General features: G+C 38.8%; 1 long non-coding RNA gene and 1 other non-coding gene across 4 annotated transcripts; one reads left to right on the forward strand and one right to left on the reverse strand.

Moving 5' to 3' along the window:
* Positions 1-19042: 19042 nt before the first annotated feature.
* On the forward strand, positions 19043-82070 carry LOC143269707 (uncharacterized). 3 transcript variants are annotated; one of them, XR_013046301.1, is made up of 8 exons: positions 19043-24456; positions 27826-27885; positions 30468-30752; positions 31734-33320; positions 34166-34321; positions 53914-53999; positions 62338-62475; positions 78280-82070. It is a non-coding gene; the product is annotated as an uncharacterized LOC143269707 (long non-coding RNA). The 3 variants fall into 3 exon arrangements; XR_013046300.1 differs by having other exon boundaries at positions 19044-27885; XR_013046302.1 differs by lacking the exons at positions 34166-34321; positions 53914-53999; positions 62338-62475; positions 78280-82070 and having other exon boundaries at positions 20071-27885; positions 31734-33390.
* A 6268-nt stretch (positions 82071-88338) lies between these two features.
* LOC121824576 (U6 spliceosomal RNA) lies at positions 88339-88445 on the reverse strand. Its single transcript, XR_006066506.1, has one exon. It is a non-coding gene; the product is annotated as a U6 spliceosomal RNA (small nuclear RNA).
* Between the last annotated feature and the right edge of the window lie 55734 nt (positions 88446-144179).

Below are 144179 nucleotides of genomic sequence, written 5' to 3' on the forward strand. Positions count from 1 at the left end.
CCAAAGCACCAGAGTTATATTGAATGGAAAATGTTTTTAACTTTTAATTAAAATTAAATTAGAAATATAGTTTTTTGTTACAAAACAGACATTTCAAGAGCTTAATAACCTGGGATAGCTTTTAGCCATTGCTCTAGACAGTATGTTTTTACAAGTCAGAATATGGATTTTATAACTAAATTTTATTTTCTATTTACAGTTTCATATATGTGATTCTTGCTTACTGTCCACTCTCACTTCCTACCTCCCTATCATGCAGATCTACCCTCCATCCTCCTCAAAAGTCTCTCTCCTATAATTAGTATGTTTGATTTACTTTGTATCTCACCAAGATTAAACAGGGCTAGAGCTATCTGTTGGAGCCTGGAAGGCTCAGCAGAAGGTACTAGACTAAAGGCAGTGATCCCCTCTCCCAGTAGCTGATAGTTTAGTGGTAGGGGCCCATCAGCCACTTCTGCTTCCTTGGCTGCTGATAGGATGCAGGTAACTACATTTCATGTGAGTTAATGATTATAGTAGTTGTACTGAGTCTAAGAAGTGGCTTTTCATAGGCCTTCACTCCATCTCCTGGCTCTTACAAACTTCCTACCTCCTCTTTCTCAATGGTACCTGAGCCCTAGATGGGGTGGTCCAAGTGATTTCTTTAGAGTTGGGCCCACATCTGTCATTTATTTTCTGAATTTGGGGAGCCAGGCATCTGTCTTCACCACTATTCATTGTGATGAGAGGCCTCTCTGATTAAAGCTGCAAGTGGCTGTCTCTGAGTATAGGTATTGAGAAGGCAGTTTACCACATCTTCATTATTATTAATTCTCCAGTGGTTGGATATCTAGGCTGCCTCTGTTTCCTAGAGATTATGAATAAACAGCAACGAACATGGATGTACAGGTACTTCTGTTGGAGGATATAGAGTCCTTAGTGTGTATATCCAGGGATGAAATGACTAGTGCCGGTGCCAGTGGCAGTTTTAGCTTTTGGAGAAACCTTCAGGCTGTTTTCTAGGCTTGACTGGTTCACACTCCCATGTAGTGGGTAGCTGTTCCAGCTTTGACCTGGAAGTATTCCCCCTAGTGAGGCTTCCAGTAGTTGCCATGCCTACCTATGACCTGCCCCTGGGGCGGGGCTGAGACAGGAACCCTTAGGACCTGAGATCTGGATGTGCCAGTCTCTTGGTTCCTCGTGATCCTGGATGCTAGATGGTAGACCAAGTCAGAGTTCTCCAGAGAATCCTGCTAGACTGCACCTCACCTCTCCTCGATCCTGTAACCAATCCCTTTACTGGCTGTAAGTTACTCCAAAATAAACCTTTTAACTGTGTGGAGTTGCCTTGTTAAATCCCCACATTACTCCCACCTGCAGTGAATATGTATTCTACGTTCCCTGCATTCACAACAGAATTGTGGTTCTTGATTTATGATATTATAGCCATTATGACTAGAATGAGGTGGAATCTTAAAATGCTTTTAACTGTATTTCTCTAATAGCAAAGGATGGTGAATACTTTTTACAGTACTTTCTAGCCACCTATATTTCTTTCCTTTTTTTTGAGAACTATATGTATAATTCTGTAGCCCATTTTTAATGGTTTATTAGTTTTCTTGGTGTTTAGTTTTTTTTTTAGTTATTTGTATATTCTAGAAACTAATCCTCTACCAGATATATAAATGGCAAAGATATTTTCCCAATTTGGTGGACTGCCTCTTTGCTTGATTGACAGTTTCCTTTGGTGTACAGTATTTTTTACATTAGGGGGTGCCATCACTAATTGTTGGCCTTATTTCCTGTGTTACTGGAATCTTATTCAGAAAATTGTTGACTGTCCTTATATTGAAGCATATTTCGTACTTTATCCTCTCATCATTTTGGATAATCAAGTCTTCTTTTTCCAAACATAATACTTTTGTTGATTATTTGGGAGTTTTACATATTGCACCCCAATCACATTCACTGCCCAGTCTCCCCAGGTCCACCACCTTATATCCCTGTGACCTCTCCCAAAGAAAATAAGAAAGGAAATTTGTGTTGTCCATACATTCACTGGAGCATAGTCAAACTCCCAGTGGACAGCCCCATAGCAAGCTCTCTTGTTGGACTATTTTTGGACCACCAGCTCGCAAATAATGACCCAGAGAATTATTATTAATTATGAAAGCTTGGCCTTAGCTTAGGCATTTCCCCAACTAGCTCTTATAACTTAATCAATCCATATATTTTTAAATCTACGTTCTGCAACATAGTTTGGTTATCTCTATCTTAGTATGGTACATCTGACTTGCTCTAAGTCTGCTTGAGAAAACCCATGCTTAGATTCCTCCTCCCAGTCTCTCTCCCTGCCTGGATGTCCTGCCTATTGTCTCTTACCTAGCCATTTAGCTCTTTATCAAACCAATCAGAAGGCAGCTTAGGCAGAGACACATCTTTACAGTGTAAACAAATACAGTGCATCACAGGCCCTTAAAGAAAATTGATTTCTACCCCACCCCCACACCTTCCAGAAGCTATCAACTGTGAAGAACTACACTTCAGGATTCCTATCACAATTTTTAAGAGTTCTCCTTAATGTCTTTCTGTCTAGACGGTTTTTTTTTTTATTTCTTGGAGCAGAGGGGTGGGAGGAGGTTGCCACAGAAGCCTTCTATGTCTCTCATTCCCAACTATGAGTCTGCAGCCTTCAATACCACTGCAAAGTACACTTCCTTGCCCTTTACAGTAGTAGCAGCACAGATCATGGACTTCTACTTAGTTTCTGGCAATAGCACATACCACAACATCCACATGACATCTGGCATCAGCAAGGACCATGAACCTCAGCAGGGTCTCCAGAGATCATCAAGTCTTATGTTGAGATTTTTTTTTTTTATCTATCTGGACTTGAGTTTTGTCTTTTTCTACATGTTATTATCCAAGTTTCATAGTACTATTTGTTGAAAATGCTGTCTTTTTTTCAATGTATGTTTTTGGTATCTTTGTTAAAAATCAGGTAGGTGTAGTTGTGTGGACTTATATCTAGATCTTCTATTCTATTAATTTTGGGAGAATTTGGTTGAATTTTAAGTGCCTGTTAGGTATAGAATCATATTATCTGCAACAGTGATATTTTGACTTCTTTTCCCATTTGTATCCTTTCCTTTTCCCCCATTCTCTTTTCTTCCTTCTCTAGGTTAGTAGAAATGCTTAAAATTTTCTTCATTTAGCATCACGTTGGCTATAGGTTTGCTGTATATGGCCATTAATATGTTGACATATGCTCCCTCCATACCTAGCCTCTCCAACATTTCACCACTAAAGGATTTTTTTTGTCAAAGGCCTTTTCTCTAACTAATAAGAAGACCATTCTATTTCTGTCTCTGAATCCGTATATGTACTAAACAACATTTGTTAATATACATATGTTTGTACCATACATGCATCTCTGAAATGAAACCAACTGACCATGATGAATGATCTTTTAAATATCATCTTGGATTACATTTGACAGTATTTTATTGAGAAATTTTACATTTATGTTCACCATAAAGTTGGCTTATATTTTTCTTATTGTGTCATTTTCTGACTTTGGCACCAAGGTAATAATGGATTTATAAAGGGAGTTTGGAAGCCTTCCTTTCTTCTCCATCTTATAGAATAGTTTGAGTAATGTTGATGCTAATACTTATTTGAATGGTAGAGTTCTGCAGTGAATCGATTTGTACCAAGACATTTTTTGTTATGAGAAATTTTATTACTGCCTCTACATCATCATTAGTTATATATCTCTATAAATTATTTATTTCATCCTGTTTTAATTTTCATAGGTCATATGAATTAAAGAATTTATACATTTCTTTTAGCTATTTCCAATTTATTGGAATAGAGGTTTTTAAAGCATATCTTTATGATTTCTGAATTCCGTTAGTATCTGTTGCAATGTCTCCCTTTTTATCTATAATTCTATTAATTTTGGGCTGTCTTTCTCACTCCTTTTTTGTTAATTTGGCTACAAATTTGTCAATATTATTTATCTTTTCAAAGAACCAACTCTTCATTTTATTGATTCTTTGCATCTTTTTTTGCATTTGTATTTTTGCTTTGATTTTAATTATTTCTCCCCATTTACTGTTTTGAGATCTGGCTTCTTCTTATTTGTCTAAATTTTAGAGAAATTCTAAAACCTTAAGGTATATCATTAATCTTTTCATTCGAGAAGTCTCAGACCTTTTCAATGTGTGCTTTTGAGACTATCACTCTTAAAACTGTCTCCCCTTGTGTACCATAGATTTTAGTAAGTTGTGTGTTCATGTTCACAATGTTCTGTGATTTTTCAAATTTATTTCTTGACTTCTTCATTGTCCCATTTATCATCCAGTAATATGTCCTTGCAGCTTCTCTTCTCTCATTCTCTTCCTCTCTCCCTCCTCCCTTCCCTCCATCTCTTTCCCTCCATCTATCTCTCTCTCTCTCTTTTAAACAGTCAAATAAGCAAGCTGTGATAGAGGCCTTGCTTGCAAAGTTTCAAATGAAATCAAAGACTCTATCAGAACCATTTGTGTAATATTTTGGATTAATGAATCTGTGGAAGTAAAAACAATTGCTTTGCTTAAACAGTGGATACTGGGTAGTTGGGACTGAAGAATAATATGTGATTAATAAGAGATTTCCATCGTTATGGCAAAATCTTCTGGGAAGCATTTCTTTATGGTCAGCACACAGAAGCTGAGGTCTGTGTGGAATCATGGCTACAACTCAAACTGGACACAAGAGTCTTGCGTAGAGCACTGTTTTTGAAGGCATAAAGGATTAAAAGGGGCCATGGAGAGTGGCTGAGGCCTAGCAAACTTGGTAGTAGTATCAGAGTCCTTAAGGAGAGGCAAGGAGACCACTGGTAAAGATTCAATCTGAGTTTTAATGAAACCCAAGTATATTGGAGATGCCAAAGCTATAGGATGTCCACCATGATGCTGGAGGGTGTGTAGTGGAACTGGCCTAACCTTATAAGACAAGCTGTGTTTGCTACAGGTGGAAAATCCAGAGAGGTCAGACTGACCTTTGGAGTCCAGAACATCATGAGTGAGTCCCAGATGTCAGACATTGTGCTATGTTGCTAGACTTTGGTTTTGTTTAAAAGTTACTGTAATAAGAAAGCATACAAGTTGATTTTGATTTCACATTTAAAAGACTTTGAATTATTAAAGATAATTTGGCATTCTAAATAATTGAAATGTAGAAAGAAGGAGTATTTTAAAGGACTGTATTTTTTATATTATGATATTAAAGTGAAATTTGGGGCACAAACAAGAAAAGTAAGGTTATGGTTTAACAACGATGTGTTTGTCAATTAAAAAGAGGTAGACTTATAATGGGAAGAAGGAATCTCAGTTGAAAATTTTCCTCTATCACATTGGCCTGTACACATGTCTGAGGAAGACTATCTTGATTGATGACTGATGTAAAAGGGCCAAGCCCAACGTGGACCACACCATTCCTAGGCAGGTGGATAGACATGAGCTATATAAGGCAGCAAGCTGAGCAAGCTAGAGGAAGCAAGCCAGTATAAAGTGTTCCACTGTGGTTTCTACTTCAATAACCTGCCTTAAGTTTCTGTCTTGGCTTCCTTCAATGGTAGACTGCAACCTGTAAGATCACATAAGCCCTTTCCTTCATATGTTGCTTTTGACAATGATGTGTATCACAGCATCAGAAAACATATTAGGACCACAGGTATGACCTTACCATCCAAATATAGGGAACTTTTATATTAACTTACACCCTTTGCCTAAGATAATCATCTCAAAGTCTATGCTCATTATTCTTTTGCATTCTTTCATCTAATAGATTCTTTCTATTGCTAGAAGACGGTGTGTAATTTGTCACACATGCATACAATCACAGTATAGTGACTTACCACACTGTATGTAATTTTGACATTGCTTGCTATTGTGATTCAATAATCTATAAAATTTATCTTCAATCTTTGTTCATTCCTCTGTCATCTCTAAACAGACTATTTGATCATTATTCCAATTATGTTGCCTAACTTTAATGTTTGCTCTTTTTGATTCATCTTCCATAGAGACTCCAGAGGCATCTTCTGTGGATATAAATAATATAGTTTCCATATATTATATTATGGAAATTGTAACTATTTTATAATTATATATTACATATATAATTATAATTCATGGATAATGTAATTTCCATTCCCATTATCTTTTAGGGATTCCCTGAGAACTGAAGGATAATGTCCAAGATCTTTATGTAGACTTTTAATTTGTGGCATTGTCCTATCACTGTAAAACACCAGTGAACATGTGACTTTGACATTTCTTCCATCTAGTTGTGGAGTCTCTTTCAGGCATTCTAGAGACTTCACTGGCCTTATAACTTGCCTTATCAATAGGTGAAACAACAGAAACACAATTTCTGAAAATGGGTTTAAGAGACCAGGTATTTTCTGATTTATTTCTTGCAAGTTGGTTAGCCATGCAGGGCCCTAATTCAACTCCTGGAATATGGGAAGCTTTGTGGGGAAAAGACAAGGTATCAGAGCCAAAATTCAACACCAAAGGCAAGACAGCTGAGAGAGGTCATTTTCTCTCTTGAAAGCTAGTCAAGTCTCACCTGAAATAAACCACAGGAGTTACCCAGACAATATCAGCAAAAGAGTCTCTCAAGTAATCACCAAAAACAATATGAAATTTAGAAAATTAAGTCCTGAAAATGAAATTTCAAAATGAGTCTCCAGTCAATGTGAGAGTGCTAGCTAAATATTTGCAATGTAGAACTTTATTTCTTTTTTTTTTCTTTTAACAGTTTCCTTTTAAGATACAACTCACATATCAAAACAATCACTCATTTGAAGTAAATACTGGAGTTTTGTATATTCAAATATATTTAAACTGTCATTTCTGAAAATTATTTCAAAAATAATTTTTCTTTATCTAGCATACTATACACTCTTTATGTTTCTCATCTGTAAGCAACCTTTAGCCTACTTTCATATGTCTATACTGGCATTTTCTGAACATTACAAGTAATACATCATGCAACTCATGGCATTTTGTGATTATCATCTTCCATATATATTGTGTTCAATATTCATCCATGTTGTAGCATGTAAAGATGTTTTGTTCTGTTTATGGCCAAACTACCTTTTATTATACAGGCATCCCATGTTTTATTTACTCATCAGTTCTTAGACATTTGAGTCGGTTCCGCCATTTGCTGTTATGAATCGCATTCATGTAACCTGTAAACACTTGTATGCAAGTTGTTGTGCTGATAGATATTTTCATTTCTCTTCACTGTATATCTATGGTCAGAATTTCTGAGCCAGATGATCAATATACATTCAATCATGAAAATTGTTTATAAAGTTTCTACACAACTTTACATTGCCATTAAAAGTCTATGAGGTTTCCAGTCTTTCCATCTCCCTGCCAACATCTTCTATAACCTTCTACTTTCATTCTACCTGTTGTCATGATCTGAGGCACTGTACAAAGTCTAGTTTTGATTTACATTAACTTCATGATTATGGTATGAAGTTACATAATATATTTATGTACTTATTAGAGAAATGTCTATCCCTAAGACTTGCCATTTTATTAGATTGTTTATTATCTTTATGATTAACTTATAGTCCTCCCAAATAATGAGATACAAACTCTTTATGAGAAATATAATTTGTAAAAGTCTCTACAGTTTGCTGGTTGCTTTTTCATTTTTTTACTTCCCTTTTCTGCTGTTGCTATTTGAACCCAGGACTTTAAACATACTAGGCAAGATTTCTGTTACTAGAGTACTATTGAAGTCCTTTCTTTATGCTGTCAGGGGAAAAAATAATCATCAGTGTGACCTAACTGTAAACCCTGAGAGCTACAAGAATGATTAGATTGGCAAGACATGTCTACTGGTTCACTAATGACATGAGCATCATAGGAGTAACCAAGCATTTTATGACTAAATTTAAGTGTCACTCCGCAACATGAAACTTATACTATTATTGGGTCAAGAGCCTGTGGCTAGACAGGTTATTGGCCCTAGGGAAGAACTCACTACTATTTTTCTGCTAAACAAACATAGTATTAAAATTTGAATGACTTATTGTTATATCAATAAATTAAGGCATCTCTCAACATTCATCAGTGTAGGGAGCCGCTATTCACAACTCCATATTTGGCTATGATGCACGAGTATGGTAATTGGCCTTATGTCCTCAGCCTATCCCGTGGCTCCCTGTGCTTGCATTCTGGTGGGATCCAATCACAGTACGGCACATTTGCCTGATTCCCTATATAAGCAGCTGCAGTTTAGTCCTCGGGCCGCCCCTCACCTCCTGCTCTCCCTTAACCAAGAGGCGCTCCAATAAAGTGTGATCTGAGAAGAATCCTCGCGTGGTGGTCATTCTTCCTCACTGGCCGAGGAGCGTACCGCAACTGGTGCCGAAACCCGGGAAAGGTAACTTCGGACAGCAACTGGTGCTGAAACCTGAAAGGAAACTTCGGACACCAGGTGAGGGGTCGAAGAGGATTCAGAACTCAACACACGGAGCGGTGACGTCGGTAACGGTGACGTCGGTAAGTTCTTCGGGAACAGTGACATCGGTAGTAAGTTCGCCAGGTATGCTGATTACTGGGATTAATCCGTAGCCCTTCGCTCAGACATGGTAAACGGGTATCGGTAATGCGGGCGTTACCGCGACACATCAGAGAAATTTATATTTGTGGTAGATACTAATTAACACAGGGACCAACAACTGGTCAAGGTGCAGAGAATAAAGGACTATGGAGTGGTCAGTCTTAAAGGGGACATCTCTATCATACCTCTCCGTCAAAGGCTCGGGGACCATTGTCAATCACTTTCTGATTGTGTTTGAGGGCCACCCCACAAGAAGGAACTTATTGTTGGTTCTGTAAATCTGAGAAAGAACCTGTCACTTTTGTCATAGGCTCTAGAGGAGAACCTACTATGATTGTTTTGCTAAATGGTCAAGTTATGAGACTACCTTCTAAATGCTCATGTTTGTTAATATTCTAACTTTCTTGAGTAAGCCTTGAAGCACATTTTTTAACTTTTTGTTAAAACTCATTTTAGGCATTTATTTTGTCTTTTGTTACTTGGTCTTTTAGCATCAAGAATTTTTGCATGTTTTCTTCTGTCTGTGCTCATATTTGATTCATTTTGTGTTAACTTTTATGTATTGTGAATAAGAATTCAACTTTAATTTTTGCAAGCATCTATACATTTGCCCTAGAATTGTTTCTATTAAAAATTATTGTTTCCCATTTATTAATCATGACATCCTTGTCAAAAATTAGTTGATTGTTGTCCAATGTGTATTTTAGATATCTTTGTCAAAATGAGGCTGTTGTAATTGCCTGGGTTTATATCTATGGCTTCTATTCCATCTATTCCATTGATCTATGTGTCTGGTTCTGTGTTAGTATCACGTTGTATTCATCATCATGGCTCTTTCTTATAACTTGATATTGGGTATAATACTATAGACAACATTATTATTATTTCTATTTTTACTCAGGATTACTTTACCTATTGGGATAATTGGTGCTTCCATATTAATTTTAAGATTGGTTTCTTTTCTGTTATGAATATCATGGGCATTTTTATTGGGTTTGCATTGAATCTGTAAATTGATTTTGAAAGAGTGGCCATTTTCACAAAAATGATTTTTCCAATCTAGGACCTTCAGAGATCTTTCTATTTTCTAGTGTCTTCCTTGATTTAGTTCTCAGAATCTTAGTTTGCATCATCTCCTTAGTTGGATTACTCCAAGTCTTTCATTTAATTTTGAGGTTTTTGTAAATAGGATTGTTCCCCTGATTTCTCTCAATGTGTTGTTAGTGGTATATAGAAAAGCTGACTGCTTTTTGTATGTTAGTTTGTTATCTTAGCACTTTGCTGAAAGTATTTGTCAGTTCTAGGGGTTTATAGTAGAGTTTAAGATCTCTTGTGTATAGAATCATGTTATCTCTAAACAGGTATATTTTAATTTATTTTCTTAGGTATATTCCATATTATTTATTTCACTGTTTTTTTTTCTTGCTAAGACTATGGGCAGCATATTGAGTAGTTATGAAAAGAATGGACAGCCCCGTCTCATTCCTGATTATAAATTATTTCAAATTATTCTATATTTAGTATGATATTGGCTCTGAATTTGCCATTTATATAGTCTTTATTATGTTCAGGTGTGTCAACTCCAGCCCTGTTCTTCTCAAGGCTTTTATCATAAATGGGTATTGGCTTTTCTCAAAAACCCTTTTGGCATCTTATAAGATGGTAATGTTGTTTCTTTCTTTAAGTCCACTTATATGATTTATTATATTTATTGATTTGCATACATTGAGCCATCCCTGAATCTCTAGAATAAAACCAACTTGATTATGCTGAACAATCTTTTTGGTATATCACTGTACTTGGTTTGGGAATATTTTGATAAGAACTTTTACAACTATGTTCAACAAGGATATTAGTCTATAGTTTTCTTTTTTGTTGTTGCATTTTTGTCTACTTCTGGTAATAGGGTAATACTGCCTTTGTAAAGGGAGATTGGAAAGGCGCCCTTCTATTTTAAGTTAATTGCATAATTTGAGAAGCATTGGTTCTAGTAACATGCTTAAAACTCTGATAGAACTCTGCTATAAATCCATCTGGATATGAGCTATAATTTTTAGTTTGGAGATAGGTTTATGTTATTATTGCTTCAGATTTTTTTACTAGTTATATTTATGTTCAAATTATTATCTCAGTTTAACTTGGGTGTGTCAGATGCATCTAGAAATTCATTTATATCTTTTAAGCTTTCCAACTGAGTGAGATACAGGTTTCCAAAGTGTGTCCTTATAGCTTTCTTAATTTATTTTATAATCTTTGCAATAGCTCCATTTCATGTATAATTTTATTGACTTGGATCTTCTCTCTTTTGGTTAATTTGGCTAAGAGTTCACCAAGATGCTGATCTTTTCAAGTAATCTACTCTTTGTTTCATTGATTCTTTGTGGTTTTGTTTATTTCCATTTCATAATTTATACCTTCTTTTAGTCCAGTGCTTTGGGGTTTATTTTTTTCTTTCTTTTTTTTAAATTTTGTTTTGTTTTTTAAACAAGTTGAGGGAGCTCAGCAAGGAATTTCTGCGTACCTGGCAAGCAGAGTTCAATTCCTGATAGTCACATGTGGAAGGAGAGAACTGGTTCTTGCAAGTTGTCCTCTGACCTCCAGAGAGAGAGAGAGAGAGAGAGAGAGAGAGAGAGAGAGAGAGAGAGAGAGAGAGAGAGAGAGAGAGAGACTAAATAGTAAAACAGTTAAACTAAAAAATTTATTGATCAGGGTCATTTATACACATATGTCATTAAAGCCATATAGAAACAGTGGATGTGAAGTCTGATATAAATTTTATGGCATGGGTTAAATTGAAGTCTTTTCTTAAAATGAAATGGTGAGTGTATTTCTTAATTATCACTCTTTTCCTTGAACACAGAGCTCAGGAAAAGTTCAACACCATTAGTACATCTTCTGTTCAAGATGGATGGATTTAGTTGTTCCTAAACAACTGTAAGGCAATCATAAATCTCCTTCATGGTATGAAAATGATTCTGAAAAACAGTCGCTTAAGTGACAGCTGCCCCTACAAAATGAATTGAATCATCTGATGAGCAGTGACAGCAAAGGTCTTTGATTTATTTATTTTTTAGAATTCTGGATAGGTATAGATGTCTTCAAAAGAAAGATGAAGTGAAAAATAAATAGTAAAGTGAAAAAAATAATTGAAACAAATAGCCAGAAGTTTTACCCTAGTAACCACAAGCCTAGGGAATTCCAAGAGGTTGGTGGATGAAACCCACAAACATTAAGAAGGATTGCTGTAGAATTACATTTCCTAGCTAGATAACGTATTTGTATCTCTATTAATCTCTTCCAGATGGGAAATATATGGTCCATTGCTCTAAATGATACTAAATTCAAATTTTAAATTGCATAGTCCCTGGTCAACATATTAGAATAATTAATTCTTCCAGGAAAAATTGACAACTACTTAAGTCATAGGGTGATTTGCTGAAGGTTACTTTACATTCAGGTTCCAGTAGAAATACCATCCACTCTAATTCCTATGGTCTTATTTGATGAGACTGGAACTGACTAGAAGCCTATAGAAAATTAAAAGAATGATTATTAGTAAGTAAATTTTTAAAAAAGAAAATTAAACATAGGAATCTTAATAGAACATCTTTGGTGAAAGCTGCTCACATTCCCAAATTATGAGTTACTAGAAAAGTCTTGGGTCAGTATTTACATTCAAAATTAGCTCTATTTACTGGCTGGACAGTCCTCTATTAGAAGGTCCTGATTACAATACCCTTCTAATTGGATAGAATTCTGAATTGCCTCAAGCATTTATTCACTGGAATTTTACTACTGGATTTATTGCTAACAGTGTCTAGTAAGGTCTTTCCCAATGAAATTAAGAACAATTGTTCTCAAGTCTCTTCCAATAGGTGAAATAATCTTGTTGAAGATCATGAAAAGACAATTTAGAGAAACAATATAAAAAGACTTAACTCGCAATGCTATGAATAGATGCAGTGCATAAACATTTTTCAATGTTTGTCATATCACTATGCGATAAGACAGGGTAGTGGAAGAGGTAAAGGCCAGGCCTGATAGGCTATCCATGTTCCAATGGATGGCGCCACAACCATGCACATATTGGAAGCACTAACTGGACTTAGTAGGTTTTTTAAAAAGTGTATTAGGTTAGTATTGAATAACCAATTGGTGTGCTGTTTTCCAGGGAAGATTAATTTTTCCCACTCTCAGAATTCCTTAGTGCCTCTAGTTCTTTGTGCAGAGTTGAGGCCTTTTGGCTTTCCCCTGTCCACTTAAGAATGTCTATTAGTGTCATCCTTGTTCAGTTCATGTTTAGGCAGTCATGTTGATAGTAGTCTATAGGTAATAATCTATGGCTTCTGACATTACTAGAAGTCACAATCTCACAGCAAACTCCCTGGTCCTCACCTATATACCATCCCCTCTTCTTCAATATTTCCTGACTTTGGGTACAAAAAATATTTTTTATCCATTATTACTTGATAGATGTATCTATTAGGACTTGACTCCACCATTCTGCATTTTTGAATGGTTGGTTTTTCTATACTGGTTTCCATCCGTGGCAAATGGAAGGAAAAGTGGTAGAGGTATGAGAGCAGTTGGATGGGAAGTAGTGGGGTAGATTTGATCAAGACACATTACATACATGTATAAAATCCTCAAATAATGGTTTTTTAAAAAGTAGGCTTCCAGTATTTTCTTCACAGTGCATACCAATGTATCCTTGAGTAAGTAGATAGAAAAGGAATAGAGATGCTCAGAGTACTTTTGACATATTGAATCCAATGGTTTTGGAAATTTTGCTAATTTATTGTAAGAATGTCATTGGTCTATCTGGAATAATGTGGGTGATAAATATAATATTGTTTTCTGCCTAAGGAGTAATATTTTACAGAAGTCTTTCATAAGTGTTTCTATTAAGTGAGTTCCCATTACTTGTTACAAAATATAAAATGTCCAAATTTAGAAATGAAATCAAGCATCTAATTTCAGTAACTCCAATAAGCTGTAGTTTCTCAAAAAGAAAATAATGTATCAGGTCCTGAGAATGTATATCCAATAATACCTTTTCAATTCCTATGGATGTTGGAATCTAGATAAAATCCATCTGATGGCCTTCAAAGTGCCATTGAGAATTTGGGTCTCAGGCATGTCCTGTTTTTATAGTTCTTACAGAATTACATTGTTGGCAGGTGACACATGCCCTGAAAAATTACCAGTTATCTTGCAATTGCTCCATTGGTGGCAATTCACTCCATGGGTACCTTTAGAGACAAACTTTATTAATATTCATTTGAAATGATTTAGAATCACAAAAAGTTATCTTGAGAGGACCATAGATAATGTCAGTAAAACATAACAAGAGGGTTCTTCTTCCTGTTCAGAGTCTCACCAGGATTTACCTTTTGAGATATAAGGTTGTATCATGGCCTTTGCTACAGCAGCTTGTTTGGCTTAATGTCCTGCTCCAGCTTTATGGTTAGCATATCTCCCTGACTGTAGGAGAGTCTCAACCTTTATAACAGCCATCCTTCAAGGAAACAGTAATGCATCTAAAGCTTCTCAAGTTATCACCTCTGCTTTTTAGTAAGGTGAGAAATCCTCTCATCATAGAAGCACATGAAGGTCGTAAGCTACTCCAAAACTATATCTGTTCTTAATATATACATATTCTCCAGTATTTGACTAGTCGACAAACCTCTAAGTGCAGTAATTCTGCCATCTGGATAAGTTTTATTTCAAGTTAAAAATCATGGTCTACAGACCTGTTCTAAATGATAGATAACAGATCCTGCTTCATAACCTCCAGTGTCAGATTTGAAATCAGATTCATCAACACAATGTTAGGTCATGTTTCTCAATGAGGTTTCTGGTACACGTGAGTGAGGCACATAAAGTTTCTAACTGAAGCAAGACAGTCACACTAGTTCTGGTACTTTTGGGATAGCACAGGATTCAGTGGATAGTGGAGTAAACAGGGTTGTGACAGGAGAGTATGCTGAGGTTAATGGATTGGATGAAAATTATATATGCACTCAGCCAGTTAGTGTCTGATGAGGAACCAGAAGACCAGGCAGGGATCATAAAACTTGTTCCATGGAAGTATCAAGGTCTGAAACTTCACTTATTTTTCTGTGTCTAGGAGAATGATGCTTTAAAATCTGGTCAAGAGCAGACAAAAGAGTCAGAGACAACCCCACTCCCATGGTTAGGAGTCCCACAAGAACACCCAGCTACACAACCATAATATATATGCAGAGGACCTAGCTCAGAACCATACATGGTCCACAATTGCGGCTTCAGTCTCTGTGAGCCCTGTTACCCTTCCTTAGTTGATTATTCCCTGGGCTGTGTTCTCATGGCATCCTCCACCCCTCTGACACCTGAGATACTTCCCTGCCCTCTTCTGCAGGGTTCCCCTGACCTCAGGAGGTAGAGAGTGGCCAAATAAGGGAATAAATCATGATAGCAAGCTTTAGGAATGTAATCTAATTGTTTATAACAAGGCAGAGAGAATTGGGGAAGGGCAAGGCCTGCCAGAGCCATGTTTACCATGCTTAGGCCTGCTAGCAAGCATCCTTCATTCAGTGTGTGTACACATTACTTCTGCACAAACTAATGAAACGGCTTTTGATAACTAAGGATTCCTAAATGTGAAGCACACTGAGAAGCCTTCTTCAAAATAGGGAAGGCCTGTTGAGTCTGTACCTTCAGAATCAGAGTCTTACTTGATCAATCTAAGAAAGATGTTAATATTACAGAAAAGTTGGCATTCTTTGCCAATAGTACCCAGATATCCCTTGTGATCATTTTGAGCCTAGGATAAGTCTTATAGACTTTGAACCATCATGGAATATGGAAGATGAACAGTACAAACCAAATCTTGGTGGAATCTCCAAGAAAACTTCAAATAAACAAACATCACTAAACCATGAACAAATGCTATTTACACAGTGATTGCTAAACAAAAGATTTACCCAGCATATATTGCATAAGTTTGTCGGAGACTACAATATAGAAAGTATTGTGAGAGCTCTGTAGCAGAAAGAAGGCTTTCACATATACCTAAACTAAGACTGTTAGTGGGGGAAAGTTAGAGGCAAATCAAGCAGAAGCAGTTAACCTATAGTCATCTGAAAGAAAGGCTAGATTGAGAAACTTTCTAGCTCAGATTGGTGTGTGAGAATGTAGTATTCAGGAGATTGTGTTGATTATTCATTGATGCAGAAAGTCACAGTCAGTTGGATGATGGTCCTGGATGTAGAAGAAAGTCAGCCAGCAATAAGCAAGAGAACAAGCCAGAAAGCAGTATTCCTCTATGGCTTTTGCCTTTGAGTTCTAGCCCCAACTTCTCTGGATAATAGACTTGAAAGTGTAAGTCAAATAAATTCTTTCTCTGGGTCAGAGTATTAATCACAGCAACAGAAAGAAACCAGAACATAAGCACTGAACATAGTTAAATAGGAATGCAATTTTTGGCCATAAATTAGAAGTGTGGCAAAAAGAAATGTGGAGTCTTGCAATAATCAACTACATTCTGATGGATTTGGAAGCCAACATGAGAAGGATATAGATGTGCCATTAAATTAGTGATTACAAGAGTTTGTTTAGACTTATAAATGGACTGTCCATTTTTTGTCTATTAGTCCATTTTCTGATACTGTAACAAAATATATGATGCTTATTGGTATAGAAAATACAAAGCTTATACTTTTGGAAGTCAAAGAGCATGGACCTGTCATTTGCTTGACTTTTGTGATGGTCTTCTGGCTATATCATAAATTATGGACAGCATCATAGTGGGATTATGTGCCACAGAGAAAAGGAGAGCATATAGTGAGACAGGATACAAGGCAAAAAGGAAATGCAACAAAATTGACTTAATAACAATCATGTCAAGAGCTACTGTACCCATCAAGAGTTGTCTTAATCCCTTGCAAAGGTGGTACCCAAGACCTATGCTCTTTCCACTAGAGCATACATCTTTATGGTTCTACCACCTCACCCTACCACATGGGAGGCTAGTCATCAGCATGTGAAACCTTGCTGCATCAACTCAAAACATACCCAGACCATAATACCTTCCATATCTTATCTAATCACACTGAATCTAATCTAAGCACTGAAGCTGCTGTGAAAATTATGTTGGTTATTGAGCCCACTGTGCTGGTAAGGAATGTATGATCTAAAAAATTCACTAGACTTTCTTAGTGGTCTCAACATCAGTCTATCCAGGTTTAGAGCAGTCAAAGAGTAATCCAATGAGATGACCCAACCTTCGAGGATTTCAAAAGTTCTCAGCTTTGAGTATACAGTGATACACCAAACCCCTGGGGAAAAGACTAGCCAGCAGGCAACTTAGAGTTGCAGTAAGGGTCTAGAAAGTCAACATTTAGTTCTTAGAAAATTAACAAGAGAACAAAAATGAAACCTTAGTTTATCGGTCCCTACTCTGTAGCTAAATATATAAGGAAACTAGGAAAATGGATAATCTAGTAATACACAACAACCTATGAAAAAATTAAAGATGGGGATATCTAGTGCAATTTAGACTTTGTTTACTAAAGTGAAGGAGGTTTGCATATCCAACAGTCACATGCAGTTTTAAAAAGGTACAAAGTAGCTCTCACACAATTGCATAGGAATAAAATCTGATAACCAAAAAGACTAGGCCACAGTCTGCTGAAACACAGTATGCCTTCATAAACTCTCTCATTTCTTGATCAAAGAAAACCTCAAGAAAGATTATTCTTGATCACTTCATCAGAAATCCAGCTGACTTCATTAGGTTTTTCTGTCTATTCACATGTGTAGCAGGTGGATCTTCTTACATTTCTCTGCTGAAAGACACCACAGAGAATCTCAAACTGCCACAGTGTCGAGAATGTGTATCCCAGAATATATGTCATAATCCTTCTCTGCCAGGCTGGCCACCATTTCCTCCTTATTGGAGATGAAGCTCTCTGCCCTAAAGCTCATCGAATGGTGTAATGGAGCAACAGAGTAAAACAAACAAACCCCCAAAAATGTATCTGTCCAACGAGCTGAAACTATTAGTCTTATATTGACATTTTTCAGAAATAGGTGACCTGAACAATATTTAATATAGCTGGTAGGCACATTTGTTGGTTCTAATGCCTTACAAAATGAAATCCATCTCCCCCAAAAAGCTTTATGCAAGATATCACAATGCTTAAACCCATTATTTAAAAATATAAACACAATGTTTAAAGAATATTTCCAAAGGAGGGTGGATTTTGTATCTAACTTATGAAAATAAAACCTTCTTAGACATTACTTGTCATATATACACAGAATGTCACTAAAGTTTCCAGCCAAATGTGACAAGATGCCTAGGGGTAAATAGATTGCATATATCAGAAGTCGATTCTAAGCATCAATGTATTATCAAGACTTCAATGATTAGTGAGATGAATCCTGAAGACAGGGCAACCAGCTTAAGATGTACAAGCTTCACGTTAAAGAAATAACCTTACAACCATGTTAATGTTCGAAACATAACTAAAATATGGTGTAACACTACACTGTTGTCTTACATTAGAAAGAGCTGCAGTGAGACTCTGATACATAAAGGTCTATCGTGGGCAGTAGAAACATTCACCATCATCTTCATCCTTCCCATGCAGAATACAATTTTTAAAACGTTCTTATACCTAACATTTACTGATACAAAAATTTGTGTTTGACAGTATTTTCCATATGTCTCATTTGTAGTGCTTCAAATACCCAGCACCATTTCTAAGCCTTCTTCCAGTGAAGGCAGGGAGAGTCATGATTTTTAAGGGGGGTCTTTTGGAGATGTCACTAGTTTTAGGGGCTAATGAAGCTAATCAAATGATGTATTTGATACAAACATTGACTGGTTTGCTAAGGGTCACTAGACACCCACCCATTGTGCCTCACTACTTTTCCCATGCTTTTAGTTGTTTGCTCCACCAAACTGAAGCTGCTTCCTGTGTGTGCACAACCACAAACCAACATTTCCTGCATTGACGTTCCTGTTATCATCGACTTTGATGGTGCTTGCTAGGCTTCGAGAACATTCATTTCCCCCTTTCACTTCCCCCACTTCTTTCCATAACCAACAGTCTGAATATAAAACTTTGCTCACCCATCCTTTCCACAAGACATTTGTGATTTAAGCTTCAAGAGTCTTCGTGGGAGAACTCTCCCCTCTTCTTATTGCAATAGCCTTCTTAATATGTTTCCAAGTTCATGTCCAGTTTGGATGCTTTCCTACAGCAGTAACAATGTCATAACTTGAACAGAATTCACCCCTCAATTGTTGTTTTTCTACAACATGCCAAGACTTGGACAGAATGCTGATTTCCGTCCTGCTCTCCTCACCCAAGTGATAATACCATCTTATTGAACTCCACAACGGTGAGTCTCTACCCTCCTAATTCCAATATCTCAATGTTCTAGACTTTTTTTTCCCCTTCGGAAATCCACTTTAATTTTCCCTCAACTTTGTCTTTTTCTACTCTTTCTCTAAATCCTTCAACACTTTTACAAATATGGCTAAACTTCATGAATCCTGCCTAGGAAACTATACCTCAGTTTCAGGTTCAAGGCCCCTAGCACTGGCAGGAGTTCTTTTCATTGTCAGGGTAAAGAGTGAATTATCTCTTACCCCTTACATCCAGACTATGAGGTACATGCTCTTGAGAAAACTTGGAATCTTCCCAAACTGTCTTATTCTGTGAAGGGCTGTTTGTTTCCATACCCCTGAGATCTCACCCAAGTACATAGCTTTTCCCCACCCACCACTTATTTGGTATAGATGGAGACAATACCATTCCTTCGAAAAGCTTTTTAGAGACATTGCTTCCCCCAAAGGCCACCTTTCTTCCCTGGGGTCTTTTATCATAAGACATTCCCATTGCTTACTCCAACATTTCTACCTCTTTACTTACCTGACTTGAGTCCTTGAATTTTCTCAACTTCAAAACCTCTACTCACTCTACTTCTTTACCCACCTCTGCCAGTCCTCACTTTGTACTCTAACTTCTTATGATTTCGTGTGCTGTAAGTCCCTGTGCCCTTTTTGGTGGCTCTGTGGGAGCTTAGGGACACCAATGGCAGCACTCTGAGGCTGAAACATCTAAGAAAGGACAAACTAAAGGTTTATCCACAAACAGGCTTGAGTAACACCAGGCGACGGCCACTGTCTCTCCTCTCTCCCCCGCCTTGCTTTAGTCCACAATCTTCACAGAATTAAACATCAGGACAAAGGATAGCATAAAGATGCACTACACCAATAATGGTGAAAAAAGCGTCTGCCCTTACATCGAGCTGGTTGCCTCCATTTGTCCTTCTGCCAAACTACTATCTTTATAAAAATGAAAAAGGCAGGAGATGAGACTCCATTCTTTTCTATAAACCAATGAGCTTTATATTTCTGTGATAATGCTTCAACCATGGCTAACATTTAAAATTGGAATCTGTTATTTATGCCTCTGTCTGTATATTACATATGCATGCATACATGCATGTGTATGCTTATACAAACTGTGTTTGTGCAATATTTTCTTACATCCAGATGGTATTACCACATTCAATTATAAAATTTCTTAAAAGAGCTCATTTTGGATTGGCTTAGAGCTAAATAAAAGCTATAAAAATTAAGAAATTCAAGTTTCCATATGACCAATGTAAAAGTGTTATTATAAAGTCTTTAACAGAATATCTTAAAAACTCAAGTTCACATACTTTAGGTGAATCTTTAGCTAATGAGAGTAGTTTGATATGATAACTTAAGTTAACAATAAAGTCTATTTCTGAATTGTCAGCAAGGCAAGCATAAATTTATTTCATTTGGATGTTCCTTGCTTATGTATACACACTATATTTGCTTGATATACATATTCTTGGTTTATTCTATGTGCTTGATATTCATGACATATGATGGCTCATGACTATTACATCTGAAAATTTTCTCTCAAAATTATGCTTATCTATTTCATAAATTAGATGCCATATGCACTCTTCTTTGAAAGTAGAATTAATCTTTCCATGTATGTATATTTAGCTTAAAACTTTTGAATTGACTTTAAGGGTCAGATAATCAAAATACCCTGGCAATTGCATTATTTTGTAGTTAACTTTCATTGGGTCTCTTAACTTTCAAATCTTTAAAATAATGCCAATCACAGCCATTTTAACTCTGTCTTCTCTAGCTGATTGTGATATACTCTGATACTTTACACCCATTGCTAGCACATTAGCTACAGGGAAGAGGGTTTTATCAGCAACAAAAGAGAACTATCTCGGATACCCACACAAAAGGACCATGCCAGGAAATTGGAAACACAGGCAATTTAACCAAGGTTTATCCTGGAAGGCCATATTTGAGAATGACTCTCATTTCATCAGACTTGACAATACACCTTTAAGGACTACGGCTAGCTATTTGGGGGAATCTCTCCTGGTTCCTGGCTTTCAGGGTCTCGAGCAGTATAGGTGAGGAAGGAAATGGCTTCCCATCAGGCTCAGGAGTCAGAGGTTCTTTGGAGTCCTAAGGGAAATAGAATCCCTGCCATATCAACAGGCTCTGCCAGCCATGTGGGTGATGAGCCCTTAGCTCGGCTTCTCACCCACAGAGGCTTTGAGAAGTGCAGTTTGAGATTCTCGGTGTTGTCTTCCAGCAGAGCAAATGTAAGAAAATCCATCTGCAAATTGCCATTCTTGCTACACCTGTGTGAATAGCGAGGACAAATCCAACAAGGTCAACCAGATCTCTGACTGAGTAGTCAAGAAAACTCAAAAAGTGGGAGAGACTTTAGGAAGATATGCATGTTTCAGAGGCACAGTGATGCAGTCTTCTGGGATTCTAGTCCCATGTACTTGTGCTCAAGCTACTTTGTATCCTTTTTAAAATGCACATGACTGATACACAAACTATGTTTGGCAGAGATTTAATTGGTTTTTTCTTCCACTGCAGACATAATTTGGATGTCAACTTTCAAAATATACTTGGTTCTTATACCTTGTGCAAATTGTCAGCCTTCACCAAATTTTCTGTATCTTGCACAAATTACCAACCTTCAACCAAGTTTTCTGACCTTCCAGTTTCTCTCAATATCTGACTATCTCTCTACATATCTCCATATTTCTAAATTAACTTTCTATTTTGTCTGCTTCCTGTGAGACTCAAACCTCTTTGTACAGATATTTTCTGTAGTCCTGGTTTTTCTGCTTGTTTCTGGCAGATAAATCTCAGTGTTTGTTATGCATGTATAAAAAAAAATCATCACTGTGCGGGCTATGCCTGGGCACTATTTTCTTCTGGACATCCAACTGTCCTTACCACTAAACCTATCATTGAAATGCTAAGTCATTTTATAGAGAAAGTCTGCCCAGGTACTGTAGAATATTACCTAGAGCATCAGAAAACTCAAGGAACCGAGCTAGTGCCCCTCCATCAGAATAGTCCATCTACCAACCCTATACACCCCTGAAATGGACATCCTCGGTTTCAGCTTCTGCTTCTTTAGTTAATATACCACTTTTCCCATAATAGTTCCTTTTATCTTTGTATGCATTTAGTCAGCATGCCAAATAGTCCTTCTAGGGTAAAAACTCTGACCCTGGAGATGGTTCCATTCTATCATAATCTAATTGAAATTCTCATCACTGTTCCATAAAAGTACACAGCAACTTTCATTACTGTACCTCCCTCACTCTCCTAGTCACCTACCACAGGACCTGTGCTTATAAAAGCTTCTTTTAAATTCTTCTTACCAAAAATCTCTGAATTAAACTTTGTTGCTTTCTTATTACAATAGTCTGCTTTAAAAGTATTTGCCTTACTCAACTTCAGATGTTAAGATCTCATTTAGGATTTGGTTTTCAGAATGTAAAATACATAAAGTTATCAGATAATCAGAACACAATTGAATAGGACAGTGTAGTGCCCAGAAACAAAACTTGATTTCCCATTTAACCAAAATGGCATTTAAAGAATTTTAGCGGTTAAGGATTAATTCAAGAGCACTATTTGCATACCATATGCAGACCTGACTTTAATCCCCAAATAAAGACAGAGGATGCTTAAAGACTATATGGCTGATAAGTCACTTGTAGAACTCTCCAGATCTTTTAAGTGAAGATTGTGTTTCCTTATTAATCAAGGACATGGTAAAAAAATAAATCAGCTTAGAACACAGAAAATTATGCTGTTAAGAATCCGAATGTTTATCTTCAAGAGATTGCTCATAAGGCAAAGAAAAGTCTTTTATAATATCTTATTAAGAGAAGATCACTAAGCAAAGAAACTGTTGCCATTTCAATAGAGAGAATCAAATAGTAGTATTGTGTCAACATAGTATTTGGTACTAAAGTCTAATATAAAATCTTGTATACAAGTTTATTAACACTGAACCAGATTTGAGCCGGGTGGGGGTGATGCACACCTTTAATTCCAGCACTCGGGAGGCAGAGGCAGGCGGATCCTTGTGAATTTGAGGCCAGCCTGGTCTACAGAGTGAGATCCAGGAAAAGGCACAAAGCTACACAGAGAAACCCTGTCTTGAAAAAACAAACAAACAAACAAAAAACACTCAACCAGATTTGACGATAATAAAGAAGTTGACCTTTCTGTGAAACTTAGACAACTTTCTCTGTCCAGGCAGGTCTTCCCCCTACACGTTCTCTTTTCATTTTATTTAAGTAAAAAAAAAATCTTTTTTTCCTTAACAAATAAACAAAAAATCCAAAATAAATTACTTATATTGTGTAGAAAACCTCTTGTGACAGAATAAAGAAAAATTACAACTGGGATACTTGGTAACTATCGAGGCAGGTTTTAATGGGGCTACTGAAGTAGAGGAAAGAGAATAGAGGGTAAACCAAAACCAACTTCCAATACAAAATACACAGCTTGGGATTCATACCAAATGACCAGAGTGAAGCATCCGTAGACAGAAAGATGCTGAGAGTAGTTTGATTTATATTGAGTGGATGAATTCTTCTTAACTTGTCTTTAAAAGTTCTTTGCTAAAAGAAAGCTGAAAACCTAAATATCAGGGTGAGGATTGAGAAGAACAATAAAAGCATCAAATCTCAAGAATGGTCGTTTATCATGATGAGAGATTGTTAGTGACTGTTCCACCGGGATTCGTTGCTAACACTGACGGGGTATTACTAAGTCTAAACCCAGTATGAAGAATGCTCTAAAGAAGCTGGCTGAAGTTTGAAATTTGGTCAAGATGAGATCCTTGTTGTTTGTTTGTTTGTTTGTTTGTTTTTAGGAAAAGATTATTAAATTAGTTCTTAGATGACCAGAGAGAGAGATATCCTCCCCATCAGTTACTTTGCAAGATTCATGACATTTTGTTTGTTGTAGCATCCCTTTGGTTTAATTAGAGTAATCTGTGTGATCATTGAATTGAGACTGTCCACTGGAATCTTGTGGAGTCACCAGTGGGTACAAACTGAAAGGAATGATTCCCTCTTGCCCTGAATCAAGCCATAGGAAGTAATCCGGTGGTAAGGGGTGGGACCTCCTGAGTTCTCTCCTCCACTTTGTCTAGCTGTGGAAAGGCTCTTTCCCATGCAGACCAAGCATAGTCATTCATATTTGTTGAGAGTTCCTGATTGAAATGGCTGTATACTGTCCACAAAATTTCATTTTATAGCCCTTCTCCCTACCTTCTGGTTCTTATAGTCTTTCTCCCTATGACACAGTGTCCCCTAAGCCTTGGAGGAGATGGCATAAGCCATTTGGTTATGGCTGAGCATTCAACTGCCACATTCTGGGAACCTTCTGCAACCATAAGACTTTGCCTTCATCAGTATTCACTGGAAATGGAAGTTTCTCTCTCTGAGGCTGTGAGTGGTAATTGTCTTGTTCTGTTGTCTAGACCAACATCAAACTCCTAATTCCTGTGCCTCAGCCTCCTCAGTACTGGAACCATAGGCATGCAATACCATGCCTAGTTAGGGAGTAGATAATTATCACCTGTCTTCTATATATTACTACTTTGTGAAAGAATAGCAGAGTTTATGAATATGTATCTCATTTATAGTCATCAATATGATTTATGGGAGAGATTTCCATTATGGCAAAAACAAATATGTTCATGAATGTACCCAAGTATATAGCTCTTAGATATCAGATGGAAATAAAAGGCATTGGTATATAAATAGAAACTTATGTTTAGCAAGTAATGCTTTGTTGTTTCATATACTCTAAATATGAACTACAGATCTAGTGAATATCAATTAATTTAATTGAGCAACATAGTAAGGTCTTAAAGTTATCAAACATCTGGGAAACAGCCTCCTATCTAACACACTATTAAAGATAGAACCAAACATGACTGGGAAAATATTCAATGAAATGATTACTACTGATATTCTGCTATACTCATAGATAGAGGCCTAGCCCACTTGTCATCAGAGGGCCTCATGCAGCAACTGATGGGAGCAGATGCAGAGACCCATAGCCAAACACTAGGTGGAGCCAGGGGAAAGCCCCCCTCAGCAGAAAAGGTTCGGGGAGTGGGGAGAATTATAGAAGCCAGAGGTTTGAGAACACAGAGCCCACAGAAACAACTAAGCAGGGCTCATAAGGGCTCAGAGACTGAAGTGACAATCACGGACCGTGTTTCATTCTGGGCTGGGTCTTCTCCATGCATGTTATGGTTACATAGCTGGGTGTTCTCCTGGAACTCCTAACAGTGGTAGTGGGGGTGTCTGATTCTTTTGCCTGCTCTTGCGATTCTTCTCCTGGTCGCGTCGTCAAGCCTTGATATGAAGATTTGTGGCTAGTCTTATTGTCACTTGTTATGCCAAGCTCGGTTGATATCCCTGGGAGGCCTGCACTGTTTTTGTTGGGAAACAGAGGAGAAGTGATCTGGGGGAGAAGAGAAGTGGGAGGTGCATCTGGGAAGAGTAGAGTGAGGGGAAAACTACAGTTGGAATGTAATGTATGAGAGATGAATAAAAGCAAATATAAAATAAAGACAGGATTGTTTTCATATTGTTCATGATTGTCTTCAAAATAATGATTCAATTTGAATAAATATAAATTTATATTTTTGTGACCAGAGAAATATCTAGTAACTGAAATGATAACTTATTAAGACAACGTGTATAAATTGAGTAAGAAAATCCCTAAATACATAAAAACTACATGATTTTTTAATACTCAATACTGATAACTTAGGACACATATCTGTTTACATTAAATCACCAATATTAAATTAGCGTCATTTGACAAAATTTACCTATTGCACAAACTTGAATTCTTAAAACATTTGATGTTGTACTTGCAGGGAAACATTTTAGCACATGGAAATTAGAAGTTTAATTCTTTCATTTCTATGATTTTTGGAATATTTCTTTTATATAAGAACTATTGAAATCAATGAGATGGTTTGGCATATAAAGGCACTGGCTACCAAGCATAATGACTGGAATTTGATCACATAAGGAAAGAACTGACTTCAAGTTTTCCTTTTGTTACGCTTGCTGAGGGTTGGGGTTGTTTTCGTGATTTCTTACTAACTGAAAATAAAGACTCACACAGCTTTGCAAATGAAACAATGTAAGTTTATTCCAATTGGAAGCAATGCTACAGACTCAAAAGAGAAATACTGTTAAGATTGACAGTGGGCCCAATAAAGTAAGCATAGTCAAGGAGTCTAAAGAGAAGCAGTTTGGGTAGTTCTGTATTTTGACTGATAGAGTAGGTCATACGTTTATTTTTCCTAATGCACGTGTCTCTTCCCATAATGCATCTGATCATAATCATATGTAAGTCCAATTATAAAAAAGGCAGAGGCTGTAAATATGGTATTCTTCCTAAAATTTCACTTGAAGGACACAGTTTGCCTTACTGTGCAGGCATCCGAAACTAGTTTGGTCCTGCTTTGCCTTTCTATTCTTCACACCAGATACATTAGGAATACACTTTAATAGAAACTGTGTTGTAGAGTATTAATTTAAAATGTGTTACATTTGTTTATGCTGTGGAACATTTGCTTTAATGATGCAAGGATGTGTTGCATTTTTTTATGTTGCATTTGTATACTCTGTGAAGCTGTGATTTTTTTGCCTATCTAAAATGCCTGATGGTCTAATAATGAGCTGAATGGCCAATAAGAAAGCAGGAAAAGGATGGGCAGGGCTGGCAGGCAAAGAGAATAAGTAGAAGGAGAAATCTAGGAGGAAAGATCAAGAACCAAGAGAAGGAGAGGAGGATGTTAGGGGCCAGCCACCCAGCCACCCAGCCAGACATGGAGTAAGAGTGAAAGCAAGATTTACAGAAGAGAATGGTAAAAGCCCAGAGGCTAAAGGTAGATGGGCTAATTTAAGTTAAGAAAAGCTGGCTAGACACAAGCCAAGCTAAAGCTGGGCATTTATAATAAGTCTCCATGTGTGATTTATTTGGGAGCTGGGTGGTGGCCCATCCAAAATAGCAAAAACAACCAGCAACATTTTGGCATTGTAATGTGGGGCTAGAGTAAAAGAAAAACGAACAACAAACTGTCTAAATTTAATTGTTGTTGTAAGTGAAGAAACCCATACTCTTGTTCAGAGAGCCTAATGTAGATTGGGTACTAACAGGGTCTGGGATTACTTTATGCATTGTTTGGAAAGAAAGACGTATAGGTCATGCAGGTGAGGAGCTAGGCTACCAAGTATAAAAGATGGGTGTGTATAATCCAAAACCAAATAGGGTCCCAGGCCACTATCTTATTCCCTGTGCTTGCCTGCCTGACCTTCCCTCTGAGAGACTTTCACCCTAATTCATCAGGGAAGCTGAAGGCAGACGGTCAGTCTTCTTGTAACTGCTTCATGCTGACAAGGGGTGTAGAGCTGAGTAGGGCAGAATAGTCTCTCCTATTCTATCCCTAATGCTGTTATATCTCCTGAGGCCCCATTGGAAAGCATACACAAAATTTCTCAACCTGGTAGTCCAAGGTCTACCTGATATAGCCTTTGGCCATGGTTTAACCAAGTTTCCCTCTTTGTTCCTGGTGGAAGCTGTTGCTGAAGGACCTTCTGTCTGTAATTGGTCTGTTGGACTGTAGAAGACATGTATGGAGGCCCCAAAATAAACAAGAGAAACTCTCCCTAGGCAATGCCAGCAGTATTTACTTTACCAACTCAGAGATGAAAGACTGATATGTAGGCTCTCAGTTGTATACACTACCCTGAGGATAGTTTTGATATTTTGTTGTATTTTTCCAGGTTTATTAATAAAAGAAGCATCCATCCTAACGTTATTAGCAAGCTACCTTTTGTCCTGTCGTAAGTAAAGAGCTCTTATTTTTGAGGACCGCCCTCAAAAGGGTTTTATTTGGGCTTGAATTTGATCCTATGCAGTATCTTTCATGGTTATGGTTGTTTCTTTTGACAATTGCTTAAGTTGAGTCCAATATGGTATCCAGTACATTGGCCAAGGTTCATGCCTCCAGATGGGGCTCTATAAGGCCACCCATTGTGCTGCCACATCTGTAACAATTGGATGGAAGATTCCAAGTTTTTTGGGCTGGGTTTGATTGTCTGACCTTTGATAATCCAGAATATCTTTTTAGGATCCCATAATAGCTAAAGTAACTTTGTGATTATATTTGGTGAGGTGAAAACAATTTTAGTAGGTTTTTATATGAAGAGACTTAAATTGATCCAGAGGTGGGTCTCCTGTAGCAGACATCTGAGCAGACATGGCTAGGCAAGTGAAGAGGAACAGCAGGAACATAGACCAAAGAAAGGAGAAAGTTTATGGTAAAGCATAGTTGAAGGTCTTTAAGTGTCATTCCTGCTTAAATTATTGACTTCCTACAAGAATCTGTTAGACCCACTTCCCACCCAGGTACCTGTGCCACTTATATTGTGTAGGCAAAGGGGGAGTTTTAATAATTGGATTCGAGGTTAAATGTACTCATCGGGGCATGGAGGGAAAGAAGATGTTACTTTGGGGGTTGATTCAGGAATGGACCCTTATCTTAAGTATGTTTATTGTTCTTCCCCTTGGGCTGATTGCCAGGAGCTAGTTGGGTTCTAAAACAAATAAGTTTCTGGTAAGGCCCAGTCCTATGCTGATGCTAGCTGCTCATAACCCCTTTTCAGAACAAGAAGACATAAGCAATGGTATTTGGTGAAACTTAAATGGGATGAAATGCAATATTAAGCAAACTGCAAGTGCCAGGTTTCCTAGACAGCTGTAGTTCAGTTGAAACAATAGAAAACGAAGCTTAGAGAAACTATGAAGATGGCGGTCAGGTTGAAACCACCATCACCGACCGGGTCATTTTACTTAACTTTAGATTGTTTTCTAAAGAAAGGCCATAGATATTAACTTGGCTTGGGTGAGTAATTCATTATCACTATTGGTTCTAGATAAGGCTTCCTGTGATTCTTCTGTGGTGATGATGATGGTCTCCTGCAGAGGCAAGGAAAATTTTTCTGGGCTGCCCTAGTCAGCTTTCTTTTCCATAGCTAGTAGAGACTTAGATGTCCCTTGCCTTTTTCTATGCCAAGGAGATGGCTCCTTTGAAGACACAAAAGGGGCTGGGTAGAGATCTGTTGATGCCTTTTTGCAGTGTTCAGGCTTTGTCTGAATTTTGGAGGTTCCATCAAATGCAACCCCAATTATGACTGTCATCATTTTGGCTTATGTTTCCTCTCTTAACTCATTTTTTTCTCTTTAGAGAACATTTGGGTCCTGATAGACAGTGAATATCATGCCCACTAGCTAATTCAGTGGATTTGGGCTTCCATATGTAATTTTTGTAGTTTCCTTCTTGTATCAGAGGCATATTGGATGATGAAATATTGCCCCATTAAGGCTATTCCCTCTAGAGTTATAGAGTCAATATTAATGTATTTGTAGAATGCTTCTTTGAGTCTGGATGTTATGAGTAAGTAAATTCATCTTCTTTAGATATAAACTACATTAATGGATGAATTATCCTATGAGGCCACAGTTGTGACTAGAATGAAAGATCAAAACAGAAGTGATAAGCTCTCTAAACCAATGGTTCCCAACCTGTGGGTCATGACACCTTTGGGAAGTTGAATCATCCTTTCACAGTGGTCACATATTGGATATCCCACATATCAGATAATTACATTATGATTCATACAGTATCAAAATTACAGTTACGAAGTAGCAAAAACATATGGTTTTCTAGTAAGAAAACAGATTTCCAACTTCCCTTTTGTGTGTTTCTGATTTTATCATAACCAAGTGGCTTAGTTTTGTCCTTTTACATTCACCCAGTAAGAATCTCCAGGAATTTTGCTCCCATCCTACATCTCTTCCTCAGTATTACAATCTGTATCAGATGGGGCAGTAGTTATTGTATTCCTAGCAAACATCCCTACCTCTTTACCAGCTGTTGACAGGATTCATTTCATCTCTATGGCAGTGTGGAAAGCAGGAAGAACAAATATTCCTCTCCCAAGACAGATCACCTGACGTGGTCAGAGTCTGGACACACTAACAAATTTATCTGGATCTTCAGCATAAACATTCAATTTCTCCTTCATTTCTAGCTATCTGCCACTGGAAGAGGCACCTGCACTGTTCAGTTACCTCCTTTACAGAAAAGACTGCTTCTGCACTAGATAGATATTCCCCTGCAAGTGTTAAAGACCAGTTGTGGTTCCTGGACCTTAAGGAGAGCATCAGGAAGTGCAGGGGGAGACTGAGGTGGTGTTTTGTTTGTTTGTTTGTTTGTTTTTTCCTTGTGGCATGAGAGTGGCACTAGGAATTACTGCAAAGAGAATGGAATGCTGATCACCCCTAAGAGATAAGAGTACCTTAGAGTCAAGGGTCTTACACTGCATCTATATTTTCTTCATTTATGTTCCCATTTCCTTTGCAGGAGTGGTTGCGGTATAGAACCATAAAAGCCTGAACATGAAACATCTCAGACCATTTCCCCTGTCTTCTACAGTGATGATCTAACTGGCATGGGATGAAGGATGATTGATGGGGCATGTCTTTTTGTATGCTGCAAATATGTGTTGCTCTAATTGGTTGATAAATAAAATTTTGGCCTATGGCAAGGCAGCTTAAAGGCAGGCTGGAAATTCAAAGAGAGACACAGGAAGAAGGCTGGGAGAGATACCAGGGAGCCACCCAAGGAGCAACATGTAATGGGACACAGGTAAAGCCATGGAACATGTGGTGATATATAGATAAATAGTTATGGGCTAATTAAAGATATAAGAGCTAGCTAGAAAAGGCTTTAGCCATGGCCATGCAGTTATAACTAATATATGCCTCTGTGTGTTTACTTGGGGGGCGTGAATGGGAGAGATTTGTCCTGACTGCTGGCAGGCTGGGACACAGGAAATCTTCAGACTATAAATGGCTCCATAATGTAGGGCAGGAGTTTCCACCTAAAACCTGAGAAAGCTTTAAAAAAAAATCTAAAACAGAGCTAAAAAAACAGATTCTTAGTTGTCTCTCTCAGGCCAGCCACAGCCTGCCGGCTTGAGCTACTCTATGACAGGTTCGTGGCATGCAGGCTTGACCTGGAGCATGGCGGGAATGAGGCTTCTCCAAGCTGCATATTACGCTGCATGGTGGATTTAGCCTTTGCTAGTACAGACAAAACAAACAAAAAGAGGTTTCTGAGCTACACGCTGCTTTGATAGAAGCATATACCCACTGCCTCCCAGAGTCAGTGGACAGCATGGCTCCCAGAGCTGGCAGTGAATTATCTCTACCATGTTGAAAAGCTGAGATGAGCCGAGTCAGCAGCCAAGGCTGATGCTTCAGTACTGACCACTGCAGTTAAAAGCAGTAGATTCTCAATAAGGCAGATTCAGGTGGAATAAGACTTTAAATGTTTTACAATGTGTGTAAAAATGTATGTAGGCTTGAAAGGGAGAAAAAAATAAATACAGACAGTTATATAGAGAAATAGTTTTAAAAACAAAGTCTTTAAAGACACAGTAAAGGTAATATAAAAAAAATAAGCCACAGAAAGATGGATATTACACAGAGAGTCTGGATTATATTGTCTTTGGGATTTTTAACTGCAGAAAGACATTTGATTGTAAAAGCTGCTGAGTTATATACATTTAAGATATCTTGATTTCAAAATCTATGTCTAAGGATGGTTCTGCTTTTGTTTCCACAGAAGGTGAGAACCTGTGGATTGCTTCCAGGCTAATATGGTTTGACCAGCCAAGATCACCTGAAAGGTCTCCAATGATACCATGGCCCAGATGATCCAACATCCAGAATCGTTTCAAGGCAACTGGCTCAGAAAATGCAGCCTCATAGATTATTTCAGTCAGGACTTGACCATAATTCTTAATTTTCTCAGGATCCCCATAAGAATACAGTGCCCTTTATCAACAAGAAGTAACCTAGAACACTATACCCACATTCCAAAAAAGAATGGATTATGGATGTTCGTCTTTGTTTAGGTGGTTGGTTACAAATTGTTATTGGTCATAATCAATATCTTTCTAAAAGAAGAAAGGGGGATATGATATGGAAATAGAGGATATAGATATGATAGGATAAAAGGATGGATTGTTGAACCTACTTTTAAAAAGCAACTTGTTTAAAATGTTTTATATTGGTATAGATTTTAGTTTATTGATACAAATTTAAAGTTAATTTTATTATACTATATATTTCTACTCTCATTTAAGGTATTATGTTTATGTAACTCATTTAAATTGTAATGGATAATTAAGAAATACAGATTAATAATTAGTGTTCTTTGAGAGTCAAACTTATAGTCATGTTGAGTTTTCTAAATATACATAGATATAATTCAATTAGGTATACATAGATATAATCCAATTAGGTAGTTAATCCTCAAACACTTCAAAGACCTACAGAATATGGCATTTAAAATGTTTTAAAAACTTAGACTTTCTGGAAGATACATCTGCTCCTGGCAGCACCGATTTACTTCAGAGAAAAAGATGGGCATCAAAGACACTCCATATGGAGTATATCTTCTTCTTGGTAAAAATAGCCATTTGGACAAGAAACTGTTCTTGCCTGGACTGCTTGACAAAATGTTGTATTGACTGGACATGCAAGACTCATAGGAAGGTGACCACTGAACTTTGCAAAGCAAGGCAAGAGACTGTCAAACATTCTACAGGACACAGAAAAAAAGTGACTGAGAGACAGGCTCATGGCCTAAAAATGGATGCCCCAACATTGCAGAAGGACTTTGGGTGACTATCCAGGCAGTCAGTTGTCTCTGTCATTCTAGACTTTTGGAAGTTGCTTACAATGCTCTTCCTGTTTGGTTAGGTAATACTATATTCTTCTGAGGTCTTTGACGTAGTTGAAGACTAGATAGTTATAATTTTCCTTGGTTATGATAAAAGATAAATTAGATATGAAACCTTAGACTCATAAATATAGGATAGATAGAAATTTTTTTCCTTTAATTTTATAAAATACAAATAGATTAGATATTGTAACTGTAATTCTTGTTTGATAAACTGTTCTGTTATATGTAATTTTAATAGGTTAAAGTTAAAACCTTCCTTCTGTTTAGACAGAAAAGGGGAAATGATGGAGGAATGTCTTTCTGTATGCTGCAAATATGTGTTGTTCTGATTGGTTGATAAATAAAGTTTTGGCCTATGGCAAGGCAGCTTAAAGGCAGGCTGGAAATCCAAAGAGAGACACAGGAAGAAGGCTGGGAGAGATACCAGTGAGCCACCAAGGAGCAACATGTAAAGGGACACAGGTAAAGCCACGGAACATGTGCTGATATATAGATTAATAGTTATGGGCTAATTAAAGATATAAGAGCTACATTGCATGAGTTGGCTGTTTGAAACCTGGAGCTTATGCAGGGATGCTTGGCTCAGTCTGGGAGGAGGGGACTGGACCTGCCTGAACTGAGTCTACCAGGTTGATCGTAGTCCTCGGGGAGGCTTTGCCCTGGAGGAGGTGGGAATGGGGGGTGGGCTGGGAGTAAGGGGAGGGGGTGGGAGGGGGGAGAACAGGGGAACCTGTGGCTGATATATAAAACTGAATGGCATTGTAAAATAAAATAAAAGGGAAAAAAGAAAAAAAAGATATATGAGCTAGCTAGCAAAAGGCTTAAGCCATGGAGCCATGGCCATGCAGTTATAACTAATATAAGCCTCTGTGTGTTTACTTGGGGGGTATGAATGGGAGAGATTTGTACCAACTGCTGGCAGACTGGGACACAGGAAATCTTCCAACTACAGATGAAGCTACAGTTAGAGATGACATTTGAGGGCCACATTTTTCTATATCCCAGATAATATTGTAACCTAGGTGTTGTCATCTAGGTCAAACTTCTGCCAGTGTGTAAGGATATACCCTAGGGGCAGAATAGTGCAACAACAAGGGAGTTTCCCATAAGAACGTGCAATGGAGGGTAGAGGCAGAAAAAATGGAGAACTGCTAGCCTATTCCCATGAAAAAGGAATCCACTAGAGAGGGAAGAATGGGATGAGTATGTAAGTTCCCAGGGTACTCCCTGTGGAACCTGGACATTCTCAGTGCCTTAGTTTTGATGAATATTGACGCCTCTTTTGCATCCTTCGCCTTTTTTGATAGAGTTTTAGCTGTGGCACCCCTGGATGAGAGCATAGACTTCTAGCCACCCTCCAGTATTTGTACCTGGTCTCTTGCCACTGAGTCTCTTGAGAAAGGCGTTGGATCATGTGTCGAGTTACTGCCTGAGTGAGGGTTGGAGGAGAAGTTCTATCTATGGTAAGGAATGGTGATTGATTAGTACTATAATAATTACAATTGGATCCTGACAGGCCATATACTAGGTTAAATAAGTCAATAAAGGGCCATGATATCAAAACGTCTTCTCTCAAAAGATGTTGGGAAATTTGAGAGGGACATAACATAAGGTGTTTCATAAGTTTGGTCCAAGTAAAGAGTGATTCTTCCCTAAGTACAGAGGGAGGATTACTCCAGTTTACTTCACAGAAAGGACACGGTCCCTGAATCCTTGAATCCAGAGACTCTATTATTTGAGGACTGTGAGGCCCCCAGAGTTTAATAATGACCTGTTTGAAGAAGTCACATGACGTTAAGTCACAGGAAAAAGGGCTAAAATCAGACATATTGATGTTAGTAGACAATAGATGCTTGGAAAGCCAGGAGAAGCAGTCCAGCAAGGTTAGCAGAAGGAGGCGACCCTGTTCTAGAAAAGAGCAAATTTCCCCCAATGAATTAGAGGTTGGCGTTTTGTGTTTCTTTCCCTTTCAACCATTTACTTGCCTGTGCAGGCAAACCCATGGATTACTCAAGCAGCCCTGCAAAGAACGTTCCTAGTGTTTGAATTTCAAGAATAGTAAAACTTGTAAAACCACTTCAGCTTTGTATAAAGATCAAAAGGGAAAGCAGAAGAAAATGAAATGGAAAGGGAAGAAAGAGTTTGGTTTTGCTCCAGACAGCAGAAATAATATTTTTATGAGGAGGGGGAGTTTACCATGCAGTTGGCTGGAGAAAGGCACCAGTTGCTTTTTCCCCCTGCCCCTCTGTCGTCGTTTCTGTCTCTGGCAAAGGAGATGGTAGGTAAAGTGAAGTCCAGCCACGGCCACCTATATTTATAGTGCAAGGAGAACACAGTCTGATGATTCTTTTCAACCAAACTAATTAGTCCAACTTGCCATTACGGTCATAGATGTGCAAATGAAAAGGAGAACCATAAGGGAATGATGGAAGTGTTTAGCAGTAATATAATAGAGTTTATTTTCTTACCTCCTGCCTGGCTCAGCAAATTATTTTACCACTGGTCAGGGTCAGAGGTGGGTTCAGAGTTGCCAAGCATTCCCAGATTCCTGGCCTCCTATCCAAATAATGGAAAATCAGAGCTCACAGAGATTTGTAAATGAAGCAATATAAATTTATTCATAGTGAAGCAATGCTACAAATGTTATGGGGATACACTGTTAAGATTGGCAGTGGGTCCAAGAAAAACAGTAATCAAAGGCCCCAGGTTACAGCCTGGGATCTCTATTAATGGAGTCTAAAGGAAAGTGTGGCTGCTTACTAAGTAGCATATTTTGGATGATTCTCTATTTTGATTATAGATTAGGTCATATATCCATTTTTCTTATTGCACATATCCCTTCCCATAATGCCCCTGATTTTAATCATATATAAGCGAAATTATGCAAAGGTAAAGACGGTCAGTATGGTTTTCCTCTTAAAAGTTCACTTGAAGGACACAGCTTACCTTAGTGTACATGTATCCAAAACCAGTTCAGGCTGAATTGGCCTTTCTATTCTTTATATCAGATACATTGTGAATATAACTTGAATAGAAACTGTCTAAATTTGATTGTTGTCAAGATCGAAGAAGGCTATGGCTATAGTATTGTTCAGAGAGAGATTTATCTGTAGCCTAATACAGGTGAGGGATTAAAGGGTTTTGGGGGTTTCTTCAGGCACTGTTTGGAGAAGGATATGTATACATAGTACATGTGGCTAAGTGAGCTAGGCTATCAAGGAGTATACATAACCTAATAAGGTCCCAAGCTGCTAAATTACTCCCTATACTTTCTTTCCTCTCTCTGACCTCCACACTCATGCTGTGTCATGAGCAGTACAGGTACAAATGAATGAAGGAAGAAAGAAGGAAAGAGGAAGGAAGGGAGGGAGGGAGGGAGGGAGGGAGGGAGGGAGGGAGGGAGGAAGGAAGGAAGGAAGGAAGGAAAGAAAGAAAGAAAGAAAGAAAGAAAGAAAGAAAGAAAGAAAGAAAGAAAGAAAGAAAGAAAGAAAGAAAGAAAGAAAAAACTTATTTAGCTGTAAGTCAATCAGAACAGAGCTTCTAAAATACAATCTACTTTAACAATACTGTGTGATAGTAGGGAAATACATACTTACAAATACATAAATATATGTGCATACAATTTAACCATAAATCAAGCCTGAACACAGAAACATTATATGCACTTATTGGTATGCACAAGACTCTCATTTTTTCCTAGTAGCTACAAATTCTTCAAGTTAGACTTAGAGAAAATTAGAGAAATAGAAAGGCGTCATTAATTCAATTCTCTGTCATTTTTCATGTAAGGGAGACAAAATATTTATAAACCATTAATTCATTTACAAAAATTAGTAAATGACCATTAAATAACAAAATCCATCACTGAAACTCAACCAAAAATGCAAAAAAGTACCAGTCAAATCCTTACCGTCTGCCAACAGAATAGAGCCTGGAACACAGGATCAAGACCTCGACTCACCTGTTTGTGCCAATGATTTTGTGTAAAAACAGAGCTTCCAAGCCGTGGGCAGCCTTATTACCTGATGGAAGACATGAGGATCTTAGGGCAAGGTCCATATCCTGAGTTACAGCACCACCCGTCCTAACCAAACCAGATATACAGAGAACCGTTACTCACGTTACCGTAATAGGGAAACCACCTCTGGGCTGGAGCTCACTAACTGATGGACTGCCAAGGTCTGCAGGAGCTTATATAGATACGTAGTTGATTGATCACAGGATGTATACTCTGTAGTTGTTAACCACAAGCATGTAAATTTTTTTCAGTTAGTGAATAACAGGAAATGTTTTTACAAAAATACGGCTAGTTGTACCAAGATGTTGATGAGGCAGGAGGATGTGGTGACACATTTTCTCACCCACATTTTCTCACCTCCCACTCCCATCTGACACGTAACCTCGTACTTGCTGTGTAAGCCAGGCCGACTTCAAATTTGTGGCAACACTCCTGCCTCTGCCTCGCAGGACTGTGATTACAGGTTTGCGCAACCATGTGCATTTTTCCACATCTCTTTATTTGCACTTATCAAGGCCCAATTTGCATATGACCTTTGCCCTACAGAACCACTCTTTTCTTATTTATGGCTTTTCTTCCTTCCTTCCTTCCTTCCTTCCTTCCTTCCTTCCTTCCTTCCTTCCTTCCTTCCTTCCTTCCTTCCTTCCTTTCTTCAGAAACACCAGAAGGAGCTAAAGGAAAAATATGATTATATTTTATTACCAGTCTCTTAGAAATACTTTGGGCCTCAACATCTCTCACTCATACAATCCCTCCTCTCTCTCGCTGATTGGACTCCCGGAGCTCCACCTGGGGCCTGGCCATGGATCTCTGCATCTGCTTCCATCAGTCATTGGATGAGAGTTCTATCATGATAGTTAGGGTGTTCAGCCATTCGATCACTGGAGGTGGTCAGTTCAGGCTTTCTCTCGACCATTGCCAGTAGTCTATTGTAGAGTTATCTTTGTGTACACTTTGCTCAGCCTGGGTGAAGGGAGGAGGGGACTGGACCTTCCTCGACTGAATCTACCAGGCTGAGCTGAATCCCCAGGGGAGTCCTTGCCCTGGAGAAGGTGGGAATGGGGGATGAATTGGGGGAAGGGTGGGAGGAGGGAGGACAGGGGAATCCATGGCTGATATGTAAAATTAAATTAATTATAAAATTAAAAACATTACTATATCAAAAAAAAATAAATACTTGGGGCCAGTGACATGGACCCATCAGTAAAATGACCTGCAACCAAGCCTGACTGGAATGTGATCCCCAGAACCTACAAGTGAAGGAGAAAGCCTACTATTGCAAGTTGTCCTCTTCCTACACACACACACACACACACACACACACACACACACACAGGTACACACACACAGGTACACGCACATAAGTAAAAAAATGCAATAATTTTTAAATGTTTGTATTGCTCCTTACTGCCTTCCAAAGAGTCTGTACTGTAGAGCATGACAATGTGACCCTTTATATCTGACTCACCTCTCTACGTTAGCCAGTATCCACGTCCCAGCTCTGTTGACAACCAATAGTTTTCTCATTCCATGTTCATTTGCACATCCAGCCATGACATATGCTTCTCCTTCTGCTTCAATGGCCCTCCTTCTATCTTGCTAAGTCCTAATGTCTGAATACTGGAGTTTCAAGAATTTTACTGCCTTAGAACAGCTCCCACTGACAGTAACATAATACCAGAGACTGGACAACGTTATATGGAATATAGGACTATTTGGGGCTCATGGACCTGAAATCCAAGGTCAGGAATCCACAGCTGATGGTGGTCTTCTTTCTGGTAGAATCGAGGCAATACCAAGTATGATGGTTAACCTGGGTTGCCAAACTTGATTGAGTGGAGAAATGCCTACAGAATTGCTAAATCACATGGCAAGGTATGTCTGTGAAGGTATTTCCATATTATAAAAGGGAGAAGAATGTGGGCAGCTCTACCCCATTGTGTTGGGTGCCTGGTGGAAAAAAGGAGGTAAAAGGAAAGAATTGCTAGCTCGGGGGTTCTACTCTGTATTTTCTGCCACCCATGGAGCGTGTACTCTGCTACCTCCTCTCCACCATGGTGGTTTGAAACTATATTTTTCCTGTTCCCATCCCATTGCCACCCGACAAGGCCAGGGTTACTTGAATTCCTCTAGTCTTCACCTTATTCTTATACGGCATGTACCACACCAATCGGCATGTTTCTGTATTTTTTGCCTTAATCACTAGACCAGAAACTTTTACTAGAACCAGGTGCCCTGTGTTTCTTTTGCTTGGCACGAGGTAACCAATGGTTTTAGTAGTGGATGGGCATCTATCTGTTCCTACCGGCAGTATCTGGTACACTATGAACATTCATTAAACTCGTTAAAAAAAATTGTTGAATTTGTGAAATTAATAAGAGGGTGAGCTTCTCTAATGTTTAAAACTGAACAACATGAAGAGTTGGCTAAACACATCTCACAGTCCTGATGTAGAAACAAGGCAAGCTTACATGAAGAATTAGAAAGAACTAACAATGTGTGGGAGAAAGAATGAAATAGTGATTGGTTTTTCGCCAAATTGGTTTCACCTCATACAGTCTAGTGAATATGAGCATCTGCTTGGCTGCCACTCTGAGGGTCCATATATGCTTGTATTTCCAAGATCAGATCACCTTTCTTTTCTCAAAACCAAAAGGGAGTTCCTCCGCAGAGCCCAGTCCTGAGATAGCATCAGAGCAAGCCACATACTGAAATCAGCTTACTACTTTCTAGATAACCAATTGGAATGCTATCCAGTTTCCAGGACCACGAGACAAGTTCCGCAGAGTCATATCCAGACACACAAGCAGCGTGGCTCCTGCAAAATAATTCATTGTACATAAATAGGACAGGAAACTGTGGACAAGTGTTGCTAAGTACCTGTTCTTTGTATAGTCCAGTTCTAAGTGGCAAGAGATATTGTTAGAACACAGATTTGATCATATTTCAGTTAAATCTAAGAATTGTCTATACTATGTTCCCTCAGCTGATAGACGAATAGAAAACATGAATCTACTTAACTTTGTTGCTTAGTTGTGAAAACTGTTGTCTAATAACTGGGTTTCTAAACTCTCTTCTGGGATTTCCACCCACTGCTTTTCTAACTATATCCGATAACTTACCTCCAAGCATATTCAGCGTGTTTGTTTTCTGCTTTAAACTTTCTTCCAATCCTGTATAATTTCTTATAAGCCAAACAGGATCCTCAACAACTATGAACTTAGGAAGTGTACCTACAAAACAGGAATGGAGGGTGGGAATCAAGAGGTGAGAGGACAAGCCACCGAGAATATGTTTCAAAAAGCCCCAAACTGCCACCTGGGCACAAATTGCTTCCTGAATGGGGTCCTATCTTAACATGGAGAAGCTGGACTATTGTGCTCCATGGTCTATCAGACCTTAGAAAGAGTATTTCGGAGGGGGACAAGGAAAGTCTAGTCTATAGATCACAATGTCTCCTATATTCAGGTGGTCACAGTTCAGGACAGGAGACTTAAGGGTCAGTGCAGTTAGTTAATCCCTTCTCGGACATTCTTTAGATTCTCCCCTGGGCTTTGACTGATGTTTCTGCCAGTGTCGGATGCTGCTCAAACCATCCTGCTTGAGAAATCTGGGTCCCTAGCAGCCAGGTTCTCGTGGTTAATAGACCACGAGAAGTCTGAGAGTGGCACCTGTGGGTTACTTAAGGGCAGAACCTATTCCTGCCTGGCCCCACTGTGGTGTAGCAACCCTTGTGCATCCCTTAGTGACTCTTTCACACTTAATATTGGGTTGTACTTCCACTGAGTTTCGAACAAGATCTCACCGCCTCTATGAAGCATCCCCCAATCCTTGTAGACTTTTGAACTCTTTTCTTCCTGTAACTCAAAGTACTTGCTTTTAATGGCTTTTTTTCTGGCTGAGTTGAATTTTGATTCTTCATTTGGGGATATTTTTTTTCCATTGGCATTGGACAAAATTATTTAGTCAGCTGTAAGTCATTTGGTCAGCTATAAGTCTTACCTTTCCAATGGGAACTAAACAGATTCTGTCTCACCTCACTGAATTCTCTCCAGTGCCTACCCAGACTGCTATATACCCCAGGCTTTGTGACCCCACATGGAATCAGTGACTTGAAGAGCATTAGCTGCACTTCTTGCCTCGATTGTGATTTTCTGACCTTAAATCCGTCTTCTCAGAATTCTCCATTTTATTTGCTTTTCAATGACATTCATTATCATTCAGACCACAGTTCTCTTTTGTTTAAAAAAATAGCTTTGAGAGATTTAACCACTTCACATTTTAAAGACCAGCTGAAAGTCTTAAAAGCATATATTTTTGGAGAATTCATTACAAATTTCTTGCAAATGAAGGCCGTAACTTTTTCCTACCCAGAGAGATCATGTTCTTTTTCTAGCATTACTCAAACCTTGATAGTGACCCCTCTTCCCTGCCTATGGAAACCAGCTGGGTGTGGGGAAGGCAGAGACAACAATTCTGCTCCTCACATAAAAAGGCAATTCAACTTACACTGGACACTGTTCTGATGCCAGAAATGACCCTGGCTTCTAAATACAGACTGCATTGTCTGGAGAATGTCATTTTCTTTGTCTCTGAAGCTCTCAGGCTGAAGTGCCTCAAAATGCTAGAGCCTCTTGTGTGTGTGAGCTTAGGGAGACAGGAAGAAACTCAAGCCTCTTCGTTTATAATTAATTACTTCTTTAGGGAAGACATTGCCTTGTAATTACAGTATTTATCTCTATGTATCTATTATTTCTGATTGTTTCTGTCTTATATGCTCTAGTTAGAAGCAAAAATTAGATGCAAAATATAGAATTGATCTCAATTATGTGACCCTTAGTATGCAATCTAGACTCCATAAGCAATACAGAGATGAGATAGAATATTTATATCGCCATTAATACAGGTTAAGATCTGTTGAATGCATGCTGTGAGCCAGGCACCCTGCACAGCTCTTTACGTGCATGGACTCATTTAATACTGTAGCAATTTTCCTAGACAGGTAATACCATTATCTCTGTTTAACAAATACGGAGAAGCTGAGTCAATTCTCAAAGATCAGAAAGCCAGCACATAGAGAAGCTGCAATGTGATTTTTAAAGAACCCCAGTTCTCTCCTTAGAATCAGCAGTTGTCTTCTCAGCCCTGGTCTTGCTGCCCAGGAGATCAAAAGTAAACCATAAACTTCCTAGGTTTCAGTTTTCAGTATGAGCTAGCCATGTTACTTCTTCATATCATTTAAGCATTTGCTTATTGGTTCATTTTAGAGCAGGTAACATTTTGCTGTTTTGTATTTGCTTGTAAGAACCACTGGTAACTCTGAAAGAGAAGAAGTGTAGCACACCACTTAGACCCCAGTTTCTAAGTCACTGCATTACATGCTCTAAATGCACTAACTCATTGAATCTGTGGCAGACTGTGGAGCCGATTCTCTTCCTCCTGTACTTACTTCATAGCCAAGGAGGTGGTTTGATCCCAAGCAATTATATTTGACCATGTCAGGTAGATTAGAATCTCAGTAGTCTGGCTCTGGGGTGTATGCTTTTAATTACTATGTCATACAAGATGGTAATTTAATTTTCTTCTTAAATGCAGGTATTTCAGAATGGGCTTTTGCATAGATTCTTGTCTTCTTTACTGCTTTACCTTGTAGTTCTTGTCTTTCTTAAATTTAAAAAATTTTAAGGTCACAGATCTCTATTTTTTAATTTTTAAAAAAATTGTATAAGCTTTATTATAAATATTTGCAAATAAATAAACACAGCAAGCTATTTTTGTACAACTAATGATGTGATTTTTATTAAATACTCCTTTTAAAGACCTAGATATTAAATCAAATATGATTTTCCCCTCCTTTAAGCAATGCTAAAAGCTAAGTTCTTCCTCTCATTTTTCAACTTGTATTACTTTCAATGTGAAGGGTAGCAAAATATGCTATTCCCAAACATGCCAGTTTGGTATAATGATTATTCTAACAAGGACTTAGTGAAGGTCTATGAAAAAAAATCCAAAAAACAAACAAACAAAAAAACTTGTCTGTTTTCTGTCTTGCCAAAAAGTAGGAAATAAATTTATGAAGGTGCCTATCCTTCCTCCTTTACCAAGTTCCTCATCAAAGATAACTTCAGACCCTTGCCAGCGTAAACCAGAAACAGGAAGCAGCCTGCATCTCAGGCTTCACTAGTCAGGATCATCTTCCATCAGGGTACCAAGCATTTGTCTTCCCCAGGTCCCTACATCTTTTTCCATTGTCTTACATTTCTCCAAAAATGTAGTCTCCTTTGGCTAAAACACTGTGGAATTCCCAGTTCAATCCAAAGTTTTTGACTCGTTCATCTCTGAGTCTCCTTGTATGTAAGGCACATACATGCTCAAAAACTCCAACTTACTTTTCTTCTGTTAATCTGCTTTTGCCACAAAGTCCAGGTAAAATCCTACAAAGGAAGAAGAAAAACATTTTTCTTTTTCTTCCTCTGCAAATGCTAGAATATAATTCTACATGGGCCCAAGAAGAGAGTTAGTAATATCAATATTAAAGATAGTATGTTTTAAGGACACATTCTGTGCTAAGAATTAGAGCAGTGACAGATTTGAGGAAATCAACACAAATATGGAAAAATCAGAGTAATTATAATGAGCAGTCGGTCCCAGATTGGCTAATTTTGTTTTGTATATATCATAAAAAACAGTTAAGTCACAGGGGCTGAAAAAGACTGATAAGTAAGTCAGTCCCTCATCTTCAAAAAAAATGGAATAAATAATTCAAGAACAAATCTCAATGGAATGTAATTTTTAAAATAAGATGCTGTATTATTTTTAAAGGAAGTACTAACATGATTTTAAAAAAAAAAAAGCCAGACAGTAGGAATTTCACTGCAAAATCATTGAGGTATAAACTAGCACATATCTAAAAGAATTTCTAACAATCAACACATTACCCCAAAGATTTACACCAAAAAACAAAGAAGAGACCTAAAAAGCAAACAGATTCACTTTTAGTGTGACATCTACTATTTACTTAAAAATATGGAGAAGGAGACCATTCAGCATTCAGAGCCAAGCTAAGCTTTGCCAAGTTCCATGCACAGTGCAGTGGATTGCTGGAGATAGAGACAATCACCCTTCCTAGCAAGCCTACTCTCCACTAGTGTAAAGAGTTATTGTGACCACAGTTAAACAAATTAATAGGAGAAAACCTAAGAGAACAGCATATTAGTATAAGATTTGAAATCAGGGAAGTAATGTTATGCAAGATGAAGATAAATGATGGTGTCCTAGAAAGGGACATAGATTATAAAGATTTACAGATCATAGATGATTATGAAGACAGATAGACATATATGTGTATTCATACATAGATGACAGACAGAATACATGATATATAGATATGGAGATGTGGAGAAAGATTTCAATAAGTATTACTTAATGAATATTTATACAATATTCTTTAAAAATATTAGGATACTCTATGACTGTTCAGACCAAAACATATCCATGAATCTTAGTCTTTGATTTAAGAGTTTAGTCCCAAAATATAGGTAAGTCTACAGTAACCTTCATGGCAGAAAAAATTTATATATTGATTATAATAAGTAAAATATTTATGGTTTATATATTTTTACAATTTTTATACTAATTCATTGCTGTATTTTATAAAAGAAAAGTCTCTGATGGAGTAGACCTTTTATTTCCACTTATTGTTTGAGATAGAAACAATAAAGTTACATTTAGTCTTAGGGATACTATAAATTCTTTGCCTCTGTGGTTTTCTAAAACTACATGTTTAATTAGACTATCATTTATCATTCTAAGGAGTTATTGTTAACAGTCACTTTAAGAGAGAATAAAGGCAAGTAGGAAAGCTGATGGGGATTAAACCTCCCTCCTACTTATTATTAGTAAGATAGAGCTATAAAATTCTGCACTCATGGGTAGCCAGTAGATTGCCCATTTGCACTAAGAGCTTCAATCAAGATCATGTTCCTCATATCTGTACACTGTTCCTCAGTCTATTCCTATGGGCTGTGTCTAGTCATTCACAGATTGCAGGGCACCCTCTCCCTTAGCCTCTAGGCTAAAGCTGCCGCTGAGGTGACAAAGCAGGGGGCACTTGGGGTCCCCTCTCAGGCTTTAGGGAATTAGGTGGAATCTGTCAAGTGGCCCAGCCTCATCTTGCTTCGGTGGCATCTTTTTCCTACAGCGGTGCAGGGCAAAGCTAGCTTCCAGTGGGATTTGTTTTTGCAGAAGCTACAAAGGTATAAAGGGCTAAAAACATTTCTGTGAAGAAGGAAAACAAGCTGAAAGCTGCAAACACCCCTCCCATGTTTACAGCTTATCTCCAAACCACAAAAAGTACATTCTCAGGGCTGTACATTTCACACCCTCTGAGGAGAGGCAACGCTTCTCAACTCAATGCACTTATTTGGTCTAGCCTTCAGTTTTCTTCAGAAAATTGGCTGGCATTAGAAACCATATGCCTTGGCCCCCACACAATGCCCCTGTTTCCACCATCTCTTGAGCACCCTCTCAGATCTGTAGCAACTCTAACCCAAAAATCCCAGATGCCAGAGCCGCCTCGATTTTCTACTCGCTTGATAGTAGTAAACAAAGTTGTTTCCCTGCCCCTCATCTTTGTATCTTTTAAAGACAGTTTCTGTTTTTATCAGAACAGTGTTCAGTAGACTCCCGAGTAGTTGCTGCAGATTGCACTGTGTAGGAGAGGCTCCTGGAATAGAAGTGAGTTTGATAATGCGTCCTTCATCCTCGGGATGCTGAATAGAACATCTGGAAGACAGTTAGCATTGTCCCTACATGACTTTTCCACTGATCTGTAGCCCATCTGGCCATTCTACCAGGAAGCACGTAAGAATGCTTGTACTTGTAGGCTGACCTACTAAAATAAGCACCTGCTAGCATGAGCTGAGGCCAGGACGCTGCCTAGATCCCTGTTGCTCACAATAGAAATAGTTTGATGGTTAAAATAAAAACAATAAAAAATAGAAAGAGTTCTAGAAAACTATCACTATTTTAAAACATAAGAAAAATGAGATGAGCTGTAGTTATATTTTCAAGTGCATTTAAAAGGGAAGGAAGGAGTTTAAAAGTACTCATTGCACACACACACACACACACACACACACACACACACACACACACCAAATACATGAAGAGGAATAAGTACAGTAAATGTATAGAATTAAGAGACAGTGTAAAATAATGTCCATTTATTGTCACATTTATTGTGAACATTTTGTGGCTTCTTAATGGAAGGATTTATTAATCCTTAATAGAGGACTAATAAAGGATCCTTAATAGAGATACTTTTTAATAAAAGGATCCCTTCTAAATTTCAAAATAAAATGTAGTAAAGTGTACCCTAAAAAGGTCTAAAGATATGCTTTATGTAACAAAATGAAATGTCCTTAAAGTACAGTATAGTAATATTGAATGGGTAATTAACCAACAAGAAGTATAAATTCCCACCATCACTATGACTAAGGGAACACCATTACAATATTCCTACCTCCACCTAAAACATGTAACAAATTAGAAAAACTTCAAAGACATAAAAGGAGGGAAAATGTTGACACAAGACAATGGGCATCTAGGCTGCTTCTATTTCCTGACTACCATGAATAGAGGAGAAATGAACAATGATAGTTAAGTATCCTGTTAATAGGTAGAGAGCCCTTTGAGTACATGCTCAGGGATGGAATAGCTGGATCATATGGTAGCTTTATTTTTATTTATTTTTTGTTTATTCATTCATTCATTCTTCATTCATTCATTCATTTATTTTTAGGAATCTCCAGTCTTGTTTCTGAAGTGGGTGCAATAGTTTACACTCTCAATTATAGTATAATCCACTACCCCATTTGTTGTTATTTGTAATTTGTAATGTCATTCCTAATAATAGCCATTCTGACTGGTGTGAGATGGTGAGATGAAACCTTTGTTTTCCCCTTTGAGAAATGGTCTTACTTTGTAACCCTGTCTGGCCTGGAACTCACTATGTAGACCAAGTTGCCCTTAAACACACAAAGATCTACCTGCATCTGCCACTGAAATACTGGAATTAAAAGCATGTGTGGCCATGCCCAGCTGAGATAGAATCTTAAAATTATTTTATTCTGCATTTCCCAGATGGCCAAGGGAATACCATTTTTAGTGTATCAGAGGTCTGTTGAGGTTGTTCATCCACTTGGAGTTTTGTGTGCAAAGCAAGAAATAAATATCTAGCTTCATTCCTCCACACTGACTTTCAGGTTTCCCAGCACCATTTGTTGAAGATGTTGTCCTTTACAATATAAAAAAAAAAGATGTACATTTTTTAGCATCTTTGTCAAAAATCTGATTGTTGTAGTTGAGTACACTTATATTAAGGTCCTATATTCTATCCAATTGATTTATGCCTGGCACTGTAAGGCTGGCTAACAACATGGGTCTTGGTAAGTTGTAGGATTAAATAAGGAGTTTATTGCTGTTGTTTAACAAATTGACAGAGCAGAAAACTGCCACCAACTATCTGTACTTACACCTATGGACAAAGGCTAGGCTGCTCCCAGATATAATCAGAAAAACTGCTCCTTTAAAAGAACAGTAGTGAATGCAGAGATTCATAGCTGAGTAGGATGTAGGAGCTAAGCCCTAAATAATATATTTATACCACTCCCTTTTATACTGGGGGACATTGTGTAAGATGTGTAGGATATTCCTTTATACTGTGTAAATATATGCCACTGTGATTGGGTTAATAAAAAGCTGATTGGCCTATGGCTAGGCAGGATTTTCAAGGCAGAAAGAATGCTGGGGAGAAGAAGGGCCTAGTCAGAGGAGATACCATGAGATTCAGAGTGAGAAGGATGGGAAGTACATACATGAGTTAAATGAGCCTTGGGGCAACACATAGATTAATATAAATGGGTTAATTTAAGTTATAAGAGCTAGCTAAAAGCACGCCTAAGCTACTGGCCAAGCATTTATAATTAATATTAGATCTCTGTGTGGTTATTTGGGGAGCAGCTGACAGGACAGAAAAATCTGCCTAAGAAGATGAAGTAGGAAGTATGTAAAAGACTCCTGAGCCCCACCCCATGCTGGAATTCTGACTGGCTTGTTCATATGTAGGTGAACCCTACTGCTGTGAGGTGACAGGTACGATGGCCATAGCATGTCCAGAAGACACTGTGTCATGGCAGTTCTCCCCAAACTCTAACAATCTTTCCACACTCCCTTCTGTAATGCAGCTGAGGCTTGAGGTAGGGACTCTGATATGCACATCCCATTTAAGGCTGGGCACGCTGCCATCATTTTTTGACTAATTGTGAATCTTCATATTAACAGCCATTTATTGTAAAAAAAAAAAACTCTCTGATGTGGGCTAAGAGCTAAACAAATCTACAAATATAAAGATAAGTATTTAGAAGGCAGTTTGATAATATGTGAATTTAGTGAAGTAATAGTAGATTTTCCCTTAGGGTTTATGGTTATTTTTATTTCTTCCTTTGAGAGCTGTTTAATAGTTCAGTTCAATAGCTCATTTATTGATGGATGATTTTTAGTGTTTAATTACTACAGTTCGTTGTAGGTCCTAGCCAGATATAAATCTCCTGTCAATAGTTAGCAAAGACTTTCCCCATTTTTCTGTCTCTTCACTCTGGTGATTTTTGTTTGGTTCCCCCCCGCCCCACCGCCGCCCCGGGAGTGGGGGGGTAGTTGTTGTTTTTGTTGTTGTTATTTTCCCAGGAAAAGGAATTTTAACTTCACATTTGTCCATTTTCAGGGTTATTTCTTATGGCATTGGGGTCCTTTCTCAGAAAGTCCTTCATGCCATCTACATCTGGAAGCATTCTATCTATATTTTACTAGAGTTGTTTCGTCGGGGTTTACATTGTCTTTGATAAATTTTGAATTGATTTTGTGCAGAGTGAGAGAAGTGGACCTGTTTTCCTTCTTCTAGGAGGATATCTGGTTTTCTCCTCACTGTTTCTTGAAGAGGTTTTCTTCTTTCAGTGGATGTTTTTGACACCTTTGTGAATAACTAGCTTGTTGCAGCTATGTGGGTTTAATTCTGGGCCCTCTCTCCTGTTCCATTGGCCTACATGTCTACTTTTGAACCAGGACCATGCATTGTCATGCCCCAGCATTGGTTTCTATGCTAAGGATGACTGCGGTTACTTGGGGTGTATGTGTTTCCATTTGAGAGGCAGGGTATGTTTGCCTAGTGCTGTGAAGAATGTCACTGGAATTTTAACGGAGATTGATTTTAATCTGCAGATTTGATCAGTGGTATAAACGCTTTTAGAATATTAATTCTGACAAGCTGTAAGAATGGGATGGCATGGCATCTTCTAGTATTTCTGTAATTTCTTTCTTCTATGCATTAAATTTTCCACTGTAAACATTGCTGATCTCCTTGAGGCTTTTTGTCCCTAGATATTTTTTTTGCTTTGTTTTGTTTTACTTTTTGTTTTTGCTTTTGTTGTTTTGTTTTTGTTGTTGTTTTAATTTTTGCTTAAAGCTACGGCAAATAGGATTGTTTCCTGATTTCTTTCTCAGGAAGTTTATTGTTGGCATATCAGAAGGCTACTGGTTTTTATGTATTTTGTTTTTGTATACTGCTATTTTGTTGGAAGTGGTTATATTATCCAAGAATTTTTCTGGTCATTTTTATGATCCTTCAAGCATAGGACAACATTGTTTGCAAATAGGGATATTTTGATCTCTTCCTTTCTGTTTACATCCTTTTATCAGTTTACAGCATCTCACTGGCCTTAGAATTTGAGGAGAACATTGAATAAGAACAGAGAGAGTTGGAACCCTTATCTTGTTCCTGATTTTAGTGGAAATGTTTTCAGTCATTCCCTACTTAGTGAAGTAACATCTATACATTTGTTATATATAGTCTTTCTTATGTCAAAGTATGTTCCTTCTGTTCCTGTGTTCTTTGGCACTTTTATCTTTAAAGGAAAGTTGAGATTTGTCAAATGTCTTGTGACTACTTAGATTATCACATGTTTCTTGTCTCATAATCGATTTGTGTGCCCTATTATGTTCAAGGTTTGCCTATGTTGAGCCAGGCTGACATTTTGAAGAAGAGGAACACACTTTTTCTTGGGGATTTTTGTCATTCTAGAAGTAGCAGCTAGAAGATGACTAATTTCAAAAGTTAGAGGTGCTAGTGCCTGATGAAAAGTCTGAAGACAGCAAGGAGCCCAGCTGTCCAGAGAAACACTTTCATTTTCAAGGGCTGCACATTTCTAAATGTAACGTTGTCCCCTCTATTCTTCAGAGAATGTGTTCCAAGAAGTTCCTTGAATGCTAACATCAGTTTTGTGTGTAATTGTTTTAGATACCTTATATAAGTTAAATTAATGTATATTTGTCCTTTTTATGGACTTAACTTCATTTAGGAACATGTCTAATTTCATCCATATATTCAGATTTACTGCATATATCCATTTTCTTTTTCTCAGATTGCCTGTTAGTGGCCTCTACTGCATACCCCACCCATTTCCCATCCCTGAATTTTTCTAGTTGTATTTATTTTCATGAAGATTCCCCAGACTTTTTTTCTAGATTTTTCCTATAGTCCTGATTCCTTGATTAGAGATTACTGCCACTTACTGCAGTGAAGTATCTTATAGGGTTTGCTCGTAGTACAATTTAACAGTCTGTGTTTCTGCTTAATGTTTCCAATTAGGCTAAATATGTGTCTCTCACCACATTTATATTCCTCATGGTATTTAATACAATGTCTTAGATGTAATAAGTGTGCAGTAAATATTGTTTAATTGGTTGAGTACTCATAAACTTCTTGGAGGAACATTTCATTTGGCTTACTATCCCCCAAGGCTTAGGAAGTACCTGATGCATAGCAAATGCTTAATTGTATTGTTTATTGGATGAACAGGAGAGATTAGGGTAGGGGAGCTGAGACCACACTGTTGAATACAAAGGTCAGTTTCAGCTCTTGTCCTACCTGGCCTCTCAGCAGTACTTGGTCCACCTTTGAACACTTCCCTAGAGGTCCCAGAGTCACTCAGTTTCCCCCTTCCATCCTTCATTGTTACTTCTTGTCTACCTGTTGTCCTTTCTCTACCTCCAACCTTGGATTATTGAAGAATGGTCTTCTGCTACATTCTCTCATTAAGAAGACACTGGTTCTCTTCTCTTTAAGGACACTGGCTTGCCTATATGATATCATTCATTTCATGGATTAAAAAAAACCCATGTGCTGCTGCTGACTCTCTTGTTCAAATCTTCAATCCTTACACATTCAGTAACTCCAATACTATATTGTCCTATAATCCACCTGGTATTTCCACTGGAATTCCACATCCAATATCAGATACATCCAATATATTTCAAGCTTTCTCCTTAAACTGGTGCCTCCCATTGTGTTCTTTGCCTCTTCTCATGAGGTTTTCCCTTCTTCATTTGTCTCACACTCATTCGCTAAATATTTATTATAGTCATCTATCACTCCATACCTATTAAATCTCTTAAAAATAAAAATTCAGGGTTTTGTTTAAGTGTTTCTGCATGTTAACTGACTTCTAGGGGGATGTTTGCTTCTTTAATGTGTGGTACCTGAGATCTAATCACAGGGACACTCCTAGGTAAACAAACACTGTATCTCAACCTCAACCCCAGTTTCTCCAGTCACTCGAGGTTCTTGTGTGATTACAGCCCAGTGACAGTTGAGTCTGCAGCTGTCTGAAGACTACTTAGGTTTTATATCTAAGGTGGCTCACTCCTCCATTGCACAATTTATTCTGGAAACTTGAATGGAGCTGTGAACCAAAGCTCACTGGTAGCTTCTCCACTTGTCTTAATATTCTCAGAGCAGAGTGATAATGAAATCCCTTATTCTGAGAGTCAGTATTCCAAGAGAAATGTTACAGAGGACAGGAGATAGAAGTTACCAGATCAACTTAGGGGTACACCTAGAAATGACTGCCACAGCCTTTACTTATGCCTCATTATATTGGCTAAAGCAACCCTAAGGCCTTGAAAGATGTGAATGCATAGAGAAATAAATTCCAGTAACTCATGAAGTTGTAGCAAGATAACATACCAAAGGACCAGATTCAATGGCAGGAAAGGAGGATCTATCATTTTACTTTTAAAGATATCAGTATACATGCCTCCGTGCCTTACACTGGCTTTTTCCTCTTCCTGTTTCTGGGATCTTGTTCCGCAGAAACCACCACGTTTTGCTTCTTGCAACTTTTGAGTCTTAGCTCTCTCACTTTTCTCACTCTACTGTCAAGCTAGCCGCTATTGTGCTCTTCACTGAACACCTTATTTGATAATACATGAAAGCATGCCCCCTTGTGACCATGTATGACTCCTTGCCTGTGACATACCCACTGAATTCTTGCTTGACCAAACTTTAGTCAGACCCTTCAAATTTGGCTTCCCTTAACTTTTAACACAGACTAAATCACTAAGGTCTGAGTCACCTTCCCTGAATAGCTTATTCCAAGAGCAAACCAGCCTGCAAAGGGAAAAAAAATCGAAGCAACCTGACGTTGCCACCTGCTCTTCCTGCTTGCACACCTTCCTGTCTAAAAAACTTCTAGTTAAATTCACCTCCCCCCGCCCATGCATGAAGACACTTGCTCTGCTTGATTTTGAGGTGGTTAGAATTTTTAAGATCAGAACTTCCTCCCACCTGCAATAGCCTTAAAGTTCTCGTCTCAATCTGTTTATTTTGATTTGTCATCAGGAACTCTTAATTCATTTTAACTCACATCATTTATCATGTTACTTATGACTTTCTACGAGTCTATATAGCACACCTATTTAAGTTCATGTATTTGTTACGTTTTCCTCTTTCCCTTATTAGAATCTAAAACACAGGGCAAAGCACACTTTCCTGTTTCGTCTGCTCATCTCCAATCACCTATTTCATACATGGTAGGTTCTAGAGAACATGTAAATTTAATGGGTAAACCTACTCTTATCTGCAGTGTGAGCAAAGCTGAACACACCTAGGACATCAAAATATAGAATTAAGAGATATTTGGTACTGCTTCAGCCAGGATCTCATTCTCTACCCCATAGTTAACATAGTCTAATTCAAAAGGTAGCACTCTGTTTATTTATTTTAGTCCTTTCTAAGTCTTTTTTCCTCTCTTTGAGCCTTTGTTCAGAGACAAAAGCCAAGTTATTGCCAAACTGTTCTCCATGATGTTATTAACCGAATGAATTTTCAGTTGCCTCTTGGTGCATCCCTGTTGGTTTGTGTTAAACTCAGATTGCACTGAATAAAAGCCACTTCTCTAGCCCTTCCTTGTAGCCTGACCCCTTATCCTCAACTACAATGTTCTATCTGCTAATGTAACTCTTCCCCCCTACCCACTGATCTGGGTCTGTCCACCCATGTTTTCCATACTTTCACGGGGTGTACCATCGCTGTCTCTCTCGCATGCAGTCTTCCACATGCTATTTTACTAAAATAAGTTTTTATACCCACATCGAGAGACAGAGCAAAAACGAATTTTCTGAATTTATCTTTTCTTTGCAATCATTGATTGAATATTTATAGTTTGAATTTTTGTCAAAAAGATCCAAGGAAACAGACTTTATATCCCAGCATTTTTCCATTCCTCACACATAAAGAGAAGAAGAAAGAGCAAACGTCAGTGTTTTACAACCACCGTGGTCTCCAAATCATAAGCACATTATTTACCTTATCACACCTTGCTGATCACTTTAGCAAACTGTAAGAACCCGTTAAAATGAATGAGATGCCAGTGCCTCTGACTCTGGCTCAAACATCACAAACCATGAGATCACTCAAATATATTCAAAGTACACATTTTGTGGACTCACAAAATCAAGCTGGGAACCACTTGAAAAAAATTTATAGGATTTCTGGGCCAGGAGATAAAGCAAGAAAGTTAAAACTGAAAACTGTAGAGAACAAGAAATCTTCTCTTACATTTGAAAAAAAAAACACGCATTGTAAATGTAGCCATAGCCTATCACCGTATTTTATATCTTCTTATCTTGTTTTCCAAATTTTAGGCCTTGGAACAAGACAGATAGTGAAAGAAAGAGCCTCAAATCCAGGTCAACATGATCAGTCAGCATCTGAGTCTCATGTGGCACATGTAAGTCATTTCTGTGTCTAACTCATAGAGTAATGATGTGGACTACACAAGAACAACAACAAACTTCCCAGTAAACTTATAACCAATTGCAGAGCGAGATGTTAATTTCCAATGAGCACACTGCTATACAAACAATTGACACTTTAAAATTCTGCTCTCCTAAGTTTCTATGTAAATTATATAGATTTTCTAAAGACTATGAACCACAGATAGAGTCGTGTATTAATGAGAATAACATAAACACTTTGGGGAGAAAGGAGATTTTCCTAGCTGATACAGAAAATTCAATACAAGGCTGAAACAATGGTGATTTTTGTATGCCGAGGGATATTTGATAACAACGCTAGAAAGGGTTTTGTTTTTGTTTTTACCATAACTGAGTTGAGGGTTAAGGTTGATACTACTGGTCTCTAGTTGGTAGCAGTCAGGGAGAGTGCTAACTATCCTACACAGTGAGGGACAAACCTCACAATAGAGAATTTCCTAGCCCAATATGCTAATACTACCAATATTTAGAAATTTTCAGTAAAGAGTATAAAAATTGTGCTATAGATATGGAACTAACAGAGAAATTGTGTAACGCACTGGAAATTCTTAGTATAGACTCTGGCATATGTAAAACATGTCATAAGATAAAAATGCCTAGTTGCGTGTGTTTATATATAAATATGAATACATGGGCATCTATACAAAACAATAATAACTTGAAAAAGAGGAGGATGTGGATTTAAGAGAGAGCTATGAGGGAAACATGGGAGGGTGGAAATGTTGGAGATGCAGTGTACTTGTGTGTAAAAATGCCCTCCAGTTATATAGATTGTTTAATAAAGACTAGCTCAATTAACTAATACATTGAGAGAAGAAGAGTTACATATTTTACATAAAAATAGATTCAATTTTTTAATAAAATAAACCAAAAACTGTAAGGTGAAACTGCTTAGCCTTGGATGGAGAAGCTTCTAGGAGAGATGCTGATGCCATGCACATGTTTAAGATCCGTTTCTACTCCCAGTTACTGAGGTTCAGTCAGTGGGAAGAGGACTGAGAGCAACACTCTTGTTCCCCAGTGGAAAGCAAGTGTCAATCCTTGGGAGGCTGGCTTGTTCCTGTAGAAAATAAAAGACAACATTAAAGAGATTCTGTAATAAATAAATAGATAAATAAATAAGAATAAAATTTTAAGAAATCAGTGCTTGCCGGGCGGTGGTGGCGCACGCCTTTAATCCCAGCACTAGGGAGGCAGAGCCAGGCGGATCTCTGTGAGTTCGAGGCCAGCCTGGTCTACCAAGTGAGTTCCAGGAAAGGCGCAAAGCTACACAGAGAAACCCTGTCTCGAAAAACCAAAAAAAAAAAAAAAAAAAAAAAAAAAAGAAATCAGTGCTTATTTCAATAGTTAGTTTGTGTTTTCCAAATAAGGACAGGTGTCTGGCCCAGGCTTGCATTTCTTTCTCAACTTGAGACTAGGGAACTAACTACATTTTGGAATTTGTGCCTACTTATATTCTCTCCTGAAGACAAAAATAAATTCAACCATCCCAGTTATTTTCTAAGGCAACAATTTCCTTTAATAAAACTGCTAAGTCCCTCCATTTGTTTGATAGGTCTCTGGAAGCATGTCTTGGCAAAGGGGTCCTCATATCTGTCTTCAAACAATGAAATGGAGAATTGTCTTGGAGGATACTTAATTCCAAGGAGCTGTGTATAATCAACTAGGTCATGAGTGTATTTATCAAAGCTCTTCCTAATCTACAGCATTTCATTCATTTATGATCTTGGCATAGAAGTCCATGTGGACTTAGAGCTTTTTTAGTTTCTTGAGTATGAGCCCATCCAGTTCCTGGATGCTCAGGGACCATGGACAGCCTTGTACATAACGAAGCAATAGTTAAAACGAGAATGGGAACTCCAAACTGATGATGTTGTCCACTGAGAAAAAGAGGAACAGCAGCAGCAGCTTATGCACCAAACAGAAAAGAGACAGGATGTCACACCAGACAACACCCTATTGTTTTTCAAAGAACCCTAAAAAACACCACCATGTCACACAAATATCAAATTTTAGACTATTAACAGACCAATGTTACATAATCTTTCTATGAAAAGATCTCCCAGCCAACTCCATCCCCAGTTTCATCTTTGAATATTCACATTATCTTCCAATAAATTTTTTTCACAAAATTTCTCCTTTCTTGATGTCATTTAATTATGCCTGGAATTCTTAACCATTCTTTGGTTGTTTATTTTATATCCTACAGAATATGAAGCAGGACTTTTTTCCCAAAAGCCCTGCCACGTGTGATTTTTAAATTATAATTAACTGATAAATCTATGTAAGTCAACACAAGTTGAAATAGTTCACAATTCACTGCTCCTCTTCTTTACTTGAAATATGTAAAAGAATCAATCAGTTAAAAAATAATAATAACGAAAGCTATCAAACACCCAAAGCAAACACTAAGAACTCAAATGCCTATAAATAACTAACCAAAAAAAACAAAAACAAAAAACAAACAAAAAAAAACAACAACTATTACTTCTGAGAATTACCTTAACACTAAAAGTGGCATAAAAACATCTGACCTAGTAAAACAGATTTTTTTTATTCATATAGAATAAAAATCTGAATGTTTGGGTAACAAAGAGAGCTTCCAATAATTTTGGGGTATGCTCAAGAGAAAGGGAAAAATCTGCAAGGCCAGCACTTGCGTGGATGTGTACAACAGGCTATAGGAACAAGGATGGCTTAAACAAACACTGTGGGTAAAGACCCCGCCCTGCTTGGCATGCTCTTGGGAAGCACGAGTTTAGATATTATCTCAAAGCACAGACACAAAGTAGTAACAGACTTAGCCTGCATCTGGGCACAGACAAGTCCAAAACAAAAAAAATATTCAAACAGGCATATCAAATCTGATGCTTACTCACATGAACATCAGGTCAGACAGCTGACCTGGATTACACTCAGCGCCTTACCAGGTGACATTCCACTGTGAGAGTCTGGAAGGTAGGGGTAGCATCCAGTGATGTATCATTTGTACATTAGTGTAGAAATCTGTCCTTCTAGCTGGACAGCCATTGCCATCATGAAGTCAAAGCAGCTGTGATTAGCCTATGATACCTCATAGGACTGAGCCTAGTAAGATTCCCTTTTAGAGGTGGGGGAGTTAGTACAGCATAAGATGGTTGCATGTGTCCCATCCCCACCCCATGGTATAAAAGAGGTTAACAGTTGCTGTGGTGGGTCCAAATCTTCTATGATCTGCCCCTATGTTGCCCACATTTCTGTAGGTTACTTTTGACCATGCCACTTCAAGCAACTCCAATTATACTCACTGATTTGGCAAGCTAGACATTAGAGAAACCACTTTTTTGATCTGTCTTTATTTCCTTGTCTAGATGAATAGGCATTGTCCATGTCTCCCAGGCAAAGACCCACAACAGGTGAGATAATAACATTTTACTTAAGTCAACCAATTAGAAAAGCACTCATATAGTTGCTAGGAGGTTAAACTTGCCATTCCACTCTGGCTCTTTGCATCACCTTTAAACATCCTCATGTAAAAAGACTTGTTGAGGTCTTGTTAGAAAGCTTTTCCATAGTAATCACAGATGTAATCTCATTGCTCCATGATCGGAGCTTATAAATGGGGAAATGGCTTAATATGTTCCCTTCCAAGTTCATAAACATGAAGAAATTATGATTAAATAGGAAAAGTTAAAAGCAAACACAGCTCTGATAAAATAAACTAAATGCATTTTGTTAGACAAAAAAAAAAAAAGGTTCATTTTAAACCCAACTTCCAAACCCACTTTCTTATTCTATTGATGTTCAAGACCACACTCCATCTCTCTACAAAGATGGACAAGTATAATGCTCGGGGGAAATAAATGAAGGTTTGGAAGTGAATGGGAGCAGGGTATTTAATAATTAGAGAACCATATTTCCTAACTCCCTGCCCTTGGAAACTGTCACATGCAAGTGAAACCCAAGGAGGGAACCACAGTCTACTGTGTTCATATTTGTAGATTGGAGGTGGGGGCTGCTAATGCACTTCATGGAGTTTGCAGGGCAGAGGACCAACGGGAATCACACAATTCATACAGAAATCCTTGGGATGTATGAGGGAACTTCCTGTGAATTCTTGACCCAGAGCCAGGTGCACACATGGTGAACACATCCCTTCTGTAGCCCTCAGGGTTCCTTGACACTCACTGACTGTACTTAGTGAACATGAGGGAAACACAGTTATGTAATTTATACAGGTATATATATAATTTTTATATATATATATATATATATATATATATATACCTGTATAAATTATATATACCTGTATAAATGATTAAATAGATATATACCTGTATAAATGTTTAAATTAGCAAAAAATATTTCTAAAAAATACTTGGATAAAAGAAAAAAATCACAGGAACCCTTAAAATATTTCAAGTAATCATAATGGAAGCACAACATTTCAAAGTTTTGCAGGCACAGCGAAGCCAGCAACAGAGGATCACTTTTTACCTCTAAATACTTAGACAAAAATGAAATTGCTTACACCTTTATATACTTCTTTTTAAATAGTTAGAGAAAGATGCACATAATAAACTCAAGGTAAATAGAAGGAAGGACATGATATATATAAAGATGAGAACTAGCAAAGTCATATGTAAACATAACAGCAGAGTTTTTTAGAAAAGATTACCAAACATTCTCAGACAACATCTGACATGGCACATGCTGTGCTTTATGCTACATGTTAACTACATAGGTGTTCCTTTCCCCATAGTCAATATATCTAAGACTTCAGATATGGATGTCTCAAAATAAACCTACCATAAAACACCTGAAAGTTCAACTGTCCAGAAGTGCCTGAAATAGTCTAAGAACTCAATATGTGTGGCAAGTGAATGAATAAACTCTAAAAATTTTAACTAGCTTTATTTTTAATTAACTTTATGATTTAAAAAACCATCATAAATAAAAACAAATTTTAATTAGCCTTATTTTTTAATGTTTTCATTGTTTGAAAATTTTATACATGCGTATAATGCATTTTGATCAAATCCAATCTCCATTCCCTCCTCTTATTCATCCCCTATTCCTCCACTACTTTTCATTCTGTGTGCTCTTTTTTCAAAACCCACTGAGCCTCCACAATACTGCCTAAATGTCCATGGGTATAAGGCCATCTACTAGACTATGAATAGCCTCTTGGGGCCCATTTCCCCAAAGAAAGCTGACTGTCCTTCTCCCAACAGCCACCAACTGCCAATAACCTCTCAGATAGAAATGAGATTTCATGAGCTCCTCTCTCATCCATGCTGTAGTCTTGGCTGTATCAATCTCATGCAGGTGTACATGAAATCATATCCACTGTGAGCTCACGTGTGCAACAGCCTTGTCATGTCCAACACATACTTTTTTGCAGTAGACAACCACTACTTCTGGTTTACAATTCTACCACCTCTCTTCTATGACATTCCTCAGGCGTGGGGTGATGGGTATGGTATAGATGTCACATTTAGAGCTGAGTGCTCCCTAGTCTCTTATTCTGTGTGCACTGACCAGTTGTGGGTGTCTGCATTAATTGTGACCTACTGTAAAAAGAAGCTTCTCTGACGAGGACTGAGAGATGCACCAATCTATGAGTATAAACATAAACACTTAAGTGGAAGCTTAATACTGTATCTGTCCCTTTAGTAGAATAAGAGTATTAGGTTCTACCCTGATGCTTACAACATAGCCAACTGAGGATGTTGGGCCCAGCTAACAGTAGCAGGCATGAATTTCAGTTTGTGGAAGAGGCTTTGAATCCAATCTGAAAGTTGTTGGTTACTCACTTAATATTCCTGCGACTATTGAGTAAGCATACCTTGCCAGCATTACTGTACCTCACAGAGTTCACACTTGAGTTAGACTAGTCATTACTTCTTTCCTTCAGTAGTATGTACAGAGCCTTCTAGCACTATGGAAGATAGCCACTAGGGAAAGAAGCTTCCAGATGAGTACTAGCTTGATTTATCCACAAAGTTGCATAACTTGAGAATGTGGTACCTTTAGCAATAGGATCTTACCACCGAGTTCTGGAGGACAGCCAAGACCAATGACGATGGTCTGTAATTTTGAGAGGATTTTTAGTGCCTCACTGAACAACAACTTAAAAAGAGGTGCCAGGTACTGAGGCCCATTTAAACCTTTACATTTGTATACACAGGTATCTTGGGAAGCGTCTACAGTACTAGTTTCCCATATGGCATTTTCAAAAGTCTTTAATGTTAGTAGCTCTTTTGTTAGAATCCCCTGGAATCCCATCTTGGAGAGTCATTTCATTGGCATTCCTGTTTGTGTAATGTCAGTTTTTAGGTCAAAGAGTTCATGAGGAAATGAAAAAGGGAAGGATCATTTGGTTCAAAAACTTGTACGTACCAGAACTGCAGTCACATCTAGCGTAGACGAGTCAAGTCTTTCTCCTACCAACAAAAGTCACATCTCTCAACTCTCTCACCTCCCAGAACTGTTTCTCTTGATTGAATCGGTACTTTTTCTTGGAACAGAGATGAAGCATGATTTTGAGGTGATAGGACTATTTCTCGCCAGTTCAGAACTGGGAGTTTGCATTGGGAACCATGGAGATAAAAAATAAAATAAGGAAATCACAGGTCAAGTAAGAACAAGGGTAAACATGTTTAGCTCTGAAGGAAGACAAAAGTCACAGTTATCAAAAAATAAATAAAACGAAATAACAGGAGAAGTGAATCACTCAGGAAGTGATTTCAGGTGTTGGCACTTGAAAATGCACAGCAAGTTCTAGACCCTAAATAAGTTTATTTTTAAAAAAAATAAATAAAACTATTGGAAATATTTATGAAGAATGACCAATATGTCAGAAACTGTTGTAAATCCTTTGTTTTACTTATACATAATATCTGTTCATGTATATTCCCTAGTAGGTTAGCAAAATCACACCATAACTTTCTGTCCTCTTTAAAGATGGTAAAATCCCAGTTAGAGACATGTTAAGAAACTCACTAAATTACCAGAGTTAATTTGCATTGGAATTGGGCTTTAGATTAGACAATATGCTTTTAAATCCATTGCTTTTACTACTGCCCAACCCATCACCAATATCATAGGCATGTTTACTGTGGACTTGAGCTCCTTATTAGATAGGCAGGCTGAACTTCAAAAGCTCTTTAAGGAGTCAGAAACCTGAAAAGCAGTGTGCATCCTGAAGCTCCAGCCTTGCAGACAAATTAAGACTGTAAGAGCCCATGATATCATTCTTCACTTTCTCTGTCCTGAAGTGTGTGGGTCTGAACTGAGTTAATTCCCTGAAAGGGAGTCACACCAACATTGATTTAATAGCTGCCTTAGACTAGCCTCACACAGTGGAGATTGGGCTTCAGAGAGGATAAGGTGAAGCCTCCCAGTATGTGTCTGTGATGGGATACCATGGAAGGTCTTGTCACAGTCTTCATGGAATTTAGTGGTTAAAGAGAAAGACAAATATCATTCAACCCAATGGTGAGTGTGTAGCTGCGTGGTGATTGAGGATCACGGGTCTGTGTGGGTGATACACAGAGGATCAGCTGGCCCTAGGGTGGCAGCAGTGTCCGTCTTGAGAAAGAAATGCATGGCTGGGAGATAAAAGATGAAAAAGATTTAGATAGGTGACACAGGAGAGATGAGAGGAGAGTTCTGAGCAGAATCAACAACCCTTGTTAAGGCAAGGGAGCAAGTACTGAAGTCTCCCACTGTGGCCAGCCCCAGGGCTGGGGGCATGGTGTGCAGTGAGTCAGCAGAAGAAAAGGTGGGCCAGGCAGCCTTTGATAGGGCCACAGACTCTGTACAAAGATGACTGGGGAAGCCATGAAAGGAAATATGCAAGCTAGTGGCCTAGGCAACGGATAGCCAATGCTCCCGGGGAATGACTAAATATTGTTGACTTTTGGATCTTTCTTCCCTCTTCCAACCTCACTGCATTTTCAGCAGAGGTCTACCTGCAGAGGCCCTCACCAAGCACCTGAGGCCTGGGAGAACTTGGACATCACACATGAACAACCTATTCCAGCACAACCTTCTCTTGCCACGTGTTGATCCCAATGTGTTCCCAGCCTGTAGGAAATAATCATCTTAAACTTGCTAGCAAATTAAACTTACCTCATGAGCCTCTCTTCCTTCAAATGCCCAAAAAAGGGATGGTGGTGCTAATTTATGATTAAGATAACATGTGTAAAGTGCCCAGCACTATATCTAGTTCCTGCTAAATAAATAGTAAGTAACACTTTAATTTGTATTCATTATCATCCAGTTTGAACTGTTTTTCTTCAAATTCAGCCGTGTACATTCTAAGAGCTTACTCTGTGAAAACAGACAGCTCATCATCACATCAGCCCAGCAGTCCACTAACACATCATGCATGTGAGAGCAGCCTGTTGACAAGCAGACAATTTGAGGACCACGAGCTTTCCCAAGGTATATAAAGAATGAGCTGAAGGGAAGAAAAGGTGACTTCTTTCCCCCATAATTTTACTGTTTTGTTGCTTAAATAACAGCATAATTCTATTGGGCTCAAAATTTCAATAGCCTCCTGCCAAAAGACAATGAATTGTAAATATTTCATATGGAAATAGATATTTGATAAAATTATTTCTATACGTACGTACGTACATATGTACATTTTATATTTATTCAATTTACAATTGCAGGATCATTCCATAGCATGTATTCTGTATAATGTATACTCTATAAAAGTAAATGAAAAAAATGTAGTGTTTCCTTTCAAGGACATCATAGTCTACAAAAAAGAAAAAAGAAATTTAAGTGAAGAATTGAAACCGAAGTGCTGACTAGGGATGTGAATTGGATTTGAAGTCTGTGCTTTGACCCCCCAACTAAGAGGGAAGAGTACTGATAACAGCAGAATTGCCTACTTGAAAAACTGAAAACCCGCTCTGTAGACCAGGCTGGCCTCAAACTCACAGAGATCTGCCTGGCCTCAAACTCACAGAGATCTGCCTGGCTCTACCTCCCGAGATTAAAGGTATGCGCCACCACGGCCCGGCGAAGGAGACCATGGTAAATGAAGACCACATGAGAAAAGGAAGAAACAAAGTGCTAAAGAGGCCCACAGAAATCCACAAAGATACCCCCACAAAAGACTCCTGGCAATGGTCGAGAGACAGCCGGGACTGACCTACTCTGGTGATGGGATGGCCAAACACCCTAATAGTTGTGCCAGAAACCCCACCCAAGGACTGAGGAATCTGGATGCAGACATCCACGGCTAGGCCCCGGGTGGAGCGCCGGGAGTCTAATTAGCGAGAAAGAGGAGGATTTATATGAGCGAGAATTGTTGAAACCAAGGTTGGATAAAGCACAGGGACAAATAGCCAAACGAATAGAAACACATGAACTATGAACCAAAGGCTGAGGGGCCCCCAAACTGGATCAGGCCCTCTGAATAGGTGAGACAGTTGATTGTCTTGATCTGTTTGGGAGGCATCTAGGCAGTGGTACCAGGTCCTGGGCTCATTGCATGAGTTAGCTGTTTGAAACCTGGGACTTATACAGGGGCGCTTGGCTCAGTCTGGGAGGAGGGGACTGGACCTGCCTGGACTGAGTCTACCAGGTCGATCTCAGTCCTTGGGGGAGGCTTTGCCCTCGAGGAGGTGGGAATGGGGGTGGGCTGGGAGGAATGGGAGGGGGCAGGAAGGGGGAGAACAAGGGAATCTGTGGCTGTTATATAGAACTGAATGGTATTGTAAAAGAAAAGAAAAGAAAAACTGAAAACCCAAGAAGTGGGTTTCCCCACCTATATACTGAGGAAAGCCCTTTTAAACCTCTGAGTAAATACATTAGACTTAGGAATGGCCAAACATTTTCATCTGCAAGGAAAAGCTCCAAATGACTAGCATTAGCCACATTAAGACCATCATGGCATCTTGACTTTAAAACTTATATGTGAAAGATGTAAGTCATAGGAGGAAGTTGTTATGTGTGCAACATGCTTGTGATCTCACAAACTGTACTTGATATTTAGTTACATAGTGAGATTCCTGAGTACTCTGGGGCTAAGAAAAATTGCCTAAGTTATTCTAATATGCAACAGAAAGAAAGAAATAGGCTTTTAGACGTGCTATAGCAAATAGTTGCCTTTCATCTGGACTGAATTTGAGCATAGGGAACAGGACAAAGTAGGGCAGTGAAAGGTGCCAAACATGAGAAGGGGTGTGGACACAACTGGTAGAGTCACTTAAGAAGGTACCTCACCTTCATTTCATAATACATTCAACAGCTGTGAGCTTGCCTCTTCCTGGAAGTAAAGGCTAATCCTGCCTCTTTCTGAGCGCAACATGTCTGCACAGCCTTCCAGATCAGGAGCACTTCCATGTCACTCTCTTTTTTAAGCATGTAAATTTTCTGACGATTATGATCTACTCCTAACCCCCATTCTCACTTCATTTTGCTGATGAAAGACCAGTTCAGTTCACTAGCTAGCAAGAAGCTAAGTGGTACGATTATTCTTACAAACCAGCATCCATCCTAACTCTGTTCTTATTTGAATCTGAAGAGCACAGCTAGGGAGAATTGCTTATGCCTAAGAGAGGCATACAGACATGGACAAGCCCAGGCTGGGGAAAAAAAATTAAGTAAAAGGAGATGGTTCAACTGAGGTTCTGCTTTTCCCCAGCTGACAATCAGGTAAGGGTAGCCGTGTTGTTGATAGACTGCTATTCAAGTTGCTATGACTCCATGAGCTCATGTAGCCCAGAGCTGGCATCCTAGAAGTGTACAAGCAGATAATGACACCCAGTAATGCTGCATACAAGATGTGTGATATCTTCACGCTGGTACTAGTAATCTCTTGCTTTTCTTACAGTTTCTCTATTGTACTTTTCTTTCGGAACACACTACTCAAATTTGGGGTAGTAGAATAGGCTACTGTTTTTGAAATAATTTCCTGGTTTTAGATTCTAAGTATTCACATCTGCAAACACTCTTAACAATGCTGGAGTCAATAACCTGTGTGCTCTGCTTGACTCTTAATCCTTCATGAATACATAGCTCTGCAATCGATACTTGTGGAAGTAAAATGAAATTGTTGAGTGATATTCAAATGTTATATTTTCAGTTTCATTGTGTGGTGTTGGTTATAAGCAATAAAGTTGGGCTCATAGAAACTGCTTGAGAGAGGGGAGAGAGAGAGAGAGAGAGAGAGAGAGAGAGAGAGAGAGAGAGAGAGAGAGAGAGAGAGAGAGAGAGAGAGAGAGAGAAGAGAACTCTTCCATCTTCTCAGTTTTGGCAAGCTGTTGAGAATCAAACAATTCAGCAAGCCATTAGGTGACTTCATTTTCTATCCAAGCAGGCAAACGCAGAGTCCTAGAAAATATGCATTAGCTTTGATGGCTTAAAATGGACCCCACAGAGCCAGGTGTGGTGGTACATGCCTTTAATCCCAGCACTTGGGAGGCAGAGGCAGGCAGAGCTCTATGAGTTCCAGAACAGGCTCCAAAGCTACACAGAGAAATCTTGTCTTGGAAAAAAAAAGGAGGGGGGCTACAATTGGCATGTTAGTTGGGAATGTTAATTAAATCAGAAATTCTGTTTTTCCAGTAGTAAAATTCAGACAAAAATACTAGTCGCTGCAGGGGGGAAATCCTGATGCAGATTAAGAGGTCACATTTCTTTCACCATCACAGTAGAGAGCTCAGCTCAGATGCCTTCCTAAACTTAGAAACATGTGTCATCTTGCAGTTAAGTACTTCCCCAATAATCACCCTCTGTGGCTGACTTGCCAAATACTCCATCCTGTCTTGGGGACATTCCACAGGGGTTCAAGGTGTGGCTTGCTTTGTTCAATAAAGAACAGCTTAGCTGAACCATTCCAGCACCATAAATGCCAGCTGGATCAACTTCAGTTTGTCGAAGCCTCTTTTCACTGGGGGACAGGAGCTTTTCCAGAGAAACCACCCACCCCACTGTAAACTTTCTACAAGATAATCTCCAATTCCAGGTCTCTTCCCTAGCAGTGTGGTAGCTGTTATATTGGATATTTCTTCAGAGATCAAAGTGTCACCCAGATAACTGGACATGGTAGCGTTAGAATTCGAGTAAGCTTCCTGTGGTTTCAAGTCTAGCCCTTCCTCTTCCCTCTTTGCCTATATCACCCTGTCTCTGCACATGAAATTGAATGAAGTTATACCACAATAAAACTTGGCATTTTATGATTATTAATATCAATGTTTTTCTGTCCTTAATGGTAATGAATGTCAAAAGTTGAATATTCCATCAGAATCAACATAATTCAGTGTGATTTTTCTATGAGAACGATGCTTAGGACTCAACCATATATGCTTAGCTTTATGAAACCTTAAAATTCAATATTTTATTTACTACTTACTGAACTGATAGTGCATACAAGTCTGAGCAATAAGAACTTTGGGAAACGATCATTCATACAAGCAAAGTTCCTGTCATTTAGTGATTCAATCCTTCTGTTCTTGTCCACCCAACCAAATGGCATGCATCATATGCTTTCCATGCACTTAAAGTGCTAAGAACTTCTGATATAGTCTCCATTTTAATCTTCATATCAACAACATGTAGCCTGAAAAGCAATAAAGTTTGTATAAGATGACCCAGATAGGACAGGCAGAGTGAGAACTACAATCTAAGTGTCCCACAAACCTCATGCTTTTAGTGCATGTCGTATCACATTGCCCTCCCTACCCCTGGAACACAGATAAAATCAAAGTAAGACTGAGAGAAGCTGTAGAATTTAATATCAAATTCCAAGAGACCACACGTATTTAAATACATAAATACTTTTTGCAACAGGTACAAGTTGGCATTCAGGTGAGAAGACTCACTTCTGAATAGAAAGCACAGAAATGTTGTTGAAGAGACAGAGTGGAAAGGGGCCAGACTTGAATCTGGCAGATTTGAGTCTGAGTCTTTTCTTCCCTTATTAATAACTGCATGGCCCTAGACATCTTATTTAACCTCCCAGTACCTTCATTTTGTTATTTATGAAAGGCCTCACTGACTTGTTGTAGATTAAAGAAAGCATGAAATACTTTAAGGTCAATAGCTGACAGTGTAGCAGACGCATAACATATGATGTGTGATTCAAGCTAATTCAACTGTTTAGATTAGAGTAAGAAAATTGAGAAAAGTTAATCAGCTCTCTGTCTTCAAGAGAGCTAAGCCCAGGCTGGGGAGATGGATCAGTGGGTAATAGGCTTTCTGTGCAAACATGAGGACCTAATTTGGGTTGCAAGTACCCACATAAAAGCCAAGTGGGGTGATGCCCCAGAATTTCAAATGGAACAGAGACAGGTAGATCCCAGGAGCTTAATGGTCAATAAGTGTAATGTGTTCCAGGTTCAGTGAGAGACCCTGTCTTAAAAAATGTAGAGCACCAAAAAGCCAGCTCATACACAAGGGATGGAACTTGATCCTACTGCCAGGGGACCCCTTAAGCAGATCAAGCTACACAACTGTCCCTCACATGTAGAGGGCCTAGTCTAGTTCTGTGGAGGCTCTAGGGTGTTTTTGGAGCCCACTATCTATGGTGGGACACCTCCCACAGCCTTGAGGCAGGGGGAGGGGCTTGGACCTGCCTGCACTGGATGTACCAGGCTCTGCTGACCTCCCATGGGAGGTCTTACCTTCTTGTAGGAGGGAATGGGGGTTAGGTGGGTTGGAAAAGGCTGAAGGGTGGGAGGAGGGAAGAGGGGGTGTCTGTGATTGGTATGTAAAATGAATAAAAATTTCTTTATTAAAAAAAATACATGAACACCCATGGGGGGCAAAATGGAGAGCAACAGAAGGCACCAAACACTGACCTCTGAAATTACACCTCCCCTCTCTCTCTCTCTCTCTGACACACACACACACACACACACACACACACACACATTCATACTTGGGTATGCCACATTCACGCAGAGAGGGATGGCGGATCACTAAGCCAAGCCAAATGTGGTCTTGGCTCTTGTCTTCCTGCTTTGTTTGTGCACTGGCCATGAAAACTACAAGTTTCCATGTGTACCCTGTAGGCAAACATGAAAATACACACAAAGAGTCATGAGCCACAGTCCACAGTTCTCAGAGTGCTTGGGGATAATAACAAACTTTCACATAAAGTACAGCAGTACTGTTCTTAATTAAAATTTCTAAAGAACTCTAGTTGTTGACAGTCTCACCACGCTTAGTCATATTTACCTTTTTAATTATTCAAGTTGCAGTAAATTAAAAAAATGCCCAGACTTCCAAAACATTCCAAAAATTAAACTAAGGTAATGAACAATAAATGTCACTTGAACTGGTACTGATCCTAGGTAATTGCAAGACAACGCTAAGATAATAAGTACAAAGTGCTTTGACAATGCCTAGTTAGTAACTCTATGGACATTTTTAGGGGAGAAATAGCAATTACATGATGAAAATATTTAGAAGTCATCATCAAAGGCCCTTTACTGATATAAGCTAATTAATCTTCCCTAAAACACCCTGGCAGGAGGCAGCAACTAGTTCCCATTTGAGAGAGAGTTTAAGAGAGACCAAATTATGCAATGGAAAATGTATTTCTGTTTAGCATCACCAACAATTTGGCACTCTGCTTCAAAGCATCCAGGAGGATCCCCAGACCAATGGAGACAGACTGTATTCTTAATGAGTAACTTGCCCCATGATGTATGTAGTTAGTCAGTACAGCAAATTTTTGGCTCCTCCTAACCTCCAACCTTGCCTCACATCAACTTATCTGTCCCAGAGAACTCCTCACATTGAGTACCACCCCAGGCATTCACACATTCTTGTTCTTATATACAGTGAGGATATTTTGACTTCAAACATATAAAATTAAAAGAAAGCCAGAGGAAGCTATGCCTCCTTCTTTAAAACCAAGCTTATTTTGTTAAAACATGCTCCGTAACCCTCAGCTTTAGTCTAACTATAAAATCAAGAATTACTTCAGTAGTGTGATTAATTTTTTTACTTAAGTAAAAATGTAAAAGAAAAGTGAATTACATCTTATATAACCCAATTTAATCCACATTAAAGTCTAAGAGAAAATCTCATTTACATATAATATATTCTTTAACCAAAAGAAGGTCCAGAATTTGTACAAATTCTAGACCCAAGACCAGCTAGACCTGCCTATCTTTTCAGGTGAATCTGTGATGCTGGGTTAGAGGATATGGAACTTCTGGGAGTCTGATACCCTACTGAGATAGGCTCAGCTTCATCAGTTACAGGAGGCCTGCACTGTTTTTCCTCATCCCAACTCTACTTATTCTATAAAAGCCCTATTTAGGTACTTCCTAAATAATGAAGAAATGAAGAACAAAGGCAGTAGGGGGTGAAATGGAACAGAAGGAAGATGAAAAGAAGGGAGAATAAAATGACCAGGAATGGGAAGAAGAAGACACAATGGCTTGTGTCAGTCAAAAAGTTAAGGCTTTATGTGTGTCACATTCACTCATTTTTATATAACATTATTAAGGTAGGATAATTACCATCCAATTTTATAAATGCAACAGTAGGCCGGGCGGTGGTGGCGCACGCCTTTAATCCCAGCACTCGGGAGGCAGAGCCAGGCGGATCGCTGTGAGTTCGAGGCCAGCCTGGGCTACCAAGTGAGCTCCAGGAAAGGCGCAAAGCTACACAGAGAAACCCTGTCTCGAAAAACCAAAAATAAATAAATAAATAAATAAATAAATGCAACAGTAGAAGAATGGGCATTGGAAATACAAATGACCTTTCCAAGTTCCCATAGTAAGCTGTATGATAAGCCAAGACATCACCTCATCTCTACTCAAACATGATATTACAGTTTTTCCCATCCCACTACCTAAAGGTGAATTTTTTTTTACTACCTAAGAGTGAATTTTTTTATCATTTTTAATCTGCCCTTTAAGCCCTTAGGCAACCTACAGCCAATGGATAAGCATAAAGGACATTTCACTGTATTACTAAGCTAACACAGTGTTTTGTGACAAAACAATTCCAATTCCAAGTCAAATCCAAATACAGTTTCGACAGGGAGGATGGACACTAAGCTTAAGGATCTGATGACATAGTTTCAAAGGTTCTCTGTCCCATTCCTCATCAGTGAAACATGCACAATAATACTACTAATTCTGTGAGGCTGAGACAAGGATTAAAGAAGGGAGGGTTTAGTGTCTGTCACAAAAAAAAGCATTTAGGAAATCTCAGCTATTTTTAAAACTTATTCAACTCCATTAATTATTGCTAATGATCATCTTTCCTTCAAAGAATGCTGAATTAACTAACTTTGGTGGCCTTGGAGTCACACAACCTAAACTTTAACCCTGTGTCATCAGCCTAGTGTGATGGAACACACCTATCATTCCAGTATAGAGGCAGAAAGATAGATTTTGAGATCAGCCTAGACTATGCAGAGAGTCGCAGTCTTAGCTACATAATGAGATTCTGTCTCAAAGAAGCAAACAAACATATAAATAAATCCCACATTATCTACTTTCTGTGTTAAACTAGGAGGGCATTACTTAGCTTCTGTGTGCCTCCATTTCCACAAAAATGAGAATGCTGACGAGGTGCTGTTTGATCATAAAGGTTAAATGAGTTTTGTAGGGAAGGAATTTAGCCTGCTTCTGGGTTAATTACAAGAATTTGATAAATTTAACTATGTATAGATTCTAGGTAGGCAAACCTTATACAATTAAAGGACTCAATCCACTTTTGAGACACACAACTAACAAAACTTGGAACTCACTCAACAAACATTCATTGTGTGCCTACTCTGTGGAAAGCAATATTGTATGTAAATAAATGTAAAGCCCTCAGATGAGATGACAGTATATTCTAGCTTTGACAATGCACCCAAGAATTGTGAATGAAGTCTTATAGAGACATACAAAGTATCAAGAAAATATACTTTAATTCCTAAGCAGTACAGCTTATTTGTACCAAACTCTTCAATAATGTACATATTGTTACTTTGTCTCATTAACTGACAGCCATTCTCAAATGCATCTGCAGACAAGAGGTTTCCTTAAGCTGCTTTTGCTCCTGCTCAGTAGCTCTGAAGTCCTTCTTCCTGTCACTTATTCTGAAGCAAGCATCTAGATGGTAGAAGGGGCAACTAGGGTTGAGACCTGGTACTTAGCACTTGGTACTCTACGTGTCTTTATATGTAAAGATGTGCGCGTGCATGTGCGTGTGTGCGTGCTTTTGTGTGTGTGTGTGTGTGTGTGTGTGTGTGTGTGTGTGTGTGTGTGTGTGTGTGTGTGTGCAGGTGTACCTGTATGTGCACATTAAGAACAGAGGTCAACTTCAGCTGTCATTTCTCAGATGTTGTCCACCTTGCTCTTGAGACAGAGTCTGTCACTTGGCCTGGAACTCTGAGTAAGAAGAAAATGAGCCTCAGGAATCTCTCAGCCTCTCTAGTGCTGAGGTTATAGTCACATACCCCATAACCAGATCTTTTCAACTGATACTGAGGCTTGAACTCTGGTCTTCACCCTTGTGCTACAAGTACTTTCTGACTAAGCCATTTCTTCCACTCCCTACTAGATCCATCTTAATCTCTGCATCTCCTTTGGTCCCCTGGTTCTGCCCACACTTGTGAATTCTAGCCAACTCTGCCAGAACCTTCTACTTAGTCCTCACAAAGGGCCCAGCTCCTGCTCAGTTCTCAGCCTCTAGACAAGAGAACTGCTATCAGTCTGTCCCTTGAGCTTCCAAAGATTTCATAGCTAAGAAAGTGACTGAGCCACTGTAACTCTTGAAAGCCTGTTATCAAAGGGCCAAGGACCTGTCTAGGTCACCAGTCCTCTTCCAAGGAAGAATTACTAATTTCATCTCCAAACTCCCAGGACTTAGAACACCACAGTGATGGAGTTGGCCCAGAAACCAATGAATGACTCTGCTTAGTGACTTTTCCATTCTCCTCAGAGAAAAAAGGTAGAATGCATGCCCTCCATCTTACCCCCAAATCCTGAGCTAGAACTCTACATGTCTATTTCACCTTATTTTACTGCATCCTCTATCACCACACCCCAAACCAGGGCCACATTATGCTGGGTCTCATCTCAAGCACTGGCAAAAGTCACTTTTTCATTTTTGCTCTACCCAGCATCCTCTGTACCAAAGACCTGATCAAATTCTATTTCCTATGAAATTTTCACTTCCTCTAGGTAAGATGACTCAGCCCCATTTTCATCTTTAGACTCAGAATACTTTGGGTCCTCTCCGAAATTATTCAAAAACTTTTTATAAGCTCCTGTTTGCTAAGGGAACAGCATGTAATCATCCCCCAAATCATATGAGGCAAGTATAATCATTTAAGATATTCTTTTTTAAAACAAGAAAGCAGATTAGCATCTAGCATCCTTCCAAAATATGGAATGTGGATGATGGAATCTTTTCTGTCTGTCTCCAGTTTCTGCTCTGTCACCCACTGGTTCTGCTTCACACTGAAGACCCCTGCAGTACTGGAAGGTTCAAAAGAGAAGCCTGCTAAGGACAAGTTTCTCAAAAGCAAGCCCTCTGCCTGGAAAAGGACACAGTGCAACCTAGAAGGTATTAGTGGACAAAGGCCAGGAGTTGAGTTGTGGACAAAGGCCAGAGGGTTGTGGCCACTGAACAGAATTTTCTAGTGGCAAATGTGTGAGCTATCTGGAGTGTAGAGAGTTATAGAGAACTCTCGTGAGTAAGTAACTGAGAAGGTAAGAGAGATACACCAAGGTACTGAGATGAGACAGGCATGCCCTTCCCATGAACAGCTTTATAAATAAGAAAGAGAAGGCTTCCAAGGTAGTATCCATCCTGCTAGAGGATCTTCAGATTCTGCTCTAAAGAGTTAGGGAGTCCTTAAAGGAGCAACAAGTGGGGTGGTTCCAAGCATTTTCTAGAAGGGCATAGGTTATTGTGTCCTCTATCCATGCTCCATTCAGCCAATTTATGTCCTGTGCTGTGGTGTAAGTGTGAGTGCACACTGGGAAGTCCTGGAGCTCCTCTCTGCTCCTGCCCTTATCTGAACAAAGTCCTCCACTTTAATTGTATACTAAGGGACTAATATCTAGCTCTGTTGATGCTACTTGGGTTACGAAAAAATTAAACAATTCTTTACATAGTAACCACGGCTTTACTCAATAAGGGTTCATAAGTCCTTTAAATGCAATGTAAAAAGTCTCAGAAGTGATGCATGCCCATATTGAGAACAGCAGAAAGGCCACATCTCGGTCACCAACTCTGGCTCATTAGTAGTGTCTAACTGGAAGGACATGAAAGGGATTATGAAGTTGAATACAGGACAATGCAAGAAAATGTGCCATTGTTGATTGTTAGTGTCTACCAGAAGGGAAAGGGAGAGACATGTGTTTCAGCAGCACTATGGGCAGAAGAGTAACAAGGAGTTAGGGATGGCTTCCTTTGCAGGGGAAACACTCAGGGAAGCAAGAAGCAGGCAGGCAGGTAGCAATGACAGTGGAAAATGGAAACACCTCGGTCCTAGACATAACTATCGTGGATGCTTAAAAACATCACGAGGAAAACTGTATTCAGAAAACCCCCAATATCGGAGCATGATTCAGATGTAAACAATAAGGGGTCAAGGTCAAAATGAGGTTGAGAGGTAGATTGGAGACAAGGTGAATGGGACCTTTCTTCCTCTGTGGACACAGTTGATTGGACAATACCAACATAAAAATTAAAACATATGTTCATGGAATAAGATTAGTTGAAAATTTTGCTCAAGCACATGGATCACATATGCAGGGGAACTTTTCTACATCATTCAGCCAATTGACTTGTCTGAGTGAGTCAAGTTCAATGACGTGGAACAACATGATAAAAAAAAAAGTCTCAGAGACATCAAAATATCAAATCTAGAGTAAATTATTTTTGAGACGGGTATCAAGAATGGCTAATAACCCCAGGAAAGTTCATCTGAGGGAACTTATTGCCCAGTTCAGAAATCTGTACTTCACATTCCTGATGTGGTCTTCCTGAACAACTCTGAAAATAGGGAGTTTGTGAAGCAGCAGCTTCTGGTCCTCAGCCATCTTAATGGTCTTCCACACCAAGGTGAGTTGACTGTCCTGTTCTGTTAATCTCAGCCTTGGTCTGCTGTTGTCATTGGCAAAACAGAGCTGATGTAACTCCACTTTCTTGGATAGATATCTGCTTGTTTGAGAGCTTGCTCGTGTTCCCATTTGTATTTATAAGTCTTTGTTCCTTAAGCTTTCATGTCAAACTTTAAAGTTCCTCTTTTGCTCTCTAAAATTACATGCCAGTTCTTCTCCAGATAAATGTCTTCTGCTGGGGGCATCTGAAGGTGTTAATGTTCCTTCCTCTGCGGCTCTAGTGTGCAAATCTGAACGATCCTGACAGTACTATGCCTCTGGAGAAAGATATTTCCTTAGTCCCAAGTTAGGATTCTCTACATCAGAGTCCTCCATGTATCAGAAACACCATGGGTCAAGTGGGAAGGCAGGAGCCTTGAAACACCTTCTTGTGCTTGGCACCCTGCACAGGGCTCATATTTTGATTCTTTACCCACATTCTCTTAAGAACCAACTCTCCAAGTCAACCTGAAGGTTAATTCTTAAAACAGGCTCATCATTAACTATCCCATTCCCTAGTCCCCATCCATATGGCATTTAGCTTCATACTCTATTAGGTGACAGAATGGAGCCATCTGAAGATAAGACTTGTCTGGCTTCCTTGATATACAGTTGGATTAATTTCTGGTCCCCTAATTAAACATCTCTGTGACAGAAACTGATGACAAGCAGATCTGCCCATAGAATTAAATGTTTATTAGTTTTCTCTTCAAGACAAAAGGCATCCACAGTGTTTTAGATTAGCATTTTGATGGAAGTGGAGGCCTGTGGTTTTAAAAAGCAAACATACATAAATCCAGAAGTAGAAAAGAGCTTGGGCTGCATGGAGAGGGTTTCTTGGAGATGCATGGACATAAATGACCATCCCATCACTCCCCAAGAAAGAGAATGCTCAGGAGAAATGCAGCTACATCCTGGAAAAAATAGCTTCACTTCTGAAATCAAATGAATCATTCTTCCCTGAGTCTAATATGAAACTTGAAAGAATACAGTGAACATTGACCATGGAATCCATAACCAGGGTATCAGGACTCAAATGTTTCTTGTTTACAAACTGTTACAGTTTTCTAAATAGCAGGTAATGAGAGTGCTTGCTAAACAGCCTGAAAGCTTACTGGGTAAGGGAGATGTTTTGTGTTACTGTGAGAGGTTATTACAAAGTAAACTGTGAGTAATACCACACCCCACTCATATGATAATTAGTTGTCCATGTCACACAGTAGACTCCAAATGCTAGCCCATAGAAATTTCTAGTGTCTCTTCCTCCTTGGTCCCTACTGTAGAACTTGTCATGTATTATAGGAGCTTGATAAATGTTTGCTGAATTGACTTCCTCTGAATTGAATAATTAACTTGCAAGGTCTTAGGGAGCAACTGTAGAATCTCATTTTACACTAGCACCATTGCCTTGCTCACAGCTGACATGAGAAAGTATGTGGTAAATGGCAAGCGAATGAATGAATAAGTTGAGAACTGAAGAGATGTTTCTTAACCCTGAAGACACTGTAGAATCACCTAGAGTACTTTTAAAAAATTAATCTCTGGGACAGTGCCCCGGAGAGTCATTGAAAAGTTCCCCCAGAATATTCTAATCCACACTCAACGTTGAGAACCAGTGACTTTGAATAATGGGAAACTCTCTTCACCTCCACCTGCCCCTTTTGTTTCCTTTAACCAACTGGGCTTTATCTTCTTGTGTAGAACAAAGCATTCTGAAAAGCCTGACACTCTCAAAAGGTAGAGTAGCATTGCTAGTTAAAAAGTGGTGTTGTTGGCTGATAGACCGCTCAGCAGTCATCACCCCGGCAGACACTTGACCCTGTTTTCTCCTAACTAAGCACCTTAGGCAAGATCAACCACCATGTGGGTACTCGGGCTGCCACCTTGTGGCCACTCTGCAGTGACAGATACAGCAGCTTCCTTAAAACAGGCTTTTATCTCTCTCAGAATAGATGCAATGCCCAAGCACATAGTCTCTGATAGGTAAGAAAAACAAATGTTTCTGTAAGGAAGAGCATGTTCTGAGTGCTTCATGGTGAAGAGGATGCTGCAGGCATGAACACAAGGCTAATGATTGATCTGTCCCTGAAGGAGAACAAGTGGCAAAGCATTAAAAAAAAAGACAATGTATCATTGTATCAAGGACAAACCATAGATTCTGACAAATCCATTCATAAATCTTCAATTCCTTGAGGGAACTGTGATAAGATCCATCACACCATCCTCAGTATAATTGCCAGATGGGAAGACTGAGGTCCCAGGAGTTCGTTGCCTTCGTCCAAGTAGCATGACACCACCCAGGAAACTGAGGCAGGAGAATTTCTGTGAGTTCAAGTCTAGCCTGGGTCACATAATGACTTCAAAGCCAATCTGGGCTACATAATAAAACATTGTCTCAAAGAAGAAGGAGGAAGAGAAGGGAGGAGAGAGGAGAGCAGACAGGGAAGAGGAAGAAATTGCATGGCAAGCAAGATATAGTAGGTGTGCACCTAAAACCCTGGCATTCAGGAGACTAAGGTAGGAGAATTGTGTGTTCAAGGCCAGGATCAGCTCTGTAAAATGACTATCAAATAAACCAATAAATAACTGGTAAATAGGTTCAAAGTTTGACTTTTTAGGTGGATATCTTCAGAAAAAAAATGAGGTGTCTTTCCATCCTAAGAGGAAAAATTCAAGAACAAAGGTCATATTTCAAGACAGGATTTACATGTGTGCAGACAGGAAACAAAAACATACACGGACACGAATATGCACCATTTCGACACCCTTCACAATAAAACATAATTGGATAATAGAAATCTTTTTACCTCATGAAGAAAATAGACTGTGGTACTACTAATGTTTTCCTTGGAGACGGGAACTAATATCTTCATTTTCAAGTCTTGGCTGGTCTGCTGTGATGAATACTTAAGACTCCTTGGTAAAGGAATCTGGATGCTAAATATGAAGTGTGGGTCGCACACTTCACACTAGCCTGCTTTTTCGGGGTTTTAAATGTGGGGAAAGTGGTGAGAGCTGCAACTGTGGCCAGACAGACCCTGACTGGTGTGTTAACTCCACTGCCATGAGCTGTGAAATCTTATGGAATCCTCTCCAACTCCCAAAGCCTCTGCTTCCTCGTTTCCAAGTAAGGATGATCATCTCACCTCCTGAGGATTTTATTCTATGAATGGAGGGAATTGATTCAGACAAAGGCTCTAAAACAGATAACTCTAGAATATTAACTGGGTAAATGGACTTTCCCTTATCCACATTTCAATATTCACAAAATCATAGCTTGTCAACATGTGAACAAAATTGGTAGAGCAAAATTGCTTTGATTCTACACCACTTTGAATGTCATGGGTATTAAGAGCGTGCTAGAAACAAATTATTCACAACATCAGAAAAATATGCGAAGGACTCAAAGGGGAGTTGGAGAAATGAGAAAGCTTGTTGAAGGGCCAGTTTAATCTTCACAATGGATTAAACCTACATTATGACACCGGTTTAGAAAGTAAACTATTTAACCAGCAGTAGTTTTTAATTATTTTTATATTTTTAATTAAAATTTCATAATTTCCCCCTTCCATATTCTCCTTCCAATTCCTCCAATGCACTCACCCTTACTCCCTCTCAAAATCAGGGCCTCTTCTTTAATTGCTGTTGTTATACACACACATACACACACACACACACACACACACCTAAATATATAAATACAAACTGCTCATTCTATTTAATGTTACTTATATGTATGTGATTTGGGGGTTGACCACTTGGATAACCAATTGGGGGTGTTATCCCTGGAGCAGATCTGTATTCAGCTATAAAGGACATACAAAAAGAAAGAGTAAATAAATAAAAATAACCTCTGCCTTCCAACTCCCACCTGGCTCCCACCTCCCTCCCAACTGGCTGCTGTCTAGAAAGTCAAATCATAAGCATCAATGGGCATCAGTGACTGTGGTACAGGAGCAGTCCTCTCAGCCATCACTGGTGGGTGACATGACTTCAGGAACCAAGATTTCAAAACTTCCCAAAGAAAAGTCCCCCAGCCAGACTCTAGACCACAAGATGAAAGTTCTCTAGAAAATATAAAAACTTCTGGGGGATTTCTTTAAGCTATTTGTCTTCTTCTGCCTTTGTGTGCTAATCTTTATTTCATTTTCTCTTCTTCCAGCACAAGCTGATGGAAGGTGGGGAGATTTGTGTGATGAATTAATTAAAGATTTAAAAGAATGTTGGCACATGTGAACTCACAGAGCTGTAGCTATCTGCACAAGACCAAGCCAGCCAAAATTCCAGCAAGGATGAGGAGGAGCTCATGAGGGTCCATCTCTAACTGAGAAGCCATTGGCAGTTGATATCTGCTGGGGATATGGGAGGAGGAATTCTTCTCTGGAAGTGTGGCCATTGGTATGTTGCCCATGCTCCAGTAGACAGACCACTCCTGCACACATCTAACAGCACTAATTGAACTTGGTAAGATATTTTTTTAAAAAAAAGAAAAAGAGGACATGATCTGGGAAAGGGATACGTTACCAGGGATACTGGGAAAATTGGAGGGGGCAGGGGTTGTGGGGAAGACAGAATCATATTTCAGTGTATTTGTGTGTAAAATTCTTGATGACTATTTCTTTAATTTTTCAAAACAATATTCAAAAAAACTGCTATGGCTGAGATCCATGTTGACAGGGCAGCATGGAGACAGGGAGACTAGAAGCAGATGAGCAAAGTCTGAAAAAAGAAATCATGGGGCCTGTTTTAAGAGTCAAGCCTAACCTGAAAGCTCTGAAAGACATTGGCACTAAAATCTGTAAGAAGAAGCACAAGAGAGCAGACATCATTGCAGCTTATCAAGAGACATCAGCGTCAGCAGCACAGGTGATGCTCAGCCAAGACTGCTCAAGCTGCCTAAGGGAAACTTAGGTGTGCTTTGAGAGGCACAGGATGACCAAGACTTCCTTAACCCAAAGGATTTTCCCTGCCACAACTCTAAAATTCCAGTATGTTTACCTAATTTAAGACTGTCTCCAAAAGGATTGCATTAAAAAGCATGTGGCTATATTTCCTTTGAAAAGTAATAGTGAGTATACTATTTGGCTGGATTACTTTATCATGTGGGGGCAGGGGGAGCATGAAGTAGGGTTGAGATTGTAGAAAGGAAAAAGAAAAGAGCACAGATAAAAGAAGCAGCCTTCTTTCTATCCACCTAGACTGTCAACTTGTTCCATGCAGTAGACAGCCTCTATGCACATGTGGATAGCTCCCCTTTCAGATTAGCCAGATTTCAGATGTCCCACGGGCAAATGAACCTTCATGTCATCATATTGGTCAATATCAGTCAATACGCCTTTTCTGTTACACTTGTATTGGAGAGCCCTACCAAGTGAGTAATTCTAAAAGAAGTAATCTGTCTTATGCTTCGGAAGCGATGGATTTCCAAAGGAACTGAGCACATTGTATTGTACTAGGGAGGATGGGGGAGAGGGAGGAAGGAAGAGGGAGAAAAAAGAGAAAGAAAGGAACTCTGATATTTTACAGTCTTTTCTAAAGAACCAAGTAGTCATGTTTTTGTTTGTTTGCTTGCTTATGACTAACCCACATGGGAAAAGAGAAACACATTAAAAAATATTTAAACAAGGCAAGCTTCTTCCTTAGCAACTCCAAATGTAAACGCTCGACATAAATTAATGATAAATTGACCTTTTATTCTGAATTACCCACTGATAACAGACATTGTACATACTGAAGTTCTCATGGCAAAGTCTATCAGCTGCTCACACACTTTCTGTTATCTTTATTGGCTCCTTGATGGGAATTCCATAATAAATAATTCTACTATGATCCTCTCTGTGTCTGTCTGTCTTTCTCTGTCTCTCTGTCTCTAACTCTGTCTCTCTCTCTCTCTCTCTCTCTCTCTCTCTCTCTCTCTCTCTCTCTCTCTCTCTCTCTCATCTTCAGGCTCACTTTCTTCTATTTGATGGAATCTATAAACTTTCCAAGGGTTTTTTTTAACCCTTTGTTAGTTTTATATTTTCTAGGTTCTGAACTTCTCCGTTACAGGTAGATACCCACTATCTGACCATAAAGATTGTGAGATAGCCAAGATTATAGAAGAATGGGGACATTTCAACATAAGCAGTCCACTTCTGTATAAAGGCCTATATGACACACCAGGCTAGATTCTTGCAATATACTCTTTTGACCCTGTAACGAATAAAAATATTGTTAAAAGGCTGTTTTTACCATATGCAGCCTGAGAAAAGTTCCCATGACAAGGACTCTTGTTACATTGGCAGTGTTTGAGGAACATGACCTGATCATAGGATGATTATAATTTTTCTGAATCTCACTACCTGTTTCTAGGAGGTGAAGAGTTTGGGTCAAAGTATCTCAGGCTCCTTCAGCCCTATATATTGGTTTTCATAGCCTGGGAACCCAGTACGAAGCCTAAGTGAGAAGTGCCTTGTTACCTAGTAAAAAATGGTTTCTCTGGCATATTGTTTTAAGAGTCAAGCCCAGCCTTTCAGGTTAGGCTTGACTCTTAAAACAGGCCCCATGATTTCCCTGCTAAGGGAAGGCCATCGGAGCACATTAGAGAGCTCCAGAGTTGATGATGACTAATTCATTCACTTGCCAAATTTTCCAGGGCACTGGACTCTAACAGAATTTTTCTTTTATTAAAAAGAAATTACTTTTTAGAGGAACTACTGTCAAGTCTTTTGTCAGATACATCACTGAATGGATCCGGCACGGTGAGGACTTCTTTCTGTGCGCATGCGCTGCTTCTGCTCCTCCTTTCCCTCCACACTAACACTTCGTTTGAAGCTGCTTTGTAAATCTCAAGAATACACTGGAAGATAATTAAAAATCCCTGCCAAAAACTATAACCGTCACTGATCTTGGTCATAAACTTTAATTGGAAAACTGATATTAAGAATGTATCTTTATTACATTTTGAAAGCATGAATAATATATGTTATGTAATCATCCAAAGGCTGAGCTGTGCACGTGGCTTTATTATTCAGACATAAACAAAAGTGCAGTGTACTGTGTTATCAATTAGTGTCCAGCTTCTTTGGAAGAGTGAGAGGGGGGGAAACAGTTGGACCTCAGCTGGCAATTTACCTTCTCAAACATCTTTATTCACAAGCTGTAAAAGCAGGCTGGTAACAGTCGCCAAAGTGGTTGCCAAGACAACTTATCTCTGGATTTAGTATCGCTGCTTCAGGAGGGAGGCTTATGAGGAATTTAATTAGCTAACGCCTTGTCCTCCTTAGCCAAAAAAGGATGGATTTTCTTTCAAGTTAAAGTTTCTATGGAATCAGACTCAGTGGAATCAGGGTAAACACACACTGAGATGGACTCATATGCACCCTCAACGCTTGGTGATTACAGCATCAGGTGTGGCTTACATTATCTCTGCCTCAGTAATTCATGAGTGAGAACAAAGATGGAGCCAGGATGCAGCATATAAATATCATATGAATAAATAAGTAAATGTGTTGACACGTGTGCATCCAGTCGGGTAGTGTATGAATGCTGCTATTTTCCTTGTTTTCTCTTCTCAAAAGTAAATAGGCAGTTTACCAGAAAGTTAATTGAAAAAAAAAATACAACAAAGAGCATCGAAGGAAAGATAAATTGGATGTAAAACTGAGAGAGATTTTAGAGTTGTTAGGACTATGCTTCACCATTGGTTCTGAGCCTCCAGGTAACCATGGCGATATTGGAAATGATACAAATTGCATAGCTTAAATTGTTCCTAACAGAAGGAAATACTTTTTCTCTTCTATATTGTAAAGGAAAGCATTGTTGTAAATAGTGTTGGATTTTGTTTAGGGAAGGCCTGAAACCCATGTATAGTTTCTACTACCATTATAAAATTCTTGATATGTGTCATACTTCAAACTTCATAGTCTTTGCATACTTTTATTTTTTTTCTCCCAATCACCTACAAAGACAAAAGGAATTACAGTGCAAATCTTGGTTAAGAATATTAATCATGCCGGGCAGTGGTTGAGCATACCTTTAATCCCAGCACGCAGGAGGCAGAGGCAGGTGGATCTCTGGGAGTTCGAGGCCATCCTGGGCTACAGAGTGAGTTCCAGGAAAGGCACCAAAGCTACACAGAGAAACCCTGTCTCGAATATATATATATATATGTGCTTGGCAGACAAACCTGCCATCTGAATTCAACCTCTGGACCCAAATAAATTTGGAAGGAGAGGAGTAATTCCGCAAAGGTTTTCTCTGACCTCCACATGCACACTACAGTACACACGTACACACACTGACAATAATCAACTAACTAAAAAACAAAATAAAAGAGTATTAACTACTAGTTAATTTGATTATGACTCTGTCTTCTGTACAGGTTGCTCTCCTATATTAATAGTCCACCCCAAACTCAGTCTTGCAAGGTTCCACCCTATAATTCAGCTTCCTTAGGCACACTTTTTTCTTGAGAATTGGTAACATTTCAGTAATTTTTCCATTTCTGAAGAGTTTGTAATATACACTATGATATATTTTATCCATGTGAAATATATATATGTATATAGAAAGATGAGATAGATAGATAGATAGATAATATAATGTGTCTATTTCCCTGCTAACAATTTTAGAATTGGATAGCCTTTGCCCTTATACAGCATACTTATATACATTAATCCATACAATGAATAAAGATAAGACGGTAAACACTACTTATCTATCTGTAAGCATTAAGAAATTGGGGTTCTCGGGCTGAGAAGATGTGAAAGCATTTCTTGTACAAGCATGGGAGCTTGAGTACGAATCTCCAGCATGCATGTAAAACATCAGTCATGGCTGCATGTGCCTATGAGCTCAGCACTGAGGAGTGGACACAGGTGCCCTGGGAACTTGCTAGTTCTAATCATAAGAGCAAATAATCCTGTCTCTGTACTTAGACATAATTTTTTCATAGATATCTTATATCACATTGAGAGTTCCCCCTTTTTTTCTAGTTTTCTCTCTCTGTGTGTGTGTGTGTGTGTGTGTGTGTGTTTTCATCAGAAGCTACATTTTCCCCACCTCCATGCATTTTTCTCGCATGTGTACACTGAGTAAAACTTTGCCCAGAACCAGAGATGGGATCCGCTGCGGTTCTGAGGGTTCTTTCAGGGTACTGCTCTCTCTAGTCCAGTACTTACTCCTATAAATACCCGGTGCTTTGACTTCCTTGGATTCTCAAGGCCGTTTCCCTGATGTAAGGAGAACACCAAGCTCAATATAGCAGTGGAAACCAATAACACAGTCTGCACACTATGCTGGTTCAGTTCTGGGATTCTTCCCTTGCTTCTTGTCTCTTTGGGACTGCTGTCTTTTATTACCTAATGTCCAGTGTTTTCTAAATTATTGCATTGCATATTTTGTCTAGTTTTTAGTTGTTTCTGTGGGAGTATTTAATATAACCTTACTGGTTGGAAGCAGCAGTCTGTCCTACCTAATTTTGTTTGGGTTTGGCTATGTTTGTTCTTGGTTTGTGTGTGTGTGTGTGTGTGTGTGTGTGTGTGTGTGTGTGTGTGTGTGTTATACACAAGTGTGTGTCTTACATGTGAGTGTGTGGCTGTGTGCACAGGATATCAGGTATTTTCCTCAGTGGTTCTCTGTCTTTTACCTTGAAACAGTCTCCCATTAAATCAGAAGCTCTACACTTCATCCATGCTGATTGGCCAACCAGCTCTCAGGATCTTCCTGTCTCTGCCTCTAAATGCTGGTGTTATAGGCATGCACAACTTTTTTTTTCTTTATTAAGAAATTTTCTAATCACTCTACCCACCACCCACAGATCCCATCTCCTCCCTCCTCCCACCCCGCAGCCCTCCCTGCCAAGCCACCCCACATCTCCATATCTCCCAAATCAAGGTCTCCCATGGGGAGTCAGCAGAACCCGGCACACTGAGCCTAGGCAGGTCCAAGCCCCTCCCCACTGCACCAAGGCTGTGCAAGGCATCACACCACCAGCACTGGGCTCCTAAAAGCCTGCCCATGCACCAGGGGCAGATCCCGATCCCCCTGTCTGTGAGTGCCCCAAACAGTTTGAGCCAAACAACCAACCGTCTTCCATATCCAGAGGACCTAGTCCAGTCCCATGGGGGCTCCACAGCCACCAGTCCACAGTTCATGGGTTTCTGCCAGTGTGGCCAGTCCAAGCACTCCCTCGATCATTGCCAGTAGTCCAAGGTGGGGTCATCCTTGTGGATTCCTGAGAGCCTCCCCAGCACCCTGCCTCTTCCTATGCCCATGATGTCCTCATCTATCATGGTATCTCCCTTCCTGCCCGCCCACTCTGTCCCTGTCCCTGCTTGAACCTCCCATTTCCCTATGTTCTCATCCCCCACTCCTCACCCTCCACCTCCCTCACTCCCAGTCTGCTCATGTAGATCTCATCCACTTCTTCACTGGGCCATTCATGTATCCCTCCTAGAGCCTTTCCCTTGTTAGCTAGCCTCTCCAGAGGGTTGCAGTCTGGCCATCCCTTCCCTCACATCTAGTATCCACTCATGAGTGAGTACATACTATGTTTGTCCTTCTGAGTTGGGTTACCTCATTCAGGATGATATTTTCTAGATCTATCCATTTGCCTGCAAATTTCATGATATCATTGTTTTTTACTACTGAGTAGTACTCCATTGTGTATATGTGCCACATTTTCTTTATCTATTCTTCAGTTGAGGGGCATCTATGTTGTTTCCAGGTTCTTGCTATTACAAATAATGCTGATATGAACATAGTTAAGCATGTGTCCTCGTGGTAAGATTGAGCATTCCTTGGGTATATGCCCAAGATTGGCATAGTTGGGTCTTGAAGAAAACTTATTCTCAATTTTCTGAGAAAACGCCATACTGATTTCCAGATTGGCTGTACAAGTTTGCATTCCCACAAACAGTGGAGGAGTGTTCCCCTTGCTCCACATCATCTCCAACATAAGCTGTCTTCAGTGTTTTTGATCTTAGTCATTCTGACGGGTGTAAGATGGTATCTCAGAGTTGTTTTGATTTGTATTTCTCTGATGACTAAGGATGTTGAGCACTTCCTTAAATGTCTTTCAGCCATTTGAGATTCTTGTTAAGAATTCTCTGTTAAGCTCTGTAGCCCAGTTTTAATTGGATTGTTAAGTATTTTGAAGTCTAACTTTTTGAGTTCTTTATATATTTTGAAGATCAGCCCTCTGTCAGATGTGGGTTTGTTGAAGATCTTTTCCCATTCTGTAAGCTGTTGTTTTGTCTTATTGACTGTGTCCTTTGCTCTACAAGAGCTTCTCAGTTTCAGGAGGTCCCATTTATTAATTGTTGCTCTCAGTGTCTGTGCTACTGATGATATATTTAGGAAGTGATCTCCTGGGCATGCACAGCTTTTTATGTGGGTTCCTTGGATACAAACTGAAGTCTTAATGCTTGCAGAGCAAGCCATTTTGCTTCCCAAGCCATCTCCCTGACTCTTCTACACAATTCTATGCAGCCACATTCTTAGGCCTTACTGTATATATAAATTAATCTCTAGTCTGAAGACCACATACTTCCAAAACTCTCCACCAGAGTCATCAGTGATCCTGATTTTTGGAATACGTATTTTCCCTTATTTTATGTCTAATGAAACCTGAAATCTGTGGAACATTTCAGTACATAACAAGCAACCAGTTTACCTGATGTGCGACCTTTGGCTTCCTCTCTTTTATCTTCCATGTGAATAACAGTGCCAGTGTCTACTATAGCCTATTTGGGGAAACCTAATTCAATTTTATATACTGTAGCATGAATTCTAATTGGCCTTAATAAAAACCCAGAGCCAGATATTAGGTTAAATGCTGAAAGATCAGAGAAGCAGAGCAGCCAGCCACTAGAGAGACTTCTTACCTTTACTAAACCCCCAACCAGAAAGGGAATGAGCTCCTGGCTCCTCCTGCCTTCTATTCTTCTCTCTGCCCAGCTATATGACTTCCTGTCTCCACCTCCCTAGTACTGGGATTAAAGATGTGAGATCCCAAGTTCTGGATCAAAGGTGTTGACCACCACTGCCTGGCTCCGTTTCTCTTTTAGACTGGATCAATCTTGTGTAGCCAGGGTGGCCTTGAACTCACAGAGATCCATCTGCTTCTACCTCCCAAGTGCTGGGATTAAAGGTGTTCGCCACCACTGCCTGGCCTCTATGGCTAACTAGTGGCTTAGCTCTGCACTCTGATCTTCAGGCAAGCTTTATTTGTTAAAGCACAAACAAAATATCACCACAATACACAGTTTAATGATGCTTCATTACCTAAATATTAGAAATATAAAGTTAAAAAGAAATAAGGGTGCTCAATAGAAACTGCACGCTTCTTTCCCTGGTACAACACTGCATGCTTGTTCAGATAAGGAAAGACAATGATAGTTCTACCTCAGGTGTCAGGTTTGAACACCTTCTCAAAAGGGAAAATGCCCACATTCTGATGTTGCTTGTCCTTTGAGTCCTACTGGGTACCTTCACATATCCCCATCTCAGGAAATGCATTTCAATTGGATACTCATCTTCTCCACAATGTCTTCATGCAAACCCTGTCCCAATTTTAATTACTCCCACTCCCTAATGCCTACTGTGCAGGCCACACAGAGTTGTTTTGGCTTTCTTTGGGGTACTGAGAATTTGTATTTGTAAGTATAACACCTGCATCAGAACATTTTTGTGTGGTTATTCCCAGGTAGCTCACTTAATAGAAATTAGTAACTTGGTGTACCCATTCATCTTCAGTTACTCAAAAAAATGCTCAGAAATCCAGAATATATAATAACATATTATATCATATGAATATGTAATTATGAATAAATTTATGATTATACAACTTATATGATGTGAACACAGACTTTTTTTTCTTCTCTGGTATTCTGCCTGGGAATAGCTGAGAAACAGATACTGAGTTATAATAGGTTTAATTAATATTAAACAGCATTGAGCTGGCAAGTTTGTCCTCTCTGCTGCCAAATCTCTGATCTCATGAAAATCTAAATTGGCTCTCCATGGGGGACTTTGGGGGAGCTGTTTTCCATGCCCTGACACTGCAGTTAATTCCTCAGGACTGGCCATCTACCCTTTAACAAGACTGACTTTCAGAAATGCAGGCCAAACCACCCTTGACAGGAGCTAATCCCTTCACACAAATATTCATTTGTACGGAAACTTTATCCCTTTGTCCTAAATGGCCCATGCGTTGTCAAGCTTAACGCCCAAACGAAACGGTAGAACTTTGATAGTTTAACAATAAACTCAATGCCATGTTTCATCTGAGGACTGAAAAAGATAGAAGAGCACTGTTTACATGGGTGACCAAAGTTAGGAATGTTTCACCAGGCTCAAAAGGGACTCTGATCACACACATCAGCAGATGATGAAATGTAACTTTCTAAAAACTGAGAGACATATGTATTTTATCTGAAAAGCATTAAGAATCATGAATGCTATAATTCTCAAATTAGTAAGGGGAAGGGAGACAGCAGTAATCAGACTTAACTGGGGGTAACAAGAAGAAAATGCAAAAGCTTCCTGAGCATTTAGAGTTTGACAAGATGCTCAAAGACATTTTTTTATAACTTCCCACAAGTTGCAAACCACTGATCTAGCAATGCCTGACAGCTATGACTACCATCTGAGGAGCTTTCAAAAATCCTTACTCACAGATCACATCATAGACAAGATCGAAGCCTCAAATTGGATTCATCACCCAAACTTTATAAAAGTACTTGGGCTGGATGGCTCACTGGTTAAGAGTACTTGCTGTTCCTTCAAAAGAAGAGAGTTCAGTTCCAACTACCCACATCAGGTGGCTCACAACCATCTGTAATGGCAGCTTCATGGAACCTGAGACCTCTTCTGGCTTCCTTAGGTATACATACACACACACACACACACACACACACACACACACACATACACACACACACACAAACACACACACGCACCACATAATTATTTAAAGTATGAATAACAGCCCGATGTATGTATCAGACATTTCTTTATCTATTCATCCATCCATCAATGAACATGTGTTACTTCCATCTTCCAGCTATTGTGAATAATGGTATAATAAACATGAGATGCATATGCCCTTTTGAGATTCTGCTTTGAAACTGACTGCCAGATAATTTGGCAATTGTTTTTGATCTTCTGAGGAACCTTCATACTAGTTTCCATAGCATTACACCATTTTACATTTTAACTAATGGTGTAAAAGGCTTCTAAGATTATGGATTGCTTGCAGTATTTCCATGTCATCTTTGCACAGGGACCATGTTAATCTTCTCTGTGTATTTCCAATTTTAGTAAATATTCTGCCAAAACAAGTACTAATTAAATAAATGGTGATGCAATTTTCAGAAATTCTTACTAACAAATCCCGTAAGGGTGGCAGGAAGAGTCTCCCAGATCTTTTAAAATATGCATGTTTGAATAATTCATTTCATTTGAAAGGGAGTCAGATTGATGGTCAAGGAAAAGTTACTAACATGTTCTTCAACAGTACCAGCAATCACCCATGAATATGAAGAGTCTCAGATTCCATGCCAGACCTACTGTTTTTTAAGTCTGTGGGTGGGGCCCAGAAAATGTTTGGAAGGCCTTCTAGGGTTACTGATATATGCTCAAGTTTGAAACCCTTTCTTTGTTATGAATTGATGGATGAGTTTTAAGAATTTTCTAACACTCATACTTCTGTGCTACATTTTCATCAGACCCGGATGCCAACAAATATACTTCTTCTTGCTTTTCTTTGCCTTTTTAAATTATTATTAGTTGAATGGTTGGTTGGTTGGTTGGTTGGTTGGTTGGTTGCTTGCTTGCTTGCTTGCTTGCTTGCTTGCTTGCTTGGTGTTTTCCACTGTGAAAGTTTTCTTGTCCTAAGAATCAGTAAATTGAAGATTAAAAGCAGGTTTGGGGAATGGTTGACCCCAGGAATTATAACTCTTAATATTGGTTTTTCTATGAAATGAGAAGATACAGAAGGATTAAGATAGTAAGTATCTGCCTTAATGATCACCACTTCTCCAGAGCCCAAGGTTGATGTTCAGTATCAAGACATGTTGAGCAATCTAGTCTGGATGGCTCCTAAATCTTTCTACACACAGCCCTACCAGAAACTTAAAATTAGATCACTATTCTTTTTTTTTTTAAAGTTGACTTCAAATTTTACTATCTCCTGTATATAGAATCAACAAGGGAATTGAATTTTTATACTGATGTAGTTAACTTACATACATTGTGTTAGTTGTCATATGGAATATCACAGAAATTGTACATATAGGATACCTCATTTCATAAATCCTCTTTGGAGAATATGAACTTTTCTTTCTTTTTTTTAAAATTTTTTTAAGTAAATTTATTTTGTAAAATAGATCACTATTCTAAATCCATTTTCCATGGCAATTTCCAGACAGTACATTATCCTCTATCTCCATCCTTCTCAAATGCTGAATTATAAACATTATCAATCTATAGGATTCTTTAGTATCACTAAGCATCTTATGAGCTTAGTTTTCTCATCCACAAAATATTACTGATATTGCCTCCTTCATGGAGTGCTTGTGACACTTAAATTAACATGGTTCATCAGCTAGACCAATATAAGTCATCATGTTTTTTTTTAATGTCAGTAAGTCTTAGTTTTTGCATCCTTTTCACTTTTGTGAATCTATTATTCTTATCACTCATCTCAGCCTTGCTCACAACGTATAGCTGATCCTGCTCAATGATGCTCTGAAAGTGACCAGTGCCCCTAAAATTAGCTGGGGAATCTCATTTCCTACCCTAGGCTTCTGTTGTATTTCCCTCACCAGGCTGCACAATTTTTAACAGTAGCTATTGTGTGAATATGGAGGTTATTTTCTCATTTTGCATAATTTATTCTCACAGCAACAAAACCCAAATAACCATCTTTCCCATCCTAAAACTGAACTCTGTGTATATACATTCCAGTTCTTAATGCTGACAAGATGCTAATGAAGAGGTTCATCTCCTATTGTAAATGCAAGGAAGTTAAGATATATTAAGGACTATGTTTGTACAAGAGCTCCCTAGAGACCTTGCCACTGTTATCTTGTTTATTCTGCACCAGAACAACACACTGAAGTACATACAACTTCATTGTTTGTGATTTCCAGATGAGAAAACTGATATTCAAAGACATTGGAGTAACCAAAATCATGAGCTTACAAACATGGTCTCTTGTTCCATACATTATAAGGAATTTCACACCAGGACTAGTGGCTCATACTTGTAATCCTATTTATTTAAGAGACTGAGGAGGAAAATTGCAAGCTCAAATCCCAACTAGGCTATAAATGAAGTTCAGTTCAGCCTGCACAACATACTGAGATCATCGTGTCTCAGAAAGAAATAAAAGAATAGGAATACAGCTCAGTGGTAGAAAGCTTGGTTGGCATGCATGAGACCCAAGATTCACATCTAATAATGAAAAAAAAGTGACATTTCACCAGGTACAAGGTCCTCTGACAATATACACTCGATCTATGCCCAGACTTAGCCTGCAAGCCCTTCCCTGCTTGTATCAGAACCAATATCAATCTGGGTCATTCTTCTATTTTATCACATGTGAGAACCAACCTAACAAGAAGTGTGCCTTCGATGTCTGGCTTTAGGAAAAGATTGAGGGCAAAGGAAAAAGAGTAACCTCCACACCAAGACAGATCAAGCAACTCCCTGGGTTCTCACTGAGGAGCCACCACCACCATAATTACCATAACTACCCAGTGGAGGAAACACTAGAATTGAGCCAGAGGGGGCAGGTTCAAATCCTGCCTTGAAAACATTTACCTGCATGACCTCCAGCAAGCTATCCAACCCTTCTGAGCCTCTTGCACCTCTACCTACAGAATGAGGGCAAACTTTTCTTCCTTAATCCATAAATTCAATTGTAGAAGTAACCGTCTTATTAAATAAGAAACAGAGCCAATGTAAAGATGAAAGCCCAAGAGGTCAGAGCTAAGAGCCTTACCCTTCACTGCTGCAGCTATCCTCTTCAGCCAAGAGAGCTACTTCCTGTGTGTTTATCTTTATATAGACTTTCTGTTCTGCCTTCTCATTGGTTGTAAACCCAACCACATGACTTCCTCATCACTGCCCTGTGGTGATAATCTAATTGTACTGAATTATTATTTTGATTGTATGTTAATAAATAAAGTTGTCTGGGAGTCAGAGCTATTAGAGCCATAGCAAGAGTGTGGCGGTGGTGGCACACGCCTTTAATCCCATAGATATCTGTGTGTTCAGGGTCAGAGCTATTAGAGCCATAGCAAGAGTGTGGCGGTGGTGGCACACGCCTTTAATCCCATAAGATCTCTGTGTGTTCAGGGATACAGCCAGCATTGGAGACATATGCCTTTAAGACCTAGGGGGCTGTACATTCAGACAGTGACGAGGCAGTCATGTGTTTGGGTTTACAACCAATGAGAAGGCAGAACAACATACTTTAAAAAAACGAACCGACAGGAAGTAGGTCTCTTTTCGCGAAGCTGGGACAGCAGGAGGAAGGGTGAGATTTTAGCTCTGAGCTCTGACTTCTCGGCTTTCTCTTTTACATTGTTTCTGTGTTTCTTATTTAATAAGACGGTTGGTTACATCTACATCTGGTGCCCAACGTGACAAGAATCCATTAAAAACCGCTTGGCTTGACGGCAGGTCCGCTTTCCCGCAAGGGCGGCAGGCGGTGGCAGGCGGCGGAGGAAGCGTCAGGAAGCGGCCGGCGTCTTAGTCCGAGCTGCCGGTGTCCTAGTCCGAGCTGCCGGCGTCCTAGTCCGGGTAGCAACTTCTAGCCCGGGCCTAGGTCTGTGAGCAGCTTGCCTAAAGCCGGTGCTACAAACAACTCAGACCTGCCCTGCTAAAAAAGGGCCCTGCTTGTAAAGCCAACGCACGTGGTCGGAGCTTAAGGAAGCCAGACCCAAGCCTTGACTCGGCACAAGAGGGAACACGTGGCTGCATTTAAGCTTTAGCCGGCTACGCTTTCTTGTGCGTTCTCTCTTTCCTCTCTCTCTCTCTCTCTCTCTCTCTCTCTCTCTCTCTCTCTCTCTCTCTCTCTGGATTTACACCTGGGACACTAGGTGGCTGCTTTGAAAATCCTCTCGGATTTCTACTGTTCTACGCAGATTTGGTAAGTCATAATATATCAGATATTTTAAAGGAAACTATCTAAAAGAGAATTTTTTTCCACATTAAAAAACAAATGGGTTTTATGTGTACATTAGAAGAAAATTGGTTTTTGTTCGAAATTTTAGGCAGTCTGGCAATGGAACAACTATATAATATTAGTATTGGTGGAATTATGCACCTTATCACTATAATGATCCACATTTTAATATTTAAAAAGATAGTCAGTTTAAGTGCCAGGATAACAGCTTTAGAAGAACTTGTTAAACCTGTAAAAATTCAGACAGAAGAAATTAACAGTGAAGTTGTTTCAAGTCGGGATCATAAGGTTGCAGAAAGAAAGCCTGTTTTCACACAGTCACCCTTAATTTATCCTGTAACCGTACAGCAGATGCCTGATCAAATGGCTACACAAAATACTTGGGCTCCAATTGAAATGTTGGATTTAAAAAGGTTTAAGGAGGCAATAGTATCTTATGGCATGCATTCCCCATATGTAAAGCAAATAAATGTTAAACACTTGGTCAACATATAATAGGATAGTACCACAGGACTGGCGAGACCTTGCACAAGGTGTTCTGGAACCCAGCCAGAGACTTCAATTTCTGACTTGGTTTAAGGAGGAGGCTAAAAACATAGAAAAACAATGGAGGGATAAAGGAGTACAAGTTTGCCAGGATCAGCTTATGGGTGAAGGCCAATATGCTTCAGCACAAGCACAATGTTTATATGATGTCCAAACCCTAATTTTATGTCGAACGGCAGCCTTGAATGCATGGGACACAGTTGAGGAACCAGGAAAAAAATCTGAGTCATTTACAAAGGTGAAGCAAGGCCCAAAAGAGTCTTTTACAGATTTTTTACAAAGACTGGCTTCAGCAGTAAAGAGAATGGTCTGGGATTCAGAAGCTGGTAAGGCAATAATTGAATCTTTGGCCTTTGAGAATGTGAATGCAGCATGCAAAAGAATAATCAGGCCATTAAGGGCAAGATCTGCACCTATGGAAGATTGGATTAGAGAAACAATTAATGTTGAAGCTGATGAGCATGATGATACATGGGTAGGAGAAGTAATTTCAAAAGGTTTGAGGAGTGTTAGATGTTTTGGATGTGGGAAGCAAGGACATTTGAAAAGGGACTGTAGACAGGTCATTTCCAGAAACAATGTTTCTTCAAGGAACAATGGCAACAGAATGCCCCTTCCTTCTGGAGTATGCAGAAGGTGTGGTAAGGGAAAAAACTGGACCAACGAATGTAGATCAACAAAGGACAGACAGGGTAATCCTTTGCCTCAGTCTTCGGGAAACTCCCAGAGGGGCCTCAGGCAGGCCCCCAGTGCAAATCCAGTTCAAACCTTTCCGGCAGCCATAGAGGAAATGCCTGCTCTGGAGAGCGATTAAATAACCAAATGCCTATTGGAATAAATCATGCTGGTCAGGATGATGAAACAGAGAGAATAGAAAATTCAGGAGAAAACATAAAGAAAATTTTTTGGCAAACTTCTATTAATGAACAAAGACCAAAATTAACGATAAAAATAAATGGTGTTTTGTTGTCTGGTCTGGTAGACACAGGTGCGGACGTTACCATAATTGCACCAGAATTTTGGCATCCAACTTGGCCTCTTCAGGAGGTAAATGTTCAACTATTAGGAATTGGGACATTATCTCAGGTGAAACAGAGTGCAAGATGGCTCGAATGTATAGGTCCAGAAGGACAGAGAGGAAAATTAAAACCATATGTGGCTAACATAACTATGAACCTGTGGGGTCGAGACTTGTTGCAACAATGGAATACTCAGATTAACATCCCTCCAATCTCAGAAACAAATCATAAACTAGCACATGTTACTGAGAGAAATATTAGAAGATATTGTTCTAATGAGTGGTCACCAGCCATCCATATTATACAAGAACAGGGCACAATAACTGATGATCTTCCAAAGACACCAACAGCTCTACCTTTAAAATGGTTAACAGACAAGCCTGTATGGGTCCAGCAATGGCCTTTAACAACAGAGAAACTCCAGGCTTTAGAAGAGCTGGTAGAAGAACAGTTAAATGCTCAGCATATTGAAGAATCAACCAGCCCTTGGAATTCTCCTGTATTTGTTATTAAAAAGAAATCTGGTAAATGGAGAATGGTAACAGACCTTAGGGCAATTAACAAAGTAATTCAGCCAATGGGTTCTCTACAATCTGGGATGCCTTTGCCTACTCTGTTACCAAAAGGATGGCCTCTCATAGTTATTGATTTAAAAGACTGTTTCTTTTCAATACCCTTACAAGAAAAAGACAAAGAAAGATTTGCTTTTACAGTGCCTACTTATAATAATTCTCAACCGGTTAAAAGATTTCAATGGAGGGTCCTCCCACAGGGAATGTTGAATAGCCCAACTCTGTGCCAATATTTTGTACAAAAGCCATTGGAAGTGATACGTAAAAAATTTCCTAAATCTATAATTTATCATTATATGGACGCTATTTTACTAGCTGACTCAAATGCAGATACTTTAGAAATAATGTTTGAAGAAGTAAAGAAAATTTTGCCTTGCTGGGGATTACAAATTGCTCCTGAAAAGATACAAAGAGGAGATTCTATTAATTATTTAGGATATAAAATAGAGCTACAAAAAATTAGACCCCAAAAGGTGCAAATTCGGAGAGATAGACTACAGACTCTTAATGACTTTCAAAGATTATTTGGAGATATTTCTCATCTACGAACTATTGTTGGGGTAAAAAATGATGAACTGACTAATTTGTTCAAAACCTTAGAAGGTGACAAGGACTTAAATAGTCCAAGAGAATTATCACCTGAAGCTGAGAAAGAATTAGCCTTGGTAGAAAAGAAAGTGCATGAAGGACACGTGAATCGTATTGATCCAAAGCTGGATTGCATTTTGGTTATTTTACCTTCTAGGCGTTCTCCTACTGGAATATTAATGCAGAGGGAAGATATTATATTGGAATGGATATTTTTACCAAATAAACCAAATAAAAAATTAAAAACTTATGTGGAAAAAATCTCTGACTTGATTTACAAAGGAAAATTGAGACTTCGTCAATTAGCAGGCATAGACCCAGCAGAAATTGTCATACCATTAACTAAGGAGGACATTGAAAAATTATGGACAGAAAGTGAACCTTGGCAAAGAGCTTGCAGTAATTTTTTGGGAGAAATTAACAGCAAATATCCCAAAAGCAATAGAATTGATCTTATAAAGAGAGCTGATTGGATCTTGCCTCGAATTGTACGGCAAAAACCCATATCCGGAGTTTGTACATTTTATACAGATGCCAACAAAGAAGGAAAGGCAGGTTACAAATCAGAAAATTTAAGTAAAGTGGTTCAAAGTCCGTATAATTCAGTTCAAAAATCAGAATTGTATGCTATTCTGTTGGTATTAATGGATTTTTCAGAACCTCTCAACATAGTAACTGACTCTCAGTATGCTGAAAGAGTGGTGTTACATATTGAGACTGCAGAAATTATCCCTGATGCTTCAGAATTAATTTCACTATTTATTCAATTACAAGATACAATCAGGAAAAGGAATCATCCTTTATATATAACTCACATTCGATCCCATACTGGTCTGCCAGGCCCTCTAGCACAAGGCAATGATGAAATTGATAAATTATTGATAGGAAATGTGCTGGAGGCCTCAGAATTTCATAAAAAACATCACGTTAATAGTAAAGGTTTAAAAAAGGATTTTTCCATAACCTGGCAACAAGCCAAAGAAATAGTAAAGAAATGTCCTACTTGTTCCTTCTACAATCAAACGCCATTACCAGCAGGATGTAACCCAAAGGGTACTCAGAGAAATGAAATCTGGCAGATGGACGTGTTTCACTTTGCAGAATTTGGAAAATTGAAATATGTACACCACACTATCGATACTTATTCAGGATTTCAATGGGCAACTGCTTTGAGTTCTGAAAAAGCTGATTCTGTAATCACTCATTTGCTAGAAGTTATGGCCATCATGGGTATACCTGCACAAATCAAAACTGACAATGCTCCATCATATGTCTCTGTTAAAATGAAACAGTTTTTTGCTTATTACAATATAAAGCATATTACAGGCATACCACATAATCCTACAGGTCAAGCAGTTATAGAAAGATCAAACAGAACTCTAAAGGATATGCTAAATAAACAGAATTGGGTAACAAAAACCCCCAGAAATAGACTGCATAATGCTCTTCTAACTTTGAATTTTCTGAATGCCAATGAGAAAGGAACAACAGCTGCAGAGAGACATTGGATAATAGAAAAAACTACAGAATTAAATCAGCCTATATACTTTAAGGATGTGCTGACCTCAGAATGGAAACCAGGGTATGTATTACATTGGGGACGTGGTTTTGCTTTTGTTTCTACAGGAGAAGATAAGCTGTGGGTACCATCAAAATTGATAAAGGTTCGATTTGAACAAGAGAGACCTCTTAATTAGAGGAGGTGATAGTTCATCAACCAGCATGAACATCCAATTTAAACTAACTTGTATCAATAACACATGCCTTTTCATTTAATCAGATAATAACTTGTCAAAAGGAAACATCCCCAAAATTAGTCTTGGGGAAAGGTTTTTGTTTTTGTCTTGTAGGAGAATGAAGGTTAAGGAATCTGAAGAACACTGGACAAATGAGACACCTGAAGAAAAGGGACAAATCATCTATCCCAAGAAACAGAATGAAACGGTGTATGGGTATATATTATCTAAAAAATTTTATGTCTTCCTAAATGTTTGTTTCTGCTTTTCTCTAAAGATTTAACACTATTGGTTTTCTAATAGTCCCAGTTCAATTAAAATTTAAAGCTGACTTTGGAGTTGGAGAATGGCTCTCTCCTTCTTTAAACTCAAGCATGTTGTTAAAAGGAAAATGCAAACTCCCTGTATCATGCCAGAATAAGAGCCATCTTCTGCTATGGTACAGGACAAAAGCAAAATTAATTAAGGGACGATTCTATTACTAATCTCAACTCTTTGATTCTATTCTGATTCTTTAAACTTTTCTCAAATTATAAATTTTATATCAAAATTTACAAGATTAATATATATATATACATTTTAAACTTTGTTAAGATATGAATGGTCACATTGAGTACTAACTAATTCTAGAAAAAAGGCTAGCTGCATATATATGTTTTTGTGTTCAAGTCTCTTATCAGTTTTCTGCAGGAAATCATGGCCAGGGCTAACATCAACTGAAGTCTCCAGAAAGAAGATGGGGCCCCACAACAACAACAATTCCACTTGGACAATAATAATATCATTAAGCTGACAAACATCATCCATAAATCAGCTTTGAACTACAAGGTGCTCAGAGCAATTTTGAGATGACTAGCTGAGATGATCCAGTCTCAAAGACTACTTGAATAAGGACTTGAGATAAACCCTGAACTTTGGCATTATACACAGACTGGATAATGAAGGATATAGTTACCTCTCCTAGAATTTGACAATTAACCTAAAATTTTTCTTTCAGGATAAAGAAAACTTCGCCCATACCCAGCAGGAAGCAATTTTAAGAATACGACGCCCACATTCCCAAAGAGGTGGTGTGGGGCGGGTGGTTTTTTGGTCTTTTTAATGGGTTTTGGGTCTGGGATAATTTTCAGTATTTAGGGGGGTTGGTTACAAGTTATTGTCAAGGGTTAGGAAAAAGGCTAAGCAAAGGAGATTAGATTTAAGGTTCTTGTTTAAAAAAAAAAGAGAGAGAAAGAAAGAAAAGAAAAAGACAATTACTAATTTTAAATACTTTACATTGGATTGGATTGTTTTATATTGTACACAAATTTGAAACTGATATTGTTAGAAAATGCTATATGTATATTTCTAATTGTATTTATTCCATCCATTTAACAATGTAATGCAAATTTCTGATCCTTGAATGTTATTATTATCAACTATTAGGATATAAAGAAATGAAAGCTAGTAGTTAGACATTATCATAGAACTTGTAGTCATATTAGATATGTTTTAAAAATTGAGCAGAGATGTTTTAGACAGGTCATCTTCAAACCCTTCAGAGATCTACAGAATATGGCATTTAAAATGTTTTAATAACTTAGAAAATTTTTCTTTTTTGAGACATGTCGGCTCCTGGCAGTACCAATCTACTTTAGAGAAAATATGGGCATTGAAGAAACTGCAAATGGAGTCAACTTTCATTCTGGCAAAAGTTAAGCCACTGGACAACAAAATATCCTCGAATCAACAGGACAAAATGGACAGACAGATCACGAAACAAGGGACTACTGATTCTTGCCAAAACAAGTGTGGTTATGGCTTTATCAAAAGGCATCTTCTGAGGCCAGGACAATATGGCCCCATCCCTGAAGTGGCCTTCGCATCCGGAAAAGGTACAGTGCCCTTTTCTTCGAAGGCAGCTTAACAGGCAGAGGGCCAATGGATTCTGTTGTACAATGGAACAGCAGCTGAAAGCTCATGCCTCTCAAAAGTAGACTGGCATTTAATAGAGGGATGTAGAGAAGAAGGGGATGCTGAGATGAAGCCATATATACACAGCCAAGAAGAATGGACAGCTGAATTAAAAAACTGTCAACAATTTCCAGAATTTAAAATCCTGAATCATGACAGGACACTAGTGGAATTCAGGTGTTTCTGGTACGTGGACTGCTCTCACCCAATGTGAGGTTGAACTGTTGACCTTGTGTACATCCTACTTCACAAATGAGTCTGTCAGATACACTAAGCCTATAGGCTGAAGATGATGCCCCAACACTACGGAGAAACCTCAGGTGACTGCCCAGGCAGCTGGCTGTTTCTGTCAACTCACAAAATTTTTTGGAAGTTGCTTGCATGCACTTCCTGTTTTTATTTTTGTTAGCTAATTATTCCCTTCTTGGGTCTCTGAGGGAGTTGAAGATTAGTTAGTTATGGTTGAAGATTAGTTAGTTATAGTTGAAAATTAATTAGGATAGAAAGTACATTAGATACATCTTGGAATTATCAAAATAGGATAGATAATGGAATTGTTTTCTCTGATTTGTCAAATACCTGTTTAGGTATTTATTACTTGTATATATTGTATATAGTTATTGTACTTTTGTATATAGTTTTTCTTTTGTTAGTTATAACCTTTTGCTTTCTTTTTCTTTTTATTAAAATAGAAAAGGGGAAATGTGGTGATAATCTAATTGTACTGAATTATTATTTTGATTGTACGTTAATAAATAAAGTTGTCTGGGAGTCAGAGCTATTAGAGCCATAGCAAGAGTGTGGCGGTGGTGGCACACGCCTTTAATCCCATAGATATCTGTGTGTTCAGGGTCAGAGCTATTAGAGCCATAGCAAGAGTGTGGCGGTGGTGGCACACGCCTTTAATCCCATAAGATCTCTGTGTGTTCAGGGATACAGCCAGCATTGGAGACATATGCCTTTAAGACCTAGGGGGCTGTACATTCAGACAGTGACGAGGCAGTCATGTGTTTGGGTTTACAACCAATGAGAAGGCAGAACAACATACTTTAAAAAAACGAACCGACAGGAAGTAGGTCTCTTTTCGCGAAGCTGGGACAGCAGGAGGAAGGGTGAGATTTTAGCTCTGAGCTCTGACTTCTCGGCTTTCTCTTTTACATTGTTTCTGTGTTTCTTATTTAATAAGACGGTTGGTTACATCTACACTGCCCATCTGTACAGACCTCCAGGTCTTCTATGGTTGGTATTGAGATTAAAGGTGTGTGTCTCCAATGCTGGCTGTATCCTTGAACACACAGAGATTCACCTAGCTCTGTCTCCCAAGAGCTGGGATTAAAGCCGTGCACCACTACCGCCTATCTCTGCTATGGCTTGCTATTGGCTCTGACCCCCAGGCAACTTTTATTATTAACATACAAATAAAATCACATTTCAGTACAAATAAAATACCACCTGGACAAGAACAGAGGAATTCATGCAGCAGCAAATGAGTTCCTGGGAACATAGGCTATAAAGTTAACTGAAGCTACAGACAGGCTCTCCTCCCCTAATCTCCCTACAATCTCTCACAGACTGTGTATGTCTTCATTGATTAAAATAGGTGCTAAGAGGTCTAAAAGGCAGAATTTGGGTGGAATTATGTCAGAATCCATAGCTTCACTCTCCTGTTCTCCATCCCACAGCAGCTCCAAAAGTGCCAGAAAGGTGTTTTGGATGAATGGTCTGATCATGTGGAAAATAAGTTAAGCGACATTAAGAAAAAGGATATGTAGCTAGAGTTTTCCTGCCTTGCCAGTCAGGACAAATCTTTGTCACCCACCAGTCCCACAACTGTTCAGACCCAACCAAGTAAACACAGAGACTTATATTGCTTACAAACTGTATGGCCATGGCAGGCTTCTTGCTAACTGTTCTTATATCTTAAATTAATCCATTTCCACAAATCTATACCCTGCCACGTGGCTCGTGGCTAACCAGCATCTTTTCATGCTGCTTGTCAGGGTGGCGGCTGGCAGTGACTCCTTCTGCCTTCTTGTTCTTTTATTTCTCCTCTCTGTTGGTCCCGCCTATACTTCCTGCCTAGCCATGGGCCACTCAGTGTTTTATTTATTGACCAATCAGAGCAACTTGACATACATACCATCCCACAGCACAGCCAAGTGCAGACCATCTCAGACACCTGCACTCAGGCCCGTGGTCCTAATCATCCTCTATGTGGACTTGCTGGGTTAAGCCACGAGGAACCCAAGAACGGGCTCCCACAGGACATACAGAACATCCCACAGCAAGGATAAAACTTTGGTGGCAGGAGCCATATGCACCACATAGAGAAACTTCACTTTTGATATGGTCAGAAGCCAGGAGAGGATTAATGTGAGGGATTTAGCAGTCGAGGGGCAGCATTGGTAGAAATGGAGATCTGAGCAGAGTCATGAAAGTGGAAATTGAGGGGAAAATCCATGAAGCACAGGAAGTTAAGTCTTAGGTTGACATGAATTCCTAGGCAAACACTCCCTCCACCCTTCCCACCAGGAAACATTCACAGAAAGAGAGAGGACATGTAAGCTGAACTCAACAGTTATTCAGGTTGTAGTCAGAGCCTAAGATATACTTTGAAGTTACAGTATGAGTTTACCACTGTGAGAATCTTGGGATGACATTCGTGAAGCTACAATTATTCCATATATTTGGCCTTAAAATGTCAGCTGCTTATGTGCCTGTACAGCTAAGAACAGTGAAACTGACTGATTCACTAACAGTGGCCTGAGCTTAACAGTCACCTTTATTATCCTGCCCTCCAAATCTCTGTCTTGTGTTCCAGTTGGTGACTAAATAACCGAATATTCTAAATTCTGTTGTTTGAAACATAACTGTAAACTGGTCTTTCATGACAATGCCATTTTAAGACAAGGGTTAAGGAAACAATTTTATCAGATGGAAAAGTATAGAACTAACAAGAGGCAAAACATCCTTACTCTTTGGTAAGGGGTCTTGCTGGGACAGCAGAGCACCTCAAGATGTTTGCACCTGTTTTGTGTATGTGTAAATGTCTCTCTCTCTCTCTCTCTCTCTCTCTCTCTCTCTCTCTCTCTCTCTCTCTTTCCCTGTCCCTCTCGATCTCTGTCTGTCTGTCTGTCTGTCTGTCTGTCTGTCTGTCTGTCTCTCTCTCTCTCTCTCTGTGTGTGTGTGTGTGTGTGTGTGTGTGTGTATGTGTGTGTGTGTGTGTGTGTGCTCATGCAAGTGCATGTATTCATGAATGAAAAAACCAGAGGTCAACATGAGTGTCTATCAGTCATTGTCCACCTTAATTTTTGAAAGTCTTTCACCGAATGTGGATCTCACAATTAATATAGGCTGACTTGCTAGCAAGTCAAGGGACTAGTGTGTCTCCACATCCCCGGTACTGGGATTATAAGCATGTGCCGCCATACCCAGGCTTTTACATGGGTTCTAGAACATCAAACCCAGATGCTCATGCTTGCATAGTCGGCACTTTACTGAGTTATCTCACTAGCCTTATTTTTTATCCTTGTTATTGAAGTACCCTAAAATAAGTATTAAAAAATATTAGTCTTTATACTTATCTATGACTCGTCTTACTCATAATCAGACTGAACCAGGGAAGCAGCTCAGTTTCCCACTAGCTATATGACCCTGTTCTAATAAACTTTTCTGGATTTCAAATATCTCAATAAAGAAAATAATAATTATCTTTCAGGATCAATGTGAATATTAAAGGGAATAATACAAGGTTCTGACAGAGTGTATGTTCTTTCCAGTCTGTTCAATAAATATTTACTAGTAGTAAATGCATAAGCATGCAAGACATAATAAGCTAGTTAATGGATGTTTCATTTCTTTTCTACCCTAGAGCGACCTAAGATATAAATATAGAAAATAAAAATTATAATTATTCTTATATGGGAATTTATAGCTTAAAAATGAGACATTATCTCATTCAATCTTCATAAAATTCCTTGAGAAGCAGTCCAGACATGGGTTGCCATTTATATTTTATAAGAAATTACAGTAAGATTAAGAACTGTGATTTTAATTATTCAACTCCACATATTAAATACTGAAAGGATCTGAAGAGATTGCTCATCAGTTAAGAACACTTAATGTTCTTGCTGAAAACTGAGGTTCAGTCCCCAACATTGACAACAGGCAGCTCATAACCATCTGTAACTCCACTTAGCATGGATCCAACACCTTCTTCTGGTCCCCACAATACCTGCACATACATGAAACACATACAGACATGTAGGTATGCACAATTAAGATGTAAAGTACTGGTAAGTCGCAAGCCATGTGGCAACTTACAGATTAATAGAAATGAGTTAATTTAAGATATAAGAACTAGATAGCAAAAATCCTGCCATGGCCATACAGTTTATAAGTAATATAAGTTTCTGTGTTTACTTGGGTCTGAGCGGCTGCAGGAGCTGGGTGGACACAGGAAAACTCCAGCTATAGGATAAGGTAAGGCATTCAAACTATCAAAGCAGACATTTCTTTACTGAATAAGCCTGATTAATGGCTGTATCTGTCTGTAGTGTGATTCCTGGAAGACTCAAAGGAGGCTTTTTCCTATCAGACTGTCAGAAGAAGTCCTGCCTCTGGAGAAGTCATCTTTTTTTTGTTTTGTTTTGTTTTTCGAGACAGGGTTCTCTGTGTAGCTTTGTGCCTTTCCTGGAACTCACTTGGTAGCCCAGGCTGGCCTCGAACTCACAGAGAGTTGCCTGCCTCTGCCTCCCAAGTGCTGGGATTAAAGGCGTGCACCGCCACCACCGCCCAGCGAGAAGTCATCTTTTAATTATTATCCATTCCACTGTCTCCAAGATGCTTTGAGTGGAGCTTAGAAACCACAGTTACCTCAGAAGTGTCATTTTCAGTGTTTTGATCCACTGGTTGGAATTCACAATGATCTCTTGTATAGCCAAGGGAAGATTTAGATGAAGGAGAACTCTAAGGTTTTACACACCAAGGAGGTGGACTCACTCCGAAATTCCACAGTTAAGTAGTTGACTACCTAAACAGAATACCATCCTAAAGTAAAGTAAGAAAACAAGAGTGGAGAGATGCATGACTATTCATTGTTGCTGTGCTTAAGAACTAGAGTGACAGCTCCCAATGTAGTCACACATTGCCTGTGCAATCTCCTTGTACACCTGATTGATAGGTATTTTCATCCTTGTTACACAAAGAGAGGATCTTCAACTCATAGAACTTGGGTAGCTTCTCTACAATCAGTGATAGAGTTTCCATTGAAATTCTGGTTTGTCTAAACCTTGAGTTCAAATTTTATCACCTGACCATGACCCCTCAACTAGATTAGTATAGGATTAACAAAGAAGGAAAGATTATTAACGTGCATGGGTCATGCTAACACCAATATTCTGCTTCAATATATTCAGAATGGAGCCTGTGATTCTGTATTTTTTTTTTTGTTTCCTGGGCTTCTGTGAGACAGATATATATGAAAATTTTATACCTTGCTGTCCCTTCAGGTAACAACTGGATACTTAACCTGTTTTACAATATTCCCAAAGTTCTCAGGATTGTCAAATTTTTCTTACATTATCAAGGGCACAGAAAGTCCAATTTTTCAGCCTAATCACAACCATCCTCCTCAAACCCTTCCTTGATGTCAGGCAAAGTAACTCTTCTTTTTGACATTGTCCATCTGAAGTATCTCCACATTTTTCCTTTAACAGGGAAGTTTAATGGTTAGCCAAGATGCACACAGTATTTTCAATCTAAGAAACATCAGATGCTACATACTGCTATTTATGTAAGATCAGTCTAAAACTCTATGAATTAATTCTCCATACCCAAGGATGGACTGCATCATTAAAGCAACAGGGAACAAAACAAGTTTGAATCCTTGCATTCTGCTACATGAGGTTCTCTTAGCCCACATTGTCACATTGTTTATAGACTTTAGGGCAAATGGACATTAACACTTAAATCAATGCTCCCGAATGAACAGAATGTGGTTCCTTCCCTGAGAAAACATCACAGTCTTATTGGAAGACAAAGGAAATGAAAAGGGACCATGAACTGTTACACACTGGAATTCAATTTTGTTATTCTATAATTCATTACTCCCTGAATTTTTTTTAACCTAACCTTTTTACATTGGTCAAAAGCATAAATTTTTTAAAACATAGTTATTATCTGTAAATCATCAAAATAAGATATAGCAAAATACTTTGAAAACTAAAATGTTCTGCTAATGGTCCAGTCTAAAATCTTTTATATACATAATTGTATCATAAAATTGTACAAAAACTTTTGTTTGGGGTTCATATTACCTTTCTGTCTCTTTTTCTTCCTTGCTATATAACCTCATCCACTTAGGCTTATCTTTAATTTTGTTTTATCTCACTGAGTTCAATATAGTCAAAGAAAACATCTCAACTCTTATCCCTAATAACCTGAGTAATCAAACAGAAGCATTATTTACAGAAAAATCTACCAATGGTACAAATTCAAGTACAATGTAGAGACAAAGACACTTAAAGGAGCTTGATGAAGAAAAGATTTAGAGGCAAATTGGGAATTGCTGGCAAGTAAAAGCAGAGCCACAGGGAATTGGAAGGCTTGAGCAAAACCTCATCCCAGTGACAGACAGCAGGGGTCATAAGTAGAATACATGTGAGTAGCAATAAAATGCAAAACTGAAAACCACAGATGACTAATATGGTTCCTTAAAATATATAATATGGCTCCACATTACAGCCAGTCATGATTTACTCTGAGTAAATAATGTTGTCTGGCACTCAAAAATCCGCTGCAACAGCATTGGAAAGGAGAAAAGAAGTCCATGGGATTATTTTAATTTAAAATGAAAAAGATTTGGACAAAATTTAATGTTATTTCATGGTTTAAAAAAAGTTCTCTAACTAAAATGGGAGGAAACTTATGCAAGTTGATACATATCTAACAAGCCATAATAAATGAAATTACAGCTAACAACATAATTGATGCTGAGAAACTAAGTCACTTCTCCTTACAATGAGGAAAGTATAACCTTCTCTCACCACTTTTTTTCCTTTATACAACATCTCATTTTGTGGTCCAGACTGGCCCCTAAAACACAATTATGCTTTCACCTCTCAGATGCTAGGATTTCAAGTATATGTGACTAAGCCTGGCCTCATAACTTCTATCAAATATTACTCCAGAGGCTATATAGTAAAAAGAGAAAGAGGAAAATTATATTCTGATTGGAAAGAAAGAAGTAAACCTATGGTTATTCACAGAATTCATGTTTGTTCATGTAGAAAATATTTGACCAAAATATCCTCCTCAAACTAATAAGTTATTACATAAACATCACAGTATTATGGGTTAATATTTCTTAAAATGGACTTGCTTTCCTATATATCTTCAATAAATAATTATAAATTTTCAAGTAAAATGATTACTAAGATCATTTATAGTAATGCACATATATTAAATAAATACAGGTTTAAGACTGCAAGACACAAGACACTGTACATAAGTACTCTACTATACTTGATAGACATTTTCCCATGGGTATATATGTTAACAATACAGTGATATGGTATATGCTAAAATATTGAGTACTTAAGAAAACTGGTAACAGGTCATGGGAAAAAGAGATGCTTCTAACTATTGTAATTGAAGGTTACAGATAGAGGTTATGAGGGAGAAATTTTAGAATAATCTAAATGGTGATGGCATAGATTGGAGATGTGACTATACATTCATATTTAGATAAATACAAGTACAGTTTGTTCACAGAGAAACATTTAAAAATGTACACACATACTGGTTAGTAGACACTAACATCTCAGCTCTGTCAGATAAGGAAGAAGAAATGGTATTGCCACACCAACATCGTAATAGCAATGAGACCAAAGCAACACAGAAGCCAAAAGAATGAATTCCTGATGACCACAGTTGGAAATAGCTTAAGCAATAAAGTATAATAGTATTTAACCATAACTCAAATATGAACTAAATATCCACAAGTAGTTTCTATTAATGATAAAGGCATTCATCACTTTTTAGTGATAAAAACACATGACCAAGGCATTTATATAAGGGAAGGTTTATTTTGAGCTTACAGTTCCAGAGGGATGAGTCTGTAATCACCCCATAGGGGAAACATGGCAGCAAATACCAGGCATTGTGGCCAGAACAGTTGAGAAATCACATGGCAAACCCAAGCAAGGGGAAAAGTGCTGTGGAATAATCGCTCAGTGTATTGTATAAATATATGTCACTATGATGGGTTTAATAAACAAGCTGACTGACCAAAAGCTGAACACGATAAAGTTAGGCAGAAAAGCCAAACTGGGAATGATGGGATGAGGATGCAAAAAGTGGGATAGAGGTAAAAGCCACGAGCCTTTTGTCCACACATAAAGTAACAGAAATGCGTTACATTGTAAGAGCTAGTTAGTAACAATCCTGAGCTGCTGGCTGAGGGTTTGTATTTAATATTAAAACTCTGAGTGATTATTTTAGAGCACCTGTGGGACAAGAATTTCCATCTACAGAAAAGTAAAGAAGGCAAACTTGAAATGGGCAAGTTTTAATCTCTCAGAACCTTCCCCTAGTGACATACATCCTCCAGCAAGCCCACACCTCAGAAACCTCAAATAGAGCCACCAGCTGGGAAGCAAGCATTCAAATGCTAGCAGATCCACAATGAAGAAGAATTCTAAATATGATTTGAATACCTCGCCTTCAAGGAGGTGTCTGCTTAAGTGTGGATGGCAGCACACGGTGACTTCCTTCTCAAATATACTGCTATAGAAAGCAGAGGGAAAGTGTAACTTTCTGAAGAGAAACTTGGAAAACAATAAGGTCGGCATTAGACATGCAGAATCATGTTAAGAGTACAAAGTCTTGATAGGATATGATGAGCTTGACATTATCTCCATGCTTCTCCCACATCCCTAGCCCCACTCTAATCTCAAGAATGGCATCAGACAAATTGCAGCTGAGAGGCATGCAGCAGGATACGTGGCCAGGACTCATCAAAGCTGTCAAGGTCATTAAAAATAAGGAAAGGCTGAGAGGTTGTCAAATCAAAAGGAGCCTGAGAGATGACAGCTAAGTTAATATAGACTCCAGAATGGGGTCCTGGAACAGGAAAGTGGCATTGGGTCAAAACTATGGGAAGAAGAAGAAGAAGAAGAAGAAGAAGAAGAAGAAGAAGGAGGAGGAGGAGGAGGAGGAGGAGGAGGAGGAGGAGGAGGAGGAGAAGAAGAAGAAGAAGAAGAAGAAGAAGAAGAAGAAGAAGAAGAAGAAGAAGAAGAAGAAGAAGAAGAAGAAGAAGAAGAAGAAGAAGAAGAAGAAGAAGAAGAAGAAGAAGAAGAAGAAGAAGAAGAAGAAGAAGAAGAAGAAGAAGAAGAAGAAGAAGAAGAAGAAGAAGAAGAAGAAGAAGAAGAAGAAGAAGAAGAAGAAGAAGAAGAAGAAGAAGAAGAAGAAAAGAAGAAATTGAGGTGTTGGTGAATGGCAGTCTATCAGGATTGGCTTACCACTTTTTTAAAAATGCACCTTGCTGATGTGAGATGTCAGTAATTGGGGAGCTGGGCAGGGAGTGTGCAGGATACTTCTATGCTATCTTCAATTTTTTTCTCTAAATGTGTTTTTTTTTCCTCTAAACTGTTTTTAAATAAATACAATAAGTCTCTTCCCCAGGGAGTAAGAGCTTGCGTATGCCAGACAAGCATTCTCTCACTAAGTGACATGGCCAGCAAGAAAGATGATTAAGAAAAGATAAAACCAAATGACTAGAGGCTGTTGACTGCAGGAAAAATGTTGGAGGTGCCTGGCTAAGACTCACAGAGCCAGTTAGGGTTGAGGTAGAATCAGAATTGAAATCTGATTTTCAATTTATTCTCTAAAGCAATACCATGGCATGGGGAGGTGGGGAATCACAAGATGAACCAAAAAAAGTACCATCCTTAGAATGTCTTCATCCAGTTTCCAACACAGAGCCCAGTTTACCCACCCTTGTGATCTCCAGATGATTCTAACAAAGCCCAGATAACAACAACATGCTAAAGGTGGTGCCAATGTGAAGAGAAGTGTCTGAACACGCCGCTTCTTCACTTTACACAGGATTTCCTGAGCTGGCTTGAGATACCGTAAACATTCCTCCCCGAACTCCTATGGGAAACAGTTTTACGACAGTTACAAAATCTCCATCCTTTGCAATCCCAAAACATTCCAAGATTTATAAAGAGTGCTGAGTTCACCAGGAAGTCTGCTCACTGCTTTTGACAAAGGTCCTAATGGTAGCTCTTATGTGCCAGAAGCCTATCAACTTCTGAAAAATGCTGTGAAGTCAAAATCATCACACGTGTTTTCAAGATTGAGAAAATAGAGCCAGGCATGGAGGTACAGGCCTGTAAACCCAGCAGTCAGAAGGCAGAGGCAAGATATTGCAAGTTTGAAGCCATCTTGAGTATATTAAAAAAAACTGACCCAAGTACACTTCTAAGAGGTAGATGAGTCTCCCTCAATCATATAATTGAAACAGGATTAAAACACTTACATCTATGCAGAAATGTTATATCGCCTTTCCAAATGACAATGTTTATTTTTAATTACTTCATTGTGCTTTCATGGGCCAGGCACAATGGCTATTACTTTATAATACTATGTAACACTTTGTCCAATGACTACACATTGGACAGCTCTTACTAATGACCCCACTTTGGAAATAAAAGAACTGCCTTCATCTCTGACTCTGAAACTTTTAATAAATACTTTCTCAGCATCCCGGGCAGTTTTGGCAGTCACCAGTGCACTTGTGAGCAGTTTATGTCTCCAGAGTCCAGTTTCCTGATGCAATGTCTGAGACAAAGCCCTCCTGAGAACTAAACAAAAATCCCTTTACCTGGCAGTCACAAGACTCACTCAGAAATAAAAGAACAAAAGAGTATCAAATTGCATTTTCCTTGGAGTATCTGTGGCAAACAGAGATGGTATCAGTAGACATTTGTGCAAGTTGCTTATTAAATATGTATTTATTTCAGAAGTACTTAAGCAAATAATGAGTAGAAGAGTCTCAAAGGCTCCTTTTAGTCTGGGTGTCTTCTGGTTAAGGTCTTATGGTGTGTTTAAGCCAGGCTAAGAGATGGAAATAAATGTGTTCTTACTAAACTTAGAAAGGGAGACATAGTTACTCAATCTCTTGATTAATGATCAAGAGAAGGTGCTGACAGCCAGGAGGACAGATCCACAGATTACCAAATTACTCAGGTTAATCAGAAAGAAGGATGGCCACATAGAGACCTGGGACACACATGACAGTGAGCAGTATTGCAGGGGTGATGCTCAGCACAGCAATAAGCACATCAGGTTACTCCAATTGTCAGGGAGAACATAAACAACAGGTGCATTCTGGATTTGGAAGAGCTTGAGATTCTGCTCGCATCATCTAGTGGAATCCTTGAGATAATTAAAATGTCTCAAAAAAACTAATGCGTGAGGTGTCAAAGCAGATAACTCAATAGAGATGTCAGCTTTCTGGATATCAGCCGTCAAAACAATGATGAAGATTTAAGACTGGAATAAATTTCTCATTCCTTGGCCAATAGCTAGGATGACAGTGACTTCCTACTCATGTGTTGTCAACCAAGTGTAGATTTTGAGGAGAGTGGGGGCAGATATAAAAGAGCTATTCCTATAGACTGCCTTGAACTGTTAAGAAAACCTAGTTTTGTCTTTTTTCCCTTTCTAGAAATCACTTTCAAAAATGCAAAACTAATTTATATTCTTCTCCTGACAAAATTTTTTTCAGAAAGATTGCATTCCAAGGACTTCATAGCCTTTGGTGAGTTAAACCATCCCTAAATTTCAGTTCTGAGATGTATAGTTTTCAAGGAGGCTCATAAATGAAACTAATTGCTCTCTTCGTACTGCTGTGAGATGTCTTTCTGTATTCTATGAATATGTGTTGCTCCCATTGGTTAATAAATAAAGCTGCATTGACCTATGGCAGGGCAGGATGTAATCAGGCAGGAAATCCAAGAGAGATAGAGAAGAAAGATGGAGTCAGGGAAACACTGCAAGCTGCTGCCAGGAGAACCTAGATGTGAGAGAACAGGTAATGCCATGAAGCCATGTGACAAAACATAGATTAATAGGAATTGGTTGAGTTAAGTTGTAAGAGTTAGCTAGCAAGAAGTCTGAGCCATAGACCAAACAGTTTGTAATTGATATAAGCCTCTGAGTGTTTGTTTTATAAGCTGCTGTGGACCGGGTGGGATACAGGAAAACTCCCATCTACATCATCCAGGAAACCTTCCATCCTCGTCATCCCCACATTCCACCCTTATCTATCTTAGTCCATTTTCTGTTGCTAAAAAAGAATGCCTGAGCCTGTAGAATCTTTAAGCTATAAAATCCTTTAGGAAGTAAAGTCCAGTCAGGGATTTCAGGGCACTGGGAATGTGCTCTGGAAAGAAATGTTTGAGATCTAGCCCCTTTCTTCTATATCAACCATAAGATGAAGGCCCCTCCACAATAAAAAAGAATTTAGTGAGTTTGAAGCCAGTGTGGTCTACATAATGAGTTCCAGGACAGCCAAGACTATATAGATAAACCTTGTTTCAAAATATGAAATATTATAAGAAAGGAAGAAAAAAGGAAAGAAAGAAGAAATGATGGAAGAAGGGAAAGTAACAGGAGTAAAAGGAAGGAAGAAAGGGAGGGAGGGAGGGAGGGAGGGAGGGAGGGAGGGAGGGAGGGAGGGAGGGAGGGAGGGAAGGAGGGAGGGAAGCCTAGCTAGCACACAGTCCTAGAAGCTGGAAATTGTAAAAACACAGAGCATTCACCTGCTTAGCATATTTCCAAGGTGCTTCTGCTCTTTCTAAACATGATGAAGGACATCAAAACAGTATTCTGTTCTGATGTATATGAACCGGCTCCACAGTGTCATGAAGATGAATACACCAGGCTCTGCTGACTCCTGATGGCAATCCTTGCCTTGGAGGAGGTGGGAATGGGGAGATGGGTTGAGGGGGAAGGCTGAGGGCAGGAGGGGGGAGGAGAAGGGCACCTGTGGTTGGGATGTAAATGAACAGAAAATTTCTTAATAATAAAAAAAGAAAAGAAAAATAAATACATAAAATCCTTTTTAGGAAAAGAAAGAAAGAAAGAAAGAAAGAAAGAAAGAAAGAAAGAAAGAAAGAAAGAAAGAAAGAAAGAAAGAAAGAAAGAAAGAGGCAGACAGATCAAGGACAAAAGTCTGATTCTGGGTGACAGCTAGGTCAGGTAGATGCCTGCAATGTGGGACAGAACTGGAAGATCTAAAAGTCATCAGGGCAAATGGGTCTTTTCCCAAGCCAGATGTACCTGGTTTAATTTAAGTTGGTGTCATTAATAGCGGGCACATTCCTAGCACTGATGATAGCAGAGTCTAAGGTTTGATACATGTCTAAAAGCCATGCAGGGAAAACTGAGCAGGGTCACACAGCAGCAATGACTGCTCTAGCCATTCTGCTCCCAACAAAGAGCAAGTACCCTTGCTTATGGATCTCTCTTTTTACAGAGTCATTAATACCATTACAGAGACCCCACCATCATGACTTCTGTTAATCCTCAATATCTCCCCAAAGTCTCAAAGTATCACTAGACTCACTATGTCAATTTGTCATACACGTTTCAAATAAATCTTATATATCATGTTGAACTTCTCTCTAAGCTTTGAAACCCTCACATAAAGACAAGATACCACGGTTTTTGTTTGTAACCAGTCTTCACTTCTCAACCACTGGCTCCACATGTATATACTTTATGGATCCCCATAGGATATCTAAGAGTGAATGTATGCACACATACATGAATGAATGAATGAATGAATGAATGAATGAATGAATGAATGAAAGAAATACTTCTATAATTCTATAACTATAGAAATAGAGTGAGTTCTCAAATATAAAAATATATAACTTTGAATTGTGGAATTAATTATAATATTAATTACTAAAAATTGTCATGTTAGCATTTTTATCTAAAGAGTTAAAATTCAGTTTTGTGCTTTGAAAGCACATTGTAAACATAAAATCCACTAGGTAGCCAGGCGGTGGTGGCACATGCCTTTAATCCCAGCACTTGGGAAGCAGAGCCAGGCAGATCTCTGTGAGTTCAAGGCCAGCCTGGTCTACAGAGCGAGATCCAGGACAGAGAAACTTTGTCTCAAAAAACAAAACTAGGTTAAGGGTCATTACTAAATAGCCTGCCAGAGAGTCATAGAATAAAAAATGAAAAAGGAGTAATCTCCCCCAAACAAAAAAGAACATGAGCCAGGCATTATCTCACATAGCTATTCTCCTAACACTTGCTGAGGCAGGAATACAAGAAATTCAAGGCCTGCCTGAAGCTACATGGTAAGAACTTGTTTTAAAAGAGTGGGGACAGGGGATGGGGCTGGAGAGATGGCTCAACAGTTAAAAGCACTGGTTCCATAACTAGCTGCTGTGGGATAACCCCTCTGTATGCTGTGCATGTGTTTTCTTGCCATTGGTTAATAAAGAAGCTGCTTTGGCCTATAGCAAGGCAGGATAGAGCCAGGTGGGAAATCTAAGCAAAATACAGGGAGAAGAAAGGCAGAGTCAGGACCAGACACCAGCCAGCTGCTGAGAAAGCAAGATGTATTAGAATAGGTAAAGCCACAAAACACATGGCAAAGCATAGATAAGAAATATGGGTTAATTTAAATGTAAGAGCTAACTAGTAATAAGCCTAAGCCATTGGCCAAACATTTATAAGTAATATTAAGCCTCCAAATCAATTATTTGGGAAGCAGTTGCTGGGTATTTGGGAGTTGCTGATGGAACAAAAAGTTCTGTCTACAACCAGCATCCACCACAGGGTGACTCACAACCAACTATAACTACTCCGTTCCCAGGGGATCAGATGCCCTCTTCTTACCTCCACAGATACAAGACAGGCACATGGTATAGACATACATGCAGGCAAAACATCAAAACACAAAAAATAAAATAAAAGTTTTTAAAATGGTAAATAAATAAAAATTAGAGACAGGCCCGGCGGCGGCGGAGACAAGCAGACTCAGGTAAGCCAGCTGCAGTGGCCTGCAGAGGTAGAAGGGCCCGGCGGCGGAGACAAGCAGACGCAGGTAGGCCCGCAGCGGTGGCCTGTAGAGGTAGACAGGCCCTTCGGCGGTGACCAACAGGGACATTCAGGCCCGGCGGCAGCCGGCAGAGACATATAGGCCTGGCGGCAGCCCGCAGAGACAGACAGACCCAGTGGCAGCTGACAGGGACATACAGGCCCGGCTGTGAACCACAGAAGTAGACAGGCCTGGCAACGGAGACAAGTAGACGCAGCGTGGAACAGGGTTGCCTCTAACCCCAACACCTGGGGAGGAAGCTATCTCCGTGGGACGGAACCAGAAAGAATCTAAAAACTTTGTCTGAGGACAACCCAGGGCCCAGCTGCTGATCCTGCAAAACCCAACAACTTGAAGGTGTTGGTGAGACTACCCCGCTCAGCTGAAACCCATCTGGGAGAGGATTCAGATGCTTACAGTCTGAAGTCTGAAGAAACAATATCAGCTGAGGAGTTGACAGATGAACAAATCGTGACCTGGGAACACAGAAGAAGGCGCTGCCCAGCCACCAAACCAGATCACCAGAATCATAAGTATATACTTCACTGACTGAGATCAGCTGCCCCTGAAGAAATAGCCCAATAGCACCAATTTAACCAAGAACTTCTACTAAACCAGGACTAAAAATTAGAACAAGAGAGGCACTCTCAGACACAGACACCACCTGCACCACACAGAGGAAGAGATGAGTAGACGCCAGTGCAAAAATACAGGCAACAATATAAAGACCTATATGGCAACATCAGGACTTAGTGATTCTACACCTACAAGACCTGAACATACCAAGACAGAAGAAACAGAAGAAATCAATCCTAAAAATGACTTTAAGAAGATGATAGAGGCCCTTAAAAAAGAAATAAAACATTCCCTCGAAGAGGAAATAAAAACTTTCCTTAAAGAGGAAATGAAAAACTCCCTTAAAGAGGAAATAAAAACTTCCCTTAAAGAGGAAATGAAAAACTCCCTTAAAGAGGAAATAAAAACTTCCCTTAAAGAAGAAATGAATAACTCCATTAAAGAGGAAATAAAAAACTCCCTTAAAGAAATGGAAGAAAAAACGAACAAAAAATGGGAAGAAATGAAAGAAAGCCAAGAAAAAGCAATTAAACAGATGAAAAAAACATTCCAAGATCTGAAAAATGAATTTGAGACAATAAAGAAAACACATGCTGAGGGAATGCTGGAAATAGAAATCCTGACTAAACGAACAGGAACTACAGAAACAAGCATAATCAGCCGATTGCAAGAGATGGAACAGAGAATATCTGACACTGAAGACACAATAGAGAAAATAGATTCGTCAGTCAAAGAAAACACTAAAGACAAAAAAGTCGTAACACAAAACATCCAGGAAATTTGGGACACCATGAAAAGACCTAAGAATAATAGGGATAGAAGAAGGAGAAGAATACCAACTCAAAGGCACAGAAAATATATTCAACAAAATCATACTAGAAAACTTTCCTAACCTAAAGAAAGAAATACCTATGCAGATACAAGAAGCTTACAGAACACCGAATAGGGTGGATCCAAAAAAAAAAAAAAAAGTCCCCTTGCCACATAATAATCAAAACACTAAACACACAGAACAAAGAAAAAATATTAAGAGCCGCAAAGGAAAAAGACCAAGTAATATATAAAGGCAAACCCATCAGAATAACACCAGACTACTTAATAGAGACTATGAAAGCTAGAAGATCATGGACAAATCTCATGCAGACACTAAGAGACCATAGATGCCAACCCAGACTATTATACCCAGCAAAACTCTCAATCACCATAGGCGGAGTAAACAAAATATTCCAGGATAAAATCAGATTTAATCAATACCTGTCCACAAACCCAGCTCTACAGAAAGCACTAGAAGGGAAAATCCAACCCAAAGAAGCTAAACACATCCATGAAAAATCAAGCAATAGATAATCCCACACCAACATACACTACAGAAGGACAACACAACACAACCACAAAAAAATAACAGGAATTAACAATCACTGGTGATTAATATCCATCAATATCAATGGTCTCAACTCACCTATAAAAAGACACAGGCTAACAGAATGGATAAGAAAACAGGACCCATCCACCTGCTGCATACAAGAAACACACCTTAACTTCAAAGACAGACACTACCTCTGAGTAAAGGGCTGGTAAAAGGCTTTCCAAGCAAATGGACCTAAGAAACAAGCTGGTGTAGCTATCCTAATATCTAATAAAATAGACTTTAAACTAAAATCAATCAAAAGAGATCAGGATGGACATTACATATTTATCATGGGAAAAATCCACCAGGATGAAGTCTCAATTCTAAACATTTATGCTCCAAATACAAAAGCACCCACATTCATAAAAGAAACACTACTAAAGTTTAAAACGCACATCAAACCCCACACATTAGTAGTGGGAGATTTTAACACACCACTCTCACCAAAAGACAGATCTACCAGACTGAAACTTAACAAAGAAATAAAGGATCTAACAGATGTTATGACTCAAATGGACCTAATAGATATCTACAGAACATTCCATCCTAACACAAAAGAATATACCTTCTTCTCAGCACCCCTTGGAACCTTCTCAAAAATTGACCACATGCTTGGACACAAAACAAATCTCAACAGATACAAAAAAATTGGAATAACCTCCTGTATCTTATCAGACCACCATGCCTTAAAGTTAGACCTCAACAACAACAAAAATTATAGAAAACCCACAAACTCATGGAAACTGAATAATGCCCACCTGAAACATCAATGGGTCAAGGAAGAAATAAAGAAAGAAATTAAAGAGTTCCTAGAATTCAATGAAAATGAAAGTACAACATACCCAAACTTATGGGACACTATGAAAGCAGTGCTAAGAGGAAAATTCATAGCTCTAAATGCACACATAAAGAAGATGGAGCAATCCAATACCAATGAATTAACAGCACAACTGAAAGCTCTAGAACAAAAAGAAACAAACTCACCCAGGAGAAATAGACGCCTGGAAATAATCAAATTGAGGGCTGAAATCAACGAAACAGAAAACAAGAGGACAATACAAAAAATCAATGAAACAAAGAGTTGGTTCTTTGAAAAAATCAACAAGATAGACAAACCCCTATCCAAATTAACCAAAAGGCAAAGAGAGAGCATCCAAATTCACAAAATCAGAAATGAAAAGGGAGATATAACAACAGACAACGAGGAAATCCAGAGAATCATCAGATCATACTTCAAAAACCTGTACTCCACAAAAATGGAAAACCAGAAAAAAATGGATAATTTTCTGGATAAATACCACATACCAAAATTAAATCAAGACCAGATAAACCATTTAAATAGACCAATAACCCCTAAAGAAATAGAAACAGTAATCAAAAGTCTCCCAACCAAAAAAAGCCCAGGACCAGATGGTTTCAGTGCAGAATTCTACCAGACTTTCAAAGAAGAACTTATACCAATCCTCTTCAAAGTGTTCCACACAATAGAAACAGAAGGAACACTACCAAACTCTTTTTATGAGGCTACAATTACCCTGATACTCAAACCACACAAAGATGCAACAAAGAAAGAGAACTACAGACCAATCTCCCTCATGAACATTGATGCAAAAATACTCAACAAAATATTGGCAAAGCAAATCCAAGAATACATCAAAACAATCATCCATCACGACCAAGTAGGATTCATCCCAGGGATGCAAGGATGGTTCAACATACGAAATTCGGTCAATGTAATACACCATATAAAAAAAACTGAAAGAAAAAAACCACATGATCATCTCCTTAGATGCTGAAAAAGCCTTTGACAAAATCCAACACCCCTTCATGATAAAGGTCTTAGAAAGATCAGGAATACAAGGAACATTTCTAAACATAATAAAAGCAATTTATAGCAAGCCAACAGCAAACATCTAAATTAAATGGAGAGAAACTCAAAGCAATACCACTAAATTCAGGAACAAGACAAGGCTGTCCACTCTCCCCATATTTATTCAATATAGTACTAGAAGTTCTAGCTAGAGCAATAAGACAACAAAAGGAGATCAAAGGGATACAAATTGGCAAGGAAGAAGTCAAACTTTCACTATTTGAAGATGATATGATAGTATACATAAGTGACCCCAAAAACTCTACCAGGGAACTCCTACAGCTGATAAACTCCTTCAGTAAAGTGGCAGGATACAAGATCAACTCAAAAAAATCAGTAGCCCTCCTATACACAAATGATAAAAGGGCTGAGAAAGAAGTCAGAGAAACATCACCCTTTACAATAGCCACAAATAATATAAAATACCTTGGGATAACACTAACTAAACAAGTGAAGGACCTTTTTGATAAGAACTTTAAATCTCTAAAGAAAGAAATTTTAGAAGATATCAAAAAATGGAAGGATCTACCGTGCTCATGGATAGGTAGGATTAACATAGTAAAAATGGCAATCTTACCAAAAGCAATCTACAGATTCAATGCAATCCCCATCAAAATCCCAAAACAATTCTTCACAGACTTGGAAAGAAAAATACACAACTTCATATGGAAAAACAAAAGACCCAGGATAGCTAAAAGAATCCTATATGATAAAGCAACCTTTGGAGGCATCACCATCCCTGACCTCAAACTCTACTATAGAGCTATAGTAATAAAAACAGCTTGGTACTGGTATAAAAACTGACATACGGACCAATGGAATCGAATTGAAGACCCTGACATTAATCCATGCACATATGAACACCTGGTTTTTGACAAAGGAGGCAAAACTATACAATGGAAAAAAGAAAGCATCTTCAACAAATGGTGCTGGCATAACTGGATGTCAATATGTAAAAGATTAGAAATAGATCCATATCTGTCACCATGCACAAAACTCAAGTCCAAGTGGATCAAAGACCTGAACATAAATCCAGTTACACTAAACTTAATAGAAAAGAAAGTAGGAAGCACTCTTGAACGCTTTGGCACCAACAGCACAGACCCTGAGCACAACAATTAATAAATGGGACCTCTCGACATTGAGAAGCTTTTGCAGGGCAAAAGACACAGTCAATAAGACAAAAAAGACAGCCAACAGAATGGGAAAAGATCTTCACCAACCCCACATCTGACAGAGGATTGATCTCCACAGTATATAAAGAACTCAAGAAACTAGATATCAAAATACTGAACAGTCCAATTAAAAAATGGGCTAAAGAGCTAAACAGAGAATTCACAAAACAAGAACTACAAATGGCTGAAAGACATTTAAAGAAATGCTCAACATCCTTAATCATCAGAGAAATGCAAATCAAAACAACTCTGTGATACCACCTTACACCTGTCAGAATGGCTACGATCAAAAACACCAATGACAGCCAATGTTGGAGAGGATGTGGAGCAAAGGGAACACTCCTCCACTGTTGGTGGGAATGTAAACTTGTACAACCACTGTGGAAATCAGTATGGCTATTTCTCAGAAAATTAGGAATCAAACTACCTCAAGACCCAGCCATCCCACTCTTGGGCATATACCCAAGGAATGCTGATTCATACCATAAAGATACATGCTCAGCTATGTTCATAGCAGCACTATTTGTAATAGCCAGAACCTGGAAACAACCTGGATGCCCATTAACAGAAGAATGGATGGAAAAAATGTGGTACATATACACAATGGAGTACTACTCAGCAGAGAAAAACAATAAAAGCATGAAATTTGCAGGCAAATAGATGGAACTAGAAAAAAATCATCCTGAGTGAGGTAACCCAAACCCAGAAAGACAGTCATGGTATGTACTCACTCATAAGTAGATTCTAGATATAAAATAAAGAACAATCAGACCACAGCCCATAGAACCATAGAGGCTATATATATAGTATGGAGGTCCCTAGGACGACTGTGGCTTATAATAAATTTCAGTTCTACTCAATTATTAAAAGAAAATAGACAAATGAATGGAAACACATGAACTATGAACCAAAGGCTGAGGGGCCCCCAGCTGGATCAGGCCCTCTGAATAGGTGAGACAGTTGAATGGCTTGATCAGTTTCGGAGGCAACTAGGCAGTGGGACCAAGTCCTGTGCTCATTGCATGAGTTGGCTGTTTGAAACCTGGAGCTTATGCAGGGACACTTGGCTCAGTCTGGGAGGAAGGGACTAGACCTGCCTGGACTGAGTCTACCAGGCTGATCGCAGTCCTCGGGGGAGGATTTGCCCTGGAGGAGGTGGGAATGGCGGGTAGGCTGGGGGTAAGGGTAAGGTGTGGGAGGGGGGAGAATAGGGGAACCTGTGGCTGATATGTAGAACTGAATGGTATTGTAAAATAAAATTAAAAAACATAAAAAATTAAAATTTTAAAAAATTTTAATTTTAAAAAAATTTAAAAATTTAAAAAAAATTAAAAGATGGGGCAAGACATGTCAATAAAAAAGAGAGTATTTCAAAAAGACAATAAAATGAGTGAGTGTGGTCAGGATAATATATATATATATGAAAATTTCACAATAAAGTCCATTACCTTTTACAATTACAGTTTACTAAAACAGTATACAACTGTACACAACAATGGCACTAAATTTTAGATCTAGAAAATGTCCGCTAAAGACTCATGTCTAAGACTTGGTTCCACTTTGAGGTGGTAGAATCTTTGAGAGGTTATCTATTTGGAGGTCTCAGACCTCTGAGGGAATGCCCAGGATGACTCTAATTGGTACCCAACCCCATCTTCTCTACTTTTCTGTGTTTCCACCCACAGGATGAAGTCCTCATCCTCCACACACCCTTGCCAGGATGCACTGCTTTACCACAGACAGAAGTGATAGACAACCAACCATTGACTAAAACCAAAACTTAACCAAAGTAAATTAGTTGAAGAAAATAAGAAACAACAATGTCTTGTTCACTAGAAAAAAACAATCAAATTCCGTAAGAAAATTCACTATCAATACTTTGAACAATAAACAATTCCATTTTTCCTGAAAAGGATGTTTTTCTTACCAAGGTTGTTCCAAAATGGTTAAGTTACAGAGACAAAGACTTCTTTGGTATCTGTATCATTTTCACAAAGAACTGCAAATTCTGCACAAAAAAAAAAAAAAAATGGTTAGAACTTAGAGATCATACTGAATGAGACAACCAGACCCAGGAAGACAAGTATCACATGTTCTCTTTCATCAGAGGCTCCTGCTACGAATCTTCGAATACAAATAGAGTCCTCTTATCAAGAAAATTCTCTTTGCGACAGAAGGAGACCATCAGCAAAAACTAAAACCATTCAAAATGCAGAGTTGTGGAATGCAGTCTCGAGGATATATCTAAAAAAATAAAAACAAAAACAACAAAAAATCCCACTCCTAAGGCTCAGAAAACATGGTGGAAGATGGAGTGGAAAGATTCTAAGAGTCAATAATCGGGGTGTTTGATGTGAAACTGTGTCTCCTAAGAATGTCAGAAGGTAAACTCAGAAAGTCTCACCACCACGGCTACCTAGAAAGTATCTGAACAAGGACAACAACAGATGTGCCGAAGTGGGTGGAGTAAAAACTATGAAGCCTCTACCCTCCCAAAGAGCTTCAGGCAACTAAGGAATGCTGAGAGTGGGAGAAAGTCTTCCCCAGGGAAGAGCACAGCAGCTGGTTATCCAATACCAATGGTCAGCCCTGAAAACAGACACATAAGCAACATTATACAGATGAAACAGGTTACATTTAGGAATGTATATGTGTATGCATGGATATATTTGCATGCATACATATAGGCATGTATCGGCAATTAATGAAAAAGAGGTCATTAATTTGAAAAAGAGCAAGGAGGGGTATATGAGAGAGTTTGAAGGGAGAAAAAGGAAGAGGGAAATGATGTAGTTATTCTACGATATCAAAATAAAATAAATAATAACAAAAGAATTACAAGTCTACAGAGTGGTGAAATTGGCCTATAGTAGTTAACGCTTGGTCTTGAAACCTTTCATCAAGTACTGGATGCCATGTGATTAAACCAAAGGAAAATTTATATTTACCCCTAAAGATTCTATTTCCCAAGCCCAAGCAGTATTAATCATTCCTCTACTGTCTCAATGCTTTGCATGTATCTCTATTTAGTAACGTGTTTTCCTACCTCCACCAACAATTTCTGTGGGGATTCTCAGAGGGAAAAAAATTGTCTAATTTGTCTTCACACCAGCATGTCACCAACAGAGAGCCTGGCACCATGGTGAGGATTTGCTTAATCAATTAGTTACTAATGAGATAAGCTGGAGTGTCAGTTTACACTGTTTTAGTGTAATCTGCTCCTCCCTGAGCTCCCACAGATCTGAGTTAATGTATTTATAGCTTATGATAACCAAATCATACGCTGTAAGTTCCCCACTCCAGCTTTCTCTTCTCTTTAAACTTCTAAACACTCCAAGGACAGAGACTCCAAATTATTCATCTTTTGTTTCTCTGTCATGAACGAACATGGAAGACATTATGCTAAGAAAATAACCCAAGCACAGAAGGATTGGATATCATTTATATAAGGAATATAAAGTAGTCAACAGAAACAAAAATGAAGAGTAGTTGTTACCAGTAGCTCTGGAAGGAGAAAACAGGAGGATAATAGTCAAAGGATGCAGAGATTCATATGCACAAGATGAAATCTGCTTTACAGTATAGTGGCTATGGTTAGCAATATTCTGTTGTACACTAAACACTTTAAATTTCGTTAGGAAATTAGATCTTATGTTAAATGTTCTAATCACAAAATAAATTAATAAATAAAGAGGAGAAGGAATGGAAGCAATTGATTTGCTTATAGTTTTGACAACAGTGATAGTTTCATAAGCGCAGACTATCTCCTGACTCATCAAGTCATGTACATTCAACACACTCAGCTTCTTATCACACAATTGTATCTCTGTAGTATGATCTTTAAAAGAAAATAACTTGGAAGTCATTCCTCCAGTCTGTACAGGAAAAAAAAAACAACTGATCAAACTGAAAGTCGATGAACTTTGTCGTCGCCATCAGTATGGTTTCAATAGACAAGTGAGTACAAAAATGACCAACTAAAAATGTAAAATAAACACATGTAGACTACTCAATTAAAGCCAGAGAAGTCAGAACAAGAAGGTGAGACTAACCAGAGAAACAAGTGAAGAGCTATCTTAATAAAAATAAAAGTGTTTGCCATTTATTAAGCCAAACTCTGCCAAGAACTATACAAGTGTGTATGCTACATAATCATGTGTATATGTGTATAATATTGAGAGAGAGAGAGAGAGAGAGAGAGAGAGAGAGAGAGAGAGAGAGAGAGAGAGAGAGAGCTCCAAAGTAAGTTTTCCTTATTCCCATTTTGCAGATGAGAAAACTGAAGCTTATGGTGTAGAAGAGACTTGCCTGGAGTCCCACAGTTAGCACATGGCAAAGCTGGATTCAAATTCTAAACTATGGGGTTTTTTGCTTTATCAAGCCATTCTCTCCAAGGGCCACAATGGTTCCAATAACATGTATGTAAAAAATATAGACTTAAATAAGTATAAAACTGACATCACACCAAATGCCCAAAGCATAGGATAGAACCAGATTTACCTCTAATTTCCCCCAGCTGCCCGACATTCCTCTGTTTCCCTAGCTAGTGGCCTTGAGACTCTCAGGGGACATATGATTGAGGATCCAAAGTCTCACTGGCTTTGAGATCTCATGTTTCTGTATAGTTGACATTCTGTGACAGTCAACACCTGAAATCCAACCTGCACTTAATCATTAAGTGTTTATTTTTCATTTCAGCCATATGTATGAAGCATTTATTAACATGTAAAGCCTGATGAATGATGCAATAATGAATTACAATTATCACTTTAATAAATCCTTACAGCTGTAAAGTGGTCTGCTCTTAACCAGAAGATTCTAACATACATCATCACACTTAATCCTCACACACCAGGGAAAAGTGATTTATCATGCTTTACTTAGAAAGCATATACACTCCAGTTACACAGCCAGTATTTGGGCAACTGAAATTTGAACATAGCGCTTCTGATCAGAAATATATGTATCTTCCTCTAGTTTCCAAGAAGGTACCATTCATTAAAAAAGACAGAAAAATAACATCAATGAGAGGTGAGGAAAGTGGTTTCAGAAAGGAACAAAGTCTTAGGGAAGACAAAGCAGATGCTAACTGAATTTAGAAGGTTCAGAATTGGGTGCTTTCCTCTCTCCCCCTTTCCAAAATTCTTTCCCAGTGATCTGGTAGCCTTGTATAACAGACATCTATGCCCAGGGGAAAGACCTTCTCTGTAGGAGATGCAAACAAGGATCCGGTGTTAAGTACAAGTGATGTAGCTCATAGGGAACATAAAAGAACCATAAAGAGCATCTTAGATTGAGAGGACCTGAGAAGTAGATCAGGACTTCCCAATAAATGAGAAACACAAAGTCTGTCTTCGAAACTGGTTCCTGTAATGACCAAAGATCAAGTGCTAATCGAAGTTGGGGAATTAGTGTATTCATAAGATAGAGCTCTGCATATGGTCCACCCAAGCCTTGATAAGGGAATGGCCACATGTCAAGAATGTTGACTGTGCTCTGAACAGATCTCTGTATACCATCAGGCCAACACAGGCTGCTATGTGGGGACGAGATGGTAGGAATAAAAGATGAAAACATCCCCCACTCAGTTTCATCTCTCTTCCTCTTTGAACTTGCGCATCTAAGGGTATATTGTTTTCTGGTTTCCAGTTTGACTGTGCTGAGTCTTTGGTACTATGACACTAAATACACTAAGTGATATAAAATCAATATTCTCTGTAATTGATTATGGCTTATCTATTTCTCATTCTGAATTATAATGATAACCCAAGAACCAGAAAATATAAATGATTTTGGTGGGTTTGCAAGGCTCCTTAACCACCTTGCCTCACAGATTACAAATAGTAGACTGAGGTAGTAGTAATGGAATCCATTTTATTAGCAGTAGCAAGTGTCAGGAATGGGAGCATAAGGTGAACTCCACTCCTTGCTTTTTGTCAGCAATACTTTCTCTTGTCAAAGAACCTATGAATTCCCTCTTCGACCTGTCTCTAATTTTAGACCTTAACCAACTACAATGTAATGACTTCTCAAACTCTTTGCCACAGACTCAGAAAAGTTGCTTAGCTCATCCAAGAGGAAGCATTATAAAGAAAGGGGAGGTAGATAAGAAAAGAAAAGAAAAAACATGCCGCTTTGCTTTTCGTCACCAATGATGCTAATGTCTGTTTTCCTTTATCTGGATCAAGCCACCCTCCGCCCTCACAGAGCTTCCTAATTCTGACCATTAGTTGAGACTTGTCATATTGTCTGTCCTATCTTTGAAGCTTTCTTTGATCATTTTATCACCACAAACTTCTACCTGTGGAAAACTGAACAGAAAAAAATACAGCTAGTCATTGAAGCTTTGAATATGACTGCCTCTAATTAATGCCACTGGTCTTTTCCCTGCTGTTAATATTAGTTAAATTTGAGTCATAAATTATGTGGCAGGAAAAGGATGTGGAGTAAAATAACAGAATTTGAAGTAAAAAGCACTTAGGTTTGAATCAGAGATCTAGCACTAAGTAGCAATGTTGATTAAGAATTGATTGAAAGTAACAATGGAACTGTGTTAACATGAAGACTAATTTTCTTCATATAAGCAAGAATCCTGGACTGCTTCCACTGTTCACAGATGTCATCATGACCCCAGGTTCCTTCTGTCTAGTTGTTCTTCCTGAATGTGTCTGGCATTCATCCTGTAGCCTCAAGGTGCCAGCTGAACTTCTAGATATTACCTTCAGTCTTAAACACAAAAGAATGGGAAAGAAAATGGTAATTAAGAAAAACAGGATGCTCCAGCTGATGTGATCTGCTTTTAATCAAAAGAAAGAAAAAGAAGGAAAAAATGAAAAAGAGACAGAGAGAACTTTTTCCAGAAGCCACACCAGCTGACTTCCAATTGTATGAACGCTATTGACCAGACCTGTGTTTAATGACTCCATTAACTGGAAGAGAGCTAAGGAAAAGAGGGTGGAGGAAGTTAATTAACCTCCTTTAAACCTCAATTTCCAAATCTTCAAGACAAGAGAAACAATGTCTGCCTTGTAGAGGAGAATTAGTGACTCTCTCACAGTAAGCGGCATATACCAGGTACTCATTCAGCTATTTAAAAATTAGTAAAAGAATAAAAGTATAGTGTAATCACCAACTCCTTTCCCATTATCTCATCACAAAGAAATAACAGCCTTTCTAGTGTTTACTTTGAGCTAAGCCCTATGAATATAAGAATAATTAAAACTTGATTGTTGTAATCAAAGAAGTAACAGTCAAGAGGAAAGCCACATAGGGGGACATAGAAGTTTGATGAGACACAACAATTTGCCAGAAAGACAAATGTGCACAGGGAAATCGGAATACAGAGCAAAAAGAAGAAGAATACCTGTTGGACTTAAGGGAAGCTTCCTGGAAGAAGTGATAAAAAACAATAATACAAAGAACTTGTAGTAAAGAGTAGAGAAGAGCACATAAAATTAGGAATCAGAGTCGTTTTGATTTGCATTTCCCTGATGACCAAGGATGTTGAGCAATTCCTTTAATGTCTTTGGGCCATTTGAGATTCTTCTGTTGAGAATTCTCTGTTTAGCTCTGTAGCCCATTTTTTAATTGGATTGTTTGGTATTTTGATGTCTAGTTTCTTGAATTCTCTATTTGTTTTGGAGATCAGCCCTCTGTCAGATATGGGGTTGGTGAAGATCTTCTCCCACTCTGTAGGCTGTCGTTTTGTCCTATTTACAGTTTCCCTTGCCTTACAGAAGGTTCTCAGTTTCAGGAGGTCCCATTTATTAATTGTTGCTCTCAGTATCTGTGCTACTGGTGTTATATTTAAGAAGTGGTTTCCTGTGCCAATGTGTTCAAGGCTACTTTTTACTTTCTCTTCTATCAGGTTCAATGTAACTGGATTTATGATGAGTTCTTGATCCACTTGGACTTGAGTTTTGTGCATGGTTAAATATGGATTTATTTGCAATCTTCTACATATTGACATCCAGTTATGCCAGCACTATTTGTTGAAGATCCTTTCTTTTTTTCATTGTACAGTTTTGACTCAGGATGACCCCAGCTTAGGCTACTAGCAATAGTGGAGAGGATGCCTGAGCTGACTTTCCACAGTAATCAGATTGGTGAATAACTGTCATTATAGAGCTTTCATCCAGTAACTGAGGGAAGCAGAAGCAGAGATCCACAGCCAAGCACCAGGCCAAGCTCCAGGAGTCCAGTTAAAGATAGGGAAGAGGGATTCTATGAGCAAAGGGCATTAAGATCATGATGGGAAAATCTACAGAAACAACTGAACCAAGTCAGTGGGAACTTATGAACTTTAGACCAACAGCTGTGGAGCTTGCATGGGACTGGACTAGGCCCTCTGCATAAGCAAGACAGTTGTGTAGCTTGGTCTTCTTAAGGGGCCCCTGATAGTGGGATCAGGATCTATCCCTGGTGCATGAGCTGGCTTTTTTGTGCCCATTACCTGTGGTGGGACACTTTGCCCAGCCTTGATGCAGGGGGAGGAGCTTGGACCTGCCTCTACTGAATGTACCAGGCTCTGCTGACTCCCCATGGGAGGCCTTACCTTTTTGGAAGAAGGAATGAGGGAGGAATGCCAGGGGGAGCGGTAGGAGGGAAGAGAGAGGAATCTGTGGTTGGTATGTAAAATGAATAAAAAATTTCTTAATATAGAAAAAAATTAGGAATCAGGGCCAGTAAGACAGCTCATCAATCCAAGGCTTCTGCTACCAAGCCTAATGATCAGAGTTCCATCATGGTAGACGGAGGGAACCAACTCTGCCAGCTGTCCTCTGATCTCCACACATGTGCCATGGTACTTGTGTGTCTATACACATAAAATAAATAAGTAAACATCATTAAAGAATTTAAGGGAGGATCAGCATATACAAACAGCAGGGTACAAAAATCACTGATCAGGTTTGTCACAAAGTACATACAGCTGAAGAGAGCTGGCAGGCACTAAAGAGTACGGACTTGCTTTCATGAAGCTACTAAGATAGAATTTGTATACAGTGGGAAACTTTGGACATGACAACAATGATTTGTAGCTCCCAGAGTTCATACTATCATATAAACCTTCTCTTTCGTGGAGTGTATCAAACAGCTTCCTTCTGATGGAAGAATATAGGAAAAATGACAGAAGACCACTTCCATGATGAGGATACGACTGTGGCTCTCATCTTACAAATCATCTTCCTCCTCATGGATATTCTCAAGTGGAAGAGAGTTCACAAGGCAAAGAACTAAGAACAGCCCACACCCAAGAGTAAGAAATGAAGAACCACTCCTTTACTCAACAATCCTTTAAGAATTAAACAAAAATTTCCACAACTGAATTATCTCAGAAGTGGGCCAGTTGCTGCTGAATCTGAGAAGACCACCTGATACCTTGAGTGTAGCCTGGAAAAAAGAACATGCTAAGCCATACTTGGATTTCTAGCTCAAAAACAAAAATGGGGTGATAGTTTATTCAAAGACTCTGGGATTTTGAGGGGAACATTAAACAGAAACCAATATATAATGTACTCTTATCAAGGATCTACTGGCACCTCTCTGTTCAAATAGCATTTATCTAAGAAATCTAATTGATCAAATTGATTGTTGTCTTTGAAGATAATGCCTGCTCTGGGTGGCCATCTATAAGCCAGCATTCCCTTGAAGTCACTACGCTTTCACCCTCTCCAGAAACATCCTCCCCACTCTTCTCTTCCTTAACGCATGTTAACTCCTGAATGGTCTACTTTGACATCCATGACTTCTGAGCTGCTTTCTCTAATCTTCTAGTGTTACAAATGTCCTCTGGTTTGCAATTGTCACTTAGTTCTTTCATGGACTTTACACAATTTAGAAGTTTAGTTCTTTTACCTGATGCTTATGCTCCAGTATGTGTGATCTGATTTATCCAAATCTTTCAAAGATATTGGAAACTGCTTTTGAACAATTATGTATTTCCTCTGGCACCCCTCCACTCAAGACAGTGACAATATTGATTTTTTTTAGAATTGTTCAGATATATAAACACAATGGGAAGACTTCTAGCATGTATCCATTCAAGTAATACTTCTAAAATATTGATAGCATTTCTGTTAAAAAGCACCATGGAATTTTTTAAAAATGATCCCTTCTTTGTTTTTTTCTTTGAAACAACAAATATTCCAGTAGGAAAATTGATAAATTGCTCCAATTGACCTAAGTAGAAGGCTAATTAAAATAATAAATTATCCCAGTTGGCTTCACTAGAAGACTTAAAATTATAGGCTGTTTGTGAGAAGCACAAGACACAAGTGAGGTAGTGTCATTGTTGTGTTCCCTGGGAGACAGACAAGATGGGACTTGATATGTGGAAATTTATTAAGGGTCACTTTAGGAACAAGTCATGTGGCAAAGAAAAGAAAAACAGGCAACAGTAGGCACCAAGATATAGTGTAAGTCCTCAAATAGACTCAGAAAACATGGAAAACCCCAGACTTCCCAACGATCTGAAGCCTCCCATGGTGAGGTAGGATGGCTAATCCTATACACCTTGTCTTGTTCATTCTTGGAAGGTTGATACAGCAAAAGAGATATAAATTTGTATTCTCCAGCCAAAGCCGTCTTGAAGGACTGGCAGGTGAAAGACACTAAATGACAACTCTTCCTGTAGTTGGGGCAGGAAAGATATCCCAGAAAGGGTACCCAGGCATCAGGATCCATTAAACACATGAAGAAACCATGGTTACAGAGCTGTGTTGGCAATAATGGCTGGGCAGATAAAGAGGGAGGACTCTGACTAGAAGTAGGTAGGAAGGACATTACTTTTCAGTGAGGCCTTGTTTCTTTCTTGTGTTATAAGATGGAAGAACCTGGTTCTAAGGGAGAAGCTAATAGTGATGGAAAAGGATAATATATCAAAGTGAGTGTAATATTCTTTTCTTCCCTCTATTATTTCCTTTTATATTTCAGTCCTAAAAGTTGATTAAGATATATTTAGTCTCCCTGACTTTACTGTTATATATACAAAAAATTTTTATCTTCTTCATTTAGAGCTATATAAATCATATCATTAGCTGCTGGGTAATTGAAATAAACATTTAAAATTGAAAGCCCAGGGCTGGTGAGATGACTTAAAGTCTGGTAAAGTGCTTGACATACACATATGAAGATCTAAATTCAGATCCCCAGAACCCATATAAAATCTGGCTATATATGTCTATAATCCTAATATTGGTGAGCAGAGGGATTTAGAGTCTATCGGCCAGCCACTCTAACCAAATCAGTGAGCTCCAGATTCAGTGAGAAACACTGTCTCAAAAACATATGGTAGAGAGTCATTTAAACCTGATATCTACACTTAGCCTCCACCAGCATATATACACAAACACACACACACACACACACACACACACACACACACACACACACACACGTAGATGCACTACATAGACAACAAAAGAATAAGCCATAAAAAGTCCTAAGATACTTGAATATTTCCTTCTGCTTAACTTGAATATGTACAGGTAAATATTTTTTATATATATTAACAATAACTTTTCCTACATGCTGTGCAAATGCAGCTCATTCCTGATGTGGAGGAAGAGAAAAAGCACAGATGTTTCTCACAAAATTATATTAGATAATTAACAGACCCAGATCTAGTGGGCCCCAGGAGCTTGTCAACTCATTACACAAATAAGAAAACCCAAATTGATACACCCACAGCCTGGGAGTTTACATACAGGATTCCAGTTTGAGACATCTCAAGTTGCAAAGACTCTTTTTGAGTGTTTTTTTCTCTCTCTCTCTCTCCTTTGAAGTGTCTGCTACCAAAGACGATTAACACATAGCTTATTGGACTGAAAACTAAATAAATCAATATTGCTTTCTTTAAACCCAGAGAATTCTCAAGGAACCATTTTTACAAGATGTATTTATCTTTAATAATCTTCAATGAACAGATTTTTACAATTGATCCACAAAGGGGCCGGGGAGAGCAGGGAAACTCGCTTTGTGCTTAACCTTTCATGGGCCTTTATTAGTTGTTGGTATTTTGTGTTGTTTGTTTCCTCTGTGGTTAAAATGAAAAGCAGCATTATAAGCAAGATCTATCTGTGGCTTTCACTCCCAGAGCACCAGAGGAATGCAAATGAAGGAGTATTAACAGAAGAACACCATTGCAAACTCTTGCAATTCTCCATAGATTCATCTAATCCAGTCTGGTCTGTGATAAAAAGAATACTGATTGCTAAAGAGAATCTTTCATATGAGACTATGCAGTGTTCACCCTTTAGAGAGTTTAGTGATTATGTAAGTCTCTGATTCTATATCAAGGGGTTTGAATATTTGCTGCACAGCAACAAAATACCAAGTTGGCTGTTTGCTGCACATATTAGACCTTTCACGCTCACTCTCCAGAAGGAGAAGTTGCAGGAGAAAAATTTCAATGTATTTTGGGAATTTCGGGCTATGGCAGTCAAACCAAAATAAAACATAAAACTTACATATTCCAGTGGAGGGGGTGACTGAACCTTCTCCCGAGTTGCTGTAAACAGAATAAATAGATAGATAGATAGATAAATAGATAGATAGATAGATAGATAGATAGATAGATAGATAGATAGATAGGTAAGTAAGTAAGTAAGTAAATAGCCAGGGAGTCATCTCTTTTCATGATTGGCACATTAGGATTTGCATGAGTTCTTGGTCAATGTAAAGTGATGCCTCTGAGAAACTACAAGTTTATTCCACCAAAGTTGCCATTACTGTGGACATTTCAGATGCTTGCTTTCCACCAGTTTTTTTTTTCAGTGTGGCTCACATGCACTTGGATAGCTCCTGTGAGATGGAATCCTACGCTCTGAGATGAACTTCTTTCCTGTAGTTATTCAACTCTTGGGAAATTGTCAAAATCACTCAGAACTGAGTCTGAACCAAACTTGGTAAACAATGGGAGTCACCTGTAGGCTACCATTGATTGTGTGGACTGACTCAAGTGCTGACGTTCTCATAATCAAGCCAAAAAGGTAACAGATCCAGAGGAATATAGAAACAACCTAGACAGGAAAGAAAGACTAGCAAGTACTTTGGAAGAAGAAGAATGAATACAAGTTCAAGCAAGTCTGTCATAGTCATCTGGTCCAGTTTTTTACAAACTTAGCAATGTATGTAATGAACAATGATGAGCTGAGTCTTCAATCAGGGCCTAAGGATTCTGGGTGGGTCCATAGTGGAAGAGGGTTGACACATTACAAAGAGTTGTGAGCAAAGACAAGACAGAAATCAACATGGCACCTCTGAGGGAAAGAAGACAGCTAGAACCTTGTATCTGGTCTCTTTTTAGGCATCGTTATTTCTGATTATTTGAATCTGTATCCTTCCACTATAAAATACTACAATTGGGAGTACAATGTTTTCCCTGGCATTCATCAAACAAGAGTATGGTCTTTAGGAGTCTCAGTGCTGGTAAGGTGCCTTCCTTTAGTCAAATTTGTTTTCTACATCTCAATCACTCTAGAACCCTTAGTACAAGGTGTAACAGATAAGACACTAGTTGGATGTCAATTTACTTAATTGTTTCATGACAGAGCTCTCTTTCTATTATCCAGACTCTTGATTCTGACAAGGCCTTATTTCATCTTCTGCCTCTCCTAGATTGCACATGGCTAAGGTTGGCACACACACACACACACACACCAACACGTATTTGCTGTAATACAGTGAATTTTTTGGCTGCCTATTAGAGAGTCAGCAGGGGAAAAAGTAAATGGGGCTCTTGCAGCCAATCAACTAAATATATTTAGGGAAAATAAACCAAGAGTTTCACCTTGATACAGAAGACAAACAATATGGGAAATAAAGGATCAAAGGGGATTAAGTATATGTGAAAAGGAATCATCTGCCTATAATAGACACGGGGAAAACAAATAGAAAATGTGTTGCCAAGATTACATAAAGATTATATTGGAAATTGTGGGATGAAAGAAGGGATAAGAAGGAAGCAGCACAATAGTAAGCTAGGTCCCAGGAGACAGGATTCTAAGCTGGTGATGGGGAAGATCCTATTGTTAAAGATTAGTAGAGCTAAGACAGAAACAGTACAGGGAATCAGGACAAATATGGGCTGTTTGGGGCCTGCCCTGGCTGTGGAGCTCTTGGGTATGCTGGGGCAATAAAGGCAATAGATGGATGATGAGGGTAGAGGGAAGAAAGAGAATCTCTAGTAAGGTCACACTTTAGTGAGGTCAGGTCTTAGCACAGCCACATGCACAGGCTGAGAGAGGGTCTTCCTTCACCTATCTACAGTGTGTGTGTCTCAGAGGGCTCTTGGGGATACATCCATCTCTGCCCACCTGACAGTGGCTCCAGAAGTTAAGAGTCTAAATGATCATCATTTCCCTTTCTCACTGAAAGACCTCACCCTAATCAAGCATCTATGTCCTGTCTCTCAGTTGTCTCAGTTTAATAGGAGCTAAGCCACTGATTAAGAGCATCACCAAGGTCTAATAACCAACACAAGAGAACAGACTTCATCAGTGTCCTGAACTAACTCTTAGACCTACCCCCATGGGTATCCATAGTCAGCCTACATCATCACTCTGTCTGAGGGTTCCCCAGTAAGCAACACACATGACCAATCCATGGAGAAGACCAGAGGTTCAGGGGAATTAACCCCTAGTTAAAAATACCTAACTCTAGAGGGATTCAAGTTGGTGGGCAAACATCCCAACCTTCCTGAACCCTCAGAATCTGGTGTGGATGCCCTAGAGTTTTTCAGTGGTTTTTGTACTGACTGGTTTTATGTGTCAACTTGACACAAGCCTCATTTGAGGAGATACCTCCATGAGATCCAGCTGTAAGGCATTTTCTCATTTAGTGATCAATGGGGGAGGGCCCAACCCATGGTGGGTGGTATCATCCCTGGGCTGTTGGTCCTGGGTTCTATAAGACGGTGGGCTGAGCAAGCCATAGAAAGCAGGACAGTAAACAGCTCCCCTCCATAGCCTCTGTATCAGCTTCTTCCTCTGGGATCCTGTCCTGTTTGAGTTCCTGTCCTGACATCCTTTTGTGATGGACAGCAATGCTGAAGTGTAAGCCAAATAAACCCTTTCCTCTCCAGCTTGCTTCTTTGTCATGGTGTTTTGACAATACAATAGAAATCCTATCTAAGACAAGTTTCCAGGGAGGGGTACTGAATCCCAGTTGCCCATAAGGACAGCCCACACAAAAGTACTGATGCTGTCTTTTTTCCCTTTCTACATCTTACTCCTGCATTCCTATCCCTCTGAGTGTTTTCTGGATGACTTTGTCATGGTGAATTCTATGAAGCATGATAACCTTCCACTAAGAGGCTACTTTTAGGAGAAATACAAGTTATGACACACCATGTCAGCCATTAATGAAAAAAGCATGATAAAAACTTTCTGAGTGCTTCCAATCGCAAATTTATTGTTTAATTTAATCCATATAGCACCCTATTGAGGTAGGCACTGCTAATATCCTTATTTTATGCATGAGGAAGGTGAAGCTCTGAGAAATAAAACAACTTGACTTAGGTAGTGGCAGATCTAGGGGTCGAATGCAGGTCCACCTGATCCCAAACCACTTCTCCATCTACTGCAGCACATCTCTAACCAGCAGTGTCTTGGCAGGACTGTCCTGGCCACTGTGTGTGGGGCAGATGAGAGGTGATGACATCAGAAGACAGAGACGCATTCCAAGGGGCCTCTTCAACAAGCCACCAGGAGAGGACTCAGGAAACAGTATTGGTCATATCATGAAAGTTGCCAGAAAAGAACTGAACACAAGGTTGGGAAGTTAGGAGTACCAAAAACCAGGTGACACATGTGGAGAGAAAGAGAAAGAATTAAATTGCTTTCTTCCTTTAAGAGGATGCTGGAGCACTGACTGCACATGGGGACCATATTTGTGCTGCCATCCTGAGGAACCCAGGTCCCACTAGGTACAGGCTTCAAATGAGCAAAGAGAGCATCACCCCACCACCACCAGTGACTGCCTGACCTTTGGCTAGATCTCCCACTGCACTGTTGGCATCTCTAAGTAAATCCTCAACAAGACAAGGAAAGAGGCAGGTCAACCCGGGCTTCAATTAGGAAACTCTGAAGTGTCAGTGACTCCCACCTGGGATCTGATTTCAAGCTCCCCTCTTGCCTCTGATCATGAATTGGGCCAATGTCAAGAGTGATGCAATCTCTCCTGGAAAAAAAAATGATACTGAAAAAACTGATACCAGCTTGCCCAGCAAACCCTCATAAGTCCTGAATTCTCAGGGTGTTGAAGAAGATCCAGGATTCCATGCCCAAGGGCTGTGCCACACTAAAACTGACTCCAGTTCCCATTAATACTCAAATTAGATCCCAAGGCTCCTGAAGACAAGCAGTATTAGCCTGGCTCTGTTAAGAATGAGCTGTGGGACCTCAGCAAACCCACATCTGCTTCTTCATCTTTGAAATGATTGTGGGTTAAATCATATGATCTTAAAGGTTTCCACTAAAGACCAGCTGCTATGAATTTCTCAGCAGCTATGCCAGGAAAGCAGTCTCCCAGAGAGCAATTAATTAAACAATAACTATAGAATTAAAGGCATGAACTGTGCTATTCATTAACCAACCACCCTAGAGAAACTTATCTCCAGCCATAGCAACCCATCTGTCACTCAAAATACGATGTAAAGCTTGCTGAGTGAGACAATTTGAGTATAAGACAACATACAGTACTCAGCACAGCATTGTCCCAAGAAGTCCTTGGTGCTGACTCTTCAGACTATCTTGGATAATATGCAGAATATGGAATAGTAAGAAACTGAAGGTAAAGAATCATTCATGGGAAGCAGTTGTGGCCACATTCTGCTAAATAGTTTAGCTCTCATGTAAGTCTGTGAAGGTTTTCATTCATTAAGAAATTCATCCGGCATTCAGTTTACAGCCTTCTACAAAATTCACAACCAGATGTCAATGCTCCTAAAGCCTCCATAGCAGTTTTTGCTGAGATCTTGTAAGTAATCAACACCTGGCACTGCAGACCAGTTTCAAGAAAAAAATGGCCAGTTACAGGGCTATTCTTGGTGGAGGAGGGAAGTCACTTGATCAATATGTGTGTTTCATTTTATCTGAACATAATTGATTGCATGTCAGTTATTAGAATGTAAGTATCACATAACCTCAACTGGCCATCTCCTGTGACCAGGCAAGATGTCCAGTAGAGGGACTTGGACACCAACCCAGCCATATAACCTTTGACCTATAGTCTGTCCAGCCTATAGGATGTACTGGGGTAAGAGTGGTGCAAACATTGTGGGAGTGGCCAACCAATGATTGGTCTAGCCTGAGACCCATGCCATGAGGGTGAGCCTATCACCGACACTGCCTAGAGTGCCAGGAGGCTGGATAGCCCAGAGACCTAGAATAGAACTAAACATGACTGGATAAAAAAAATGTCAATGTAATGATGCCTAATGATATTCTGCTATACTCATAGATTGGTGCCTAGCTGACTGTCATCAGAGAGGCTTCATCTAACAACTGATGGAAACAGATGCAGAGACTTACAGCCAAATATTAGGCTAAGCTCAGGGAATCTTGCTGAAGAGAGGGAGGAGGATTGTAGGACTCAGAGGGCTCAAAGATATCACAAGAAAACCCATAGAATCAACTAACCTAGGCTCATAGGAGCTCACAGAGTCTGACAACCAGGGAGCCTGCATGGGACTGACCTAGGCCCTCTGTATACATGTTACAGTTGTATAGCTTGGTCTTCTTGTGAGACTCCTAACCGTGAAAGCAGAGGCTGTCTCTAATTCTTTTGCTGGCTTTTGGGTCCTTACTCCTCATGCTGGATTGCTCTGCACAGTCTTAATACAAGGGGAAGTGCTTAGTCTTACTGCAAATTGATATGTCAAGTTTTTTGTTGATATCCATGGAAGGCTTGCCCTTTTCTGAACAGAAAAGGAGAAGTGGATTGGGGGAGTGGGGCAGGTGGGAGATGGCAGGGAGAGAATGGGAGGAGAGGGGGCAGAGGAAACTGTGGTTAGGATGTAAAATAAATAACTTTCAAATTTAAAAACTAATATAAATATCAAGGGCATGGATATATGGTTCAGTAGATAAGGACATTAGCTGCTCTTTATAAGTCCAGAATTTGATTCCGACCACCTGTGACTCCAGCTTCAGGGGCTCCAACACCTTCTGATGTGTACAGGCACCTATATTTGTATATACCTACACACATGCACAAAAAGAGAGGGGGCAGACAGACAGACAGATGAACAGGCCAACAGACAGAAAGGGAAAGAGAGAGAGAGAGAAATTAAAATTAAAATTTTACCAGTTGACATGATAGTGTAGATGGAGAAAATCTCACAGGATCCTATTGCTAGGATTAATTACTGAGAGATGAGGAATCAGTCTTCTCTAGCAACAAACTCTCTGATAGGTTATCTAATCCTGAGTGGTCAGGTATTGTGGAGTATTTATTTAGCTATGTAAAGATGTGTTGCATTTGTTTAATTATGTAAAGATTCTTTGCATTTGTTTAACTATATAAAGATGTTTTGCATTTGTTTAATTGTGTAAAGATGTGTTGCTATTTTACCTTGCCTCCCTATGCCACCCAATTGATCAAATAAAAAGCTGAATGGCCAATAGTGAAGGAGGAGGTATAGGTGGGATTTCTGGGCAGGAAGAGTAAGTAGGAGGAGAAATTTAAGCTCAAACGAAGAAAGAAAAAGAGATGCCAGGAAGATGCCAGGAACCAGACAGGCAGACATGGAGGAATCAGGAAAGTAGGACATACAAAATGAAAGAAAGGTAAAATCCCCAAGGCAAAATGTAGATGAATAGAAACAGGTTAAATTAAGTTAAAAGAACTAGTTGGACCAGCCTAAACTAAAGCTGTACATTCATGATTAATAATAAATCTCCGTGTCTTTATTTGGGAGCTGATTGGTGGCCCAAAGAAAAAGCCAACTACTAATGGCACCCCATGTGGGGCCCAAATTTCCACATTGAGCCTGAGAAAGCTTAAATAAATGGACACAGCTCCTTTAAGGGGCACTTCTGTGCAGCAGAGCACTTGAGCAGCTGGCATGCTATGTAGAAATAGCAAGCTAAGTAAAAAATTTCTACCACCATGTGGGCACCAACTTCCTAGAGTTCCTGGGGCAGTTAAACATAGCTCTCAACCAGGGCTTAAAGTTCCCCTCTCATGGAGGCAAGGAGGGGGTGGAACCAACCACCAGCGCTGAACTACTGAGAGTCTAGCTGCCACTTAACATTTTAAGGTTTGGCTCATGTAGTCAGAGAACACCACAGGTGCACAGTAAAATAGGTCCAGACAAAAAGAACCTTTAAAAAGGTTACAGTGTGCATAGGTGCTTAAGAAAGAAAAGAAAATGGCTATAGATAGTTACAGTAAACAAAAAATAGTTGAAAAATAGTTAAACAAAGTCTTTAAAGAAAGAGTAAAGTAATATATCTTTTTTCGAGACAGGGTTTCTCTGTGTAGCTTTGTGCCTTTCCTGGGACTCACTTGGTAGCCCAGGCTGGCCTCGAACTCACAGAGATCCACCTGGCTCTGCCTCCCAAGTGCTGGGATTAAAGGCGTGCACCACCACCGCCCGGCAATGAGTAAAGTAATATTAAAAAGGCCACATAAAGAGGGAAATACACAGAAAGTCTGGATCCTGTATACTTTGTTGACTTTGAATTTTTTGAATGCTAATGAGCAAATGACAGCTGCTGGGAGACATTGGATTGTAAAAGAGACTGCTGAATTAAACCAGCCTAGATACTTTATACATGTCTTAACTTTAAAATGGAATTCAGAGCATGTATTGAGCTGAGAGAGAGGTTATGCTTTTGTCTCCACAGGAAATGAAAGGCTGCAGATTCCTTCAAAATTAATAGAGATCAGATTTGACTGGTGGAGGCTCCCTGGAAATCTTGGCTACAGACATAAAGAAAAGAACCTAGAAAAGCTACAAGAAAAGTGATGTATATGCTGACCCCTTGACATGGGAGCGGCTCTGAGACTGGATAAGACATGACAAATCTTGTTGGTTACAGAGTCTTTGTGCCTTATTATTACATGTCATCCCTTCATATGACATGAATAGAGAGGTTTGATTATACAATCCAAACAAACTTATAAAGTTAACAGATGCCTTTTACCTGCTCAAACATAAAACAAAAACATCACCTTTGGCTGGCTTATGAACAACACAGTCTATACTTGTATTAATATATATGCTTGTTACCTTTGAAAGTTTTTGTGTTTTCAGAGCAAGGGTACCAGACACCAATGAAAATGGGTGGCCAATGTAATCCAGCCTCTCAGAGTGCCTCTGTTGTGGTTTCCTTAGAGTTATTCATTTACAATTCATTCAAGGCTGCTAGTTGAGATGGTACAGCCTCACAGACTAGTCTAGCCAGGACTTCAAATAAATCTTGCACTTTTCCATTACACAGAGACTGAACAACAAAAGTTACACCTAGTTTTCTTAGGACTTGACCATTGTCTCAATTTTCTCAGGGTCCCTTGGGGATGCTGTCACCCTCATATAATAGGGAGCAGTCTAGAGAACACAATGCCTACATTCCCAAGAGGTGGGGTGTGTGGTTTCTGGTCATTCAGTCAGTTTTGGATGTTTGTCATTATTTAGTGGTTATATAAGAATATTGGATAAAAAGAAGCTATTCATCTCAAATATTTTACAATGGTATGGATTTTTATATTGATATAAAGGTAAGGATTTTTTGTTATACCATATATATGTTCCTACTCTTGTTTAAGGTTTTGTATCTATGCAGTTGATTAAAAAATGTAATATAAAGTTCTGGTCCTTGAAAGCTATTATTACAAATAGTGTAGGATAATTAAAAAATGCAGGTTGATAGTCATCTACAACAATCAAACTTGTAGTCATATTAGGTATGTTTTCAAAATTAAACATATATTTTAGATAACTAGGTAAACCTCAAATGCTTCAGAGGCCTACAAGATGTTTAACAACCTAAGACTTTTCATGGCAGTAAGAAATGTCTGCTCCTGGCAGCACCAATCTACTTCATAAAACAATAATGGGCATCAAAGAACCTCCATATGGAGTATGCTTTCACTGTAGCAAAGCTAGCCAATTGGGTAAGAAGCTGCCTCAACTGATGACAATATACTGTACAAACTGGACAAGCAAGACACAGAGGAGTAAGACTGCTGAACTTTGTCAAGACAAGGCGAGACAGTCCTTCAAAATTCCTGCTTCACAGAAAGGTTTGTCAGATATTCTGAGCCTGTAGGCTGAAGATGGGCTCCCCAACATTGCAGAGGAACCTTAGGTGACTGTCCAGGCAGCCAGATGTCTTTGTGAATTCTATAGTTTTGGAAGTTGCTCTGCACTTTCTGTTTATTCAGATAGTAGTATATCCTTCTAAGGTCTCTGATGGAGCTGAAGATGAGATAGTTATAGTTTTCCTTGTTACCAAATTCAAAAAAGAAACTTACTTAAGAGGTATAAAGTGTATAAGGTTGAGAGACATAAAAGGTTAAATTGTTTGTCTAAGAAATCTTTTGAGGTCTAAGAAGATAATTTTGGGTTGGTAATACAATTAGGATAGAAAGTTAATTAAGTACACAATTTTGGATACACCAAAATAGGATAGACAATGGAGTACTTTCTCTGAATTTACCAAATACAAATGGATTGGATATTGTAAATGTAATTTTTAATTGTTAATTGTTCTTATTGTATATAGTCTTATTATGTTAAAGCTAAACCTTTCTTTTTATTTAGTCAAAAAGGGGGAAATGTTGCAGAATATTTATTCAACTATTTAAAAATGTGTTTCATTTGTTTAACTATGTAAAGATGTGTTGCATTTGTTTGATTATATAAAGATGCATTACTGTTTTACCTTGCCTCCTTAAGGCACCTGATTGGTCCAATAAAAAGCTGAATTGCCAGTAGCAAGGGAAGAGGTATAGATGGGATTTCTAGGCAGGAAGGGTAAGTAGGAGGAGGAATTTAGGCTCGAGGGAAGAAAGAAAAAGAGATGCCATGGAGACGCCAGGGGCCAAACAGACAGACATGGAGGAAGCAGGAAAGTAGGACATACAGAATGAAAGAAAGGTAAAATCCCCAAGGCAAAATGTAGATGAATAGAAACAGGTTAAATTAAGTTAAAAGAGCTAGTGGGACAAGCCTAGGTTAAAGCCAAGCACTCATAATAAGTCTCCGACTCTTTATTTGGAAGCTAGTTGGTGGCCCAAAGAAAAAGCCAACTACAATCAGCTCTAAATACATATGCATATATGGACTCAGAAGACTGTTTATATACGTACAGATGTGAGTGCATATAACAATAATTAAAGAAGAGGTCATGAATTTGAGAGGAAATGGGGCAATGTGGAAGACGTTGATGGGGGAGAGGGAGGGGTGAGAATGATTTAATACAGTACATGTACTTAATACGTGTAAGAAATTCTCCAAAATCCTTTTTTAAATTTTTATTTTAAAATTTTCTAAAAAGGTATCTGGTCCAATGAGTAGGATTCATACATAACTGTCCATTGGTAATATTCTAAGTCAGATGGCTGACTATGCTTGAATAATGTATCTATTATAGAACAGGATCCCAGCCAGTGGCAAATCTGCTGAGGAGGGAACCTGGCAATATCTATGTAGGAAAGATGTCAATAATCTTGCTGTGTATGGCAGACGAAAGGAAGGGGCTCCAATCCCAGCAGTGTGACTGGGGTGAAAGCCAAGACTCTGGGCTTTTCAGACACAACAAATGAGGAATGACAGGTAAAGGGGGGGCTCTCAAGTCAGCATCACAGCAGTAGGATGGTTGCTGCTGACCCTGCTGGTATCTTGCCAGCCCCCATGGGTACATATGGTTAAAATGGAACGCATTGTTGTTCAGTAGTTTTTATGTGAGATTGAAAACGATAGTTCATTTATGGCTTACATCCTCATTTTGGATACATAATTATCTCTTACATACTATGAACTTTATTGGATATTTAACTTACAGCACTTCAGCTATCACAGAATTATAAATAGTGACTACCATCTACTGAGTGTATATCATATCCTGGATTCTGCTAAGTATCATAGTGTCTTTTGCAAATCTTGAAACAAAGCTATAAAGGTGAAAACTGCATTCATTAACTTAAACACTGGAGATAATCAACTTGAAAGGGGGAAGGTTTATTTTAGGTTAATTTCAGAAGTTGTAGTCCATGGTCATTTGGCCTGGTCACCCTGGGTCTATGGGGAGGCAACAGATCATGACATGGTAGTATGGTGAGCAACCTGTTCTTGTGGAAGTCAGAAAGCAAGAGAAAAGAGATCAAAATTCCATAACCCTCTTCTAAAGCAGGCCCCCACTGATCTAAGACTGACTACTGGATCCCACTTGTTAAAGGCTCTACTACCTTCCAATAGTGAGTGCCAAACTGAGAATCAAGCCTGCAACACAAGAGCCTTTAAGAGACATTCCAAATGGAAACCATAACATATAACATTCTAATTATGTATATGTATGTATGTGTATATATATATAACATTCTAATTATTTAAAACAAAAATTTTGTTTGATTATTGTGCCTGCTCTTCAGAGTCTTTTCCTTCTGTTGTGTTTCCTTGTCCAACTTCAATATGATAGTTTTTGTTTTGTCTCATTATATTTTATTTTGTCATGTTTGATTGTTATCTCTTAGAAGCCTGGTCTTTCTAATGAGAGACAGAAATGGAATGGATCTGGAGGGGAGGGGAGATGGGGAGGAACTGGGAGGAGTAGAGGGAAGGGAAACTATACTCAGGATATATTGTATGTGGAAAGTATATATACTTGGATTGTATGATTGTTTTGTCTTCATAAAGAAAATAAGTACCAGGAGCTGGAGAGATGGCTCAGGAGTTAAGTGCTCAGGAGTTAAGAGCACTTATTGCTCTTACAGAAGACCAGTGTTCAGTTCTCAGCCTGTACATGACAGCTCACAACCATCCATAACTCCAGTTACAAGAGATCCAATGCCCTATTCTGATCTCTGAGGGCACCAGACATGCATATGGTACATGTACACACATATACATGTAAGCAAAACACCCACACATAAAATAAAATAAATCTAAAAAGAATATGTAAGAAAATCAATAACAGTAATATGATTCAAACTGCACTCCTTTTACCTGAAATTACACTTATACCTAACCTTATTTTACTACCTTCTGTAATTAGCATTCTGAAAATAATACAAATGAATGAAAATTCATTAATTATCTACATATGTGTTATTTCTCTAAAAATAAAACACATGTGCCAGCTGTTTGAGGATTACTGGTGATTTTAATATGTAAATAGTCCACTGCCAATAAAGGGGAGCAACTCTCAAAAAAGCAAGCAGAACTTCTCAATCACAGTCCTGCATTAGGCCTTTCACTGGCCCAAACCAATGTGATCTTATTGAAATGGACAATAGGAAATATCAAAAAGGTTTAATGTGATATGTAAGTGGACAGGAAACAGTGCATTCTGAATCTGTACTTTTCTTCAAAGAACAAATTGTCAATCAGAGTCCAATTCCAGAACCGTGAAAGGGAACTGAAATGCCATATCTACAAATCTACAGAAACTGACATGTCCTTTTGAGAACAATCATTGCAGCACAAATCCCATGAGATCTAAGAGCCCAGAAATGTAAATCTGAATGTCACGGGGACATTCACACTCTGTAAAAGTCATCCCTAAAAAAACCAGTCCCAAAATGACAGGATGATACTTGAAAAGGTGAAGGTCAAACTTCAACTCTCCATAATCAGTATTTTCAAGACATGGAAGGTGAAAGTTGAGCAGGACAGAGGACCTTCAGAAAGGGGATGAGAATTCTCTCCACATCTACTTGTCCCTAAACCAGTAGTTCTCAGCCTGTGGGTTGAGGTCCCCACATATCAGATGTTTACATCACAATTCATAACAGTAGCAAAATTACAGTTATGAGGTAGCAATGAAACAATTTTATGTCTGGTGGTCACCACAACATGAGAAACTGTATTAAAGTGTCACAGCATTAGGAAGGTTAAGAACCACTGCCTTAAACCCACAAAGCTCAGGGTGAAGAGAGCAGTGGAAAAATATTAGGAATTTACCTGAAAAAAAGCTTTAAATAGGAAAATGCCCTACTGACCCAGCAGACTCCAATGACCAGAATTTCTGAACTATCAATGCCAAGAAGTAAAAATAAAAACAGAAGATATGGCTTTGATCTACAAGTAAGGCTCTGACGATGAAGAGAGAGACCTTGATTTACCTTCAGATTCTGATGATGGTA

This window comes from Peromyscus maniculatus, chromosome 20 (assembly GCF_049852395.1).
Source record: "Peromyscus maniculatus bairdii isolate BWxNUB_F1_BW_parent chromosome 20, HU_Pman_BW_mat_3.1, whole genome shotgun sequence".
Classification (NCBI taxonomy): Eukaryota; Metazoa; Chordata; class Mammalia; order Rodentia; family Cricetidae; genus Peromyscus; species Peromyscus maniculatus.